The sequence below is a fragment of the Panthera uncia genome, chromosome F1, assembly GCF_023721935.1.
Source record: "Panthera uncia isolate 11264 chromosome F1, Puncia_PCG_1.0, whole genome shotgun sequence".
Lineage (NCBI taxonomy): Eukaryota > Metazoa > Chordata > Mammalia > Carnivora > Felidae > Panthera > Panthera uncia.
The window spans coordinates 29,676,250-29,787,833 of NC_064813.1; the positions used below are offsets into that span (position 1 = coordinate 29,676,250).

General features: G+C 41.9%; 2 protein-coding genes and 1 long non-coding RNA gene across 9 annotated transcripts; 1 reads left to right on the top strand and 2 right to left on the bottom strand.

Annotated features, from left to right (window-relative positions):
- Positions 1–30,005: 30,005 nt before the first annotated feature.
- FLVCR1 (FLVCR heme transporter 1) lies at positions 30,006–67,511 on the bottom strand. The gene is made up of 10 exons (XM_049634170.1): positions 66,556–67,511; positions 61,256–61,400; positions 55,520–55,660; positions 47,254–47,321; positions 45,654–45,757; positions 35,797–35,907; positions 35,176–35,281; positions 34,634–34,745; positions 33,168–33,235; positions 30,006–33,011 (listed from the first exon to the last, which is right to left on the bottom strand). The coding sequence occupies exons 1-10, from the start codon at positions 67,291–67,293 to the stop codon at positions 32,922–32,924; spliced, it is 1,683 nt and encodes a 560-aa protein (XP_049490127.1). The 5' UTR covers positions 67,294–67,511; the 3' UTR covers positions 30,006–32,921.
- A 128-nt stretch (positions 67,512–67,639) lies between these two features.
- SPATA45 (spermatogenesis associated 45) lies at positions 67,640–102,931 on the top strand. Of its 7 annotated transcripts, none has more exons than XM_049634178.1 (5): positions 67,640–67,687; positions 72,006–72,171; positions 80,004–80,180; positions 96,752–97,066; positions 102,866–102,931. In XM_049634178.1, the coding sequence occupies exons 4-5, from the start codon at positions 96,790–96,792 to the stop codon at positions 102,883–102,885; spliced, it is 297 nt and encodes a 98-aa protein (XP_049490135.1). In that variant the 5' UTR covers positions 67,640–67,687; positions 72,006–72,171; positions 80,004–80,180; positions 96,752–96,789; the 3' UTR covers positions 102,886–102,931. The 7 variants fall into 7 exon arrangements, 6 of the variants coding, with proteins under 6 accessions (XP_049490135.1, XP_049490133.1, XP_049490131.1 ...); XM_049634176.1 differs by lacking the exon at positions 67,640–67,687 and adding an exon at positions 67,828–68,047; XM_049634174.1 differs by lacking the exon at positions 67,640–67,687 and adding an exon at positions 71,758–71,859.
- LOC125925287 (uncharacterized) lies at positions 74,998–92,212 on the bottom strand. The gene is made up of 3 exons (XR_007458770.1): positions 91,906–92,212; positions 91,562–91,732; positions 74,998–75,311 (listed from the first exon to the last, which is right to left on the bottom strand). It is a non-coding gene; the product is annotated as an uncharacterized LOC125925287 (long non-coding RNA).
- Positions 102,932–111,584: the final 8,653 nt, after the last annotated feature.

Genomic DNA, 111,584 nt, shown 5'->3' on the forward strand with positions numbered 1-111,584 from the left:
ATCTCACATTAATCAAATTTTCCAAAATCAATAACGGGGCACAACATGTACCCTCTGACAAAAGTCATGATTAATAAATCCCTTCTAAGCCCAAGCTGATATGTGACAGTTAAACCCAGGAGGTCAGTCAGACCCCAACTATTCTGTCGTAGCTACTGAGTTAGAGAAGGGGTCAGAGAGAAGGATGGGGGAGTGGGAGACTTTCCACACTCTCCTAGAAACACTTTTGCCTTAAAGGCATCTTTTTTTTTTTTTTTTTTTTTTTTTCTTAAGAAAAAGAAAAGCAAACTGAGATGGGAAGAGCAGCAGACTGCTGACCTGGGGACTGGCTCTAAGTCCAGGTTTGTCACTTGGCTAAGCTGTGTGACCCAGGACAAGCTACTTGCTTGTTCTGGGCCTTAACTTCTCTTTCCAAAAAGAGAACAGATCTCCCTCTGTAAGGTCTGTGCTGGCTCTGAAGTTCTGTGATTCTCTGACTTTTTCTTTTGGGGACACTTAGGAACCTAGCCAAATATGCTTTCTCTTTAAACTCCATGGAAGCTTTGAGAGTGTAGGCAGTTGTGATAGTGATTTCTAAGTTAACCTGGAATTAAGAATTCTGTTGTTGGGGTGCCTGGGTGGCTCAGTCGGTTGAATGACTGACTTTGGCTCAGGTCATGATCTCACGGTTTGCGAGTTCGGGCCCCGCATCCGGCTCCGTGCTGACAGCTCAGAGCCTGGAGCCTGCTTCTGATTCTGTGTCTCCCTCTCTCTCTGCCCCTCCCCCCACTCATGCTCTGTCTCTGTCTGTCTCAGAAATAAATAAACGTTAAAAAAAATTAAAGAATTCGGTTGTCAAAGAGCCACTGATGGTGGAGGCATCGTGGGCAGAGGCCCTGGGGTACCGTGGACAGCCAGGGCCTAGGGGGAGGAGACCTGGGTTCTAGACAATGAGAATAATAGTTTAGGTCCATCTGGACAACAAGAAATGGGCCAATTCAGGAAATTATCTAAATAATGCAAGTGAAATAGCACTCCTGAAAAAAAAATCAGGAAACTGGAAGAAGCTTATCTTCTCACCACATAATTGCCTCAGGTTTCATTTCTTTTTTTTTTTTTTTTTTTAATTTTTTTTTTCAACGTTTTTTATTTATTTTTGGGACAGAGAGAGACAGAGCATGAACGGGGGAGGGGCAGAGAGAGAGGGAGACACAGAATCGGAAACAGGCTCCAGGCTCCAAGCCATCAGCCCAGAGCCTGACGCGGGGCTCAAACTCACGGACCGCGAGATCGTGACCTGGCTGAAGTCGGACGCTTAACCGACTGCGCCACCCAGGCGCCCCTCATTTCTTGATTAAAAGAAAGCATGCCTCTGTGAGTGACGTTTTCTCATCTTGAACATCCTTCCTCTCTTCTTTTCTCCCTCATCTCTCAAATCCATCGCTCTCTCCTTACTTCCTCTGAGTTTCAAATCCAGGGGGGTGAGGATTTCAGGATGCAGACCTGTATGCACAGGGTGAAAATTTGACCTCACAATCCCTCAGGAGAAAACTGAGCTCTCAAAGCTCAAGTGATCAGACCAGCTGGCGAACATCGAAGAATATCTGGCAAGTTTCACCTTCCTTGGCATCAGTTCCCGGTGTCCCACTCAGGCCAAGTCCAAACAAGTACAATCACCCTGTTAAACCAGGGCCTGGATCCTGCTTTACCTGAATCAAATCCTATGGACCAGAGAGGGTTATCAGTTCATGTTCCTGCCCCCAGCACCCCAGAACTCCTTGACAGCGGGGGGGGAAAGCCTTTGTTGTTCATCTCCAATATTCCAAATGTCTGTTCTCTTCTTCCCTGGGGGTGGGGTGCAGTAGGGACCCACATGACACGGTGTATAAAGAGAGCTATGAGATTTGGCTGCTTTCCCTAAATGGTGGTAGGAAGGCTTCTGCAGTGAACTGTGCTGTCCAAGTGCAGGACTGAGAGGCAGAGGGCTCTTTTGTTGAGAATTCTTTAGCATTAGAGAATCGTGCTTATTGTGTGGACCAGCCACCTCTATGCTTCATGTCCTTGTGTATTTCAGGTTACGTAACTCTGAACTCAGGCCAGAGAGATGCTGGGTTTTGAAAGTTCAAGCAGTTAGTAAGAGTGACGTAGCCTTACATATGTACACGCAGTGGCACAGAGCCAACTTGTGATTTGAACAGGGACACGTGGCGACTATTTGCTCAACCTCCGAGAGTATGAGGTTGACCTACTCTTCTATTTGTTGACATAATGACCAGAATAGCAGGGCTGTGTAGCGGAAGGTTTGGAACCAGAAAAACGGGTCAAAGAGTATCTCATTTTCCCAGTGCCAGCTGCTGGGGTCTCAAAGACACTGAAGACAGAATCCTACCTGACAGATCATGTTTCTGGCTCCACCACTTGTTGACATTGTCAACAGCCTATTAAGGGATATATCAAACACACCTTATATGCCTCCTCACGTTAGCTAGACCTTGCCTGTCTCCTGGCTCTACAGCTACCTCCACAGCTATAGACTTGTGCAGTCCAGCCACCTGGACCTGGCTAGTCACTTGCCCCAGGCAAGTCCCTCTTGGCTGCTGCCGCACAGCCGGGCTGGCCAGCCACACGTGCAGTCTCCGACTCTTCCACTGCTTCGAGACTCAGATGAAATGCCACACTGCAGGATGTGGCTTCTAAGCAGCCATCAAAGAGGATCGATGCATCCTAAGGAATTAATTCCCTGCGGGGAGCCTTTTGATTAATGAGAAAGCGGAGATGGGAGGGAGCCGGGCAGGTAAGTTCTCTTTCCTTCCTCCCTTCTATGGACTGTTCCGAGTCATGATTTTCCAACATAGCCTGTCTGGAGCTGTCCGTCCCGCGCGATTGAGCAGACATACCTGTTGAATAAGCTTCCGAGGCTCTCTGCAGCTGGTCATGAAGCAGTTACCTGCATGATAACAAACCACCTTGTGCTGCGTTTCATCCTTTCCTACTCCATTTCCCTTTTGGCTCGCTCTTGCTGCCTTCTCAGTCAGATTTACCTTTGCTTCTAGGTTTTGCTTTCTAGGGAAACTGAGCTAAAACAATGGGTTCCACAAGTGGTTCTAGAAAGCACACGCTTGGGATGGATTTCGGGGTTGAATTGCCTACCCGTCTGAAATCACTAGAATCCTTTGCTGATGCTGAGAAGGAAGGTGATAGCTCCGATATGCAAGAGCTCCACAGCTCTCACTTGTGTTTAACTGTGGTCAATTGGATGGAGAGCAAGGCATGAGGAGATCAAGTAGCTGTGGCCCTCAATCAGTTTGGAAACAATGATAATTGTAAGGTGAGAGAGACCTTGGAAACAGAAAATGACAGGCTCAGAGCAGTTAATTACCAACTCACGGAATGCTCTGAAAGCCAGAGAGCCTCCATGGCAGCTTTAAGAGAGAGTCTTATTTCCTGCAACCACAGGATAGACTCTTCCAATCAAGCCCAGGACCTGATCACATGATAGCAGAACCGCAAAGGGTACTAATACGTGACCTTCACAGGCTTCCACGTCAAAGTCAGAGCCCTGATAGGGAAAGAGGGGGACCCAGAATCCTGGAATGGAGATGTCTCAGTGGATGGGTATCTTGACCCTTCGAGTCCCTTGTGAATGCTCCTGCCCAGAGAAGACCCCACCCCCAGCCCCCGCGGCTCTCCATGGCATGTTCGCCTCAAGACCACTTATTGCCTCCACCAATATCCAGAGTCAAGTGGTAGCACAGCCCACGGGGGAAAGAAGAAGCCCCGTTCCAGGAGCACCTGGGAGGCTCGGTTGGTTAAGCATCCAGTTCTTGATTTGACTCAGGTCATGATCTCACGCTGACAGCACATAGCATGCTTGGGATTCTCTCTCTCTCTCTCTCTCTCTCTCTCTCTCTCTCTCTCTCCTGCTTTCTCTGCCCCTCTCCAGCTCACACATCTGTGCGCTCTCTATCTCTCTCAAAAATAAATAAACTTAAGAAAAAGAAAAAAAAGAAAAAAAAAAAAGAAACCCTGCTCCAGGGATGAAAATCATACCTGCCAAAGATATTGTAGGGCTTGGCTAATGTGCACTGGCAGGAACTGTGGAAATGTGTGGATCTTGAAGATATTATATTTGGGGATGGGAGGGAGAAGCTCAATGAGGAGAACTCACTGATTTGGGGATACTCATACAAAACTAAGCATTTAGGGGCGTCTGGGTGGCTCAGTCGGTTAAGCATCCGACTTTGGCTCAGGTCATGATCTCATGGTTCGTGGGTTCAAGCCCCACGTCGGGCTCTGTACTGATAGCTCAGAGCCTGAAGCTAGAGCCTGCTTCAGATTCTGTGTCTCCCTCTCTGTCTGCCCCTCCCCCGCTCGTGCTCTGTGTCTCTCTCTGTCTCTCAAAGGTAAATGTTAAAAAAAGAAAAGAACTCCACATTTCATGCTTTAGCAAGGATGCCTAGAGCTTGTCCTAATCCCCATGTTTGCTTGGATGGATCTCTGAAGCCTGGTCTCAACAATAAGCAAAGTAGAGAAAGCAGACTTCCTTGTGTGGTGTTGAAGGAGGCATCAGAAGAGTCAGGAAGGAGGGAATATTAGAAGGGTTAATTCAGTACGGCTCCAGAACCCACCACCTGACTAGTTCCTGGGCCAGACCGGAAGACACTCCCCACACTAAGGCGATAAAGAATGCACTGGTACGGAGGCAGTTGGTAGTGGCTGTCCTTGTAGTCCAAGGTGGATGGTAGTGAGGAGGGTGCTGTGTAACTAGGCTGCCTACTATTTGTGAAGATGACAAAAATCCCAGAATTGCAGAGGTGAGGTGGGAGCACTTAATCATAAAGGAAAAGGTGAACATACCACAACGGACAGCAAGGTAGAGGAGCGCTCAGGGTCACTTCCTCTACACGGACTCATAATGCTGGCTAATAGGTCATGGTGTTCCTAAGGGAGGGGTATGCATATGATTTATTTTCCACATCGAGCTATTTTTGAGAGTGAAAAGGTACACTAGTAGTAATGACATGGGGACAAGTGGTGTACACCAGGACCATCCCAAATTGATAACCACCCTACCAACGGGGGGGGGGGGGGCGCGGATAGATGAGCTGTCACTTAGGCTATTGCTTGATTTGTATAATCAGAGAAAATGCTGGGGAGAAGGCTTACTCTGGGCACCATAGCAAAGAATCATAGACCCTCACCTGATTTCCAAATCTAAGCCAAATCGGGCTCAAAGCTATTGCCACTGCTGAGTGAGCCCAGCTGGCCAACTGCAAAGACTGATACCAGGTGCTCTGTCTCACAGCATTCCTCAGATAGCCAGCTGGGGGCCGGTAAATTTATATGGACCTTCTACCCTGGAGGAGGCAGTGACTTGACTTTACCCCAATCAATATAAACACCATAAATGGGTTTGCCTTCCCTGCCCACGGGGTTTCAGATAGTATCACCATCTGAGAGCTTCCAGAATACCTTCTCCATTGACATGTTACCTTATCCAACATTTCGTCAGAACAACAGACCCATCTGATGGTGAAAGATGGGGCAACAATGGGCTCATGAGCATGGCCTACTGGTCTTACCATGGATCCCATACCCAGAAACAGCTGACCTGATAATATAATGAAAAGCCCATTGAAACTCAGTTAAGGCAAAGCTAAGGTACAACACTTTGCAGAGTTATGGCACAGCCCTCCAGGTTCTAATACGCTTTGAGCTAATGACCAATATATGGTACTGATCCTTAAGAGCTAAAAAGAATGAATTCAGGAACTGAAGGATAAAAGTGGCACCTTCCACCATTGCAGCCAATGACCCACTTGAGGAGATTTGTGCTCTTTGTCCCTGACACTTTGGACTCTGTTATATGAGAGGTTCTGGTTTCCACGGAGAAGACTCTGCCAGGGTGCAGGTTCCACTGATCTGGAAGCTGTGACTGCTCCCCGGCCACTTCAGGCCACAGGCAAAGAAAGGAGTTAAAGCATAGTAATTCGAATTACCCTGAGAGGTTTGGATGGCTTCTCCTGGATTGCAGAGAACCCAAGGGATTCACAGCTCCTGGTAAAGCAATAATTTTGCAGTGATAGCAGTTACAATTCAATAAGGGTAGTTCCATTAAGAACTTCAAGACCTTCTCCCACAAATGAAGATGACCCAATCCAGATAAACCAGCTGAAGTGTTGGGCAAGAGTGAGGGACGTCTAGAAAAGGTAATGGAGAAGGAAGATGATGATATCAACTACGGCATTAGGACCAGCTATAGTAGCTTGAATCAAGCAGACTGTAGCTCTGCTCATTGACTCTCTTCCCTAAGAGCTTCTAGACGATTGCAACTGGCCACAACCTTGAAGGGAGCTTCATAACTGAAGGGATTTGTATCTTTCTTGGAAAAAGGGAAAAATCCTCAAATCCAGACTATTCACCCACTCTCACCAGCAAAATGGATGTTTAGTGCAACAATGGATGTTAGTGTTTAGCCTATGTCCTCCCCGTCTTGTTGGCAATCAATATCTCATGTTGATTGAATGTAGTGAATCTGACTGGTGGAACTCAGATCACCTGTTTGTGCCCTCCCTGCAAAAAACAATTAGGGAGTTTTCCAGATTTTATCTTAGAGAAAGAAGATTCACATGGTGGGAAATTCCCCAGACATAACCAGAGTGCCCAAAAGAGGCTACACAATTCTGAAACCATTTGAGATGTCTGATAGGATTAAGCAAATGAGTTAATGCCCTGATATTGGTGTTTTCACTATGAAGAGGGAGCATGCAAACACGGAATGGGGAGAAACAAGGAAGGAGCCTGGGGGGAGAATTGGAGTTAGAGGTATTGATGGGAGCTCAGTCTTTCTAAATCCATAAGATGAATCTAATCATGAAAGAGTATTGGACCCATCCAAAATAAGGAAAGTGCTGTTTTTAAAACTGTATATATTTTAAACTGTCAATGTAATAAATGACAAAGAAAATCAGTAGAAATGTTCCATATTAAAGAAGACCAAAGAGACATGACAACTAAATGTGACACCTGATCCAAACTACATCTTGAGGGGGCGCCTGGGTGGCTCAGTTGGTTAAGTGCCTGACTCTTGGTTTTGGCTCAGGTCATGATGTCATAGTGAGATCAAGCCCCGCATAGGGGCTCGCTGACATTCGGGAGCCTACTTGGGATCCTCTCTCTTCTTCTCTCTCTCTGTGACCTTCCCCTGCTCTTTCTCTTTCTCAAAATAAATGAATAAACTTTTTTTTTTTTAACTGCACCTTGACCTGCAGGGAAAAAAACAGTGTAAATGATATTATTGGATCAAGTGACGAAATAGTAATATAGATGTTCAATTAGATAAAAGTATTACATCTATATTAACTTTACTGAAGTTGATAAACTAAACTCCAGTGATGAATAAGGACTATCCTGATTCTTATTCTTAGGAAATACACACTGTGGTATAGAGGGGGAAGGGCCACTTACTTTCAAGTGGTCCAGAAAAAAACCACTGCACACTTGCATGTGTGCAGAGAGAAAATGATAGAGGAAATAAGGCAAGATGTTAACAGTAGATGAATCTGGATAGAGGGTATATGGACGTTCTTTGCACTATTACACTTGCCACTTTTCTGTTAAGTTTGAAATCATTTCCAATTAAAAAATTTTTTGAAGGAGGGGGACTGAACACCCTTGAAAACACAATAAATGTCTACTATAATAAGCCTGTGAGATAGGTGTTAATTATTTCCATGTTACAAAGGAAACAACTGAAGTTTTAAAAGGTTGGGGAACTTGCACAAGATGATATAATTAGTAAGTGTCAGAACTGAGAATTACACTTTGATTCACTTGATCAGCTACTTTTCTTTTTCCTTCTCTTCTTTTCTCTCTCTTTTTTTTAATAGCAGGAAGAACATAGATTCAAATGGTAACCACAGAAAATTTGTAGATGTCCTGATGACCAAAAAGTTTAACTGTCCTGATGCTTCAAAATTCTAAGGGACGTCCTTTGAATTTCAGGCTTATTTATTTTTCTAACTTGTCCCCTGGAGAGGGGGTGCCAGAGGGCAGGGAGCATGGAGGAGAATTAGAAACAGAATGAATGAGACCAGGGGAGCCACCAGAGAAAGAACCACACTGGGGCCTAAATAATCCACTGGTAGCAGCGGGAGCCCTGGACAGTGGTCCTTCCGGCCAGGTTTACAGTTCTAAGGTCCTTTGAGGACATTTGGCCAGAGGGAGCAGAAATTTAAGACTTTCTTGGATTACAGCTACTTTTCACCCAGAGAATAAGAGAATCATCTGCTGTAAAATTACTGTCTTCTCTCACAATGGCAGCTTTCAGAGAAGAAACCTGTTGTCCCCTTCTGAACAGTGTATTTGAAGGCTCTGTGCCTACCCCTTAACAAAAATACCATAGACTTCTTTGCTTTTAAACAACAAACATTCATTTCTCACAGTTCCAGAGGTTGGGAAGTACAACATCAAGGCGCTGGTGAGGACCCTCTTCCTGGCTCATCGATGACCATCTTCTTACCATGTCCTCATGTGGTCAAAGCAAAAGGGAGCTCCCTGGGACCTCTTCTATAAGGGTGCTGAGGGCTCCACCCTTATGACCTCATCAGCTCCCAAAGGCCCCACCTCCTAATACCATCACATCGGGGGCTAGGATTTCATGAATGAATTTTGGAGGGACACAAATATTCACTCTGTAGCAGCAGCCATCTTGCAAATACTTGGATTTGGCCTTTGTGGGGTTTTCCTGGGATCCACACAGAGAGGAGCAGTTCCTCGATGCTGTGGGATGGTTGGGCTATATGAGAAAGCTCTCTTTTTGATTTTGGGGTATTTCAGGAAGATGAAAATGAAGTAAGTTTTACAATATAGCCTTTCTGGGGTACCTGGGGGGCTCAGTCGGTTAAGCATCCAACTTCAGGCAGATCATGATCTCACAGTTCATGAGTTCAAGCCCCGTGTTGGGCCCAGTGCTAACAGCTCGGAGCCTGGAGCCTGCTTTGGATTCTGTGTCTCCCTCTCAGTCTGCCCCACTTGCATTCTTTCTCTCTCTCAAAAATAAGTAAACATTAACTATACATATATATATAGAGAGAGAGACAGAAACAGAGACAGAGAGAGAGAGAGAAGGAGAGGGAGGCTTTCTGTCCCAAAGGAAAATGGGAACACGCTGACCCAGGTCTGCCCAGCTGACAAATGAGACCTAAAGCTGATGAATATGGAGGCACATGATTGAGGTCATACAGGAGCTACACTAGGGAGCTTCTGAAGGTCCAGGAACCCATGTGATATGAAGGTCACCCCACCTGCTAATCTTAGCTCTGCCAGTAACATCCTGGGTGAGGCACATAGCCACATCTTGGTATTTAGTGAATGTCTCAAGATATATATTATGAATATTCTTGGTAACTGGAATTGGGCAATCCTCCCTGAAAAGGCGGAGCGCATAACCTATCACGCCTGGCCACTGAGCAGTTTCTCTGGGTTCAGATGTCTGTTCTGTCCCCTGAAAAACTACGTGCAGATCGGCTTCCTCCTGTATCCATCAGGGGCAAGAAGGACACAGGTGGAAGTCTCAAGAAGTGCCCTGTCAACCGAGGCACTGACAAGATGAGGGGAACCATCAAGGATGATGAGGAACCCCGGAGCTGTTACCCTGGACCTGAAGGAGCCCAGTGAGAGCAGGAGGCAGAAAGAAGAGCCGACGGCATCCTCCTGGGCAGACAGCAGAGCGGAAGTGGGTTGGGGGCAAACAGAAGATGACTGCTGACCGTCTTTGGGACCCAGGCAGAGGCCCCAGTGCTTTCCGGGAAATTTCGCACTCATGGAGGTGAAAGGCAAGGACAGGTAAGATGTAACAAAGACAACACACATGGGAAAACCAGGCATTCGTGGATCCAGAGGCTGAACGTCTTGCCGGATGTGCTGGAGAAAGAATGTGAGCCCAGCGCTGTGTGGGGAGGTGGGTGGACTTTCCCTGAAGAGAGCACTGAGGTGTCTGTCGTTGACCGTCTCCCTGGGTGCTTCCTGAGTATCCCATTTGAGGAAAGGGGTCAGCATTAGAAATGTGCCAACACGTCTTCCTTTCTTCATTGTAACACTCTCCCTGGCCTTATGAAAGATGATAGCTGTCTGGGGAGCACAGTGGGTGCCCACGGTGACATATCTTTTGGCAGAAGAAGCACTACGGAAAGCTAGAGGAAGCCCACCCTCTTGATGTTATTGTCATATGACTGCTCATATTTACTGAAAATGTACTACGTGCCAGATGCTGCTCTGAGTGCTTTTCAAGCATGTGCTCATTCCACCCTCACCCAACACCCCTAGGAAGTGGGTATTGTTAGGGACTGAATGGTTGTGTCACCCTAAATTCATAGGCTAAAGCCCTTACCTCCAATGTGCCTTTATTCAGAGATGGGGCCTCTAAGGAAGTAATTAAGGTTAAATGAGCTCATAAGGGTGGGGGGCCTCTGATCTGATAGGGTTAGTGTCCACATAAGGGAAGAACCCCTAGGTTTTCCCCGGCCCCCCCCCACCCCCCCCCCCCCAGCACTCACACTGAGGAAAGGCCATGAGGGGACACAGCAAAGGGCCGCAGTCTATAAGACCAGGAAGGGAACTCTCACCAGAAACGGAATTTGCTGGCACCTTGGTTATTCCCGTTTCCAGAACTGTGAGAAAATGGATGTCTGTGGTTTAAGTCCCCTGGTCTGTAGGGTTTTATTATGGCAGCCGGAGCTGACCTGAGACAGGCACTGTCAGTATTATTGTCACTTTATAGATGAGGAAATTGCAGCATAGGGAAGCTAGGTGGTTTTCTTAAGGTCACCCCATTTGCCTTTGACTTTGGGTCCCTTCACCTCTCAGGGTCCTGCTTCTCTCGTAAGAAGCAAGTAGGTAGAAACAGATCAGGGGCCATAAACTCAAATGTCAACAGAGCTCAGGCAGATAACAGAAAGAGGGGAAGCTGGCTGAGACGGGCCGTTACAAACTGAAGAGGGCAGGCCCTTTAGAGAGGCCAGCTGCCTGCCAGCTTCAACAACTTGTTGGCTAAATGGCTGGTGTGCTCGGATCTACAGGTGCTTTGTTCTATTTTTTAGATGTTTATTTGAGAGACAGAGAGACAGAGAGGGACAGAGTGCGAGCGGAGAAGGGACAGAGAGAAAGGGAGACCCAGAATCTGAAGCAGGTTCCAGGCTCTGTGCTGCCAGCAGAGAGCCCGATGAAGGGCTCGAACTCATGAACTGTGAGATCATGACCTGAGCCAAAGTCGCATGCTCAACCGACTAAGCCACCCAGGTGCCCCTCAGATCTACGGTTTTTCAAGACAGACTTGGAAATCTGGATCTTCTTTAGGAAATACAATTTCCCCCACATTCCATCATGAAACAGAGTGCAGGCTAATTAAGACATAGCTATGGGCTGTGTTTGGCATACAATGTCCAGTTTGCCCCGCTCTGGACTGGATGATTTTTCTACACACTTTTCACCTCCTCCCTCTTCACTTGGCCATGACTCTCTGCCTTTGGCAATATTCCCTCCCGTGTGCAGACTCTTAGCCCCCTGCTTTTAGGAAAGTGAGTACCACCACGATCCAGAAATGTTTTAAGGCATAGTCAGTGCAAAGAGCACTACGTAGACTCGGCTGAGCCATGTGACCCTGGTCCCATTCCCTTTTCTGAAAATTGGCCCCAAAACACCTACATCACAGGAGCTCTGGAAGGATTAAATAAGATTGTGCGTGAGGAGGCAACTGGCCAATCGTGAATTCTTCCGTGGGGCTCAGAGAAGTGCTGAGTGCTTTCCATACAATGTCAGGTGCCTCAATGTTAGGTGTTTGAGCTCCTTACAGATAGGAGTCTGGTGGCTTCAGCGGCTGTAAGGTGCCTGAAATGGAACTGGCTGAGTTGTGAAAGGCAGCAGAGGGCCTCTGGAGAGCCTTCTGGAGAGCCCAGGAGCATGGCTGGGAGGGACAGGAACCAGAGATTCCGTGCCTGGAAGCCAGGAACAAAACAGCCTCCCCAAACAGCTCTCCAGCGGTTTGGAGGCATAATTAGTAAAGAGCGTTTGTACTAATGCTCTGAAAGTTCTACTCAGGCTTAATAGCCGCCTGTAAAAATTCCAGTAGGGCCATTTTTAGTTGGGGAGAGTGAGGGTTAAAAACTCTCCAGACTGCCCAAAATACTCTCCGGGAGGACCCCCCCACACACACACACCAAGAAAGGGGTTTATTTACTGCCCCACTGATTAAGGAACTGTTTATCTACTCTGGATCATCTTCCACCAAAGCCTTTATCAATGTTTTTTTGTGGGGTTTTTTTTGTTGGCTACTAGTGTTTGGGTTTTTTGTTTGTTTCGGTTTGTTTTTTTAAATAAATGAGAGCAGATTATGTGTGTTCCAAGGCTGTGACTCAAGATAGTTGTTTGCCTGTGAGCCAGATCCTGGGGAGGAGGGAAGGCAGCCTCCCTTTGCAGAGCTGGGGGGAGTCTCCAATGAGAAGGATACAAAAGAAGAGGAGTCAGAACTCACTTCCTTTCAGGTCTTCCTGGGGAGCAGCTCAGTGGGGGTGGATGCTCTGGGGAGGGCCTTGGCCAGCAAAAGAATGAGTGGGTTCAAGACAGCGGAGGTGGAGGAAGAAAGAGCAGAAATGAACTGGCCAGGCAAGGGGAGGGGAATTAGAGGCGCTCTAGGGGAGGTGTGCTGGAGACTCCCCAGGAAGCCTGGGGTGTGGTTGTAAAAGGACAGCACAGAGCCGGGAAGGAGGATAAGAGTGAAGCTGTGTTTGGAGCTACACTGAAACTCTGGATCCAATCTAACTCCACTCTGGCCAGAACAAGGGTTTCACAGGTGTGACCTTGGGAGGAGCGTTCCACCACAAGAGCCAGGAGGTCCTAAATGAATTTTTGGTAAAGACGATGGCAATGCGTTTGGAGTAGAGAACAGCAGTCATTGGATTTGGGGCTCAGCTCTGCTGAGAACTGGCTGGGTAATCCTAAGCATACCCCCCCAACCCCCACCTTTCTGAGGCTTGGTTTATAAAATGAGGGACTGGCCTTGATCCCTAGTTCTAAACCTCCCCTGCACATGAGAACCACCTGGGGGGTGCTGCAGCCCAGACCAGTGAAATCGGAATCTTTGGGAGTGGGTCCAGGTATCAGTATTCCACAGCCTGGAATACTGCACACAGCCAAGTTTGAGACCCTCAGGGCTAGACGGTCTCTAAAGGTCTCATTCAGCCTTGCCATTCATTAAGTCTTTAAGGAAAGGACAGAGAAGATGATTCTCCTGTGGCAGTCCTCAGGAGAAGCAAGGCTTTGTCTCTTAAGAGTTCCCCTGCCCATAAGATTCCATGATTTGAGACTCCCAAGTGGAGAGGCTCTTGCTGCCAGGTTCTAGCCAGATGTGTTTCTTGCACCCTTCATTCATTCCAGGAGTATTTACTGAGCCCCTACTATGTGCCCGGCTCCGTTCTAGGTGCTGGAGATACAACAGCGAATAGACCCTTTCCTGTGTTCAACTCTTGGGACGGATCTGAAACCACAAAGCTAAAAAGCAGGGTGCAGGATGATGCAGAGAGCCAGAAGGGAAGGGAAGTTTGGGAATCGGGTGTTTCACACAGAGTTCCCCAAACTGACTCATTACGTCATTGAACTGAGTAACTAAGGTTACTGGGGATCTGTCCTTGTTGCGTTATTCTCATCTTCCTTTCCTCCTTCCTCTTCAACTGTGGGGTCATCAGCCTCTGCGTTTAGCAACTCAGTTCTGGCTCCCAATTCCAACATGTGGCGGGGGGGGGGGGGGGGGGGGGGCAGTGGTGACCAACACCACCAGGCATCTCAGACACCAGCGGGGTGTGCTACAATTTAACTCAGCTCTGATAGTACCTACCTGGAGATAGGGTCAGATCCTGGAGGTTGAAGGCTCAGTCCTACAGACTACCCCTCCCACCCCCACTTTGGATACCAGTTGTAGGTCCAGGTCATGCCCTGTACTTCTGACCAGTTAGTAACTGGCTCTAAATCAGAAGTTCCCATGATGCCCTGCTTGGGTTTGATTAATTTGTTACAGCGGTTCACAACTCAGAGAAACATTTTAGTTACTAGATTACCATTTATTATAAAAGGACATAACTCAGGAACAATCAAATGAAAGAGATGCCTGGGGGAAGGTATGGGGGAGGGGTTTGGAGCTTCCTCACCTTCTCCAAGGACGATGCTCTCCCTGAATCTCCACGGTGTCTGAAACTCTCAGACAGGTTTTGGGGTTTTATGGAGCTTCATTACATAGGTGTGATTGATTAAATCACTGGCCATTGGCTACTGATTCAACCTCAAACCCCGCTTCCTTTCCCAGAGGTAGGTGTGGGGGGGGGGGGGGGCTGGTGAAACCAAAAGTTCTAGCCTTCTAATCATGCAGTCTGTTCCCCTGGCAACCAGTCCCCATCCTTCGGTAATTTCCAAAAGTCTCTCATTAACATAACCAAAGACACTTTATCACTCTTATCACAGGAAATTCCAAGGGTTTTAGGACTCCTGTGCCAGAAACAGTGACAGTGACGTAGACCAGATACATACTTCCTATTATAGATCACAATATCACAGCCAGCACCCCTAGGGGCAGAAATCTTCTGCTCCCCAACCCCAGATTCACACTCCCAAGTATACCTCAGGTCTTTCCGATTCAGCTTAAGCTCCTTACAGCTGGGGACTGGGCCTTGAGTCTTTGGGGGAGCAGATAGCATAGTTTGGAGTGTGTGGGCTATAGACAGACATCCTGGGTTCGGATCGCGGCCCCGCCTCTTGCCAGAGGCTATCACGATGTGATCTGGACAGCATACCTAACAGCTCCCCAGTTGCCCACCTCACATCTGCACCTTCAAAATAGGGATTTATTATAATACTACCTTTCACATTGGTGTGAGGAGTAAATGAGTTAGTGGAGACAAAGCAGTGTCTGGCACCTGATAACCTTCAATAGGTGGTGACTATTACTGACCTAGAGCAGGGGATGTTGTGTGTGCTTGTTCTGATCAGGCTCACGGAGAGACCAGCAAGGTTGTATGCTGTGGCGTCATCTGCTGTCTTTCTCATTTCCCATCAGGGCGGGCCTCTGATACACTGGTCAAGAGAATGCTAGCTGTTGTAACAGGGAAATCCTGAAATCTCAGCGCCTTCCTTCAGTAGGAGTTGATGCTTTGGTCATGGAAAGTCTACTGGCCTGGTGGGGTGCGGGGCGCCCCGTTCCATGCAATCACGTGGCATGTCAGGGGCTCCATCACCCTCAAGGAAGCCCAGGGCTTTCACCTCCAAGTGGCAAACGCACTGAGAGACTGGAGACCACAAGGAAGCCCTTTGTAGGCCAGGTGGGGAATGATCACTTACCCCCATTCCACTGGCCAGAAATCAGTCACATGCTGCAAAGAGCCTGGAATAGGGGCCAGGAAGAAGTGCGTGAGGGAGCCTCTGGGGCCTGGCCTCCAGGGGTCTTCTTCGCCAGCCAGGTCTGCCTCCTGATCTCAGGCCCCCTGCACCCCTGGTGGTTATCCCATCTGAGATGAGTCTGGGACCACTGTGTGTGCAGACTCCCTCCTCCTTCTCCTTCCTCTCTGACCTTCTCCAGTTACTTTCCTCCAATTCCTGTTCTCTCTCCAATGGCACCTACCCTCTATTGAACTCCTGTCTTTGGAGAGAGGTTCATTGTTTGGCCACTGAGGGCTGTGGTGGAGAGGTGCTCTAGGGATTCAGTGACAAAAGATGTTGGGGGAGGGGGGAGTGGGGGGAGAGCCGTGTCAGCAGAGGAACCTTCCAGGGAGGAGAGCTGTGGCCATGTCCACCTGCTTCCTGAAATCAGAGAGTCTGATCCCAGGCCACTGGGCTCCCAGGGATCTGGGAGAGCTCTTAGCCCCTCCTACTGTCCCCTGAACAGCAGCAGCCCTATCACCTTGGAATTTGTTAGGAATGCAAATTCTCAGCCCTACCTTCGACCTGCTGAATCAGAAAATCAGCTCAGAAAGATTGGTAACCCGCCCAAAGTCATGCAGCTAGTAAGAGGCAGGGCAAAAATGTTCTAACACGTCTTTTACGTGATTCTGGCGCACACACAAGTGTGAGAATACGTCCTGCAAGGAATGGAGCAGCCAGAGGCTACGGGTAGGAAAGTGCTTCACACTGCCACCCAGTGGCTGCACAACAAACAACAGCCCAGCCTCCAGCTTGGAACAAGCTCATGCTGAGGTCACAGCTGTGCTAATACCTAGATTAGGAAGCACGTTTTGGAAAGCACAGGGGAATCCACAGCCATCGCAGGGGACTCACCCAAGTCTAGCCTCATGGACAGCTGTTAAGACTTAGCCTAGAGTCCAGCCCGGAGCCAGTCCCAAACTCTTGCTAGAAGGCCAAACCCACCTGCGTTTACATTCCATGGGAACCTGGCACAGCTGGCTGGAGAGAGGCTTCTGTGATCAGACTGATAACCCCATCAGACTGATAACCCCATCAGGGGCAGACTCCATCATCCTCATGGGATACCAGAAGAAGCAGAGGTCCTTCTTCTCCAACAGGGCCCAGGAGTCCACTGGGACCCTGCCAGCTAGGCCCCTGTGGCCCCAGGGCTCTGCTGGTGTGGCACTCCCTGTCTCTGCCAGGGGCTTGCAGATCTTGGAGGTGAGGGTGGGGAGAGGCTAGAGGGAGAAGAGGAAATGTGAAGACCTCTCAGGATGTGGCCCTCTCCTACCTGTGTGATGGGGAACTGCAGGGACGGGGGTGACATCTGAGCTTAATGAGGAGGAAATGTCCAGAGGCAAAGCCCGCTTGCTCTCTCCCTTGTCCCTTGGCCTCAGACACAGTGGGGGCAGGAGGCTCAGCACTCTGGGGACTGACTCTGATTTTGCATTTTTATGGGAGGACATGGTAGCTGGGGGGCTCCCAGGGGATGTGCCCAGCTTGCTGGGGAGGCAGACTCTGGGGGAGGAGGAAGCGTACAGGAACCAATGTCTGTAGGGCACCCTGCACTATGTGGGGGATTCATTAAATCCACTCACACAGTAAAACTCAGCTCAGAGAGTTCAGTAACCTGTCCAAAGTCACACAGCCAGTAAGAGGTAAAGCAAACATTTACCCTAAGATCTAACACCAAAGCCTATGTTTGCTGTCCACCACTCTCTGCTGCTCACCCCCCACACAGAATCCCCCTAGGCTGGCTATCACGCCAAGCAGTTCCAGAAACCCGCGGGTTCCAACAGCGATAGGGCCTCTCCTTGCTTAGCTGCCCTGCCCTGTGCTCCCCCAGGCCCCTCACTGGTAGCTCAGTAGCATCTCTGACAAGGGAGAAAGCTCCAGCCAACTTAGAAACCAGGACACTGGCCTGTGTCCCCAGGTGGGAGGGAGAGCCTCTCCATCCTAGAGCAAGGCTAGGGTCCAGAAGGTGCCCATCTCTGCCCTCAGGGCTCTCCAACCAAGGATACAGAGCAGAGCCTGAGAGGGGGAGGGGAGGGCAGGGGAGGGGAGGGGAGGGGAGGGGGCAAGTTCACTGCTCCATTTAACCAGAGGAGGGACAGAGGGGGTCCCCAGAGCAGCTTGGCCCCCACAAGCCTCAAGTGTAGGTAAGTCCTGAGCTGAGCCTGGATGATGGTTCCCAGAAGGTCTGCTCTTCTCCTGAGTCCACCAGGTAAGGCACAGCCTTACCTCACGGTACAGGTCACCCAAACCCAAGGTAGCTTTTTTAAGATCAATGTTCTGCTGCAGACCTGAAACTTCATAAGTGTCGCTAAAATCAACACTAGAAAGGCATGATAGGATTTATGTGGGTTTTTTTTTTTAAGTTTATTTATTTATTTTGAGAGAGAGAGCAAGTGGGGAGGGGCAGAGAGAGAAGAGAGAGAATCCCAAGCAGGCTCCGTGTTGTCAGCACAGAGCCAGACGCGGGGCTCCAGCTCAGGAACCGTGAGATCGCGACCTGAGCCAAAATCAGGAGTCAGATGCTTAACCGACTGAGCCACCCTGGCGCCCTGGGATTGACCTTTTAAACTTTATTCAATATACAGTTATTATGGAAGAACCTAACATAGATGAACTCAAATTGTCTCTGCTTCTCTGGCTCAGGTGTATGTGGGTTAGTTCGTTGGACTTTTGACCTTGCCAAAAGATTCCAAACACCCCCAAACCACCAGTGTGGCTTTTACTGTCCTCATCATCATTAGAAGCCCCGATTGTCCACCTCTAAATGCCAGGAATGCCTTCCCTAACTTCTGTCACTGACACACATCCTCGCTGTTGGGGCCCAGAGGGTAGAGTTGTCTTAGAAAGGGAGCTTCCCCGAGGGAACGGTGCGGGGGGTGGGGGTGGGGGTGGGGGTGGGGGTGGTGGCTACCCCAGTCAGGTTGGGTATGGGAGGCCTTCTTTGTTGAGGGTCTCCATGGAACAATCCAGACAACTGTGTCATAGGTGCTGAGAGGCAGAAGTCCCTTGCCAGAGGCTGCCAGCCACGACCGGCTTAGGGGTTCTGACCTTCCTTTTCGAAAGGAGGCAGCACAGGCTAGGAGAGAGGCCTTCTCTGGGCCACCTTCTAGCCCCCTTTCCCCTGCTCCCACCTGAAGAACGAGGCCCAAGTGAGTGAGGAGGGAGGCCCTGACTCCATTCTTTCCTATCTATGCAACTTTTGGCAAGGCTGAGTCTGAGTTTACTCTTCTGCAAAATGGCTGTAATTGGTGAGGCTCCAGAATTTTTTTTATAGGAGGCACTTAGTGGGCCCTAAGGAAGGAGGCGGAGGTGATGGGAAATTGTTCACAAGCACACATACACCATTTTACTTAGACCACAGGCTTGTGGGGGGTGAACTGGGGAATTCAGCGTCGCTGAAGCCCCTCCCAGCCACCTTTTGGTGCCGCTGTGGTTATAGGAACCAAAGCGGGCCTCCCTCACGGGGTCAGATGAGAGCATCTAGATGACCCCCTTTGGGAACTGTTCTCAACAGATGGAACATATTAGTATCCTCTCCTAAAGTAGGACTCTAACCTTTTACTTGGGACGCTGGCCAGCATTGCTTGCTAATGGATCAGTGATGTTGCCCACGGACCCTTCTGCAGAGGCCACCAGTGAGCAGTCTCCTGGCTCTGGATGATGCTTCGATTTCTTATCTGGGGGCTCCTTCCTAACCCAGAGATGTGGTTAGATCTTCCAAGCCCCCAAAGCACTGTTTCAGGAGGAATCTCCCCATGCATCGACAGCCCAGGTAGTCCCCAAAATAGGTGGTAAGAGCATCCAAAGGCAAAGGGTGGCCACTGCCCAATTGCTTCGGGAACATGTCAGATGCTCAAAAACTCCCACAGCACGATCCCAGGTCTGAGGAATCTGTTTCTGGGAGTGGGCTTGAACAGTCTGTGGGGTGTTTCCTTTTGGTTTTTAATCAAAGGCATCCCTGATTACTGTTGTGAAAACTACACAGGTTATCATGGGATCTGGTCTGCTGTGCAGGACAGACTTCCTACAAACCCCTCAATTTTGGGAGAATCCTTCCCCTTTCTGAAGAGCTCACCTGTCCGTGAGGGTGCTCTAAGGTGACAGGAATATGCAAAACATATCAGTCATGTGTCCTTTTGGAAAGTCAGTCCAGACTGTGCAGGAAGAAACTTGAGATCTGAAGGAGGAATGGGAAAGAGCAGGTTTTCACCGCATTTCGGGCTTTTGCTTCTGGCTCTGTGGGAAAAGACAGAAACATAGGGGAGGTCTCGCTAGGGGCACGGGGGGCTGCTCCTGTGAGACTCAGCTCCAGCACCCTCTCTGACGGCAGCCTTCCCTCCCCCGCTCCCACTTACCTCACCTCTGCCTACAGAGGCCATCCTCACTAATGTACCACAGCACGAGGCACACACCCCCTCTCACACTTTGTCCCTGTTAAATTCCCCACGTCTGTCCTCCCCAGGCTATTCCCCCAGAAGAAAGAGGCTTTCACTCGAAGCCGGGGAGTTTTCCCTGTTGGAAGCGGTGGGTTTCCTGGTTTCCTGCCCAGTTTCTGGGCTCTCCTTCGCTGCCTTTTCTCCAAACCAGGTAAGGGCGTGACTTGCTTTCCTCACTCTATGGCAGTCAGGGGCTGTGGGGATGGGGTATCAGTGCTGTCTTCACCAGGGAGGAAACTGCTTTCCTAGAAGCAGATTCTTCTAGCCCCCTTTCCTCTGCTCCCACCTGTAACCCACCCTGTTTCCTGAAGCTGTCTGTCGGAAGGAAAGGGGCGGGGACAAAGACACAGGATTGACAGGGAGGAGGGACATCTGACACCCTCCAGGAGTCAGCCTGGCCCTCCCTGGGGCTCCGTGTGGGCGGAACTTTGTTTCTCCACCAAAGCAGATGCCTGATGGCTGTGGTCCCCGCAGGCTGGAGATGGGCCAGCCGAGCCACCTGCGTTCCTTCTCCACCGACATCACAGACGCACCTGCTGGGCTCAGAACTGTCCGAGGGTCTGCGAAACCAGATCCCTACCTTGTTCCTCTTCACTGGGGCCACACAAAAGCCTCCCATCCGGACAGTGACAACAAGAGCCAGCTCATGTTTCCAGTCGGGCCAGAGGAAGCATGTCTGGGGCAGCCAAGAGGAGCTTCTGGGGGGAGGGGTGCCCAGTCCAAGTAGACACTCCTGAAGAGGCCATGTGTGTGCTCAGCCTGCCTGGGGAAGCAAAGCCAGTCAGCAGCTGCTGCCAAGCTGTTCTCAAAGTGTGGTCCTCGGACCCGCAGCGTCACATCTCCTGGGGACTTACCAGGGATATGTATTATTGGGCCCCACCTGAGACCTGCAGAATCAGAACCTCTGGGCTTGGCAGTCAGCACTTTATGTTTTTTTAAGTTTATTTATTTATTTTTGAGAGAGACGAGACAGCGCAAATGGAGGAGGGGTAGAGAGAGAGGGGAAGGGAGAGAGAGATCCCAAGCAGGCTCCGTGCTGTCAGCATAGAGCCCGACGTGGGGCTCGAACCCAAGAAGCCATGAGACCAAGAGCGGGATGCTTAACCGACTGAGCCATGCAGGCACGCCTTGATAAGCCAGGTGATTCTGAGGACACTCAAGTTGGAGAACCTTTGGCTAAAGTTGGCCGTGATAGTAGGTCCTGAGCCCTGGGGTGGGAGGCAGGGCTAAGGGGATTGTGGGTGATGCCAGGGGTTTCCCATCAGAGCTGCCTCATCCATCCGTCCTAGAGAGGTGTACAAATATTCTTTTCTAGGTGTGCCAGCAGGTGAAAGAGGTTTGGGAGCCTGCCCGAGAAGCTTGTGACAGGGAGAAGTGCTGAGCAGGATGTTACCTACTGCAGGATGCACAGATAAGTATTTACTCCGACGTGGAGAGCGCGCTTCCCGATTCCCGAGTAACTTGACAATGGAGGCCGTTATGTGCAAACCCTTTTGCCCAACATGAGCCTGCCGTGTCGCAGGCAGGCCCTCTGCTTCTCGATTTGGGGTCAGCAGGGACAGGGAATGGAGGGGGCACACAGCTGAGCTGTGGGATGCCTGTGGGAAGAACCAAGCCTGCCATGGTGCCACTGGGACAGCCCTGGGGCAACGTGGCCGGAAGCCACACGGCCGGGGGCCACAGGAGCGGTTCACGTATTCCGCTGAGGAGCGGTCTCTGGCAAAAAAACACCGCGACCTTCCCCATTTTACAGAAGTTGTGCCAGACAGTTGAGCTGAGGCAGCACACCTGTCAACCGTCCCAGCTCCGGCTTGCCTCGGAGGTACTGTGGGTTCCCTTCCAGACCAGCACAGAAAAGCGAATCAAATGAATGTTTTGGTTTTCAAGTGCGTATGAAGGTTATGTATACACTGTACTGCGGTCTAGTGTGTAGTAACCTTGTGCCTAAAAAAAGACCTGTCTTAATTAAAAAATACTTTAATGCTTGGGCGCCTGGATGACTCAGTTCAGCATCCAACTCTCGATTTCGGCTCAGGTCATGATCTCACAGTCCATTGTGGGCTCTGTGGTGACAGCGCAGAGCCTGTTTGGATTCTCTCTGGGTCTCTTTTTCTCTGTCTGTCCCTCCCCTACTGGTGCTCTCTCTCTCTCAAAATAAATTTTAAAAAACTTAAAAAACAACAACAACAACAATCGTGCTAAAAAATGCTAACCATCACCTGAGCTTTCAGTGAGTCACAATCTTTTTGCTGGTGGAGGGTGTTGCCTCAATGCTGATGGCAACTGACTGGTCAGGGTGGTGGTTGCTGAAGGCTGGGGCGACTCTGGCAATTTCTTAAAATAAGACAACGGTGGGGTGCCTGGGTGGTTCAGTCGGTTAAGCATCGGATTCTTGGTTTCGGCTCAGGTCATGATCTCAAAGTTCGGGAGTTCAAGCCCCACATCAGGCTCTGTGCTGGCAGCTTGGAGCCTGCCTGGGATTCTCCCTCTCTCTCCCTCTCTCTCTCTCTCTCTCTCCTTGCCCCTACCCCACTCACGCTGTCTCTATCTCTGTCAAAAATAAATAAATAAACATAAAAAATAAAATAAGACAACAGTGAAGTTTGCCACATTGGTTGACTTTTCCTTTCATGGATGAGTTCCCTGTTAGCACCGATAGCATTTTACCCACAGTCGAACTTCTTTCAAAATGGGAGTCAGGGGGCGCCTGGGTGGCTCCGTCGGTTGAGCGTCCGACTTGGGCTCAGGTCATGATCTCACGGTTCGTGAGTTCGAGCCCCGCGTCCGGCTCTGTGCTGACAGCTGAGAGCCCGGAGCCTGCCTCGGATTCTGTGTCTCCCCCTCTGTATGCCCCTCCCCCACTCATGCTCTGTCTCTCTCTGTGTCAAAAACAAACATTAAAAAAAATAAAAACAAAAATCAGACTCAGTCTGTAAAACCCTGCTGCCGCTTTAGTACCTAAGCTCATGTAATATTCTAAGTCCTCTGTTGTCATTTCGACCTTCCTCACAGCATCTTCGCCTGTAGATGCCAGCTCAGGAAACCACTTTCTATCCTCATTCTTAAGAAGCAGCTCCTCATCCGCTCAGGTTTTATCATGAGATCGCAGCAGTTCACATGTCATAGTAATGAAAGAGCCTGAAAAGTGTGAGACTTACCAAAAGGTGAGCCAGAGACACGAAGTGAGCAAACGCGATTGGAAACATGGCACCGATGGACTTGCTGGATGCAGGCTTCCCACAGACCTTCAAACCGTAAAAAATGCAACATCTGCAAAGCTCAGTAAAACAAGATATGCCTGTATTTGCCTCGAAAGTGTCACTACACATGTTGGTGGCTAATGCTCATCACTGTCTCTCATGCTATGTACACCAGACAGTGGGAATGTGAGGACACTTGCTTAATATGTGTGTGTGTGTGTGTGTGTGTGTGTGTGTGTTTTGGGGCAAGTGACTCCCCCCGGTTTGGAGATTTGGCTAAAATGAACTGGCATCCCCCTATCACCCATCCCCCCAAACACATACACCCATCCTCCCTCATAGCAATCGGGTGAAATTTTGGCAAGGAGTCCGGAACAGTTCATGAAACCACCGGTAGAGGGGGTGCTCTTCCCATTTTGGAGTGGCAGTGGGTCTCCTGGTCCGGCAGCCCTGTTTTCAGTGCTCATAAGGAAAAGCCGGATTTACTGGTCGGTCGAAGAGGCACAAGCCCAAAGCAGAATGATTTAAGGGACACAAGGAGGTGCAAGGCCACACATGATCTTCCTGGCCAACTGAGGCCGTCTGAGCTTTATCCATTTAGCCTAGACCAATTTAAAATACAAATATAGGGGCATCCGGGTGGCTCAGTCAGTTAAATGTTTGACTCTTTTTTTGTTGTTTTTTAATGTTCAGTTTTTACTTTTGAGAGAGAGGGACAGAGTGCAAGCGGGGGAGGGACAGAGAGAGACAAACACACACAGAATCTGAAACAGGCTCTAGGCTCCAAACTGTCAGTACAGAGCCCAAAGGCTTCTGACTCTTGGTTTTGGCTCAAGTCATGATCTCATGGTTCATGGGATCCAGCTCTGCCTCAGACTTTGCACTGACCAGCTTGGAGCCTGCTTGGGATTCTCTCTCTCTCTCTCTCTCTCTCTCCCCCCCCCCCCCCGCCCTTCCCCACCACAAAATAAATAAACTTTAAAAAATAAACTAAAATATGAGGCACCTGAGTGGCTCAGTCAGTTAAGCATCTGACTCTTGGTTTCAGCTCAGGTCTTGATCTCAAGGTTTGGTTTGTGGGCTTGAGGGCTGCATTGGGCTCTGTGCTGACAGTGCAGGGCCTGCTTGGGATTCTCTCTCTCCCTGTCTCGCTGCCCCTCCCCTGTTTGTGCACATTCTCTCTCTCAAAATAGATAAACTTGATTTTTTTTAAAGAAGCTGTAAAAAAAAACAAAACAAAACCCACAAACATTTAAAAATAATGATTAAATAAAATACGAATATAATCCAGGATTACACTTCAAGCTTTAATATCACAGTGAGATGGAAGGAGCTGGGAGGTTTGGACAAACTAGAAGGTGAGGGTGGGCAGAGAGGCATAAGGGGCATAAAACAATAAAATTCGGGCTTCCCAAGCGTCACAATCCTCTCTCCCTCCTCTGTTCAAAAGAAGAGAAAAGCCTTGCCTGATTCCAAGAGTGAGAGGCATGTTGGTGCCCCCAGGAGGGGATACTGATTCTCTGGGGCTCCCTTTTCATTTATTTGCACGTGTATAGTCCCTGATCAGGAGCTGATTTGTTTTCTTGTCTTACAGCATTTTGAGAGAGGGACACTGTTTTATATTTCCAGCTCCTCTCATAAATCCTGACAAAATTGTGAATGCTCAATAAATGTCAAATAAGTAAATGAATGAATGTCCATGAGTAGAGAAACATGAAGTAAATTGTGGTATATCAACCTTATTGGGATATTATGCAGTTATCTTAAATAATGGTTATTTGCTGTTTTGGTTTGTCTTGTTTTGTTTTAAATAATGGTTATTTGAAAGGTACTAAGAGAATAGATGTTAGAAGTTCTCATCACAGGAAAAAAATGTGTAATTACGTGAGGTGTCGGATGTTAACTAAACTTATTATGGAATCATGTTGTAGTATTTATACATCAATATTTATGGTAATCGTTTCACAATATTTATACGTCAAATCATTACATTGTCCACCTTAAACTACTACAATGTTATATGTCAATTATTTTTCAGTGAAACTGAAAAAAATAAAAATAGGAATAAAACAATGGTTATAAAGCCCGTATAACAACATGGAAAATGCCTGTTAAATACGCAAATTGCTTTATACCTACGTGAGATTACGCATGCATGTGAACGAAAAGGGAACAAGGAGAAATTGTTGCATAAAGGTAGTGGACTCGTGGGTAGCTTCTTTCTCAGCCTGTTGCTTAATTTCTTTTGTTGTGGGTTGTGCAGTAACACAGAAACCATTTTTTCCCCTGCCTCCAAGAGCATCTCAGTTTTGTTCTTTGGTGCCCAAGTTCCTTTGATTCCCATCCTGTCTGTCCAGATCTCACCATCTCTTCAGAATTAAGTTTTGTGTCATTTTCTTTGCCCAGTGTCCAGTGTCCCACCCACATGCACACGGAAGTGGTTAAAAACTTTGGATATCAATGATTTTAATGGCAGTTGCTATAAATAATGTCAAGTTCAAACACTTAAACACACGCTCTCCCAAATCAGTCCACTGCCTCTCAAGTGTTATCAGCACTCAGTCCCTGTTTATACAGTTTCTCACAATGAGAGTCACAGTGGATGGGATTTGTTAAGGATCTACTGTGTGCCTTCCACTTAAATTTAATCCTCACCTCAAAACCTGCAAGGTAGGAAGTATTATTCTAGTTGGCAAGGGAAGAAACAGAAATTCAGAGTTTAAATTACTTTCCCAAGATCACAGTCATGTTTCTCACCTAAGACCAGGTTCCCAAAGGCCATGTTTTTACCCTACGTACCATGACGGATGCTTTCAGAGGGCCTATGGGGCACTAAAATAATGTACGTAAATAACATAATCTAACCATACAAGGAAACTAAACTGTCTTATGAATAATAGTACTGAGGACTGCATAGGTTTGCAGGCAATGAATCTATGCCCATGTGACATTTCTCCAAGGATGTCTTTTCTAATACTAATCTCCTGATGGTGCATTGGGAGCCTCTGTCCATACATAGATCCTGCCCTAGACAGGATGATCCAGAGCTTATCTTAGTTTTGGGTCAAGAATATGTTTTGAAGGATTCAGGCTTTTTGCTGAAAAGGAAATAACTCTCACTCTTATTTCAACTTAGTTTTTGTGCATCGTGAGGCTTTATGAAAGCTTAATCTGTCAGTTAATCTCAGGGATTAGGAGCCATTTCAGTCCCCGGAAGAACCAGACATTTCCCAGAGAAAGATAGGTGCTCAAGCAGCATTTATCAATCAAGACCCGGAGGCTCCAACCAGAAATCAAGTTCCTTTTTAATTTTTTTTTTTTTTAAGTTGAGAGAGAGTGTGTGCACACATAAGCAGAGGAGGGACAGAGGGAGAGAGAGAAAATCTTAAGCAGGCTCCACACTCAGCACAGAGCCTGACTTGGGGCTCGATCCCACCACCCTGAGATCATGACCAGAGCCAAAATCAAGAGTCTGACACTCAACCGAGCCACCCAGGCGCCCCAGAAATCCAGTTTCTACCAGCTTCTAACAGTTTGTTCTCTTTACAATGACCATTTCATCATGGGCTTAAAATAACAAATGAAAGGGAAAATGCAAATGAATACTTAATATCAGGCATTTGTCTAAGTGGAAAATGAAGCTCACACACCTTATCTTAATGATTCCCGCTCCCCTATGCCCCCCACCCCCCATATCGTTCTCCTCCTTTATCAAAGGAGGGCCTCCAGACCACGTCTCCTCCTCCCTTCCATTCAAACCTGCTCAAGGACATCTCTAGACCTTAGTACAGATTTAAGAAAAGATAGCCCCTCTTGGTGGTCAGTGTGCTCTGAAACCTTACCTCTCTTTGGGGACACAAAGGTATTTTATCTCCTGTGAGATGTCAGAAAGGCATTTTCCAGGCACAGGATCCTATCAAGAACCCTGAAGTCACTTCGGGGCAGATTGTCACCTACACAGATGACTGTCTCCCCTTGCAGAGAGGGAGGGGCAGCGTGGTATAGGCAGGTGTCTTGGTCCTGAAAGCTGACTGGGCAGGTGGGTCACAGGAGAAACTACTGACTTCAGAATGTGTTACTTGTCTATACATCTTTGCCTGCTGTGGAAAATAAGAATGGTATCTTTTTTTTTTCCTGGATGAGTTTTTTCCACTGACAATCTAAATGTCATTCTAGTGATTCTCAATGGAAACTGAGAAAGGTCTTAGATTTTAAAGGCCCTGTTTACTAGAGGGTAATGGTAACAGATACAATGCTATATACTCGTTATATTTCATGTCTCGCCTTAACATTTAGCTATTTATAAAACCAAATAAAACTGGAAACTTCATCTTGAAATCCCGCACTAATTATAAGTAAAGTAGTATGAAAAGAGGTATAGGTAACATTTTTTATGGCTTCCAGTTTATTCTCTTCTCTTTGGCTGCCCAGTTTTTACCTTTCTTTCCCACAAGCTCCTTTCTGTCTCCAATGACTCTTCCTCCATCTGTCTCATTAGAGGCCTTTGATCTTTGACCTTGTTCTTCTGTCCACTCTCCCTAGTTTCTCACACTGTCAATCATTGACTGCGTTGATGACAGCCAATCTCTTTTCTAGAAAAGTGGTTCTCAAAGTGTGGTTGGCAGAACCTTAGGAGTCCCCAAGACCCTTTTCAGGGAATCCATGTCAAACTCTTTAATAATACCGTAAAGAAGTGATTTGCCTTTTTCACTACTTTAACATCAGGAAAACCTGCATCTGCCAAAACAAATTTTAGGAAACTCACATGAGCTTGACTGCTTCCCAACACTTGAAAGCCTTTCTGATGAGATCAGAGGTATTAACGAATGTGACTTATCTGGCATCATAGAATGAGATATATCAATCTTTTGAAGAGCTGCGTAACTCAGTGAAGTAATACTTTCCAAATGCCAGTGCATAATGTCACAAAACCACGCACCGTTAAAGATCTGTTGAAAGTACAAGACAGACCATTGGATGTTAATGTTAACAAAATAGGAAAAGTTTATTGATATGGCTTCAGATTCCACATAGCAACTAACCTTTAAGATAGTACCAGTTCCAACTTGCCACAGTGTCCAGAATACCTACAATTACCTGAAAAGACTTAAAATACTTGTCCTTTTCCAACTGCACATGTGCACAAGGTTTTTTCTTCAAACACGTCAAAGTAGCGTATCTCTACAGATTGAAGGTAGGATCAGGTATGAGAATCCAGCAGTCTTCTATGAAGCCAGACATTGAAGGCTTTTGTAGTCTTTAGAGATTGAAAAGTATCACTGTTCTCACTATATTTGTTTTGGAAAATAGTTATTTGTCATAAAAATGTAATTTATGTGATGATGTAATGAAGTTATTTTTAAATGAATAAAATAGTTTTAATTTCTAGTATGATAAATATTGACAGCTATAACTCAGAAAAACAAAAGTTCTTTTGGGTTCCTCAATGATTTTTTTTTTTCTGATGTTTATTTATTTTTGAAGGAGAGCTAGAGCATGCGTGGGGGAGGGACAGAGAGAGGGAGATACAGAAGAATCTGAAGCAGGCTCCAGGCTCCGAGCTGTCAGCACAGAGCCTGATGCGGGGCTCGAACCCATGAACTGTGAGATCATGACCTGAGCCAAAGTCGGGCACTTAACTGACTGAGCAACCCAGGCGCCTGAGGTTGCTCAATGATTCTTAAATGTAAAAGTTTTCTGGGACCAAAACCTTTGGAAGTCACTGCCGTAGGCTAATCTTTCATCCAGCCTCCATTCTCAATCTCACCATTTCCTTAATCCTTGCCAACCAGTTTATTAGTCCTCCAGGACTAGCTTCAGGAGGATGTGGAAGGGGCAGCCCCCTGCCAGGTCATTCTCCTCCTCCCTAAGTGTCTTCTCTATGCTCTCTCCCCAGAACCTCAATTTTTCTCAGTAGTATTCTTTTTTTTTTTTTTTTTAAGTTTATTTATTTTGAGAGAGAGAGCGAGCAAGGGAGGGGCAGAGAGAGAGGAGAGGGGGAGAGTCCCAAGCAGGCTCCACATTGTCAGTGCAGAGCCCGACAAGGGGCTTGAACCCATGAACAATGAGATCTTGACCTGAGCTGAAGTCAAGAATCAGACGCTTAACTGACTGAGCCACCCAGGCACTCCTCATTGGTATTCTTTTGATGTAAGTCACTTGAACTTTTCTCTTCAAATCCAAATACTTTTAAGTGGTAATATGTTGCTAGTTACCAATCATTAATGCATAAAAATAGTAGCCAAAACGTTTGAGTGTTGGCTATGTCAAGCTTTCAGCTAAATGTTTTTTCATGTATTATCTCACTGACTCTTATGAAGAATGTACGTCCATCATATCTATTTTTTAATGAAGAAAATTAGAGTTTGGTTTTATTATGTTAATCAGCAAGGTCTTGAGAAAAAATTAACACCTGCTATAGATATAAGGTACCACACAGGCACATGCTCCCAGGAGAAACAGGTAAAGTCTGAAGCTTAGGTGTAGTGTCCCAGATGGCTCCTTGTAGGCACCTATCTGCCCAAGGAGGGGTCAGGCACCAAAAAGCAAGGGGAGGAGATTAATCCCTCACTGCTGTGCTGTTTGAGCACTGACCCTGGTGAACTTGGTCTCCTTGTTGTGCTCCACAAAACACTTGCTCCCTCCTTGGCTCATTCTGAAATCTTAACAGTCCCTTTCCACTCCCCATGTGTACCTAAGTATCAGAACTTAGGGGTGCCTGGGCGGCTCAGTCGGTTAAGTGTCTGACTTCGGCTCAGGTCATGATCTCAAGGTTCATGGGTTCGAGGCCTGCGTTGGGCTCCGTGCTGACAGTGAGGAACCTGCTTCACATTCTGTCTCCTTCTCTCTGCCCCACCCATCTCCCACCTGGCTCACACTCTCTCTCAAAAAATAAATTAACAGCTTAAAATTTTTTTCAAAAAGCCATACAAAATTAACATTAAAAAAATAAATTTATTTCAGGTCTGAAACACTGAAGAACAAGCATACAGACAAATAGTACAAAAAGCAAAATTTCAAACATGAAAGATGACTTCATACAGACAGGAATTCTTCTGGCATATTCTGAGTTTACATATAAACAATATTTTAAAGACATTTCTCCAACATTCACAAAAGGCAAAAGCTAGTATTTTTCTTTTCTGCATAATTTATAAATGCAACAGCTTTTGAAAGCATCCAATTTCTTTCTAAAATTATTTTGTTAAAATTTACAGAAGTGATGGTTACCCAACTCTATTTTCCAAAGATCAGACATAGAATTATATGACATTTCTTGTTTCACAAATTACAGGCAACTTTAACTCAAAATACAGAAAAATTATCAATTCATTTTGCGTTTTGTCACATCCTATTTCATCCTTTTTCTAATCAACAAAGAAAGATACACATGACACATACGCATATGCTTTTTGGAAATAAAGTATTCCAACCTTGATCTGTAATTTTTTTTCAAAAGCTAGGGAACTCAACAAGTACATGATTGTTTAAAACAACACTGATAGTTCAAAAATAAAAATAATTATTTAGGAGGGATCTTAGGATATCTTTTTGGTCATAAAACCTATAATGTGAATATCTAAGGAAGTTAATGATTCAGCATATTCTGCCTGAGCTATCACCAACTGAATAAAAAAGCTAAAAAAAAAAAAAAAAAAAAAAAAAAAAAAAAAAAAAAAAAAAAAAAAGATTTTAAATCCCCCAGATGCACAAAGTAACAATCACAGCTGTTAATCCAATTCTCTAGGGGATTTTTCTCTAGCTAGATTTAAGTTCCCACAGTACCCGATTTGGTCTACCCCATGATGAACGGCATTGAAGATGCAAAAAAGGTCTTTGAGATCAAAGTGAATACATTCATTATATGGATAAGGAAAACGCTGCCCAGAGAGTGACAGGGACACAGAGCCAGGTCTGTGACCCAGACAGTCACAGACCCAGAGCTTCTGATTCCCAGCTAAGTTCTTCTGGTGACACATTCTCCAGGAAAGATTCTACATCATTTACTGTCATTTGATTACAGAGAATGTTATAATATCAACATAAAGCAATGCATATAATCTGCCCAAATCAGAATTGCTAATTTACTTCAAGGGCACACCTGATTGGCTTTTTGTTGTTGTTGTTTATGTGGACATAATGTAAATATTATGGCTGTTTAGATGTTAGTATTCTAAAGATATTCCCTATGAGCTTAGAGAGTCAGGTCGTGAACAACATGTAAATTCTCATTGTAAACAAAACGCAGTGGTAGGCACTGTAGAAGCACATTTGGTCCTATTCTCCTTACCCTGAGCATGTGAAAGAGCAGACTTTTGGAACAGTATGTACAGTCGGGTGAAGAAAGGATACACTCCCACAATACACTGCAGGAGCACATACCTGGGCACAGTATTCCTCAAAGGAGAATGGTCATACAGATGTTAGTAGAGAATTAAAGCATCTTAAGAGGTCTTCACTAAATGAGAACTCCTAGGCTAAGTCACCATAGATTTCTTTGTAATACTGAAGCACAAGTATTAGGGACGATACAAGAAAACATGAAACACATTGGATGACATTTTCTTACTACAAAGTTAAATATACAGGCATACCTCATTTTATTGTGCTTTGATTTACTGCACTTCACAGATATTGTGGGTTTGTTTGTTTTTTCCAACAACTTGAAGGTTTGGGGCAACCCTGAATCGAGCAAGTATATTGGTGCCAATTTTCCAAGCATTTGCTCATTTTGTGTCTGTGTCACATTTTGTAATTCATGCAATATTTCAACCTTTTTCATTATTATTATATTTGTTGTGGTGACCAATGGTGGTGATTATGACTTACTGAAAGCTCAGCTGATGGTTAGCATTTTTTAGCAATAAGTCTTTTTTCACTGAAGGTATGTCCATTGTTCCTTCAGTCTATTGCACACTTACTAGACTACACAACAGTGTAAACATGACTTTTATGTGTATTGGGAAACCAAAGAATTCATTTGAGTCACTTTACTGTGATATTTGCTTTACTCTGAGTGGTATGGAGCTGAAGTGACAATATCTCCAATCTTGCCCGTGTTGAAAAAAGAGTAAGCAAGGCAGTGGGTACAAAATTACTGTCAAGTTGAAGTGAGAAAATAGTATTAGCATTTATAGCATGGTAGGAAGGCAGTGCAGAGAACTCAAGATAATGAGTCCGTCTGGGCCCCTTAGCTTCATTAGAATTCAAGTCTAAGACCAAAGTCATGGGTTCAACCTGTTCCCACGATAGTTTTGATGGCCACTGACAGTACACGTTACAAAGCACTGTTTAACAAGAATATAAGAAATGGGAAAAATCTTAGAGGTTCCGTGCAGGTGTCATCCCAGTGCTGTCCTTTGATGGGCCAGGAGTGTCGTGTTGGTGTAATGTACTCCTACTGAGGGTCACTGGACAATAGATCAGAACAATGGAAAGGAGCCAGTTAGGAATATATTGGTCACTTGGTTCTAAATTGCATGAAGTCCTATGTGATTTATGGGGATTAGGCCTCCACATTATCATTTCAGAAAGCCTTCCAACCTTCCATTTTCTACAAAGAAACAAAACGAAACAAAACACAACAAAACCACTTTTGGAAAATACACATCAAGAAGCTTACTTTCAGGTTGACAAGAGAGGACTATGAATGGAAGGCTCAGTTGATAAATGGTAGTGTTAATATGAGATGAGCCAAAGTCTGCTAAGCAAAATATTGCTTAAGGTTACAATTAAGCAAGATAATAATTATGGGTCACGTAATAATTTTCAAGTAAGTATCCATATCCCATAACGTTTAAACCAAGCCTTACTGCTCAAGTATCACATGATGTTAACTTTTTCTTTCACCTCAAATTGCCGATTCTGACTGCTTGGACATCACAATAGTTTTTGATTCTTGGTCTGTGGGACTATCTTCAACTGTATCTTCAACTGGTACCTGCAGAAAGAATCAGGAAATAAAAACAACTTACAGCATCTGGCATCTGCCATTATGACAGATCAATGATTGGCTCAGGAATACAAAATAGCTGACTAGACAGACAGGTTTCACACATTTCTTAATAGTTTAGTCATAAAAATATTCATTACTTACAGCTTTAATATCACCATTTGCAATTCCTATATTTATATTGTGTCTTCTGAGATCAGACTTGATTAATGCTGAAACAGAAAAACCCCAAAGAGGTGATGTTACCAAAGAGCGTATATAGATATGCTTTTCTCTAAGCGGCACAAAGTCTTTTTTGATATTGCCAAATTTAGCACACTGTAGTACCATAATATCCAATAGCATCCTTGTAGCATGAAATAATACCAGGGCCTCTCTAAGCCATTAACTTAATTAGCAAATCATTCATTAATGAATAAATACAGGATGCTAGGAACCAAAGATGAAAAGCACAATTCTTTCCATAGAGCACTCGCCCATCTAGGGAAATATTACCATGCAAACAATTATAACACTGTAGGATAACTGCAATAGTGCAGATATGTACAAGGTACAGTGGGAACATGGGAGAAAAAAAAGCCCATGTCAGTCCAGAGAAAAATCAGGGAAGGCTTGCCAGAGAACACATATTTGCATTGAAACTTGAAAAATGAGTAGGAACTTGTCAAGCAGATAAGAAGAGACAGGAAGGCACTCTAGGCAGGCAGCAAACAGGATATGCAAAGAATGTGAGACAGGAATAGAACAGCCAAGAATTTGGCACCAGAGGGAGTTTGGGACCATTGGAGCATCAAGGCCAAGGGGGAGGAGGCAGGAAGTGTGGTTTGCTTGGTAGGTATCCGTACACTGTATAAGAGTTTACGCTGCCGTCTGAGTAGGGAAAAGGACTGCAGAGAGAAATTAACAGAGTGAGATAACAGGAGAAGCCAGCGTGGGTGTGGAAACACTGTGGACGTTAAGCCTTGCTTCTAAATCCACTTTTATGCTCATGCACCCGGACAAACTACGGATTAGAGTCCTTTTCCATGCTCCTTCTCTCAAAGTTGGGCACCGCCGTCGTTCCTGCCCAAGTCTATTCCGATGACACCTGAGAAGTGTAAGAACTGACTAACCATCCCTTGTGCTGTTTCCACCACCACTCATTCTGGTAACAGCTGACGTGACTGGGCACGTCCTGAGTGCCAGACACCATGCTAGGAGCTTTTCATGAACCTGAATTTCAGTTAATCCTCATAGCAACCCTCCATGGCAGGCTTTTTAATACCCTATTACGTGAATGAGAAAAGGAGGGTATGAGAGTTTAAGCAATTTGTCTAAAGTCACACAGCAGGTGAGCAGTAGAGTCAGAACTCGGGTCCAGGTCTGCCGATTCCAGATCTTTCCCGACTCTTCACACGCTGGCTTTGGTTTTTATGCATAGTAATGGTATTGAAGTTAAAATCTGAAAAATTAATTAATAGATTCATATCCTTGGGAAAAAATAAGTAGTAATCCCGCTTTTTATTTCCTTTCTCCCTTTGAGTTCTGAAAGCCACTGAGAATCAATATACGTGAAAAATATAAAGACGATATGACACAAGTACTTTTGTCAGGAAAATACCCTCATTTACCTGTTAAAATGATGCCTAGAAACATCCAAACACAGAGGAAAATGTTTCCTGCTTTAGGACTATAGTCTGTTGTGAGTTTTCCTTGAGCCAATGTGAACAGAATTCCAAATATCTAAAATAAAATAAGAGGAAATAATTGTTGTTGAATTTGCTTCTTTGAAATAAGTGTAATGTTTTCCTGAGAACTTTTCTTAACTATTTTATTCATATGATTTGGAAAGGCAGAAAGTTTAAACTTCTTATTCACTAGAATACCCAGTAAACTGGGGCACCTGGGTGGCTCAGTTGGTTGGGTGACCAACTTTGGCTCAGGTCATGATCTCGCAGTTCATGAGTTTGAGCCCTGCATCGGGTTCTGTGCTGACAGCTCGGAGCCTGGAGCCTGCTTTGGATTCTGCGTCTCTGTTTCTCTCTGCCCCTCCCCCACTATGCTCTGTGTCTCTCTCTCTCTCTCTCTCAAAAATAAATAAACATTAAAAAAAAAAAATTTAGAATAGTCTGTAAACTACTCATCTCAGATTTAAGAGAGGTCAGGGGTTTACCTGTGCGGCAGCATTAAGAAGACCAGATGAGGTGCCTTCGGATTCAGGGTAAGTGATTTCAACAGCAAATTCAAAACCCAATGGGAGGTAACCAGTCATGAAGAAACTACGAAAATAAATCCAGAATTACAGAAACAATTAACTGAAGGACAATAGCATACACTGTGGCAATCATTCTACTTCTCAGCCCTATTCTAGTGATCAAATAACTAAAGATTTTGAACTTGATGTGTGAAAGCAAGCCCCTATTATTATTCACCAATCAGTCCAAGGACAGAAGAACTGAAAAGCAAAGCAGCTCCTAAGTTTTCCTTTTTCTGAAAAAAAATTACCTCTGATTCGCTAAGTCAGTTGTTTTTCTAACTAAATAATGTTACCTGGACTAAGTAAGGCTTATCATTTTTCACCTGTCATATATACCAAAAAACATTTTCAAACTTTTTGTATTCTAAAGAATTACAAATTTATATGCACAGCACAGATTCTTTAAAGTTTAAATATTTAAAATATTTAAAATATTTTTAAGACATTTGGATGAACTAAAAATTTAAAACCATAGTAGCAATATTTCACAATTATAACAGCATGCTATCATTCCCCCTAAACACATTTGATGCTTACCCAAGCACCCCTCCAGTAACAAACACAACGATACTGTATCCAAGGTCCAATGTGAAAGTAAATATAACCATTCCAAGAAAAGATAAAATGTAAACTATCAGAGTAGTCTGTCTAAAACAAAAAACAAAATTGTTAGTATTTTGTCTGATTTTCCTAGGCATATAAAAATCATGTTACTAACCACTGCTCCGTCCATACAGTAATAAATTCCTTGGTTTTCAAAATCAGGTTTCCCTTATATGGAAAAATGTTTCCACCAAAGCATTGACTTTATTTACTTTTATTTTTTTATAATTTATTTTTTAATTTACATCCAAGTTAGTTAGCATGTAGTGCAACAATGATTTCAGGAGTAGATTCCTTAATGCCCCTTACCCATTTAGCCCACCCCACCTCCCACAACCCCTCCAGCAACCCCCTGTTTGTTCTCTGTATTTAAGAGTCTCTTATGTTTTATCCCCCTCCCTGTTTTTATATTATTTTTGCTTCCCTTCCCTTATGCTCATCTGTTTTGTATCTTAAAGTCCTCATATGAGTGCAGTCATATGATATTTGTCTTTCTCTGACTGATTAATTTCGCTTAGCATAATATCCTCTAGTTCCATGCACATAGTTGCAAATGGCAAGATTTCATCCTTTTTGATTGCCGAGTAAAACTCCATTGCCGAGTAATACTCCATGGACCCTTGGGCTCTTTCCATACTTTGGCTATTGTTGATAGCACAAAGCATGGACTTAAAAATTTTTTTTTTAATGTTTATTTATTTTTGAGACAGAGAGAGACAGAGCATGAACAGGGGAGGGGCAGAGAGAGAGAGACACAGAATCTGAAACAGGCTCCAGGCTCTGAGCTGTCAGCACAGAGCCCGACGCGGGGCTCGAACTCACGGACCGTGAGATCATGACCTGAGCCGAAGTCGACGCTTAACCGACCGAGCCACCCAGGCGCCCCAAAGCATTGACTTTAAAGCTCACGTTTATAAAGCTTACATTTAAGATTCAACAGCAGCAATCAACAAAACTCACACCACATCCAGTGTTCAGACAGGAAGGAATATTCATATGGATAAAATAATTTTTGTGCCACCAAATGGGATAGTTCTGTAGCTGTATCTCAAGATTCAGTTCAAATTTTACCTCTTCCAAAACACCTTTCCTAACCACTGCAGCTTACAAAGTTGTCTCTTCTTCCAAGCTCCCTTATCATTTTAGTAGCTACATAACTGTCACATGACAGACACCTATTGGACTTGTGACATTGATTTTAGTCTGTTATATTATTATTGTTTCATATATGCATGCCTTATTTTCCCCTTTTAGACTACAAGTGTCTTAAGGACAGGGATCATATATTGCTTGTCATAATTCCTAGACGAATTATGCCCACAACAGAAGTTTGGTGAATGAATGGCAGTTACTCTGAGAACAAAATCAAGGCCAAAAAGAACATATTCCTATGCCTAGCAAGTTTTCTAATTGTAAAGTGGGCCAAAGACTATAAATAAATTTAATTCTTTACATATGTTCCCTTCATCTACAGATTGAATGGGTTTCACTGTAAGCTAACATTTCATAATAATGAAGCCACAGCAAGTACTATCTTAAATTATGGGAAAACTATCTTGGAGAATTTCAACATTGGAGGTCTTTGGAAGGGCTTACATAATGGTATCAAACACATCTTGGGCCTTGAAAGGTACAGAAGATATATAGGTGACCGTTCCGTATTTCATTCATTCATTTTATTTCCTTCTATTCATTTATGCACAGTTACATTCATTCATTTCTCCCAAGCATATGGGGAGTTTCTGCCTGTTAAAAAGTGTAGCTACTGTTGGCCTAGGGGCCCAAGATGGAAGGCTAGGAAGACCCTGAACTCATGTCCTCCCGCAGACACGTAGAATCCATGCATAGAGCAATTCCTCCTGAAGAAGACCTTAGGGCTGATTGAACAGTTTCTGCGTAATAGAACATAGAGGGACCATGTAGAGAACAGCAAGAGAGACAGAGGCAGGGTAACAATGGGAACCCCACTGCAGACCCTATGATTTGCAGTAGGAGAGATATCACAGAACTGTCCCCCATGCAGATTCGTCTGGCCTGGGGCACAGCAAAGTAAAAAAACAAAACAGTGGTTTAAAGGACAACTTTTACTACTAGAACATCTACCGAACAATGGGGAAACTGCTGGAACTCACTTTGGGTTTGGAGATGCCAGTGAGCACCACTGTTTACATTCCTCCTCCCCCTGGAGAGCACAGATGGGAACAGAGTCCAGGCCCCTAGCAATCTGTCCTGCAAGGGGAACCCTCCCAGACTGTATCTGCTCCAACTCTACTTGTCCCACCAGGCTGGCCTTTGGCACGGAGCACCCCAGGATCTTTGGCCTGGACCAAATGCAGCTCCAGCTAATCAGCCAAAGCAGCCAGGCACACAAATTCTACACAGGGGATGTTATTACATAAGTCCACTCCTTTAAGACCAGGAGAGGTAGCTTTCCATCTAACTCACAGAAACAAACACAGAAGGTCAGACAAAAGAAGGGAGAGGAATATGTCTCAAAGAAAAGCATAAAAGAGAAATCTCAGAAAAAGAACTAAACAAGACAGGGATAAGTAAGCAATGTACCTGACAGAGTTCAAAGTAATGGTCAGAAAGATACTCACAGGACTTGAGAGAAGAGTGGATGAACTCACTGAGAACTTCAAAAAAGAGACAGGTGAAGAATATAATGACTGAAATGAAAAACAAACCATAGGGAATCAATAAGCAGATTAGAGAATGCAGAAGAATGAATCAGCGATCTGGAAGATACTCAAGCTGAACAACAAAAAAGAAAAAAGGATTTTTAAAAATAAGGAAGTTAAGGGACCTCTGGGACAACATCAAGCATACTAACATTTGCATTAGAGAGGTCCCAGAAAAAGAAAAGAGCAGAAAACTTATTTGAAGAAATAATAGCTGAAAACTTCCACAACCTGGAGAAAAAAAAAACAGACATCCAATTCCAGGAAACAAAGAGAGCCCCAAAGAAGATGAACCCAAGGAGGACCACACCAAGGCACATAATAATTAAAACGTCAACAAGTTAGGGGCGCCTGGGTGGCGCAGTCGGTTAAGCGTCCGACTTCAGCCAGGTCACGATCTCGCGGTCCGTGAGTTCGAGCCCCGCGTCAGGCTCTGGGCTGATGGCTCGGAGCCTGGAGCCTGTTTCCGATTCTGTGTCTCCCTCTCTCTCTGCCCCTCCCCCGTTCATGCTCTGTCTCTCTCTGTCCCAAAAATAAATAAAAACGTTGAAAAAAAAAATTAAAAAAAAAAAACGTCAACAAGTTAAAGAATCTTAAAGGCAGCAACAGAAAAGTAAATACTTATGTACATGGGGAGCTCCATAAGGCTATCAGCTGATTTCTCAGCAAAAACTTTGCAGGGCAAAAGGGAGTAGCAGAATATATTCAAAATGCTGAAAGGAAAAAACCCACAATGAAGAATACTCTACCGGGTAAGATTATCATTCAGAATTCAAGGAGAGATAAAGAGTTTCCAAGACAAATAAAAGTTAAAGGAGTTCATCACCACTACACCGGCCTTACAAGAAATGTTAAAGGGACTAATGAAGCCCAACACAGGGCTCGAAGCAATAAACTGTGAGATCATGACCTGAGCCGAAATCAAGAGTCAGGCGCTTAACCAACTGAGCCACCCAGGTGCCTCTAAAAGGACTACTGTAAGCAGAAAAAAAAAAAAAAAAAAAAAGGCCATAAATAGAAGTAAGATAACTATGAAAGGAAAAAATTTCATTAGCAAAGGCAAACATATAGTAAAGGAAGAAGATCAATCACTTATAAAGCTACTATAAAGATTAAAAGACAAAAGTAGCAAAATCAATTATATCTACAAAATTAGCTGAAGGATAAAAATTAAAAGATGCAAATATAACATCATATACCTAAAAAGTGGAGGGGGGAGTAAAAAAATAGTGCTTTCAAAATGCATTTCAACTTAAGCAACCATCAACTTCAAATAGGCTGCTATATACATGGGATGTTATATATGAATCTCATGGTAACAAACCCAAAACCTAGAATAGATACACAAAAAATAAGGAGAAAGAAATCCAAGCATAACACTAAAGAAAGTCATCAAATCACAAAGGAAGAGAGCAAGAAAGGAACAGAGAAGAACTACAAAAACAATCATAAAACAATTAAAATGGCAGTAAGTATATATACATCAATAATTACTTTAAATATTTTTTTTTGGGAGGGGGGCGCCTGGGTGGCTCAGTTGGTTAAGCATCTGACTTCAGCACAGGTTGTGATCTCACAGCTTGTGAGGTCAAGCTCTGCACTGGGCTCTGTGCTGACAGCTCAGAGCCTGGAGCCTGCCTCAGATTCTGTTTCCTCTTCTCTCTCTGCCCCTCCCCTGCTTGTGCTCTGTCTCTCTCAAAAAATAAATAAACATTTTAAAAAAAGGTCTAAAAATATCTTTTTTTTTAATGTTTTATTTTATTCTTGAGAGCCAGAGATGGAACATGAGTGGGGGAGGGGCAGAGAGAGACAGAGAGACACAGAATCTGAAATAGGCTCCAGGCTCTGAGCTGTCAGCACACAGAGCCCGACATGGGGCTCAAACCCACAAACTGTGAGATCACAACCTGAGCTGAAGCTGAACACTTAACTGACTGAGCCCCCTAGACACCCCGCATCAATAATTACTTTAAATGTAAATGGACTAACTGCTCCAATCAAAAGACATAAGGTGACAGAATGGATGAAAACAACAAGACCCATCTATATGCTGCCACCAAGAGATTCATTTCAGACCTAATGACACATACAGATGTGAAGGGATGGAAAAAGACATTTCATGCAAATGGAAGCAAAAAAAAAAAAAATGCTGGGGTAGCAATATTTAGGTTAGGCAAAATACTTTACTTAAAAAAAAATTTTTTTAACATTTATTGTTTTTTGTGTGTGGTTTTTTTTGTTTTTGTTTTTGTTTTTAACGTTTATTTATTTTTGACACAGAGAGAGACAGAGCATGAACGGGGGCGGGGCAGAGAGACAGGGAGACACAGAATGGGAAGCAGGCTCCAGGCTCTGAGCCATCAGCCCAGAGCCCGAGGCAGGGCTCGAACTCACGGACCGCGAGATCGTGACCTGAGCTGAAGTCGGACGCTTAACTGACTGAGCCACCCAGGCACCCCTAACATTTATTGTTGAGAGAGAGAGAGAGAGAGAGAGACAGAGCATGAGTGAGGGGGGGCAGAGAGAGAAGAAGACACAGAATCTGAAGCAGGCTCCAGGCTCTGAGCTGTCAGCACAGAGCCTGATGCAGGGATTGGATTCGCAAACCGTGAGATCATGACCTGAGCCAAAGTCGGATGCTTAACTGACTGAGCCACCCAGGCGACCCTAGACAAAATACTTCAAAACAAAGATTATAAAAGGAGACAAACAAGGGTATTGCATAATGATAAAGGAATCAATCCAACAAAAAGGTATAATAATTGTAAATAACTATGCACTCAACATAGAAGTCCTAATTATATAAAGCAAATATTAACAAACATAAAGGGAGAAATTGAGTAATACAGTAACAGTAGGGGACTTTAACACGCCCCCCCCCCACTTACATTAATGGATAAATCACTCAAACAGAAAATAAGTAAACAGTGGCTTTGAACGATCCATTAAAACCAGATAAACTGAACATACATACAAAGCATGCCATCTAAAAACAGTAGAATACACATTCTTTTCAAGTGCACATGGAAAATTCTCTAAGATATATCACATGTTAGGCCACGAAACAAGTCTCAATCAATTCAAGAAGACTGAAATCATATCAAGTATCTTTTTTGACCACAATGGTATGAAACCAGAAATCAAGAATAAATTTAAAAATTATAATGATGCCTGGGTGGCTCAGTCATTTAAGCGTCCAACTTTGGCTCAGGTCGTGATCTCACGGTTTGTGAATTCAAGCACCACATCAGGCTCTCTGCTATCAGCACAGAATCTGCTTCGGATCTTCTGTTTCCCCCTCTCTGCTCCTACCCTGCTTGCTCATGCTCTCTCTCTCTCTCTCTCTCTCAAAAGTAAACATTTTTAAAAAAATACAAGAAGAAACTGGAAAAAACACAAACACATGGAAGTTAAGCAATATGCTACCAAATAACCAAAGGGACAATGAAGAAATCAAAGAGAAAATTAACATACCTGGAAACAAATGAAAATGGGAACACAGTAGCTCACAATCTTTGGGACAAAGAAAAAGCAGTTCTAAAAGGGAAGTTTATAGTGATACAGGCCTTCAAAAAGCAAGAAAAATCTCAAATAAATGATCTAAACTTATACCTAAAGGAACTAGAATAAGAACAAAGAAAGTCCAAAGTCAGTTGAAGGAAAGAAATAATAAAGAACAGAGCATAAATAAATGACATAGAGACTATAAAAGATTATGACACTAAGAGCCAGTTCTTTGAAAAGTAAGCAAAATTTACATACCTTTAGCCATACTCATCAAGAAAAAAGAGGAGACCCAAATAAATAAAGTCAGAAATGAAAGAAATTACAACTGACACCAGAGGAATACAAAGGATTATAAGAGAATACCATGAAAAACTGTATGCCAAAAAATTGGACAACTCAGAAGAAATGGATAAATTCCTAGAAACATGTAATTTTCTAAGACTGATTCAGGAAGAAGTAGAAAAATCTAAAGACTGGTTGTTAGTAACAAAAATGAATCACTAATCAAAAACCTCCCAAGGGCAAAAGTCTAGAACCAGATGAATTCACAGGTGAATTCTACCAAACATTTAAAGAGCTAATATCTATACTTCTCAAACTATTCCAAAAAATATAATAAGAAGGAACATTTCCAAATTCATTTTATGAGGCCAGCATTACAATGCTACTGAAACCAGACAAAGACCTTACAAAAAAGAAAATTACAGACTAATATCCCTGATGAACATAGCTGCAATCCTCAACAAAAATATTAGCAAACTGAATTCAACAATACATTAAAAGGATCAGGTAGGATTTTTTCCAGGGATGCAAGGATGATTCAATAGCTGCAAATAAATCAATGTGATGCACCACATTAACAAAATCAACAATAAAAATCATATGATCAACTCAACAGATGCAGAAAAAGCATTTGACAAAATTCAACATTCATTCATGATAAAAGCTTTCAACAAAGTAGGTTTAGAGAGAACATACTTCAACTTAATAAAACCCATATGTGACAAAAATACAGTTAACATCATAATGATAAAAAGTTGAAAACTTTTCTTTAGATGAGGAACAAGACAAGGATGGCCATTCTCACCTCCTTTATTCAACATAGTATTGGAAGTCTTAGTTACAACAATCAGACAAGAAAAAGAAATAAAAGGCATCCAAATTGGTAAGAAAGAAGTAAAACTGTCCCTATTTGCAGATGATATGATACTATATATGCCTAAAGACTCCACCAAAAACTATTAGAACAAATGAATGAATTCAGTAAAGTTGCAGGATATGAAATTAATATACAGACTCTGTTGTGTTCTTATACAATAATAACAAAGTACCACGAAAAGAAATTGAGGAAACAATCCCATTCACAACTGTATTAAAAAGATAATGAAACTACAAAAACCCCAAATAGCCAAAGCAACCTTGAGAAAGAATAAAACTGAAAGTATCATAATCCCATATTTCAAATTATACTACAAATTTATAATAATCAGAACGGTATGGTACCGGCCCAAAAATAGACACAAAGACCAATAAAACAGAATAGAGAGTCAGAAATAAACCCACGCTTACACAGTGAATTAATCTATAAGAAAGGAGGCAAGAAACATAGTCTCTTCAGTAACTGGGTGCTGGGAAAACTGGACACCCACATGCAAAAGAATGAAACTAGAAAAGTTCCTCACACCATACACAAACATAAAATCAAAATGAATTAAAGACCTAAATGTAAGACCTGAAGTCATAAAACTCCTAAAAGAAGACACATAGTAACCTCTTAGACATTCTCCTTAGCAATATTTTTCTGTATTTGTTTCCTCAGACAAAGGAAACAAAAGCAAAAATAAACTATTAGAACTATATCAAACTAAAAAGCTCTTCTATAGCAAATGAAACTATCAAGAAAAGGAAAAGGCAACTTACTGAATGGGGGAGAGATTTGCAAATGATATATACAATAAAGGATTAATATCCAAAATTATATAAAGAACTAATACAACTCAACACCAAAAAACCAAATAATTCAATTGAAAATTGAGGACCAGAATAGACATTTTCCCAAAGGCATATAGATGGCCAGCAGACACACAAAAAGATGCTCAACATCACTAATCATCAATGAAATGCAAATCAAAACCATAATGAAATGTCACCACATACTTTTCAGAACGGCTAGTATCACAAACACAAGAAATAACAAGTGTTGGTGAGGATGTGGAGAAAAGGGAATCCTTGTGCACTGTTGGTAAATGTAGCTTGATGCAGCCACCATGGAAAACAGTATGGAAGTTCCTCAAAAAATTAAAAATTGAAATACTACATGATCCAGTAATTCTACTTCTGGGCTTTCCCCCAGGAAAATAAAAACACTAATTCAAAAAGATATGTGCATTCCTCTTGGGATGAGCATTGGGTGTTGTATGTAAGCAGTGAATCATGGGAATCTACCCCCAAAACCAAGAGCACAGTGTATACACTGTATGTTACCTAACTTGACAATAAATTATGTTTGAAAAAATAATAATAAAAGCTAGAAAATGAGAAAAAAAAGATATGTGCACTCCTATGTTTACTGCAGCATTATTTATAATAGCCAAGATATTGAAGCAACCTAAGTGTCCACTGATAGATGAATGAATAAAGAATATGTATGTATTTACATACATAAATGAATAAAGAATACACACACATACAATGGAACATTAGCTGTAAAAAAAGAATGAAATCTTGTCATTTGCGACAACATGGATGGACCTTGAAGGCATTATGCTAAGTGAAATAAGTCAGACGGAAATACAGAAATACCATATGATTTCACTTACATGTGGAATCTAAAAAACAAAATGAATGAACAAACAAACAGAAACAGACTCATAAATACAGAGAACAAACTGGTGATTGTAGGAGTAGGGGGGTGTGGGCAAAAGAGGTGAAGGAATCAAGAGATACAACCTCCAGTAATAAAATAAATAGGCCATGGGAATGGAAAGTAGAGAATAGGGAATATAGTCAATAATATAAGAACTTTGTATAGTGACAGATGGTAACTACATTTATCATGGGGAGCATTTAGTAATGAAAATAATTGTTCCCCTATGTTTACTGCAGCATTATTTACAATAGCCAAACTATGGAAGCAGCCCAAGTCCATCGATAGATGAATGGGTAAAGTATATACACACAATGGCATATTATTCAGCCATAAAAATATGAATGAACTCTTGGCATTTGCCACGACATGGATGGAGCTAGAGAGTATAATGCTAAGCGAAATCAGTCAGTCTGAGAAAGACTAATACCATATGATTTCACTCATATGTGGAATGTAAGAAAGAAACCAAACAAAGGAAAAAAAAGAGTGAGAGAGACAAACCAAGAAACAGACTCTTCAGTATAGAGAACAAACTGATGGTTACCAGAGGGGAGGTAGATAGATAGATAGATAGATAGACTTCACTTAGAAGAGAAGGGAATCTAAGAACGTCTAAAATCCAAGTCTTTCAGTAATAATAACACTTCTTAAATTTCTGAAAATAAAAATCACAGTCTCCATTAAACCCAAAATACCTTAGGTTGTACACCGTACATTTATCTACCATCACTTACTTGTATATTTTGGTATAATCAAGCCAAAAGCCACAAAGAATAGAGCCCACCATTCCAGCCACTACCAATGTTAGCCCAATCTTTCCAGCATTCACTTCTTCTCCCTTAAAAAAATTTTCATAAGAAGTTAATCAGATACTTCTTGAATGGATCAAGAAAATGTGGTATATATATATACACAATGGAATACTACTCAGCAATCAAAAAGAACATCTTGTCATTTGCAACAATGTGGATGGAACTAGAATGTATTATGCTAAGCAAAATAAATCAGAGAAAAAGAAATATCATGATTTCACTTATATGTAGAATTTAAGAAACAAAACAGATGATGAACATAGGGGAAGGGAAGGAAAAATAAGATAAAATGGAAAGGGAGGCAAACCATAAGAGACTCTTAAATACAGAAAACAAATTGAGGGTCGCTGGAGGGGTGATAGGCATTAGTGAGGGCACTTGTTGGGATGAGCACTGGGTGTTACATGTGAGTGATGAATCATGGGATTCTGCTCCTGAAACCAATACTACATTGTATGTTAATTTGAATTTAAATAAATTAATTAAAAAACAAAAATCAAAAGAAGTTAATCAGATACTTCTAATTCAAATAGATCTTTCATATTCCCATACATTCCACAGTCAATGGAAATAATCAGATAAAATTAAGCATAGAATATAGTGGGAAATTTAGTATATCTGTTAGGTGAGTGGGTTAGGGGGCAGGTAACGAACATGTGAAGGGCATTCTATTTTCAAACCAGAAAAAAAGAAAACCTAAAATGTGGGAGAAATCAAAAGAAATTTTTCTCATTCCTCCATGGTTAGAAAATGCAATGATCTTTGTTAGAATTCACAGAAGTCTGAGGAGATTAATCTGTTTTTATATATTACAACTGCTTTCTCCTTTCAAAAGGAAAGAGAGGTCACAGCTTGATATTTACTTCTTTATATTTGGATTGGTTTCCTTTAAAATTGTCTCTTTGTCTTTTCCCATATAACCAGTCACATTTTTTTAAAAAAGTATTGAGTGCCTGGGTGGCTCAGTTGGTTAAACATCTGACTTCAGCTCAGGTCATGATCTTGCGATCAGCGGGTTTGAGCCCCACGTCGGGCTCGGTGCTGACAGCTCAGAGCCTGGAGCCTACATTAGATTCTGTGTCTCCCTCTCTCTCTGCCCCTCCCCCACTCATGCTCTCTCGCGCGCTCTCTCTCTCTCTCTCTCTCAAAAATAAACAAACATTAAATTTAAAAAAAAGTATCAAAAAAAGACTTAGGTATTATCACTGTAATAATAACCTCTGCTTTCCATTTTGTGTGCTTTATAAATTAGATTAAATGTATTCTCAATTAAAACAAATATAAATCTCTTAAAAGCAATAAGGTCATAAACCTTTTTTTTTCAAGATTTTATTTTTGAGTAATCTCTATACCCTATGTGGGGCTCGAACCTACATCCCCGAGATGAAGAGTCGCACACTCCATTGACTGAGTCAGCCGGTTACCCTATAAATCTTTAATCTTATGATCACACTAACAGGAATCACACTGCTTAAGAAACATTCTTGGCCAGGCATGTGACACGGCACAGACAGACACTTACCTTGTAATATGTCAATATCATTTGATTCAATAATGTTGAGACTGAATAAAATGCTCCAGTTATGATACCTACAATAACAAACAGAAAATTGTAAATGCACCACTTACTAGCTCATAATGTGATATGAGCACTCTGGGGCAATTGTGAAAATAGCATGTATTTCCTAGACAGCTGACAGAAAACTAAAATCTCTTGCCATTCCCTTTCAGGATATGGAGTGATCAATTTAATACCTAAACTTACTAGAGATTACAATAGTAAAATTCTGTCATTACATCATTTATTATTACTGAGACTCAGATATGCCAACCATAAATAATGTCTCCATGCATAACACTGTATATAGCCATCAAGCACTGAACGGATTGCTTATTGAGCACCTACAGTGTACTCGAGCTAATGAATGTTCAAACAGAAGACAGAATCCCTACTTCAGAGATGTCACCCCTGCATCAAAGACTTCAAGGCAATTAGTAAAATAATATTAATTACAGAATATGTAAAAAGGGAAAAATAAAAACAGCTGGTTATCAGAAAGCACATGGCTACGTTTGAATCTTGAGGATTCCTGGCATATCTTGCATGACTTTAGGTAAGCCTCTCAACCTAGCAAGACTTAGGTTAATTCTTTCTTTCTCTTTATTATTAAATATTTCAAGCATAGAAAATAGTGCAGATAGTAATTTAGCAAATGCCCTTACTCATCACCCAGCTTCATAAACCCTTACCATTTTGCCATTTTTGCTTTAGAGTAACTTTTTAGATCTTCTCTAATCCTGTTCTTCTCTCTTATTCTTTCTCAGAAGTAACTCCTTTCCTGATGTCAGCGCTTATCGTTTTAGATATTATATGTGTATCATCTGCAGCTTGCTCTTATCACTCAATATTATGATTTTGAGATTTACCTGAGGCAATACTTTAAATTCTGGTTCATTAGTTTTCTCTACTATTTAATAGTCCATTGTGTGAAAAATACTGCAATTTAATGATCTCTTGTAAAGTCAATAGACACTTAAGGCTTTTCCCTATTTTTCGCTATTTAAAATAATATTGCAATGAATATTATGTTTTTGTTATTACATATAAGGATTTCTCTAAGTCTATATCTAGGAGCAGAATGTCTATTTTCTGGATAGAGCCAAATTGCTCTTTCAAACAGTTTTATCAGTTTATACTACTCGCAGAGTTCCTTTACTCCATATTCTTGCCATATTTGTTTTCTCTAGATTAAAAAATATTTATTTTTTTGCCAACTTGAATACATGTAATATTATTTCTTACTCTGTCTTGATTTGCATTGCTTTGATAAGTAATAAGGTTTAGCATCATACATGAGTAATACACAAACACATAAAGGCCTTCTGGTTCCCTTAAATTGTTTGTTCTCTTCTCACTGAGTGGTATGAGCTATTTTTACATTGTAGGTGCTAATCCTTTGTTGGTTATATGCACCACAGACACTTTCTCATGCTTTATGTCTTGTCTTTTCACTTTTTATGGTGTCTTTTCATTTCATTGTATTTTTTTCTACTGTTTACTTATTTCTGAGAGAGAGAGAGAGAGTGTGTGTGTGTGTGAGCAGGGGAGGTGCAGAGAGAGAGAGGGAGACACAGAATCTGAAGCAGGCTCCAAACTCTGAGCTGTCAGCACAGAGCCCGACGCGGGGCTTGAACTCATGAACTGCAAGATTGTGACCTGAGCTGAAGTCAGATGCTCAACAGACTGAGCCACCCAGGGCCCCCCGTGATATCTTTTTAGAAAAGACCATTATCTTAATGTAATCATACTTATCAATCTTTTTCTTTAGGGTTTATGTTTTATTATTTTTTAAGATTTTATTTTATTACAAATTTTTTTTAATTTTAATTTTTTATTTTTGCGAGAGAGAGCATTGTGTGAGTGGGGAAGGGGCAGAGAGAGAGAAAGACACAGAATCCAAAACAGGCTCCAGGCTCTAAGCTGTCAGCACAGAGCCCGACGTGGGGCTTGAACCCATGAACCATGAGATCATGACCTGAACCGAAGTCGAATAGTTAACCGACTCAGCCACCCAGGTGCCCCATTTATTTTTTTTATTTTAGAGAGACAGGGAGTCTAAGTGGGGGAGAGGGGCAGAAGGAGGGAGGGAGGGAGGGAGAGAGAGAGAGAGAGAGAGAGAGAGAGAGAGAGAATCTTAAGCAGGCTCCATGCTCAGTGCAGAGCTCAACATGCAGCTTGATCCCACGACCCTAGAATCATGACCTGAGCCGACGTCAAGAGTTGGATGCTCAACTGACTGAGCCACCCTGATGCCCCAAGATTTTATTTTTAAGCACTCTTTATACCCAACGTGGGACTTGATACTCACAACCTCGAGATCAAAAGCTGCATGTTCTGCGAGCCAGCCAGGTGCCCTTGTGTTTTTTACATGAGAAATTCCTTTTAAGAATACTAAAGCCAGTTTCTAAAACATGTGCTTCTAAAACTTTAAAGTTCTAATTTTTACCCTTTGGTCTTTAATCCACTGTGATTCATTTTTTGTTCATGGTATGACATAGAGAGCTAATTTGACTTTATTGCTCAATTATCCCAGGACAATTGGCTGTATAGTTTCTCTTGTACCAAACATCTAGTTTTCATATACGCACCTTCTAGTCATTGGAGATGACTGCAAATACAGCAGCCCTCTCTTGTGTGCAGGGGGCATGTTCCAAGTCCCCCGGTGGATGCCTGGAACTGCAGAGGGCACCAACCCTATGCATACTGTTTTTCCTATACATACATACACACCTATATTAAAGTTTAATTTATACATTGGCAGAGTAAGAGATTAACAACAGTACCTAATAAAAGAACAGAACAATTATAACAATATACAGTAATAGAAGCTATGCGAATGTGGTCTCTCTCAATATCTTATTGTACTGTTTTCGTCTTACCGTGGATTAAAGACAAAGTGCCTATGTGATGAGATGAAGTGAGGTGAATGACATGGTGTGACTGAGTGTCAGGCTACCGCTGAGCTTCTGTGGACAGGCCAGAAGGAGTTACCCCTGCTTCCTGACTGCGGTTGATCGCGGGTAACTGAAACCACAGAAGAGGAAACTAGGCACAAGGGAGGATCACTGTATAGTGGTTTTTTTCCTTCCAGGTACCTAGTGCCATGGCCATATGACTTTAAATGTGAGCAAAAGTGACGTTACCCATTTGCTGCCCTAGTAATCACAACAGCCTGTGCCAAGATGTCATCCTGGATCCCTGAGTTAACTGACGAGCAGAGCCTTGCTGCCGATTCACAATGGACATGTAGTATTGGCAATAAATACATTTTTGATGTGTTAGGCCACTGAGGTTTTTTTGGCAGAATTTCATTGCTACAATACAACCTAGCCTGCAAACAGACACAGGGGTAGATCGCTGGGATCTCTACTCTGTTGCAGTAACCTAATGAATAGTCTGTCCCTTGATTTTACATGGCATCTTTTTTTTTTTTTTTTAATTTTTTTTCAACGTTTATTTATTTTTGAGACAGAGAGAGACAGAGCATGAACGGGGGAGGGTCAGAGAGAGGGAGACACAGAATCCGAAACAGGCTCCAGGCTCTGAGCTGTCAGCACAGAGCCCGATGCGGGGCTCGAACTCACGGACCGTGAGATCATGACCTGAGCCGAAGTCAGCCGCTTAACCGACTGAGCCACCCAGGCGCCCCTACATGGCATCTTAATAATCATTGTTTTATATATCCTGATATAAGAATGCGCCCTCAACTTGGTCTTCAACAAAATTATCTTTGCTCTTGGCCCTTACTTCTCTCACAGGAATTTTAGAAGTAGTCAAGTTCCATTACAAACCCTGTGTATACAGAAGATTGCAAAAGGAGACCTATAGCTATCTAAAGATCATATCAAAAAACCCTGAGTAACTGGCCTTTGTTGCTCATGTCCCATTGAGTTCAGGAATATATAGGGACCCAGCTAGGTTAGCCTGGAGAGGCCAAGGAAAACAAAGAAGGTCTGTGCTCTGGCCTGGGGGTCCTCTACTGTGCTGTATCCTATGGGATCTTGAATCTATTCCAGACCGGAGTAAGGATAGCAAGAGTCTGGATAAGAATTATAATAGCAAGAGATATTGTTATCTGAACCTAGAATATATTATTTTTCTGAGTTTCAGATACCAAGTAGCAATAGTTGGCACAGTAAGGGATACAATTTTCTCCAAATAGCCCTACCTCAAAAACAATGTTAGCTTGGACTATTTGGTTCCTAAGTTTTGGATATTGTATATAATCCTGAAAACCTATCTCAGGAGTATAGTCCCTATCCAGACCATCCCATGTGCAACTCTGCTCCAACTTTCAATATATAATACTAGACATTGAGGGAGACAGGTGCACAGCTAAAAGGTGTGATGTGACTCACTCATTCAAAATTATGATCCCTAACTCTTACTCCTCTGGTGAAGACTATGAGGTCAAGAAAGTTTTCCAACTGTCCTGGGGATTATTATTAAACTCTCCACGGTTTTTCCCAACCCCTTCTTTCTAATTCCTTCAACAAGAAAATTCTGTTTAGTGTCCTAATTAGTGCCTGTATCTGGCTTTTCTGTCAATCCAAATCTGCAACTGTCATTTATTAATACAGTGGTTCTGTAACGTTAACTGCCATCACTATAGTCTCAAGTCTTCTATAAACATAGCTCTCCATTTAATTGAGGTCTTCTCTTGTCTTTTAATGTGTTCTAATTTTCTAATTTACAAAGTTCTTTTGTTGGGTTTTTTTCCTAGACATCTTATAGTGTTGGCTGCTGTTATAAAAATATCTTTTTATAGGAATACAATTCTTATCGGAGTGCCTTGGTGGCGCATTCATTTAAGCATCTGATTCCTGATTTGGGCTCAGGTCATGATCTCATGGTTCATGGAATAGAGCCCTAGGTTGGGCTCCGCCCTGAGTGTGGAGCCTGCTTGGGATTCTCTCCCTCCCTCTCTCTCTGCCCCTCTACCCACCAAAATAAAGAAATAAACATCTTTTTAAAAAGGAATACAATTCCTATAAATGCACAGGAATGTAGTTGATATTTTCACATTGTCAGATTATCTACTAATCTTGCTGAACTCATTCTTATTAGTTTTAATAGTTATCTGTAGGTTCTCTTGCATTATTTTTATAGATCAGGGGGTCAGTAAACATTCTCTGCAAAGGGCCAGACAGTAAATATCTTTAGCTTTGCAGGTGCTGGGGTCTCTGAGGCAACTACTCAGTGCTACCCTTGCAGCTCAAAAGCAGCAATAGACAATATGTAAACAAACAAAACTTTATTTATAAAAACAGGCAACAGAGTTGACTCATAGGCCATAGTTTGATGACTTTTGGTGTATATAATCATATTATCTATGAATAATAGCAACTTTCTTCTTTTCAACTCATCTACTTTTAAATTTTGTGTTAGTGAGCCAGCCAGAACTTCCATCTGGATGATGAATAAAAGCGATGACACAGACATCCTTGTTTTAAAGCATAGTGCTGCTCCTAAGGTTCTGCCTTTAGAATGATGTCTAGTAGAGAGTTTTTGTAGGTAAACTTTATCAGATTCATAAAGTTCATTTTTCTTTGCAGTTTGCTAAGTCTTTAATCAACGGGTATTGAATTCTATCAAATGCTTTTCCTTCAGCTATTGGGCAAATTTTCCTCTTTGATCTTTTACTGCAATAAATTATATTCATGAATTTCTAGTGTTAAATCAGTTTAGTACAACATCATTTCTTAAACCAAACTCGGCCAGGATGTATTGTCATTTTTATAAATTGCTAACGTAGCTTAGCTAATATTTTATTTTGCATTTTTACATTTTTTTCATAAGCGAAATTGACCTATAATTCTTTTCTTGCACTGTTCCTGTCTGATTTTGGTATCAAGGTTATACCAGCCTCACAAGGAAGCAGATGATACCAGTGATTGTCTCCAGGGAGAGGAACTCCCTGGAAACAGAGAGGTAACCTGGGGACAGAGATGGGGGAAGACCGGTTTTTCATTGTACGCCCTTTGTACCTTGTGAATTTTATACTGTGTGCACTATGCATCCTTTGTAACCTACTAAATTTTGTACAAATAAATAAAATTTAGAATTAAGAAAAGAGAACTCTGATCCTTTATAAAATAGGTATAATATTTCTATCTCAAAAAAGTTAGATAAAATAATATATAGGGAAGTCCTTTATAAATTTCAAAAAAAAAAATAAAAAATTTTCACCTTATCACTTATGTATAATCAAGGAAGTACTAAATGATGTGTTACAAAAGAAATGACTCTTAAACTGTTGTTCGCTTTTTAGATGTTTATATTACGTCCCCAGTTGGATTCTAATTTCTTCAGGGAAGAAATCACATACTATGCTTCTTTTTAGCCCACACAGTATCTAGAGCACTACTCTACAGTCATTGTTGATAATTACTGATGGAATAAACAAATAAATGAATGAGTAACAAAATGAACAATAAGTGAGGCAAACATTAAGTTGGCTCTTGTAGGATGACTTAGTGGAAAAAAGGAGCACATTTCAGGTAAAAGGAGTAATGGCACAAAATTACAGAGACTAGTATTAACAGTGTATATGCACGCGGAGGCATGTTTGTGTATGTGTGTGTCTGTGACAAGGGGTTGGTTATAAATGGACTGAAAGAAAGTTTTGTCTTGGGAAACAGTGAGAGACAAAAGAAGGTAGGAATCTTTCTTCCTTAAGTGATAGGCTACAATACAGAGAAAGACAGATGCCGTATGTTTTCACTCTTACGTGGATCCTGAGAAACTTAACAGAAACCCATGGGGGAGGGGAAGGAAAAAAAAAAAAAAAAAAGAGGTTAGAGTTGGGAGAGAGCCAAAGCATAAGAGACTCTTAAAAGAACAAACTGAGGGTTGATGGGGGTGGGAGGGAGGGGAAGGTAGGTGATGGGCATTGAAGAGGGCATCTTTTGGGATGAGCACTGGGTGTTGTATGGAAACCAATTTGACAATCAATTTCATACATTAAAAAAAAAATGATAGGCTACAGAAACGAATTTGTTCTTATAGATAAAAATGACCCACCGTATTTACTCTACTTCCCAGTTACGTGTTTTAGGGTTAAGCTAACCAACAGAAGTAACCAGCAAAATTAAGAAAAGGAACTATGACATGCTAAAGTATTAATGATGATATGACATAACATCTGGGGATCTGCTTAAAAAATATTCCAGGAAAAAAGTAGAGGAAAGAAATAAAGCAAGAATGGTGAAATGCTGATCACTGAAGCTGGGTGGTGTTGAACAACTTGTACTAAAAAAAAGAAAAAAAGATGAAGTAATCCTGGTAAAAGGGTGAGTGTTTAGAGGAGGGCATAATTTTTAACCACTTGCAAAACAGTTATGTACTAGGGTGTGCACTCCCAAAAAGGTGTAAAAAAGAGAACAGCAGTGAGTGACTTCTGAAGACAAGACAGAAATAAGGGGTGTTGGCAGTTGATACAAACAGAGTTAACATGAAAAACAAAGAACAGGGGCACCTGGGTGGCTCGGTCAGTTAAGCGTCCCACTTTGGCTCAGGTCATGATCTCACGGCTCCTGAGTTCGAGCCCCGCGTCGGGCTCTGTGCTGACAGCTCGGAGCCTGGAGCCTGCTTCGGATTCTGTGTCTCTCTCTCTCTCCCTCTCTCTCTGTCCCTCCCCCACTCACTCTCTGTCTCTCTCTCCTTCAAAAATAAACATTAAAAAAATGTTTTTAAGAAAAACAAAGAATGAACTGTCAGCAAACTCTGAAGGGAGGCAAATATGTTGGTGCCTGCAGTCAAGGCCACAGTGTCAGAGGAGTATCTGTCAGCTGTCCTGACATATCTAGAAGGGTGAGAATTCTTTTTCAAGTTAGAACTGGCTAAGGTGATCGCATTAGTGTCTAGTCCTGACTGGGTAGGTCCAAACAGACGCCAGTTTGCACAGGGTCAGAGAAGGGAGCTGTTGGTGACATTTCCCATAAGCTTACGGTAATTTATAAAGGACTTAAAATACTCTGTGAAAACTCAAAAAGGTTGACAGAATTTGTCTATTTGAGATCTATTACTTGTTTTTGTTTTAAAAACGTGTAAGAAAATCCATCCTGAAGTTTTCACTTTTAGTTCAAAATTTATGACTGTGCCGTCATTATTTTTACAGTTAACAAACCTAGCTCATTAAAGCTCAAACCACTAGATCAAGTGAAAATAATCTACAGTGCTCAAAGGTTTACAGAGACGTCGCAGAAAATAAAAGAAAACCACTTACCATAAGTGATCAATAGAAGGACAAAGGGAACGTTTCTAAATAGGTTCCTTATTGATTTCTTATAGGAGTACTCAGCAGGGGGGCTGTTTTGAAGAGCTGCTTGAGCCTGACTTGGTGGATACTGAGGCTTTTCTTTGAATGCTGGAAACAGACATGAAAAGGAAATTAAATACACGTATTTAGTGAGTGGACTAAATCGGTTTAAATTTAAACAGGTAGTGAGAGTCTTACAGTGAGGCTTTCAGTTTCATTGCTTTTTAAGTGAGGCACGTCCTCCTGGTCCCCCGAAACTGACTACAACTCAGAGATTTGGCCAGTTCACATGACTTAACTGCAAAACCATCAATAACACGCCACAACCTTGCCCACTGATTATTCCATTTTCAGTTAAGCAAGATTAATTTTTATTATAGTAGGTAGTCAACAATTCCATTTCTAAATTTAGTTCAATTTGTAATTGGAGGTAACATCAGAAATAAGCAAACCAATGTGTTTATTGAACTTTTTTTTTTTTTTAACATTTATTTATTTTTGAGACAGAGAGAGATAGAGCCTGAACGGGGGAGGGGCAGAGAGAGAGGGAGACAGAATCTGAAGCAGGCTCCAGGCTCTGAGCTGTCAGCACAGAGCCCGACGCGGGGCTCAAACTCACGGACCGCAGGATCGTGACCTGAGTCGAAGTTGGCCGCTTAACCGACTGAGCCACCCAGGTACCCCTGTTATTGAACTCTTAGAAGATTATCTTGAGTTAGTTAACTATTTCCTTTTAAGTTTTGATATGAAATTTATCAACTGATCTAATTACACCTCTAGAATTGAAACAGGTCCAGGTGGATTCATGGCAGCAGAGCTCACCAAAACGTCAGTTAATTATGATATACTGAAAACTTATCAAACTAAAACAGACTTCTATTTTTACAGGTGTCACAACTAATTCAAGAGGAGACATACTCATGAATATTCACTGGTTAATATGCTTACATCGGAGGACTGGACTGGTAGACATAAAATGTTTAAATTGTTGCAATCCCTCCTCTTCCGTTCACCCTATCTGCTCCTTGCACTGTGGAGGGCGTCTGTTGTCCTTTCCTGAAAGTCTCTTTGTGTCCTAGTTAAGATAGGAGATATCTCTTTTCATTAATATTGGTAATACACAACTCACACAGTTGTAAAACAAAGCTTCAGAATGTAAAAACCATGCTTACAAGGAGTCATGGGGATTGAGTGAGTCTTAAGCCTCTTACTTTTTTATTTACTCTGGTAAAGTAAGTATAAAAGGCTCAGCTTTGAACTCCAATTCAAAATGAAAACAATTCTTATTAATCTTCAACGCTACTAAATTTATTTCCTGAATACACGTGTTATCATTTAGTTTCAGGTAATTAACTGCCCTGTTGGATAAAATCAGGCCTGTATTAGCTACACAATACACTAAAGTCAGGTTTAATTCTATACGAAGAAAGGGAAACAGAGGAACAGAAAACAGGGTCTCTGCCCCTGTTCACTTGGCAGTGATTCTTTCAAATGATGAAATATGGCTTTTCTTTCTCCCTTGAAAACTAAAAAGCAATAGTCTTCCACTTTCTTCTCCCACCAAAAGTGTGAGCCAATAAAATGATTAACTATCGGGGCACCTGGCTGGCTCAGTTGGTAGAACATGCGACTCTTGATCTTAGGGTCGTGAGTTCAAGCCCCACACTGGGCACAGAGCTTACAAAATAATAATAATAATTAATAATAATAATAAATAATAGTGATAGTAATAAACTATTAAAGCAGTTATTTTCCAAAGTAGCCAAAGGATTTGGGGGGCACCACAGTCAAACTTTTTCTCCCATGATGAATAAGCATATCTATTGTGTTTAGGAGTACTTCTACTTTTTGGAATTAGGTAACATTACCTTTTGATTTCATTATTTGTCCTTGTTTGATTCAAGCAGACATTACACATATTAACTTATTATAAGACATGTAAAGGTTTGAATACTGGCTCTGCCTCATATTTTGTATAACTCTGAAGAAGTCAATTCCTGTCTCTCAACTATAGATTTCTCATTCATAAAATGGAAATAACAACAAGCTGTTATGAGGATTATGTGACATTTGCAAACTAATTTTGTAATTATTGAATGCTACACAAAATACATCGTCTTTTTGAGGAATATTTATTTTTAAGAAGTCAGAGACTATCTCAGGGCTTGAAATTCTCATAGCCTGGGTGAAACATATTTCTGTTAAAAGTTTACAATAGCAGCCTATATATAAATATCCTGAACATAAGAATCAAAAGTAAAATTACGCAAACATGTTCTTTATTCATGTGTTTAAGTGCCGTAACATTAAATATGCTGATTGCCATTACTTTTGGTTTCTCTCATTCACTCATGTTAGTGAATCAGGATGGTAAGCATTTTAACATGCACACTTGAGTGAAGTGATATAGTTTACTGCTGTGCTGCACAAGAACAGCTTTCAAATACAACAGCATCACCACTTATACAAGAGCAATTTGAAGTGGAGCAAAAACAAAACTAAATAAAAATTAAAATGACCTATTTTTATACATAACATTTTAAATATGGACTTAGGGTACCTGGGTGCAAATTTCACCTTCAGTATTTACTGTGACCATGGATAGGTTAAATTCACTTACATTCTGTGCCTCACTTTCCTCATCTATAAAATGGGAATGATAATACTACCGTCCTCATACGGCTGTGAAAACTGAAGGATACAGCATGTAACGTGCCTTTAAACATGTTCAGTACTTACCAAACAACCACGTGTCAGAGGGTATAATCATGTGGGGTGTGAAGAATGAGGTATTAGTGTGCAATTCAGTGGAAGGCTTGGGTTAATTCCTAGAAATGCTAGACGGATTACATTCACATGTAAGTTCCATGAGGGAAGAAGGCAGGAGGGTTACATGGCATGAAGCCTCAAGATAGCATTTTTGAAAGACTGCTGAATACCAATTTAGTATATGACACGTTGCTGAAAAGCATCAGCAAAGCCAAATTACTTTGCCAGATTTGGTTGGGCTTCCAAAGTATTTATGGGTAGAATTTCGAGGGAAGTAGGACTGTCCCTTAGTGATTAAGGACATTTGAGTAGGGATTTTAAAAATAGCCCATATCTCCCTCAATCACAAATATTTGGGAATAAGAAAAACAAGTACATTTTTTGTTTAAATATCACAATTTCAACCTGAGACTTTCAGGTCACAACTGTAAATTATCTTGCTTTTATACTATGCTTGGCATCATAACATTAAGATTACAGGTCACCAAGCAAAATTTGACAGTGAGTCTTTTTTCCCTGCTCCATTTCCACTGTCTATTCAGACCATGAGTACATAAATAAGCAATAATGTACATGAATAGGTCTCTTAATTTCTCAAATAACACAGGGTGCTATGTCAACGGTCACACCTATTATTATTGCCTTTTTGTCCCCTTCCTTGACAAATAGGTATCTTATCTTTGTAGCATCTCATATAGATATGCTTAAACATATATGCATCATACACATAATTTCATATGTATAGATATCACATATAGAACCTGTTCTCTCACTTCTTCCGAAGAGACAAGCAACTGAAGACAACAGAAAAAGGAAAACCAGAACTGATGTGAAGATAACACAAGCAATCAAAGGAAAGAGGGTTTTACATTTTTAATAATCCCTAGTGCTAACAGAGGATCTATTTATGCACAATGTATATAAACTACATTTCATTTAGCAAATCAAATACAGCTACCAGAAAAGTAGACTTAAGAGTTTGCTTTTAAAAAATAAACAGTTAACCCCGAACAATGTGGGGGTTTGGGGCACCAATCCCCTACACAGTTGAAAATTCATGAATGACTTCTGACTCCCCCCAAACTTAATAACTAATAGCCTACTGTTGACCAGAGAACAAGTAGAGGAGAGGGGCAGAGGGAGAGAGAGAGTTCCAAGAAGGCTCCATGCTCAGTGCAGAGCCCGATGTAAGGCTCCATCGCACGACCACGAGATCATGACCTGAGCCAACATCAAGAGCTGGACGCTCAACCAGCTGAGCCACCCAGGCACCCCTGGTATTCTTAAAATAAAGCAAGCTAGAGAAAAGAAAATGTTACTAAGAAAATCATAAGGAAGAGAAAATACATTTACAGGACTGTAAAAAACCCATGTATAAGTGGGCCTGTGAAGTTCAAACCCATGTTGTTGGAGGGCCAACTGTAGATTTTGTTTATATCTTTGTTAAATTGCTAAAATAGTACAGGGATAATTTGTCCTTTTTCAGTAGTCTGTACAGGGCAAATGTGTCACTCCCTAATTGAAACATAAAAACCAACCGTAAGTAGGTGGGACGTGTCAGCATACTTTATATGCTACCAAGAGAGTATTTTGTTCATTATCTTTGGGAGATTAAATATATGGGCAGTTCACCTATAGAGGCAGTCTCTATCAAAACTGTCTTCAGCCTACATTTCTTTGAAAGCTAAAGATTTCATATCTGGAGATCACAAAATTTGAATTTTTCATTACTATTATAGCCGTGGTAAAAATTAATCTATAAATTTTTAAACTCCAGCTATAATGCAACTTGATGTAAATGTTAATGATTAAAAGATGGCCTTTTTACTTTAAAGTTGCTTTCTTCTTCAAATCAATTTAAGACATACTGAGTCTTAAACAATACTGAGTGCCCAAAGGGCAATATTATAGTTATATTAGCAAACATATTACTTAAAAAACCTATCCTTTTGCCTGAAATCAAAATTGTTTCCCATTAAAAATAAACTTTAGGAGCACCTGGGTGGCTCAGCCGGTTAAGCATTGACTCTTGATTTCGGCTCAGGTCATGATCCAAGGGTCGTGGGATCAAGCCCCGCATTGGGCTCCATGCTGAGCGTGGAGCCTGCTTGGGATTCTCTCTCCCTCTCTCTCTCTCTCTCTCTCTCTCTCTCTCTCCCTCTCTCTCTCTCTCTCTGCCCCTCCCCTGCTCATTCTCTTTCCCTCTCTCTCTCTAAAAAATATTAAATTAAAATTTAAAAGTTTAATTAAAAAAAATAAAAATAAATTTTAAAAAGCAGACCTTCCCAAACCTTCTTCCAAACTGCTGATGGCTGCTTGCAGCTGATTTTGACTGACTGCTTCAAGAGACAGGCCCAGACGAGAGGACTCAGTGACGACTGGAGGCAGCAGGGCTTTGCTGGAGTGGCCTAACAAGCAGACAGTTGCCGGTCTGAGATTCTGCTGAACAGCTTGCTGCTGCCCAGGATCGTGCACCGGTCAACATTTTCAGATCCAGTTAATTGTTAAAATGGGGATCCTTGGAGGGATTTATTGTTAAAAAAAAAAAAAGTTGTAGCCTATTTGCGTCATTTAAAGCATGAGAAGAACTTGTTCCTGGCTATATTAGCATAAGATGCAGAACACGTAGAGGAGTATGCAAAGAGGAGGCAGCTAATATGTTTGCAACAACAGTCATCAGGGAAGAAAAGTTAGTAGGGAGGTAAATTAGATGAATTAGTGTTCAAACCTTTACAATATTTAATAGATGTAGCCGACCATAACATATCCCTAGGGTTGTAGCATTCGTTATCTGAACAAGGGCAACAGCAAGAATGAAACAAGCAAATGGCACTGGAGATATTAGCATAAAAATGTTGAGGGTTAGCTATTTTTATTTTCATGTGTTTGTCATGCATTTATCTATTTAAGCAATAGGGGAAAAAATTCACTCACCAATTACTGTTAAAAAACATAAAAACGTGGCAACAGATGATGTTCCATAAAACATGGTGCTGATATTACAGGCCAGAAGATCTGTGTTATTCTGCGTGTTGGGCACTAAAACTGGTGGCAGCAAAAAGCCAATGGCAGCTCCAAGCTGTAAAATAAATAACCCTGTTAACAGCCATTAGTATAAGAGAAAAAAAGGACAAACTGGCAATTATTACAACATAGAGAAGACACCCAGTATTTGAGGTGTAAGGTGTAAACCCTAAAGCACCATGTTCTAATGTTAAAGGGTAAGTGCTGACAAATGTCTTTCCTATTCAACAAACTCCTACTATCTGAATGAGTCTGCTGTAAAGATGTATAAGGTACAGTCCTTACCCGTTAGATGCTTACAATCAAAAAGGGGAATAAGAATATGCAGCATAAGGCTGAGAAAAGATGATGTATAGAATGGGAGAAAATATTTGCAAATCGTATACCTAAGAAGGGTCTACTATCCAGAATACATAGAGAACTCTCACAACTCGACAACAAAAAGACAGATAACCAATTCAAAAATGGGCAAAGGACTTGAATACACATTTTTCCAAAGAAGATCTATATAAATGTTCAAAACATGGGAAGAAAAATGTTCAACGTAAGTTAATTAGTAGGGAAATGCAAATCAACACCATAACGAGATACCATTTCTTACCCACAAGGATGGCTGTAATAAACAAACAAACAAAAAATTGGAAAATAACAAACATTGGCAAGACATGGAAAAATTACAACCCTTGTACACTGTTAGTAGGATTGTAAAATAGTGCCGCCAGTGTGGAAAAAACTGAAAACAGGTATTCAAACAAATATCAAATATTATACATGAATATTCATAGCACCCTACTGCAATAGTCAGAAGGTGGAAACAACCCATATGTCTATCAGCAGATGAATGGATAAACAAAATGTGGTATGTCCATACAGTGAAAGATTATTTGGCCATAAAAAGAATGAAGTACTAATATATGCTACAACATGGATGAACTTTGAAAACATCCTAAGTGAAAGAAGCCAGAAATAAAAGGTCACATATTGTATGATTCCATTTACATGCTATGTCTAGGACAGGTGAATCTATAGAGAGAAAAAGCAAATTAGTGGTTACCAGGGGAAAGAAGCAGCAGGGAGGGAGGAGTGACTGCTAAGTGGGTATTGGGTCTTCTTTGAGGGGAGATAAAAATGTTTTGGAACTAGAGGGAGGTGATGGTTATACAACACTAGGAATGTACTAAATACCATTGAGCTATAATTTAAGATGGTTAATTTTATGTAATGTGAATTTCACTTCAGTAAGAAAAACGTAAGGTTGAATATGATAATCACAATGAAACAAATAAAATCAAAGTATTAAGGGAGCTCAATAGAGAAAGATAGATTCTTTCAGGGATGAAGGTGAGGAGGAAGGGCCGAAGACAGGTTTCCAAAAGGCACCTGAGGCAGACACTAATAGTCACCAAATACTTCATTTGCTCCCTTACAAAAAGCTCGATAGAGACATTAAACAATTACAATAGAATATGGTAAGTACAGTGATGGAGAGGTGGAGGGTGCTAAACCTGGATGATCATGTGATCTATCATCTGAAAAAGGAGACTATTCAGAGTAAAAGGGACTACATGAGTAATTAGCCTAATGAACAACTGTATACCTGGACCATCCCAGGCAAACTGGGGTATACAGTTTGGGTATACAAGCTGGGGTATACACTCTAGCTAAGACACTACTTTGAAGGAGCACCTTGTATATACTTGGGGTTCAGGAAAGATTTCTGCAGGAGCTAAGATCTGAAGAAGAAATTGGAATTAGCCAAGTGAAACCGGAGTGTTCCCAGCCAAGGGGCCATCATGTACAGAGGAAGGAAAAGACCATGACCTTGTGAGAGGCTGCAAGTTGTGGACAATTCCCCTCAGAGCAGTGACGGAATGTGGATGTGAGGCATGGTGGGTGTGCAGAGGCGAAGCAGAGGAGCTGGCAGGAGGCAGATCCGGAGGGTCTCACATTGTCACATTACAGAGCTTCAATTTTATCCTAAAGGCAAAGGAAGCCACTGCAGAGGGCAAGGGAGTACCCTGAACAGATGTGCACGTTATGAAGACCACAGGGGATAAATGTGCAGAGTAGCAGGAAAAGAGCAAGGGTTGCAGATAGGAAAATCAGTCAGCAAGCTCTAGGTAAGGGCTGCAGGTGGCCAAAGCTAAGACAGTAGCAGTAGAAGGGAAGAGAAATGAACTAAAAGACAAGGTAAATTTTGATGGGTGGAATCATATGGAAATATTCGGCCCCACAGTATCTATATGAGTCTGAAGCTCATTCATTTATTCAACAAAATTTTATAGAAAATCGACAATGTGCCAGGAACTGCATTAAAGGCTGGAGATACAACTGTATGGGTTCAGACCACACGCCTATTTTCATGACACTTAGAATCTAATGGCGGGTTTGGGAAATGAATAATAACAATGAATACATAAACATATAAATATATCAGATGTGATAAGCGCTATATGGAGACAGTATAATGATGTAATGAGTGACTGGGTAACTCTAAAGGGGATCTTCAAGAAACGCCACTAAATGATATTTAAAATGAATTTAAACTGAAAGTTAAGTGAGAGTAAGGATGTAATAATGTGACCCTAAGAGGAAGAACATTCCAGGCAGAGAGAATGTTTCTGCAAAGGCCCTTACACAAAATCCAAAATTAGTGTTGTTTAAGGAACAGAAGAAGACATTTTCGAGTAGAGTTTAGATTTTAGGTATTATGGGAAATCACTGGCAAGTTCAAAGCAGAGCAATGACAGGATCTGATCTATGTTCTTTTTTTTTAATTTTTTTTTTTTTAACATTTATTCATCTTTGAGAGACAGAGAGAGACAGAGCACGAGAGGGGTTGGAGCACAGAGAGAGACGGAGACACAGAATCCGAAGCAGGCTGCAGACTCTGAGGTATCAGCACAGAGCCAGGTGTGGGGCTTGAACCTACAAACCACAAGATCATGACCTGAGCCAAAGTCAGATGCCCAACCGACTGAGCCGCCCAGGCACCCCTGATCTATGTTTTAAAAAGGGTCTCTTGGGGTGCCTGGGGGGCTTGGTCGGTTAAGTGTCCGACTCCTGTTTTTGGCTCAGGTCATGATCTCCCGGTTTGTGAGTTCGAGCCCCACATCGGGCTCTGTGCTGACAGTGCGGAGCCTGCTTGGGATTCTTGCTCTCTCCCTCTCTCTCTGCCCCCACTCTCAAAACTAAATAAATAAACTTAATTTTTTTTTTTAAGTAAAAATACAAAATAAAAAGAGTCTCTCAAGGGGCACCTTAGACTAGTTTAAGCATCCGATTTTGGCTCAGGTCATGATCTCACAGCTCATGAGTTCAAGCCCTGCATCGGGCTTTGTGCCAACAGCTCAGAGCCTGGAGCATGCTTAGGATTCTGTGTCTCCCTCTCTCTCTCCGCCCCTCCCCTACTTGTGCTCTCTCTCTCAAAAATAAATAAATAAGGATTTTTTTTTTTTGAAGGGTCTCTCAGGTTACAGACCTGGCAGTAGAGATGGGAGAATGAAAAGTTAGGATGCTGGAATCAGATGGACTTAGGTATAAATGCTGCCACCAATTAGCTGTGTGACTTTTGGAAAATAATTTTACCCCTTCAAGTCTCAGTTTCTTTATCTATAAAATGGTGAGACTAATGTTTCCTACCTTAACATTATTAAATTCAAGGACACAATGCATGTAAAATACTTAGCATGGTGCCAGGTTCTTATTCAATAATGTTGAATATTATTATGAATGATCACTCCACAATTTAGGCTGAAGATGGGGGCCATGAGCAAGTTCACAGCTACTAGAGCCACAGGAGGGACGAGAACACCTTCCTTATAGGAAGAAGGCAGAGGTGTGCTAAATGTTAGAGGGAAAATCTGCCTATGGGAAAACATTTCCATTTATTGTTTATAAACAGATAATCCATAGATATGGAGTTAATATTTCTGTCATGCTCAATGAAGTATTAATATTGAATATAATTTTGTAAATGAAAAATACTTTAAGAAAACAGTTCCTATTTAAACACATGAAAGCAATCAACTAAAATATCAGTTATATAAATTATTTTGAATACACAACAACTACAGTTCAAGCTACCCTTTCTTCTGTACTTTTAGACAAAGAAAATAAAGAAAAAGTAGGAAGCATGTAGAGCTAGTCTTTTTATAGATTTTTAGCTAAATCTTACTGCGTGAAGTTCTTGGTTTACAGACTTTTAACTACGTTCTACTCAAGCTGAATGAACACTCAATACAATGTACAGAAAGTATCACAGAACTCCACTTGCAAAATGTATTAACAATAAAAGAAACAGTCTTCAACTACAACACACACACACACACACACACACACACACACACACACCATTCCACTTAGTAATGCTACTGGAATGCTGCTGGAATTTGAACCTATTGTGTTAGAAGGACTAGGAAGCACTTTAAGGAACAATTGACAAAATAAGCCACCCTTTTACAACGGGTTCCATGATCTGTGATCTGTCTTGCATTTTCTTACTGTTAACAATCACTAAGTGGATTCAGGAATGTTGTGAGGTCTTCACCACCAGAACATTTATTTAGCTGTCATTTATAAGTGTCATGTGCCAGGCACTCTGCTGACTGCTAATATATAAAATTAAACAGGAGGGGCGCCTGGCTGGCTTTGTGGGAAGAGCATGCAACTCTCGATCTCGGAGTCATGAGTTCCGGCCCCCGTTGGGTGTAGAGATTACTAAAAAAGATAAATAAACTTTTAAAATGAATGAATGAATGAATGAATGAAAATAAAACAGGAGCTGCTCACTCAAAATGAGAACAAACTTCCCAGAATCCAACACCTTCCTTTTACAAAGAAAACACTGGGGGTGAGTCTCATTCCTTACTACACTGCCCGCTGCCTAAGTCTCATTCCTTACTACGCTGACAAGTTTTCTATGATGTTAGGGTTATATGGGCCAGTTCAGTTCATTATTTTATAGGTCATTCTCAAAGCAAGATGATAAGGCGGTCACTTTAAACCGCTTTTCAAAGTTCTGTCCTTACAAATAAATCGAACGTCCTCTTTAATCCAAGACTGCCTCCTATCTTATGACTACACATCTCCTTTCCTTCATTTATACACAACTGCCTCCTGAGGGTCCATCCATATGCTCAGCTCATACAGCCTAGTACTTTATGTTGTTCTTTCAGGATCCGATTTTCATTTATCACCCTAGTCCTTACCTGATTGCCTAGCACGGCGGTGGCACAAGCCGTGGATACCTCCTTGGGCCCAAACCACACTGAGGCGATGCGGGAGGGCAAGCCGAGAATGAACACCTGGGCCACGGAGCATAGGCACTGGCCCAGCATGGTGACCCAGAAGAGATGCTGCTGCACGCTGGCGCACTTGACCCAGGCGCCCAGGCAGTTGAGGCCTGAGCCCAGCAAGGCGGTGAGCCGTAGGCCTCTGGTGTCCAGCAGCCACGTGGCCGGGAAGATGAGGGGCACGTAGGCCAGCATGTACACCATGGACAGCCAGTCAATGTGCAGGGAGGAGACGCCGTAGAAGCCCTCGAAGACGTTGCTGATGACACTGTACTGGATCCACTGAAAGGCGTTCACCAGCGAGTACAGGCTGAAGATCAGGAGCACCACAAAGCGCCGCGCAGACAGCGCGGTCTGGGGCGCCGGGGAGCCCTCGGTCCCCGGGGTCTCTTCCCCGGGGCTCGTGGGCAGCAGCCGAGTCTGGGTCTCCTCCTCTGGAGCCAACGGAGTCTGCGGCCTGCATAGGGCTTCCGCCGCGGCAGCGAGGCTGTCCCGAGACACTCCATTCAGGGTCAGGCAGCCGGCTTTGGGCCCGTTCTGCAGCTCGGCGCTCACCTTTCCGGGAGGCTCGCCTCCCGGCACCAGGAGGTATCCATTCGTGGGCTGGTGCCCGGGTGCCATCGCTGCCCCCTCCTCATCGTTCAGCTTCACCATGTCCCTGGGGTCCCCCGCGCCGCCTCGAGCCCCGGCCCCCCTCCCCCCTCCGCACCCCGGGCCCAGGACCCGAGGCCCTCCCTGCACCCCAACCCCAACCCCTTGGCCCACCGCTCATGCGACCCTTTCCCCGGCAGAGTGAGCCCGAGTGTGAGCCGCGAACCTCAGCCCGAGCAGTCGGAGTCAGCAGGCGAAGCAGATGTACTCGAGCGCCTCCAGGCCCGCGGCACCCTGCACCAGGCCCCGCCCCAACAACGTCATGTCACCGCGGGTGACGGCTACTGACCAATCAGTGGGAGCCTCCTCCCGGCGCGTAAGCCAATCGGGGAGCTTCCGTGAGGGAGGAGGCGGGAGCAAATTTGCCCGGAGGAAAGCCGGAAGGCGGGGCTGGAAGGTAAGGCTGGGCGTCCTCCTCCCCGGAAGGATGCTGTAACCCCGAGTAACAGACTGGGGAGAGGGAGGAAGGAGGTGGGGAGGAGGTGCAAAGGGTGGGCGGGAGGGTGAGAGGCGGCCTGGGCAACTGGGCAACTCGGCCACTCGGGACTGGGAGCAAGGGGTAGGCAGAAACGCCGGAGACAAAGAGGCAGACGAAGAGGGGCTCCCCTACGGCCAGGTCCACAGTCAGAGGACGAATTTGGCCTCGCCCCAGCACAGCTGTCAAGATCGGACCCTTCCTTTAGAGCAGACAGGACCACGTTTCAGATGTTCGTGCCACCTCGGCAGAGGGAAAACACCAGAAAGGGTTTCAATCCAAGTAAGAGATTTCGTCAGAAATCTGCCCTTGTGAAGTTGGAACCGCCCCCCCCCCCCAAACCACCACACACACACACAGCCTGCTGATGACTGAGGCTGGTGGCAGGTGCTGTGCCTGAGCAGACCTCGTGACTCGGCATTCTCCCTTGGACCACCTCCTGTAGTTAGCACTTACCGGACATGCACATTCAGTGGGTTCAGTGGGTTCCAGGTACCGAACTTGTTTTGAACGGTATGTTCCAGACACTGTGGTGCCCTGGGGAATTAAAAACAAAAAAGAAACATAGTTCCTGCTCTCAAGAGCACGCGTTCGTAGCCTTGAGAGTCTTCTAGAGAAAATGTTAGCCCTGCTGCTAGTTTAGGAAACTAATTTTGCAATAAAACAAATAGAAAGACTCCAAATATTCATTATTAAAGTGAAATTTAAATCCGAGGTGTCTCACTATGGGTTTAATCTTGAAAGGTGCTGCTATCTAGAAGCCTAAAACCCTGGACATCTTCTCTTGCCTCTTAACGTTATTTTGGTGGTGTATATCAGATCTATGCCTCAGATATACATCAGATTACCTCTCAGTACAGGTGAAATACTGTGTAATCCTGAGGCGCCTGGGTGGCTCAGTCGGTTGAGCATCTGACTTCAGCTCAGGTCATGATCTTTCTGTCTGTGAGTTCAAGCCCCGCGTTGGGCTCTGTGCTGACAGCCCAGTGCCCACTTTGGATTCTGTGTCTCCCTCTCTCTCTGCCCCTTCCCCTGCTCATGTTCTGTCCTTCTGTCAAAAATAAATAAAAACATTTAAAAAATTATAAAAAAAAAGAAATACTATGTAATCCTAAACTTTAAGAAATACTGTGTGCATTTTAATATCGTTTTTGGCCATGCTATATAAATTGCCACATGTCACCACCCTCCTCCTCCTCTTCCTCCTCCCCCTCATCCTCCTCTGTCCTCTTTCCTACTTAATTTTTCTTCTTAGAGCTTACCACTGTCTAAAATGTCCTATATTTTACTTTTTTTTTTCTGGTTATTTTCTCCCTCCCCACTAGAAGGTAAGCTCCATGAGGGCAAGTCTGAAAATGTATTGCTATTTCCTGAATGACTGCAGCTAACAAGCATCGAATTACTATTTAATATTTTAAATAATTACTTGCTTTGTAAATGAACCTGTTTTTTAGAATTGCAAATTTCCCTGCAAATATGATTTTCTAAACATTGATTTAGATAATATTTCAAATTATAGAGCTGTGTTCTCTGAATGAACAAACAAATAACCAAATATGGACTCCAAAGGACTTCAGTCTTAATTAAGAAGTTTATTTTATGGATTTCTGGAAAAAACAAAAAACAAATTTCACTGCTTAACATTCCGCACGACTTATTATTCAATACTCAGAGGCATTTTTTAAATACCTTCATGTACCATGAAAGTTTCTAAATAGCTCATGGCAAAGCTGTTTAGAAAGGGAATCCAACGGGTAGAATTTTAAATGGACCTTTCTTTACTTGTCCCAGTCATACCTTCATTCCCGATGTTCACAGTAAACATTCAGATATCTGCAAATGTCCCACCCCCTTCCTGAAACCAGAAAATGGCAGATTATATTAGGCCTCATTTCCCCATTATCCAGTGTGTGTTGGAGCTTGTCTTCTGCCAGATTGGAACAGTAACTTCCTTCTCTGCACGGAGGCAGCTTCCTGAATGTACTTCTGTAAGGGGGCATTCTTTCTGATTGTATATAGGCTTTTTCTATTTAGAGATGATTTGGCTTCTCTATGTCCTTGGCAAGAAGGACTGTGTTGAGAGTCCTCTGGGCATCCCGGATCACTGTCAGTATCTAATTTCCCTCCACATTGTTACCACCTGGCACCTATTCTGCTCTTGCCCACTTTGTCATTTGCCTTCCCTGCCCATGGCAAAGCTCTGTATCTGACCCTGTCACCATCTACATGGAGCGTCGCATCAAGAGGGTTTAGAGGAGTGGAGAAAAGCAGATCTAGAGCCAGCCTACCTGGATTTGAATCCCAACTTCAGTAATCACTAACTGCACACCCTTGGGCAAGTTACTTAGCTGTTTTATGATAGCATATGCTTCATAGGATTGTTATTATGAGGAATAAATGAGTGAATGATGGCTGGCACATGGTTTAGGCATTCTTAGTTACAGTTATTAAGGTAGTTTATATAGTGGTTAGGGTCCAGGCTCCAGATCCCATTGGCCTGGATTCAAATTCTAGCTCTTTCAGCTGCATGACTTTGGGCTAGTTACAGCGTACCTCAGTTTCTGCAACTGGAATATGAAGACAATATTCATGAAATTGTTGTGAGAAATAAATGGCTGATAAATATGAAGTGCTTAAATAGTGCCTGACCTCTGATCTATAGTAATCAGTACTATACCCAGGAAATGTTACCCAAAGCCATTATTATCAACTCATGTCTTTCCTCAGAGTTATATCTTGTTCTCATGTTATCTTAGATTTGATCCCATCTTGCCTATTGAAGCCTGCTTGGATTGCCCTGGAGTTCCTCCAACCTCTCTCAGACTGAATTCCTAATTGTAGAGCTCCTCCCCGGAGGGTGCTCTGAGAATGCCCTGAAAGGGCAGCACACAATGGAGTATACCAACTACTCTTGGCCTAACAAGTGGTAGATTTCTTATTAGAGGTGGTCAACAGTTGAATGGGCCACTATGCGACATATCTAGACAACAGATGGTACCTGTATTGGACGAGGTGTGCTGTGGATAGGATTCCTGAATTCCATAGAAAATTGAACTATATGAGATCTAAGATTTCTTCTGACTCTCGGTTTCTATGACTTATGAAAAGTAAAATACTTCCAAAGAAAGGATTAGACAAAATTCATATGCTTAGTTCAACAAAGTTCCGTAAGTAAAGAATGGACTACAGAAAAGGGAAAACTCAGCAGTATCTCTTTGTAGTATCAGCCCAGTCTCTTAACCTTGCCTCCTCTCTCTGAATACTTATTAACCAGTTAGGCATGAATCATACTTTGTATCATAAATTTGGATGAATAACAGCATAAACCTTACTCTCTGCCAGAGAGGACAGTATTGGGAGCATCACTTGGCTGGGAGTCAAGAGGAGATTGAGCTACATTATGCGTGTGGAATGCCAAGTCTGAGAGAGATTTGAATAAGTAGCAGTTGAGCAATCTGAGATGTGAATGGCATCCAGGAACCAAGGTCCAAGATGCTATCAAGAGTGATGTGGCTGTTCCTGAGCAAAGGTCTCCTGCAGTCTAAGAGGTTAAGATGCAAACCAGAACAAGGCTATTAGATGTAAAATCCACCATGTTTCATGAGGAAGCGGGTAGATTTCAGCAGCCTTACCTTCAGTTTACATCACCATTACCGTGCTCTATCCACCCGAGTGGCTGAATTTATGCTATTGTAGTCTGTGGAAAGATTAAGTTGGGAAAGGAGGGGTGGAAGAGGCTGGAAACCTGAATCCTCCTATCATGTACCTTTTTTTCCCCTTGAGGCATTGTGTGTGTGTGTGTGTGTGTGTGTGTGTGTGTGTAAAACATTCATAGAAAAGAATCCCAGGATTTTCCCTTCTGTGTATTTTTGTCTTAGTTCCTTTTGGCCCATGATGCCAGTTGGGTTCTTACAGAGAAACCAAATGGAAGGGGGAGGGGACTGAAAGTTCCAACCCTTTAGTCACTAGGTTGGTTCCCTTGGCAACCAGGCCCCATCCCTAGGTTCTTTCCAAAAGTCACTTCCTTAACATGACAAAGAAATCAGCACAGGAAAGTCCCAAGATTTGAGAAGTTCTGTGCCAGACACTTTGGGGTGAAGACCAAATCTATTGTTCTTATTATAAATCACTAAAACACATTAGCATGGTAGTAGGTATATATTAGCAAGACTAATTCCTGATCTCCAGGCTTGGGAGGTTGCTAATATCCATCCCGCCCTCCCTGCCACCTCTGCCTTAGGTCTGGATCACAGAAGGAGCTGGATGTGGCTGAGTATGCAGACTGGGGACAAAACCAACAGCAGAGAAGGATTGGCACAGCAGAGAAGAAATCACACCGTATCGGGCCACTCAGTGACTCTAGTATGCCATGTTTGTGTTTATCTTGCAGTCTGCCTCCTGATCTGGTAAGAAATGCTCTCCATCTTCCCTTAACTTAGCCAAATCCTACCCATCCTTTATGGGTACCCAGGTCAGTTCCATTCCTACCTCCTTTGTTAGTCTGTCTCCATGATTGGAGCCCCTAGAGATGTCATCCTCTTCTGACTAGTAACACCTTTGGAGCTACTCACTGAACATTTCCTGGTGGTTACTTAGCTTTTCCTTTGCATATTTTATCCCTTATCTAGATTTGAGCATCTTGAAGCTGGGGACTGGATTTTATATCTTATTATAACACCCTCAGTACCTAAACAATTTCTTTAGTTGGCAATGTAGGGGCCCAGAGCAGGTCACCCCAAAAGGGGCCACCATGGCTTCCTGATGACTTTGCATTAAAGCTGCTGAAGAAACAGCCAGTGCAAGGACACTCTGACCTAACTCTGTCCTGTGAAAAGGGGAAATAAATCTCCCATGTGGAAGGCACCCTCCCTGTGCCAGGAGGTAGAGAGATAGGGAATCCTTATCAGCAGAAACAGGGAATTTAAAGCCAAGAAGGCCATATAAACAAACTCTGTTACTTTTGACTAATTTACTACCTCAGCCCACATGCTGTTTAGAATTTCTTACTAATTGAAGCTCCTGAACATAAGTTTTCTTTTTCCTGTCTACTCCTCACAAGTTTATTGTCTCTTTGATGAAAAAGCTTAAAAACTGCCTGCCTTGCCATTGCCTTAGGTCTGAATTTCATTATTGGGCCTGTGTGTGCACATAATTAAATTTTGGGGTTTTTGGGGTTTTTTTTCCTCTTCTGTTAATCTGCCTCATGTTAACTTAACCCTTAGACCAGATAAAAGAAGCTTGAAGGGTACAGGGAATTTTTTACTCCCGGAGAGCAGTTCATTTCATACAGAGTCACTGGTATCTAACTCAACAAATGTTTTTAGGTGGCAGTGACTAGTACTAGGAAAATGGCCAGCCCCATTATTGCAAAATTTTAAAAATTAAATTATATCAGAGGTTAAACCAGGCCTGTCTCCCTCTGAAACGTAACTAAACACACTTTAAATTCAGTTTTACATATTTGGCCATGACTGTGCATGCCTGGTGTTGTATCCTACAACCTTAGAGTAGGAACGAAATGAGACCTTGGTAATGTCTGAAGTGAGTGAGTAGCTGTCAGGAAGGGGGAAATTTCCCCCCTCACCCTCTTAGCTATTTTGGCTGGTTAAATAATTAAAACAATGTAAGACAGATTAATAGGAGAAAGCAAGTTTAATTACATACGCACAGGGAATCCAAAACATAAGAGATTCCAAAGACAGGCAAAATGAGGTCTATATGTCATCCTGAACTAAGGAGAAGGTAGTAAGGGTCTGGTACTTCAAAAGAAAGGAAGCGATTCAGAGGGAGGTGAAACCGGGTGCACGTCTGGTGAACAGATGTTTTCTGGGCCTTACAGAAACAATGAGACCCAAAGAGGAATTTTAGCAAACTGACTTGGCTAGCTCCCCCCTGCCTACCACACCTAGTTCATATTATAATGTAGTTAGTTGTCTGTGGTGATAGCTCCCTTCCTGGAGCAGGTCCCCTATCTAAATTATTCTAGGAAGTTTGAGGTGTAAGAATGAGTAAAGGAAACCTCATTTCAAATGGAGTCTCAAAGCCCTGACAGGGGAGCTCTCGCACCTGTACCCCTCCTTGCAGCAGGGAGAAGGAAGATAAGAATTCTTTTGACAAAGGAGGACATTTTTCGCAGAGGTATTTATCTCTTGCTTTTAAGAAAAAGAAGGAATTTCCCTCCCAGCCCCAGCAACAAAGCACTAATCACTGCTTACAGCTGGTGAGAAATTTCCACAACCCCCAAACTCTTGTTCTTCTCCAATGAACTCTTTTTTTGTTGTTTATTTATTTATTTTGAGAGACAGAGAGAAAAAATGCAAGTGGGGGAGGGGCAGAGAAAGAGAGAAGGAGAGAGAGAGAATCCCAAGCAGGCTCCAAGCTGTCAGCACAGAACCCTACGTGGGGCTTGAACCCACGAACCAAGAGATCATGACCTAAGCTGAAGTCAGACGCTTAAGCAACTGACCCATCCAGGCGCTCCTCCAACGAACTTTTGTTCAAAACAACCCTCTGCCATTTTCTTCTAAAACCTACTAAAAGCTGACCTTCCCTTTGTCTCTTTGGACTTGCCTATGTTCACCATAGTTTGCCTGTCCTGAATTGCAATTCCTCTGCTATTCCCAAATAAAGTAACTGGCAATTTTATTTGTAAGATTGACAAGGGAAAGGTCTTAGGTTCTTCCTGAGCCTTTCGGGCCTTCATTGTTTTTAACTCAAAATAATCCCCATGCCAAAGCAGCACATCCTGGGGTGGCCTGTCCTAAACCTCAGCAGTTTCTTCCTCTGACACTTCCTTAGATGTTTCACGTATTAAAAGTTGATGGGGCGCCTGGGTGGCTCAGCCAGGTAAGCGTCCGACTCTTGATTTCGGCTCAGGTCATGATCTCATAGTGAGATCTCATGAGATTGAGCCCCATCTTCGGCTCTGTGCTGAGCTTGGTGCCTTCTTGGTCTCTCTCCTTTCTCTGTCCCTTCCTCTCTCTCTCTCTCTCTCTCAATAAATAAACAAACAAACATTTTTTTTTAAGTTGAGCTGGTGGCTGTGGAGAGTTAGTAACTGAGTGGCAAGAGATCCATAAAAGGAGAACACAATGCAGGTGAAAATGAGGATGAACAAACAGAAAAGAACAGATTGAAGCACGTTACCCCACACCCCGTTAGATCAGTCTCCTACTCTGGGAATAGGTCAGTCTCATATAATGGGTAAAATTAGTTTATTTGCTGAAAAATACTAATATTTTAACAGATTTTATTCATAGAAGCAACATTTTCCCCCCATGAGTACACAAATTCCTCCTTGTTGAGCCAGAGAAACACATTTTGGGGTGGCACATTTTGCTCCTCCACAGTCCTGCCTTTGAAATTTCCTCAAGAAATTTCATCATCCAGAAGTTGAGCCAGTAGATTGTTTAGTCTCATCGAACTAGACTCAGTCCTGACGACAGGTCAGTTCAGTTAAATTCATTTCAGAAGGCCATCTTTCAGGTAGGCTACCAAAGTTAGGCCTATATTATGCAAACAATCAGGTATTTAATCAGAGGCATTTCTGTGGAAACAAAAGAAAAATAATGGTTAATGATTGGAACAAGTTGTAAACAAGTTTCTGAGTTCTGAGTGTAGCCACTTGAGATTTCTAGATGTTAGATTTGAAGTATTTCTAGATGGACTGAGGGCAGATAGTAGCAATCTGATAGACTTTCCTAGTTTGCAGTTTGAGTGTCTCTGTGATTTTTCTGAGTGGCACCCATAGTAATAGTCAACAAGGATCGTCCACACATGAGCTCTTGTGGTGATTTCTCTGAATTTTATATACCAAGTTGTCCAACTTTAGTTTGCATGGCTTTGGAAAAAGGGCAGTTTTAGTTCTTAATGATTTAAAGACAATGGTAGGGAAAAATTGGAAATGATAGTTTGAAAATTTATAGCTAGAAGAGTTTAGGATCCAGTCCAATTTACGATGAATAGTATTAGCTTCTAATATCCACAAAGGTATGTTATTGAAACATAATTTTTCTTTATAAATACTGTGATTTCTACCAAAGATAGCAAAGCTAAGACTAATTTGTTTGCAAAATAAATCTACTTTCAATAAGCTTGGCTTGATTATATAAATACAGCAGGAGTGATGATTGATTATATATGCTCCTTTCGGTTTGCTTGCTGGAACTTTTCATAAGGAATCTCCTTTTAACAGCTTCTCAGGGTGAAGAAGTCAAACCAAATACTTGCAATCAAACTTTGTAATACCTATAGATTTGGATTAGTTACTCTCTTCTTGGGGTCCCCCGAATATCCTGAGAGGCTTGTACCTGCCAGGAAGTGACCTTCCTTACTCAACTGGTAAGGCTGTTAGGAATCCTGCAAGGAAGGTGCCACGCTGATATTTCCAAGGAGTTTTATTGACTCCATAAAGTCAACCTTAGTTCCTTAAAGCAGTCTGGTCACACCTAAATCTATGCATGTCTCTTTCAAATATGACATTCCAGTCAAAGCCTTTGTAATATAACCATCTTCCAACTGTGTCATGTTACAAGGAGAGCAGATTCTTATTGAACTTGGGCAAATAACTATATTGCCATGAAAATATAAGAATATCACTGAGAGTTTCTGAATTCTGGAGAGATCAGATAGGGAGAAAAAGATATTTCAATTCTGGTTACAAAGGTATAATTTATCAAATTGCTATAAGTCATAGCTTAAGAGGAAAGGCTTCCTTCTATCTATAAAACAGAAGATTAAAGAACCAACTATATTTTAAACAAAAAGTCATAAAATTAAAATCATCCTCATCAGTTCACTTGGTACCATATAATTAATTCTTGTTCGGCTTGAATTCAGTTTTTTCATTAGTTCCAGAAATTTACCCAGTTTGATGCATATTTACATCTATTTAATTCATTTATTAATAATCATACCGAGAGGGGCGCCTGGGTGGCTCAGTTGGTTAAGCTTCTGACTTCAGCTCAGGTCATGATCTCATGGTCCATGAGTTCGAGCCCCACGTCAGGCTCTGTGCTGACAGCTCAGAGCCTGGAGCCTGCTTCAGATTCTGTGTCTCCCTCTCTCTCTGCCCCTCCCCTGCTCATGCTCTGTCTCTGTCTCAAAAATAAGTAAAACATTTAAAAAAATAATCATACCAAGATTACTCATGAAAAATTTATGAAACATTAAAGCAGTTAGCCACCATCTTAAGTTATTTATTTATTTATTTATTTATTTATTTATTTAGGCTGACAATTTTGGTAACAAAGATAACATGAGCTTGTTTGACTTTTAGTAAACCAAGGTGGAAAAGTATCATACTTAATGCTGATAACTCTAAAGACTTATTTTTTTCAGCATCTGTATCATACATTTTTTCTCTTTTTTAAATTGAAATGTAAGTAACATATGTAATACTAGTTTCAAGAGTACAATATAGTGAGTCAACAATTCTTTTAATGTTTATTTATTTTTGAGAGAGACAGGGCATGAGTGGGGGAGGGACAGAGAGAGATGGAGACAGAATCTGAAGCAGGTTCCAGGCTCTGAGCTGTCAGCACAGAGCCTGATGTGGGGCTCAAACCCACAAACTGTGAGATCATGACCTGAGCCAGAGTCAGAGGCTTAACTGGCTGAGCTACCCAGGCACCCTGAGTCAACAATTCTATGCTTTACTCAGTGCTCATCACGATAAGTATACTCTTAATCCCCTTCACCTGTTTCACTCATCCCCCTATTGATCTCCCCTCTGGTAACCACCAGTTTCTTCTCTGTAGTTAAGGGTCTGTGGTTTTTTGTCTCTTTTTTCCTTTATTTGTTCACTTGTTTTGTTTCTTAAATTACACATATGAATGAAATATGATATTTGTCTTTCTCTGACTGACTTATTTCACTTAGTGTTATACCCTCTAGGTCCATCCATGTCGTGGCAAATGGCAAGGTCTCATTCCTTTTATGGCTGAGGAATATTCCATTCATATATTATATGTTATGTAATAGTCCATTGTATATGTTACATATATATCACATCTTCTTTATCCATTCATCTATGGATAGACACTTGGGCCGCTTCCATATCTTGGCTGTTGTCAATAATATTGCAAAAAACATAGGGGTGCATATATTTTTTTGAGTTAGTGTTTTCATTTTCTTGGGGTACACACCCAGTAGTGTGATTCCTGGATCATATAGTGTTCTATTTTTAATTTTTTGACAAACTTCCATACTGTTTTCCACAGTAGCTACATCAGTTTGTGTTCCCACCAACAGTGCATGAGGAGTCCATTTTCTCCACATCCCCGCCAACATTTGTTGTTTCTTGTTTTGTTTTGTTTTTTAACGTTTATTCTTTTTTTTTGAGACAGAGAGAGACAGAGCACGAACGGGGGAGGGTCCGAGAGAGAGAGGGAGACACAGAATCTGAAGCAGGCTCCAGGCTCTGAGCTGTCAGCACAGAGCCCGACGTGGGGCTTGAACTCACAAACCACAAGATCATGGCCTGAGCCGAAGTCGGACGCTTAACCGACCGAGCCACCCAGGCGCCCCTGTTGTTTCTTGTTTTTGATGTTAGCCATTCTGACAGGTGTGAGGTGGTATGTCCTTAGAGCTTTGATTTGCATTTCCCTGGTGATGAGTGATGTTGAACATCTCTTCATGTGTCTATTGGCCATCTGTATTTCTTATATTTATTAAACCAACAAATTTAAACTTTGCTTTTATTAACTGAAAAATTTCCTAGATCACATGAACCTGAAAAACATTTAGCATAGTTCCTACTATATTTTTGAGATTTAGAACTGCTCGAGTTATAAGTGCTTAATTTTAAGCCAGTTATATAGTGCTCTTTTACAAGTTAATTCTGGTAATACCATCTGGAGGTAGAAAAACACCATATTTGTAATGTAGAAAACAGAGTTTTTATAGCTTTCCATTAAAAATTGTTAGCTACGAATCAAGTATAGCAATATAAAACTCACTAGTATATAAGTTAAGTTTATCTACTTGGATGGCTAAAGCTTTTTACCAGTAGTATTTGTGGAGAAGGCACATGATTTGTATTTGCTCTTGACAAGTAATCTTATGGAAGCTGTGGAGCACTTTGTATTTTTTAAAAGGTCATTTTTCCTGCTCCTACCCCATTTAGTCTTAGGCAAGTGTGGCCATTGTTTTAGATACCCCCTGGGGTGTTTATATTGCAAAGGCAACAAACGTAAGATTTATATCTCGAAAGGACAGAGAAAGAATGTAAGTTCCTCCGAGAAGAACTTTGGTTTTTTAAGGTCAATAATTTACAAGCCTTATGAGAAAAATGGGGGAAGTTTTAGGATTGGTGAAAGCAATAGATAGACTTTGCATTGCCTCTAGAGCTGCATTTAAAAAAAATGTTTATATATTTTTGAGAAAGAGAGAGTGGGACAGAGGATCCCAAGCGGGCTCTGTGCTGACAGCAGAGAGCTTGATCAAAAGGGGGGGAAATTGTTAAAAAGAAAACCACAGGCCCAAAATGGCATCAATTAGGTTAAGGTCTCAATTCCGTAACCCAAAGGCTTAGTACCTAACCTTACTGCAGTTTCAACCCCCCAGGAGTGCAAGCTTTACGTAGTCAACATGAAAAGTTCCTGGTCAGCACTAGGAAATTTACTCATGGGCCCTTCCCATTCCCTTTAAGAAGGTAACTTTGCCTGAAACAATGGATTCTTTGCAAATAATTTTCTTTTTTCCATTTTCTGTCTACCTTTAAAAATCTTTGCTTTTCTGTAGCCTGTTGGAGCTCCCCTCTACTTCCTAGGTAGGATGCTACCCAATTCATGAATCAACTAATAAAGCCAATTAGACCATTAAAATGTCCTCAGTTGAATTTTTGTTATTTAACAGGGTATATAGTTTTATTTTAGCATAGGGGAGGAGACCTAAAAAAAAAATTCCTATCAGGCTTTGACTATCAGCTTCCACTTTCTGATCAATTTTTAACCATATAGCTACTTAAAAAATGTTTTTTTTTAAAATATCCTGTCAATTTTTAGCTGGGATGGATACTAAATGTTTCTGGCAGTATTAAACAACTTTATGGACCCTTCAAAGGGTCTTCAAAGAGGGTGCAAAGATTATTACCTTCTCAAGATCCAGAATCATTCTCAAAGATAGCCAAAAGAAAGAACTGACAGCCAGCATGTCCCAGGCAGGCAGAAAGCCAAGCCAAGCTCCCAGGACACAAAACAAGCTAGTAAGATTTTACTATTTTTTTCCTACTTTTTAGATACCTACAGTTTCCAGGACCACAGCTCTTAGACATAAAATAAACAGGTGTGCCAGAAGATGGTCTGCTTAATTGTTTGGATCTTAAGAAGGAAGAACTTATGTTGGATGCAGAGGTTTAATTTTTGGTCTAAGGACTAATTTCTGTTTTTTCATCTTGGAAAAAGGATTCTCTGAGGTTTGCTGTTACATTCTTTTGTATCTACTTTTTAATTTTAATAAGACAATTCTTTAGGATGAGAGCTCTCTAAAATTTTTCAAATACAGTAGTTTTTCTAATTTAGAAGATCTGTTGTCTGGCCACTGATGAGTAGGATCTATTCATCTCAGTAGTGAGTCAAGCTTAAGCCTTCTTATGCCTTAACCAAGGACACAAGAGGCATCCCACAAGACAGTGTAAAATATGCAGCTCTCACAAAGATCTAGAGAGTTCATTTCCAAAGATAGACTGTGAAAGCAAAGTTTTGGATCTGGACCCTTGGTCTAAACTCCCCTTCTCTGGGGCACCTGGGTGGCTCAGTTGGTTGAGCTTCTGACTTCGGCTCAGGTCATGATCTCATGGTCTGTGAGTTCGAGCCCCGCGTCAGGCTCTTTGCTGACAGCTCGGAGCCTGGAGCCTTCTTCGGATTCTGTGTCTCCCTCTCTCTCTGACCCTCCCCCATTCATGCTCTGTCTCTCTCTGTTTCAAAAATAAACATTAAAAAAATTTTTTTAAATAAAATAAAATAAAATAAACTCCCCTTCTCAAAGCCCAGCCCCATCTCCTTGAATCCTAAAACTCCAACTTCCCCAGGGAAAAAAACATTTTAACAACCAGCTGCCTGTTACAATTTCCCTTTCCTGACAATATTTGCAGAGCACTTCTGCCTGACCTCTAATCCTAGGGAAAACAACTTACTTAGGTAAATACTGAATGTCAGCAAGTGAACTGAGCAAAAGCACCCAGGAAGAGCAACAGGGCTTTGCTCTTATTATTCGACTCCTCCCACTTTCTAGGGCTCTGTAATCAAGTTCTGCCAGTTGCAGGCATTCCTGTGCCATGTCCTTTGTGGATGTATCCTGGCAAAGAATTCATGTCCCCAGGACAGCAGCAGATCTTTTAAATTATAAAGCCCCTAGGGGCACCTGGGTGGCTCAGGCAGTTAAGCTTCCAACTCTTGATTTCGGCTCAGGTCATGATCTCACGGTTCCTGAGATCAAGCCCCACGTCGGGCTCTGTGCTGAAAAATGAAGAGCCTGCTCGGTGTTCTCTCTCTCTCTCCCTCTCTTTATATCTCTCCCCTGCTCTCTCTCTCTCTCAAAATAAATTTTTAAAAAACATTAAAAAAATAAAAATAAAACCCCTTAACCTATGCTCTGGGAGGATCCTACCAAATTTACAGAAAAATTAGAAAGATTAGTGGCTATTTACAACCCCACTCACACGGGCCTAGACTGGCTATTAAGGACTGTTCTTCCCACCCATGATTATATTGATGTGGGAAAGAAAGGCAAAAGAAAACAATTAAATTTCCTTACAATTTACAGTCCACTGACAAGTCCTTGAGACAGGCAAAGTGACCTTCCTCTAGGAAGTCAGCTGCCTGGATGATGACACTTCGCTGAGGGCAAAAGGCACTCTTAGCCAACCCCCCAGGATCCTGTAAATCTACTTAAACGTGTAAAAACTCTTTTTGAAATGCCTTTATCTCTACCCCCCAAGATATATGTTGGCAATTATACTCTAAGCATATGGCCCCCTGAAAGATATCTAAAGGGTCTCATAACTAAGGTTTTATTAGACAGTAATAAATGGCCCTTTCCTAACCATAGCTAGCCCCCTCGAGGTCCTGGAAACCTTGCTTCCAAAATTCCTTAGAGACTTACATTTTCCCTAACCCCCTGGTATAATCAGTCACCCGTCACAACCCCAGTGCAGCTCTTTCTGCCCACCATCCTGTCCCCATGTTTTAATAAAACCACCTTCTCACATCGAAGATGTCTCAAAAATTCTATCTTGGTCATTGGCTATAATCCCCAACATTTCCACATCAATATGATGGTTATGAGACAAGCTAGATGGTCCCCTGGAGAATACCGCCCTCACTAAGGAAACAGATGGCCCTAGCTATTCCCAGCCCCTCCTGCACATGACCAGGAAACAGTTCAGTTGGAGGCTGATATCTAAGGCTTCATAGGAGCAATGTTCGAGGTGTTCCCCCTCAGAGTAAATTGGTCTGAGGTTGAACTATGTACTTAGTTGTTCTTTGAGCACATAATAGCTCTTCTTTGAGCTCTCCTTTGAGCACTCTACATAGTACTATGAACTATGTACTTAGCTCTTCTTTGAGCACATAAAAGCCTTTGTTGAATGTTCTGTACATACTTTTCAAAGACAAACTGCATTAAATCCAGAAGCCCTGGAACATAGCAATCTTTTAATTTCTGCTTTAGTGGGAAATTTTCTCCCGGATGTTAAATAACAAATCCACCTGCTCTGTTGGTGAGGGCAACCACTAAGCATAATAATGGAGACAGCTACTTTAAAAAAAAATTTTTTTAATGTTTATTTTCTGAGAGAGAGAGTGTGTGTGTGCATGAGCAGGAGAGAGGCAGAGAGAGGGAGACACAGAACTCAAGCAGGCTCCAGGTTCCGAGCTGTCAGCACAGAGCCTGATGTGGGGCTCGAACTCACAAGCCATGAGATTGTGACCTGAGCCGACGTTGGACGCTTAACCCCTTAACCGACTGAGCCACCCAGCTGCCCCTGAAGGCAGCTACTTAATTCTTTGAAAATAGCTTGCAGGAAAGCAGGAGAAAAAGAACTGATAGCAACAATTCCTGCTTTGCAACCTGAATCTTTGGAAAGGCAAAAGCAGGACTCAGAGTAATTCAAGGCCCATTCAGATCTCCCCCTATTCACCTTCAGACAAGCACAGATATTGCAAGAATCCAGGTCACCAGAAGAGAAATTGTCCTGTATTAAGAAAGAGGAAAATTTAAGAAGCAATTTCCCTAAACCCTATCACCCTCAGAGAGTGTGCTTTTCTCCTGAGGGACAATTCCCCCTTGAATGACAGTGCCAGCCGGTCCTCAGTCACACCCCAGAGCCCACCATTAACCTTAAAATGAGGATCAGGAATTGGATTTCTTAATTGACACTCATGTGACTTTCTCTACCATCTGCTCCGAGGATTTATCTCTACCTGTCACCTCTGATTTTAATCAGGGGGTAATCAAACTAAGTAGGGAACTTGTATAGACTCCCTCATCCCCCTAAAGGCACTGGCTGAGTGAGACCATAAAGCCTCCAGATCTAAACTTGAATGGTTGCAAACAACCACTAACTACTTAGGACATGAGACATCTCAGGGCATCAGAAGCTTACTCCACAACACCATCCATCAATTTTGTCTATCTATCTCCCTGAAACAAATCAACGGTTATGTAAATTGAGGGGGGGGGGAGGCAGCTGACTATTGCAGCCAAAGGATTCCTAATTTTGTAGACCTTGTTAAACCTCTGTATGCCCTTCTCCCAGACACCAGCCAGAGCCCATTTCCTGGATTTCAGAGACATTAACCTCCTTTCAAGCCTGGAAACTAACATTGTCAACACCCCCAGCTCTTGGTTTACCTAATTTTAACAAACCTTTTCATCTATATTGCCATGAAAATAATGGCATTGCTGCAAGCATTCCAGGACAATCTTTTGCTCTCAGATACAACCAATAGCATATTTCTCATGCCAGTTAGGCCCTGTGGCATTGGCTTGACCCCCATGTTTATTTATTTGTGGTGACCACAGCTGCCACCTTGGTTGACAAAGCCAGTACTCTTACGTTAGGTTCCCCCATTCACCTGTGTGTTCCCCATGCTGTGTCTGCTCACTTACGAGTTCATAAAACACGGCACCTCTCTACACAGTGACAGACCACTTACAAACAAGCTCTTTTGACTAGCCCTCCCATCATCTCACATCATTGTAACACTTTAAATCCAGCTACCTTACTACCCCTCCCTGACAATGGAGAGCCCACGCTATTCCCGGTGATTGCCTTACAACTATAGAAATGGTCTCAAAGCCATGAGAGGATTTCTCAGACATCCCTTTAGACAACCCAGACTTAACTTCTAGTTTTTGATGGCTCCTGTTAATGACATTTATGGGGAAACATAACTAGTTATGCCATAGTTTCCCCATAGGAAACAATGGAGGCATGTTCTTTGCCCACTGTAAAGTCAGCCCAAGCAGCTGAACTCACAGCTCTTACTAGAGATTATAGTTTGACATAGGGAAAACTGCTACTATTTACACAGAGTCCAAGTATGCTGTTGGCACCATTTGGAAATCCTCTGGATTCTTCAATTCTGCAGGTACTCCCATTGCTAATGGGCATATAACTGCTGCCTACCACAAGCTCTTCATCTCCCTTTTAGAACTGTCAGTGTTCCTGAATGTAAATGGATTAAATGCGCCAACTAAAAGACATAGGGTATCAGAATGGATAAAAAAACAAGACCCATCTATTTGCTGTCTACAAGAGACTCATTTTAGATCTGAGGACACCTTTAGATTGAGAGTGAGGGGATGGAGAACTATTTATCATGCTCCTGGAAGCCAAAAGAAAGCTGGAGTAGCCATACTTATATCAGACAAACTAGACTTTAAATTAAAGGCTGTAACAAGAGATGAAGAAGGGCATTATATAATAATCACAGGGTCTATCCACCAGGAAGAGCTAACTATTATAAATGTCTATGCGCCAAATACCCGAGCCCCCAGATATATAAAACAATTACTCATAAACATAAGCAACCTTATTGATAAGAATGTGGTCATTGCAGGGGACTTTAACACCCCACTTACAGAAATGGATAGATCATCTAGACACACAGTCAATAAAGAAACAAGGGCCCTGAATGATACATTGGATCAGATGGACTTGACAGATATATTTAGAACTCTGCATCCCAAAGCAACAGAATATACTTTCTTCTCGAGTGCACATGGAACATTCTCCAAGATAGATCATATACTGGGTCACAAAACAGCCCTTCATAAGTTTACAAGAATTGAAATTATACCATGCATTCTTTCAGACCACAATGCTATGAAGCTTGAAATCAACCACAGGAAAAAGTCTGGAAAACCTCCAAAAGCATGGAGGTTAAAGAACACCCTACTAACGAATGAGTGGGTCAACCAGGCAATTAGAGAAGAAATTAAAATATACATGGAAACAAACGAAAATGAAAATACAACAATCCAAACGCTTTGGGATGCAGCGAAGGCAGTCCTGAGAGGAAAATACATTGCAATCCAGGCCTATCTCAAGAAACAAGAAAAATCCCAAATACAAAACCTAACAGCACACCTAAAGGAAATAGAAGCAGAACAGCAAAGGCAGCCTAAACCCAGCAGAAGAAGAGAAATAATAAAGATCAGAGCAGAAATAAACAATATAGAATCTAAAAAAACTGTAGAGCAGATCAACGAAACCAAGAGTTGGTTTTTTGAAAAAATAAACAAAATTGACAAACCTCTAGCCAGGCTTCTCAAAAAGAAAAGGGAGATGACCCAAATAGATAAAATCATGAATGAAAATGGAATGATTACAACCAATCCCTCAGAGATACAAACAATTATCAGGGAATACTATGAAAAATTATATGCCAGCAAATTGGACAACCTGGAAGAAATGGACAAATTTCTAAACACCCACACTCTTCCAAAACTCAATCAGGAGGAAATAGAAAGCTTGAACAGACCCATAACCAGCGAAGAAATTGAATCGGTTATCAAAAATCTCCCAACAAATAAGAGTCCAGGACCAGATGGCTTCCCAGGGGAGTTCTACCAGACATTTAAAGCAGAGATAATACCTATCCTTCTCAAGCTATTCCAAGAAATAGAAAGGGAAGGAAAACTTCCAGACTCATTCTATGAAGCCAGTATTACTTTGATTCCTAAACCAGACAGAGACCCAGTAAAAAAAGAGAACTACAGGCCAATATCCCTGATGAATATGGATGCAAAAATTCTTAATAAGATACTAGCAAATCGAATTCAACAGCATATAAAAAGAATTATTCACCATGATCAAGTGGGATTCATTCCTGGGATGCAGGGCTGGTTCAACATTCGCAAATCGATCAACGTGATACATCACATTAACAAAAAAAAAGAGAAGAACCATATGATCCTGTCAATCGATGCAGAAAAGGCCTTTGACAAAATCCAGCACCCTTTCTTAATAAAAACCCTTGAGAAAGTCGGGATAGAAGGAACATACTTAAAGATCATAAAGGCCATTTATGAAAAGCCCACAGCTAACATCATCCTCAACGGGGAAAAACTGAGAGCTTTTTCCCTGAGATCAGGAACACGACAGGGATGCCCACTCTCACCGCTGTTGTTTAATATAGTGCTGGAAGTTCTAGCATCAGCAATCAGACAACAAAAGGAAATCAAAGGCATCAAAATTGGCAAAGACGAAGTCAAGCTTTCGCTTTTTGCAGATGACATGATATTATACATGGAAAATCCGATAGACTCCACCAAAAGTCTGCTAGAACTGATACATGAATTCAGCAAAGTTGCAGGATACAAAATCAATGTGCAGAAATCAGTTGCATTCTTATACACTAACAATGAAGCAACAGAAAGACAAATGAAGAAACTGATCCCATTCACAATTGCACCAAGAAGCATAAAATACCTAGGAATAAATCTAACCAAAGATGTAAAAGATCTGTATGCTGAAAACTATAGAAAGCTTATGCAGGTAATTGAAGAAGATATAAAGAAATGGAAAGACATTCCCTGCTCATGGATTGGAAGAATAAATATTGTCAAAATGTCAATACTACCCAAAGCTATCTACACATTCAATGCAATCCCAATCAAAATTGCACCAGCATTCTTCTCGAAACTAGAACAAGCAATCCTAAAATTCATATGGAACCACAAAAGGCCCCGAATAGCCAAAGTAATTTTGAAGAAGAAGACCAAAGCAGGAGGCATCACAATCCCAGACTTTAGCCTCTACTACAAAGCTGTCATCATCAAGTCAGCATGGTATTGGCATAAAAACAGACACATAGACCAATGGAATAGAATAGAAACCCCAGAACTAGACCCACAAACGTATGGCGAACTCATCTTTGACAAAGCAGGAAAGAACATCCAATGGAAAAAAGACAGTCTCTTTAACAAATGGTGCTGGGAGAACTGGACAGCAACATGCAGAAGGTTGAAACTAGACCACTTTCTCACACCATTCACAAAAATAAACTCAAAATGGATAAAGGACCTGAATGTGAGACAGGATACCATCAAAACCTTAGAGGAGAAAGCAGGAAAAGACCTCTCTGACCTCAGCCGTAGCAATCTCTTACTCGGCACATCCCCAAAGGCAAGGGAATTAAAAGCAAAAGTGAATTACTGGGACCTTATGAAGATAAAAGGCTTCTGCACAGCAAAGGAAACAACCAACAAAACTAAAAGGCAACCAACGGAATGGGAAAAGATATTTGCAAATGACACATCGGACAAAGGGCTAGTATCCAAAATCTATAAAGAGCTCATCAAACTCCACACCCGAAAAACAAATAACCCAGTGAAGAAATGGGCAGAAAACATGAATAGACACTTCTCTAAAGAAGACATCCGGATGGCCAACAGGCACATGAAAAGATGTTCAACGTCGCTCCTTATCAGGGAAATACAAATCAAAACCACACTCAGATATCACCTCACGCCAGTCAGAGTGGCCAAAATGAAGAAATCAGGAGACTATAGATGCTGGAGAGGATGTGGAGAAACAGGAACCCTCTTGCACTGTTGGTGGGAATGCAAATTGGTGCAGCCGCTCTGGAAAGCAGTGTGGAGGTTCCTCAGAAAATTAAAAATAGACCTACCCTATGACCCAGCAATAGCACTGCTGGGAATTTATCCAAGGGATACAGGAGTACTGATGCATAGGGGCACCTGTACCCCAATGTTTATAGCGGCACTCTCAACAATAGCCAAATTATGGAAAGAGCCTAAATGTCCATCAACTGATGAATGGATAAAGAAATTGTGGTTTATATACACAATGGAATACTACGTGGCAATGAGAAAAAATGAAATATGGCCTTTTGTAGCAACATGGATGGAACTGGAGAGTGTGATGCTAAGTGAAATAAGCCATACAGAGAAAGACAGATACCATATGGTTTCACTCTTATGTGGATCCTGAGAAACATAACAGAAACCCATGGGGGAGGGGAAGGAAAAAAAAAAAAAAAAAAAAGAGGTTAGAGTGGGAGAGAGCCAAAGCATAAGAGACTGTTAAAAACTGAGAACAAATTGAGGGTTGATGGGGGATGGGAGGGAGGGCAGGGTGGGAGGGAGGGCAGGGTGGGTGATGGGTATTGAGGAGGGCACCTTTTGGGATGAGCACTGGGTGTTGTATGGAAACCAATTTGACAGTAAATTTCATATATTAAAAAATAAAAAATAAAAAAAAATTAAAAAAAAAAAAAAAAAAGAACTGTCAGTGTTCACTGTTCAGCCCCTATTAAGAAAACTGATGCTATATCTTTCGGAAATGATAGGACTGACAGAGCTACTAAATATGCAGCCCCCAAACAGACCTTTTTATCCTTTCTCCCCCCAATTTTAAAACCCGCCTTTATTCCTGACTGCCAGAACCAAGTTTTACAGCTGCCCAAACCAGACTATAGGCTTCCTAGAACAACTATAGTAGTCTGCAATCTTACAGATTGACAGGAACTCATGGATCATGGAAATGTATGAAAGTTCACTTTACCGATGGCAAAAGTCATGGAATACTCCAGGTCCTGGAAATTACAGGTCCTGGAGTTGGTTCAACTCCAACCTTGTCTGTAAACCACACTGGTCTTTCTACTTTATGTGGCAACAAAGTATGTAAAGCGTTCCCACCTAAATGGTCAGAATGATGTGAACTTGAATACTTGGCCTCTTCTGTCACTGAATACTCCACCCTAAATGCCAGGCAAATTACAAACGTGGGCTCCTCTGTTCTTAAACGCGTGCTATGTAAATGTATCACTCGGGAAGTCAAAAAATCTGCTTGTACATCACAACTCCAAGGTTTTTTTATCAGCATTGAGGGTCGTATTTCCAAACTTTGGAGGTTATGAATTGGGAAAAGCAATCCGAAATCTCTCTGTGGTAATGGAACAAGAGTTTGATATCACTATGCAAACTTTGAAAATACTCGAGTCAGAAGTTAACAGCTTAGCCTGCATGGCACTCCAAAACCAATGTACCCTAGATACACTGCCCAGCAAGGAGAAGTTTGTGCAATCATCAGTGAAAAATGCTACTTCCATGTAAATCAAACACTGCAAATAGTATCTAGCTTATATCTGTTAAAAGAAAGGATTAATATTTTTCATCAGGTAAATGAAGTTCAGACATTTTGTTGCACCTACCTATTTCCAGAATTGGGGAACTGGTTTAATGTTGTATGGGACATGTGCTTTGATTTGTTCTTTTCTGTTTGCTCCTCATTCTACTCTCTGTTTTTCTCTCCCTTTGCAGATCTCTTGGCTCCTAACCCATTTTCTCTTTCCACAGTCACCAGCTTAGCTTTTAATATGAAAAAATTTCAGGGAAGTTTCAGAGGAGAGAACTGTAAGGATTCAGAACAGTGGCCCCAAGATGTACCATTTGGCATGCAGATTATTTCAAGATGAAAACAATTGTTGGGAAGGAAAAATTTTCCTCTCCCATTCAAGATTCATCTAACTGGTCTAAGAATTAAATTGACATGAGATAGATTAACAGGACAGAATCCAATTTAATTATGAATGTACAGGAAATCCACATAAACATGAGAGATTCCAAAGACAGTCAGGAAAGTGGGGATATATATGTCATCCTGAACAATGGAGATGAAAGTAGGGGTTTGAGACTTCAAAGGGAAGTAAAGAAAATCCCAGGAAGATGAAAAAGATAAATTTTCAGTAAGTAAATGTTTGCAGGGCCATATAGAAACAATGAGATATAGAGAAATTTTAACAAACTTGGTTCCTCCCTGTCCACCAACATAGTTCATATTATACTGTAGTTATCTGCGGTGATTGCTCCCTTTCTGGACCAGGTCCTCTATTTGAATTCTTTTAGGCAGCCAAGGGGAAAGTCAAAGTTTCTTCCTGAACCGTTTGGGCCTTGATTGTTTTTTTTGTTTTTTTTTTTAATTTTTTTTTTCAACGTTTTTTATTTATTTTTGGGACAGAGAGAGACAGAGCATGAACGGGGAAGGGTCAGAGAGAGAGGGAGACACAGAATCGGAAACAGGCTCCAGGCTCCGAGCCATCAGCCCAGAGCCTGACGCGGGGCTCGAACTCACGGACCGCGACGAACTCACGGACCGCGAGATCGTGACCTGGCTGAAGTCGGACGCTTAACTGACTGCGCCACCCAGGCGCCCCTGGCCTTGATTGTTTTTGGCTCAAAATAATGCTCATGCTTAAGCATCACATCCTGTGGTGGCCTACCCATCATAGCAAATAAGAGTAAATCTAGGAAAATGGGGATAGGATACCTTAGAATGTAGCCTAAAATCTTTATTGGAAGAGTAACCTTTGAGCGAGGAAAAATTGTTGGCTTAAGAATTATTCAAATTGGCTCTCTTATGTGACAGATGATTGCCTTGTAAAATAATGATAGAGCATTACTCTTAGATACAACACACATAACTTTCTGAATTGATAAACTAATCTAACCAATGTACATTTTAGAAAAAACTTATAATGCTTGTGTTGGGGCTCAGGGCAGGCTACCCCAAAATATGCCACTTTGGCATCTTGATTATTTTGAGTTAAAGTTACTTAAGAAACAGCCAGTGCAAAAAGGAGACCCTGACACTCCTTTGTCTCCAGAAAGCAAGAAATTAATCTCCCATGTGAAAGGTACCCTCCCTGTACCAGGAGGTAGAGAGACATCCTTATCATCAGAGAGAGAGAATTCAGGGTGAAGAAGCCTTTATAAACAAACCTTCTTACTTTTACTAACTTACTGCCCCAGTCCAAATTCTGTTTCGAAATTCTTACTAGTTAAAGTTCCCAAACATAAGTTTTCTTTATCCTGTCAACTCCTCACTAATTTATTGTTTCTTTGTATAAAACAAGCTGCCAGCCTTGGTCGTATCTGTAGGACCTCTGTACCTACAAATTAACTTTGATTCTTTCCTGTTATCTGTCTTATGTCAATTTAATTCTTAGACCAGCCAGAAGGATCTTGAAGTTAGAGGAAAATTTTCCCTCCCCAACACTTGCTTTATATACTTTATAGTTTACAAGTCCCTTCATCTGTTGTCTCATTTCATCCTCACAATACCTCAGTACTGATATCAGCCCATTTCAGCTAAGGACGCGGAAGCTCACAGATGCAGAAATATTCTTCCAGGTTGCACTCTGGCGAGGGAGGATTTAGGTCCTGGCCCACAGGTGCCAGGGTTGTGCCCAACTAATTAGATCTCTTGATAAGCCTTTTGGATTATCTGGGAGCTTTACGAAAAAAACAAAACCAACAGCAAAATACCTTCTTATCTTCAGCAGCTGCCCTGCACTGGTCTCATCAGAGACACCAAACTCATCAGAGTTGGGTGGTCTTCTTATGCTGACCCTTCATATACTTCTTTAGGGAATTCATTTCTCTGGCATTGTGAACTGCTCTCTTCAATACCAGTCTTATTTCTACTATCCTGTATTCCTGTAAAAAGAAAAAGAAATGATTACTTTTGGATTTCTGAAGATTTTTTTTACAGGGAGGCTTCCTCTTCTGATTAAAAAAAAAAAAAGACGTATGAATAAAATAATTCCCCAAGTGAAATAAGAAGTTTTAATAAAACCAATAAAAATAGCTATGGTTTACTAAGTGCCTACCTTAAACCTTTAGACTATAAGCTCCATTGGGATAGGTATCCATTTGTCCCCAGTACCCAGAACAACACCAGGCACAGAGTAGGTGTTCAACAAATATCAGTATGTGTAATAAATTGATGCCAGGCACAATGTAAAGAGCTTTCCATGCACATCTCATTGATTTCCAACTTCTTCCCTACCTCCTACAGTATACACACAAACCTACAACTTAATGAAATAGGTATCTTTATCCCAGATGAAGAGATTGATATTGAGAGATTGAGTAATTTATTAGAGGATACATGGCTGATAAGCAAATGGTCTCTCTAACTCCAAAACTTCTCTTAATTAGGGTTCTAGGAATACAACAAAGTTGGAATGGCTTAGCTCATAATGTCCCATCACCAAGGTAATATCTCAGTGGGCTGATCCAAACCAGTGGACTTCAAATAGGCTTTGGGTTGCTGTACATTAAAGGTAATTTATAATAACATACCTGTAGAAACAGGAGTATATTTTCTACATCTATGCAGTTGATTCTTGTTTTTGCAGTTATGTTTATAGTTATGTTTATAGTTATGTTCTATAAAGTGGCCCCAAGTATTGAATTAGCAAATACTCAGTCAATTGCTCTTAGGGGAAATACAGGGATAGGTCCTTGTGAGTCTCTGGTAATAAGATTTTTGTCAACCAATCAATATATAACCTTATTTCATGTATGTATCTGTATGTATAATTATTTAATACATACTGTTGATTCATTAACATTGAATTCACAACCAACAGCACTATACATGCTTGAACAAAGCTTATCTAACACACATAAGGCACATTACAGCCTTCTTGCTGCTTAGGAGCACTAGCCAGCACTTTAGCACTATACTTGGGGAACATTCTAAAAAAAAAGAAAAACAAACAAACAAAAAACCCTAGTAATACTAAACAGATCAGGAAAAGGACACTTGTTTATAGGATGAAAGCTGAATCAAGAAGGCGGAATGTCCCCTTGTTTGACCTTAGCTGGGAATATGCACATCAAGGAGACTCAGATTTTTGCTACTCTGTGCATTTCTGGGAATGACTATTAAAATGCCACAAGTATTGATTTTGAGATAACAAATAAGTGTTTATGAGTAGGCAAATTTGCAAAGGTGGAATTCATGAATAATGAGGATGTACTGTATATACATGCTTAATATTTTCAAAGTCCTTTATTTTTTATTTTTGGGTTTTTTTTCCCTATTTGTATTTATTTATTTCAAAGTTTTATTTAAATTCTAGTTAGTTAACATATAGTGTAATATTGGTTTCAGGAGTAGAATTTAGTGATTCATCGCTTACATATAACACCCAGTACTCCATAACAAGTGCCCTCCTTAATACCCATCACCCACCCACCAACCCTTGGTTTGTTCTCTATCACTAAGAGTCTTTTATTGTTTGTTTCCCTCTCTCTCTCTCTCTGTTTTTCTTTTCCCTTCCCATATGTTAATCTGTTTTATTTCTTAAATTCCACATATGAGTGAAGTCATATGGTATTTGTCTTTCTCTGCCTGTCTCGTTTCAATGAGCATAGTACACTCAAGCTCCATCCATGTCATTGCAAATGGCAAAATTTCATTCTTTTTGATGGCTGAGTAATATTTCATTATAAATATATATACCACATCTTTATCCATTCATCAGTTGATGGACATTTGGGCTGTTTCCATAGTTTGGCTATTGTTGGTAATAAGGCTATAAGTATCGAGGTACACACACGTGTGTGTGTGTGTGTGTGTGTGTGTGTGTTTTGATTTTTAAAAAGTAATCTCTACACCCAACAAGGGGCTCAAACTTCCAAACTGAGACCAAGAGTCACATGCTCCACCAACTGAGTCAGCGAGGTGCCACTCAAAGCTCTTTAAAAAGTCATATGTTTTTTTTAATTTTTAAAAAATTTTTATTTATTTTTGAGAGAGAGAGACACACACACACACACAGCACAAGAGGGGGAGGGGCAGAGAGAGAGGTAAACACAGAATTTGAAGCAGGCTCCAGGCTCTGAGCTGTCAGTGCACAGCCTGATGCGGGGCTCAAACTCACAAACCGTGAGATCATGACCTGAGCTGAAGTTGGATGTTTAACCAACTGAGTCACCCAGGTGCCCCTAAAAAGTCATATGTTATACACCTTATTTATCTCCACTTAAGAGACTGTAAAACTGGGTGAAGTAACCATAGAAACCATCCTGTTACTATGTCATACACAGAGTCAGTTTCATAGGCATGTGACCTCTGCACTAACACAAGGCCCCCATGTTCAAAAGGGCCCATGAATTTTCAACAGGGCCCTGCAATTTCATTTTTCACTGGGCCCCACAAATTATGTAGCTGGTTCTGGCTGCATGGCAAGTAAACAGATTAATAACTGGAGGGACAAACAAACAAACCCAAATGAAAAAATATTGTACATCCAGCTGAACAAATCCCTTATTTCATTGTGCCTGATATATTAAAGTTACCATTTATTGAGGATTGGCTATATTAGGCTCTTGTATGTATTAAGTTATTTAATCCTTATGACACTCTGTGAGTTGGGTATTATTTCCACTTAACATACAAGGAGAGGCACCTGGAGACTCAGGGGTTAAGCTTCCAACTCTTGATTTCTGCTCAGGTCACGATCTCACGGGTTCGTGAATTCTAGCCCCACATCTGGCTCTGCACTGACAGCACGGAGCCTACTTGGGATCTCTCTCCCTCTCTGCCCCTCCTCTGCTCACTCTATCTCTCTCTCCCAAGATAAATAAATAAACATTAAAAAACTAAAAACAAAAAACAAAAAGCAAAACAAGGAAACTGAGGGCCCAGAGAAGGTAACTTAACTGCAGTCATACAGTTAGAGTAGCTTGAATAGGGACCAAATCGGACTCAAAAATTCATGCTCTTGCTGTTAGACTCTTACTGTGTCTAATTTTAGTTGGCTCCAGTTTCCAGGTAATTTGTAATGAGAGTTTAAATTTTGTGATCTCCTCAGTGAGCTTTTAACTAACATGTCTAGATTTCATTTGCAGTAAACATATGTAATGGGCTTTTAACAGAATATAAATTTAGCTCGAAAGTACGTAAGAGACAATTACCTTGTTTTCTTTTCTTTTTCTTTAGTCATGTCCCAATTTGATTTCATTTGTACATCTCCTAGGCAGGATAAACAATCAAAGTGTTAGAGGAGATATAATTTAAAAAGTTTAAATTCTGATCACCCTCACTTTCTCTGAAATTAATGTTCAGTTAATTCAAGTTGAAAATACTAAACACCTCTAAGTAGTCCATTGACAAACTTAGTTAATACTTTAAATATTTTAAACTTCTTTCATAAATTTAACATATTTGATTTTTTAAGTACTTCACATGCCTGAAAAGACAAATTTATAGCCCTAACAAGCAAATTCTTCGTAAATACTTAACAACACTTTATGTTTTTAAGTTCATGTCCTGCCATAGCCAATTTAATGTCTTTTTTCTGTACTTTTTAAAATAAATATTGATTTATTTTGAGAGTAGGAGAAAGAGAGAGAGAGAATGAGCAGGAAAGGGGCAGAGGGAGAAGGAGAGAGAGAAAATTTTTAGCACGTTCCATGCCCAGTGCAGAGCCTAACACAGGGCTGAATCTCACAACCCTGAGCTGAAATTAAGAGTCAGATGCTTGGGGCGCCTGGGTGGCACAGTCGGTTAAGCGTCCGACTTCAGCCAGGTCACGATCTCACGGTCCGTGAGTTCGAGCCCCGCGTCAGGCTCTGGGCTGATGGCTCGGAGCCTGGAGCCTGTTTCCGATTCTGTGTCTCCCTCTCTCTCTCTGCCCCTCCCCCGTTCATGCTCTGTCTCTCTCTGTCCCAAAAATAAATAAAAAACCGTTGAAAAAAAAAAAAAAAGAGTCAGATGCTTAACTGACTGAACCACCCAGGTGCCCCTGTACTTTTTTTTTTAATGTTTATTTATTCTTGAGAGAGAGAGACAGAGCACAAGCAGGGGAGGTGTAGAGAAGAGGGAGACACAGAATGTGAAGCAGGGTCCAGGCTCTGAGTTGTCAGCAAAGAACCTGACACAGGGCTCGAACCCATGAACCACGAGATTATGGCCTAAGCCAAAGTTGGACACTTAACCGACCGAGCCACCCAGGGCCCCATCCCTGCACTGTTTATTTTTTTTTTTTTTTAATTTTTTTTTCAACTTTTTTTTTTTTTTTTGGGGGGGGGGGGACAGAGAGAGACAGAGCATGAATGGGGGAGGGGCAGAGAGAGAGGGAGACACAGAATCTGAAACAGGTTCCAGGCTCCGAGCCATCAGCCCAGAGCCTGACGCGGGGCTCGAACTCACAGACCGAGAGATCGTGACCTGGCTGAAGTCAGACGCTTAACCGACTGCGCCACCCAGGCGCCCCTCCCCGCACTTTTTATAATAAAATCCCTTTAGATATTTATTGGGAAAGAAACATCCAAAATGTTAATTTCATTGTCTCTAGACAATGCTACCTTATGCTTTTCTGTATTTTCTTAATTGTCTACAATGACTATGTATTATTTTTATAATCAAAATAAACAATGAGAGTTCCTAAAAGCAAGAATCAATACATAGTATCAATTTCAAAAACAAAATATCTTTTCTTACTACAATCCTCTTTTTATGATTTTTTTTTTCTCCGAAGAAACATCAAAAAAACAAAAAGACCTTAGGAAACAATAATAAAAATGGAGTGAGATGTGGGGTCAGGGGCACAGTGGTGGTGGTATTTTACAGGAGGAGAAGAAAGAACTGGTAAAAACCTGATGGTGAATACTGGCTGCTAGGTCAAGCAGCAACTGATTGTATTTTTTCATTTGTTTCAGGATACTAAGAATCACTTGACGATTAGTTTGTCACCATAATGACCTCTAAAAACAGAACCAATGAAATCATTAAAAAACTTAAAGCTAGCAAAAAACATCTCCTGGAGGAGATAAACGAAAAGCGTGACTCCAACTGCTTTGTGGAAAGAAGCAATCAAGTCAGTTTATTGAGAGTTCAAAAGAGGCATTTCAGTGGTGCCTACCAGTCCTTTACTCACACCCAAATCAAAGAACCCGTTCCTGACAGTGGCAGGAGCTCCTGGGTCACACTGAGTCTCCTGGTTCACACCGAGAAAAAGCACTTTCCTGCAAAAAGTAAGTTGTTATGTATGGTAGGATTCCATCCCCAACTGACAGGAGGGATTTATAAATAAACTTGAGGAGAATTTCTGGGGTTGAGAGAGGTTCAGTAAGTATCGTTCTGGGACAGTTTAAAGGAGGTCTGTCTGAGGTGAAAAGCATCAGTAAACTAGGTTAGTGGATATAAGATCCGCTGTAGACCAGAGATTTTCTTTTTCTTGTGCTTCCAGAATCCTGAGCTCCACCTCTCGACTGACTCATTCCGTAGGCCCTCCTTTGGTCCTAGAATCCGTGTTTTCATCAGGCTAAGGGAATTTTGATGCTGAAGGCCCGAGAGCCATATTTTGAGAGAAGTTGTTATAGATAATTATAATAGCCCACAAAAGCTCCAGAGACTACCTATCTCACCAATTTGTTGCCTGTGCAAAAATTTCATGTACAAAATTGAGATACAGTGGAAGTGATTTTGATGACAAATATCAAACAAAAAGCCCTGATTAACAATAGTACAATGTGGAGGGAGGTTGGTGTGGGGGTTGATGGTGGTGGTAGTATTATTTCGCAGGAGGAGGAAGAGAAAGAGTAACCATTTTTGATTGTGAATACTTGTTTCCAAGTCAAGACAAGCATCTGATGGCATTTTTTTCATGTTTAAAAAAAAATAAAGTAGAGTGTAATTGTATTAAATACAAACAACACGCGATTAAGTTAGATCTGCAACAAGAAAAATCAGTATTTTGGAGATTTAACTTCTTTGATGAGGGGGTTGTGACTTTACATTTACCCCCATGCTCTTGGTAAGTGGTGTAAAGAGGGTGATACAGTGTGGCATTGAAAACTGACGTTCTTGGGGTACCTGGGTGGCTCAGCTGATTAAGCATCTGACTTCAGCTCAGGTCGTGATCTCGCGGTTCGTGGGTTCGAGCCCCGTGTCGGTCTCTGTGCTGACAGCTCAGAGCCTGGAGCCTGCTTCAGATTCTGTGTCTCCCTCTGTCTCTCTCTGCCCCTTCCCCACTTGTGCTCTCTCTCTCTCTCTCTCAAAAATAAATAAAAACATTAAAAAATAAAAAAAAAAAACCGAGATTCTCCATTGTGCTTTAAAGTTAATCTGTAACAGCCATGTGTTAATTTTACTCAAAAAATAACTCTTTACAAGGGCCTTTAGTGTTCCTAATTCTAAGTGGATCTGCATAATCTTTTATTCTGCTTGAATTACTCAGTACTAGGTGAGTTAAACCACATAGAACTGGTTAGGCTCACAAGCTTAATAGTGGAGGGTAATATCCACCTTCTATAACAAACACAGTTTACCATTTTACACGAATACACATGGTTTTCTAACAAATATAATTTCCATAACCAATATTAATGATACCAAAGTTATAAGCCAATAATTCTGGAACATTAAATCTTGCAGAAAAGCTCTTTGTTCTTTTAAATAAACAGGCTTAAGTAGAAATTCAGCATTATGATGACAAGATACAGAATAAGCATGGAGTTAATTGAAATGTTCTGGTAATTAGCATGTAAATGCATGCTTTTTCTTTTTTAGTCTAAACTATTCATTCTTAAATGGTGGTGTGGGAACCTCTGAGTATTCAGGTCTTTTTCAGGACCCCACAGGGTCAAAGTTTTCATGAGGATGCCGAGATATTATTTGCCTTTTTTACTCTCATGGGAATACATTGGAGTTTTCCAGAAGCAATGTGATGTGCAATCACATCATTCTTCTGACCATTAAATGGAATGTGGGCTTGTATTCTTAAGTTTTAATTTTTTTCCCTCAGTTTACATTTCTAATGTAAATATTGAGAGGTACAACACCCATGAACAAAACCTTGATAAAATCTTCAATAATTTGTAGGAATATAATGGATCTTGAGACCAAAAAGGTTGAGAAACACTTGTTTGAACAAATGGTAGGTAATTACTGACCCGGTGCTGTTTATTCTCAAGCTTATTAGAATTTTTTCCCATGGTTTTCTCATTAATCTCTAATTAAAAATCAAGGTCTTTGGCTTCAACTTTAATTTTCATCAAGGATAAATAAGAGATATTGGGGCTTATTTATTTTTTATTTCCACAAGTAGAAAGTGCATGGATATAGAGAAGGGCGCTAACATTTTTTTGAGTGTATACTTTATTCTGAATACTGTTAAGGTTTGAAAAGGTCAACAATAAGACCCTTCTGTTCCTGAGTTTATACCAATTGACAGATAGTTGGAGGTTAAAATGTTGGCTTTGTTACTGGAAAACTATTTATATTGGAGAAACTGGCTTAAAAGCAGTGAACGGTGAACTCACCCCAAGAGAGAACTTGCCCCATTCCAAACCAGAAGTTTGGCCCTGCCACACTAAACTGAGAACACAGATATATATCAGAGAGTACCCTCTCCCCCAGGAAGCCAACAGATGCAAAGAGAAAATCCTCATTTGTAAAATAAGGAGATGGGACATTACTTATAAAACATGATGAACATATTGCTGCAGTAAACCATTCACAAATATGTACTCAATTAAATGATAAACACCATTAACTGTAAAATAACATCCTTTTTAGATAAGATTACCTGCTTCTGATCAACTACACTTAGTTTTTAGGTGATCTCAACGCGACAGTTTGCTGGTCTTCAACCTGTTACAGGACTTAAAAATACCATCCTAATTCTGATGACTCCCACATTTCTATTTCTGGCCTTGACCTTTCTCCTGAGTTTGAAACGCATCCATGAGGACTTCCACCTCTACTTGATATCTCAAATTTACCATTGCCAAAAAGAATTCCTATCCTCCGCCCCCAAACATACATACTCACCCCTTCCCCCTCCTCATTTCAGAAAATGGTCAAAAATCTAGGAGTACGTCTGACACTCTTCTTTGTCCCACATTCCACATCCAATCTGTCTGGAAGTCCTATCAATTGTTCCTTCAAAATCAGTCCTGAATCTGACCACTATCACCCTGATTCAATCCATAATCATCTCTCTCCCAAAGTAGAGCCAGCCAGCTGTCCTCCCGCCTCTGTGCTTGCTGCCTCCCACACTTCTTTACACAACAGCCTGAGTGATCTTTTTAAAACATGTATTAGATACGTTATTCATTGCTCAAAACTGGTCTATGGTCTCACAGCACACTTAGGTGAAATCCACACACCTTCTCCTGTGCTTATAGGCTCTCAATGAACAAGCCCCTAATTATCTTTTCATCCTTATCTCTCCACTGTCCCTGGCCTCATTTCACTTAACTACCATGGCTTTCTTCCTGTTCCTGGTGCATAACATTCTGGTTCCCATCTCAGGGACTTGGCACATGCCATTCCCTCTGCCTGGAGTTCTCTCTCTTTCCCTCACTTTATTGAGATCTTTGTTCAAAATCCAATTAATCAGGAACCATCCTATATAAATAGAACTCTCCAATATCCTGGGGCACCTGGGTGGCTCAGTCAGTTAAGCTTCTGACTGTGGCTCAGGTCACAATATCCCAGTTCAGGAATTCGAGCCTCACATTAGGCTCTCTGCTGTCAACACAAGAGTCCGCTTTGGGTCCTCTGTCCCCCTCTCTCTCTACTCCTCCCCTGCTCATTCTCTCTCTCTCAAATTAAAAAAAAAAAAAAAAAAAAACACACTTTAAAAGAACTCTCCAATATCCTGCAATACCATACCTGGCTTTCTTTTCCTCCTAGGGTTAAGCAGAGATGATGTCTGTTTTTTCACTGCTTTGTCCATTCTATTCCAAGAATGGTGTCAGACATAAATTAGGCACATAGAAAATATTCATTTGGTAGTCGAATAAATATTAGGACATAGTATGTATTTTTCCAGAAGTCATGGTAAATCTTACCTCGTTCCTCTTGAGACCCGTAGTCGTGCTCTTGGGCAATGGCTCACAAACTTAGAGTCTCCCGGGGCACATTTGTTGCTGTAGAATAATCTTTAGAAATGGAAGAAGATAATAAGAAGGTACGTTTTGCTGGACCTATACAATAATTAAAAATTTTTAATGTTTTATTTTAATTTTGAGAGAGAGAGAGAGAGAGAGAGAGAGACAGAGCATGAGTGGGGGAGGGGCAGAGAGAGAGGGAGACACAGAATCTGAAGCAGACTCCGAGCTGTCAGCACAGAGCCTGACGTGATGCTCGAACCCATGAACCGCGACATCATGACCTGAGCTAAAGTCAGATGCTTAAGCGACTGAGCCACCCAGGCGCCCCAGGATGTATACAGTAAGAATTAGAAAGCACTTGGGGCGCCTGGGTGGCGCAGTCGGTTAAGCGTCCGACTTCAGCCAGGTCACGATCTCGCGGTCCGTGAGTTCGAGCCCCGCGTCAGGCTCTGGGCTGATGGCTCGGAGCCTGGAGCCTGTTTCCGATTCTGTGTCTCCCTCTCTCTCTGTCCCTCCCCCGTTCATGCTCTGTCTCTCTCTGTCCCAAAAATAAATTAAAAAAAAAAAAAAAAAAAAAGAATTAGAAAGCACTTTACTCTTTTCCTTTATACATACCTGTGTTAGAGGAAGAAACACATTCATTCAGCAAATTTTTAGGAGTATCTACTTTCTGTCAGGCACTACTCTACGTGCTTGGCAATACAGCGATAGAGAAAACCTCTGCCTTATAAAACTTAGATTTCAGTAGGTATTTGAGTGGATAGATGCACGTATTATAAGTGGGTAAGTGCTATGGGGAAACATAAAGCAGGAGGATGGGAAGTGCTAGGGAAGGGATGCATGGGCTCCCAGAGCATGGGGTTGGCATCCGGGGCACGTGGGACAACCCAGAACTCCTGGCTTCTTTGTTTCCCCTTTGTTTTTATTTTGTTATTCTTATTCTTATTATTTTCATCGTGCTAAATGTGCTTTTTAATCCCCATCACCTATTTGACCCATCCCCCACTCACCTCCCAGCTGGTAACCGTCAGTTTGTTCTTTACAGTGAAGAGTCTTTTTCTTGGTTTCTCTCTCTCTCAGAACTCCTGGCTTCTTGAGGTAGCCAAAGTAAACAGGGAAAAGGAACAGAATGAGATTGGTCTTAATGGTCTCAAGCGGTGGTCAGGCCATGAGTGTTAAGGATGAGAAGTGTTGGGGATTTTGCTAAGAGCACTTGGGACTTCTGGGGACTCCTCTTTGCTTCTATCAATAGTGAATGATAGACCAGGGAATGAGTTTTCTTAGCCAGAGATCTCCAAACTCTTTTCAGTCTTCTAGTTGGAGATGTGGAGGCCGAAAGAGGGACAGTCTTACGTAAACATACAAGCCTTCAAAACAGAAGATGCAGGTATTTTGGTTCAGGCTGTTATAACCAGTTACAACAGACAGGGTGGCTTAAACAGCAAACGTTCATTTCGCACAGTTCTGGAGGCTGGAAGCCTGATTTCGGGATGCCAGCACAGTGGGGTTCTTGACAAATGCCCTCTCTCTGGCTCACGGGGGGCTGTTTTCTTGCTGTGTTGTCACATGGCAGAAGGAGCTAGCTGGCTCTTTGATTTCTACTTCTAAGAGCGCTAATCCCATTTATGAGGACTCCACTCATGTGACTTAATTACCTCCCAAAGCCCCCATGTCTTGACTCCATCACATTGTGATTAGGGCTTCAACATAGGAATTTGGGCAGGAGGACAAAGACATTCAGTACATTGCATTTGGATTCAAGTTCTGCTTCTGCCATTGACTAGTCTCACGCTTTTAGTCACTTAGTGTTTCTAAGCCTTACTTTCTTTACCTGTGAAGCAGTACTCATCCTGTCTGCCCTCAGGGTTATTTTGGAACTATAAAATGTAGCATACGTGGTATAACAAATACTTCTGATTTTTTATTTTTCAGATAATGCCATATTTGGATAAAGTGCATCTCCAGAGACACACAGAAATACAACCTCTTTGATCCTTCTTCAATGTCTGTCTTATTTACAAACATTAATTATAAAAGAAACAAAAAATCATTAACCAGATCACCAAGAAAACATTTTATTGTCACATAAAACACATATATATTTTTAAAAATTTTTTAAATGTTTATTTCTGAAGGAGAGAGACAGAGCATGGGTGGGGGAGGGGCAGAGAGAGAGGAAGGCACAGAATCTGAAGCAGGCTCCAGGCTCCGAGCTGTCAGCACAGAGCCTGATGTGGGGCTTGAACTCACAGTCTGTGAGATCATGACCTGAGCAAAGCGGATGCCCAACCACCTGAGCCACCAAGCACTCCACATAAAACATATTTTTATTCATTCCATCCCATTATTTAGACTTAGATGTTTTGAAGAGGTTTTAAGTGATTAAAGATAGTTTCAAAGATGAAGATAGTTTACAGTGATCTTCTCTTTTAAATTTTTAGAAGTTTATTTATTATCCAAGTAATCTCTACACCTAACATGGGACTCAAACCCATGACCCAAGATCAAGAGTCGCATGCTCTTCCAACTGAGCCAGCCAGGTGCCCCTAACCTAAAATGTTTAAATAGTTTGTTTCTGAAATTAGTAGAATATGTTGACCAATTCTACTAATCAAGTTGAAGGCTAAAGTCAACGCTTGCTTCTATTGCTAAATTGCATTAACTTACTCTGTTAAAGCTACCATTTTGGTAATTTGAATAAGTACCTACTTGAGAAGGTAATATTAGGTACCTATAGAGAATTTGTCCTATTTCATTGCCCATCCCCAAAGTGGGCACAGCTAGAGTCATCTCGTGGCCAAATCCTATTTGGCTACTGTCACCTTTGTGTCATTATTTCCTGCATAGCAGACTAATTTTTAAATTTTAACCTGGCTTGTGTTCCTTGTGGTAGTTTGAGGTAACAGCCTCTTTTATTCTTTTTGGTAAGCCAAGCACTGCCTGGCTTCTTGGCATTTGTCTCTACATCAGTGAAATATTCGCCTTGTATTTGGTGGCCCTTTGCCTCCACAGAAAGCTCAGATTCATAAGCCAAGGCGTTTTAATATTGGAAGGGATATGGATCCTACCGGCCTAAATCCTACCTCAGCTGGGGCTACGCAAGGGCGCAGCAGACAGGATTCATTACCTCTGAGAGTGCAGTAAAAAGCCAGACTCAAAACTAATTTTTTGCTTCTCAAAAAGCAAACACCTAGTGTCACGAGCTATGAAGGGTTAGCCTACCAAGCTTCATGAGCGTTGACAGAGGACAGAAGACTCCTGGCTCTGAGGCAAAAGACTCTATTACGCAGAGCACAGCAAGTAGCACAAGCCTCATGTTTAGGTTGGTCCCCCCTTGCGCTTCCCCACCCCCTTCAAGGCGATGGGAAACTGTTCAGATAATGCCACACACAGAGGTTTTGCCTCACACCCAAGGACCCCTGCGCTTAAGAAACCCAACCTTTATTATACTGCACGGTAAATGAACCTGCCCTCTGTTACAGTGAGAGACATTATTTCTGTCATCCAAGGTCCTTGACTACAAACATCCTTGAAGAGATACTCTAGAACAAAAGCTATCAGTGCCTCTGCTCCCAAGACATGCAGAAATGTGAGAGACCTATGGAGACTTATCTCCCAGCACCCAGCAGCCCAAATAAAGACCATCAGGTAAAACATTATTCCTTGGGTCTAATCTAAGATGAATCCTGGGGAATAAACACATAGTAAAGGAGTGTCAGGTTATGAATTATACAATTAACAACCTTTCTCACCTCATTCCTCTGTCATCCTGTCCTACCTTCTCTCCTAGGCACCTCTGGTTTTAAGGAATTATTAGTGGTTCTTTGCTTTATTCTGTTGTCCCTCCTTCACCTGATTCCTGGAATCACCACTGTCTCCTGGAAGCCATCCCTACCCCAGCCTCTTTCCCTATTAGGTGTTTCCACAGCCTCCTCGTCTATACACCCTCTATACAACAGCCAAGGGCTAAAACCAGAAACCGAAATGTCACAAGACCATATATATCTTGGACTCTGACCCTACCTGAAATCACAAGAAGTCCAGCCACCTCCTCTTCCCCCTCCCAGGAATGTTTCATATCTGTTGATGCACGTGTTCCCTAATAAACACGTGGGGACCAGCATTTTCCTCCCTTTATCCTCTGGCTCCCTGTAGAGCTGTCTGCAGATTCTCCCTCTCGCTCTCCCTCCCTCTCTTCCTCTCGAGAGAAGTCAAGAAGTTTCCAAGTCAAGGCCACTAATGTTTGTGCAGGAAGTCTTCCTGTGGCACCTCCAAGACTCCAGAAAAGACATTGGTATGGCCCACTATTGCTGTTGAAGCTGCTATTGGGGTTCAGAATGAGTTGTCCTAAGATGTGCCATTTTGGCACATAGATTATTCTGAGCTGAAAACCATCAAGGCCCAAAAGACTCAAGAAACTTTGACCCTCCCCCTAACTACCTGAAAGAATTTAGACAGATGACCTGCTCCAGGAAGAGAGCTATCACCATCAATAACTACTGTGTAATATGAACTAGGTTTGGAACAGGGAGGAACCTAGAAAAGTCTGCTACAATTCCTTTTTGTGTCTCATTATTTCTGTATGGCCCAATTCATCTTCCCGTGAATTGCTTTCCTTCTCTTTGAAGTCCCAGTCCCCCACCCCTTTCTCCTTAGTATAGGATGACATATATACCTCATTTTGCTGGTCTTTGGAATCTCTCATGTTTATGTGGATTCCCTGTACACACATAATTAAATTTGATATTCTCCTATTAATCTGTCTCATGTCAATTTGATTCTTAGACCAGCCAGAAGAATCTTGAAGGGTACAATAAAATTCTTGCCTCCCAACACTGCCAACATCCAATGCCTCTTCCCTGGAGAGGGTCTTGTAGGCCACAGTAAGGGAGCCACATCTCTTTTCTGGCACTGCAGATGCGTCCAAAGAGAGGGGCCAGGCAGAACCAGAAGCCAGGCAGCACCAACCAGGACTCTCAGCTAAATAAGACCTCGGAACAAGAAGGGTTGGATGGTGAACCCAGGGAATGAAGAGGTGTGGGTGGACAGGTTTGAGGACACTCAGTTATGAAAATATTGCCCAAACCTTCACTCTTCTTTCTACAGTGTGAACAACTCCACTTACAGTGCCAGAGGAGAAGCAGAGACTAGAGAATCCAAGGAAGTTTCCCTGGGGGTTTTAGTGGAAAATTTCTTTTAAATCATTCCTCTTTTACTGCAGGCACCTCTTCCTCATGCATAAGTTTGTGGAGCTGTTCTAGAGAAAAATATGAATGACAGATATCACACTGGAGTTAGAATCACCCAAAAAATGGGGGCACTTGAGTGGCTCAATTCGTTAACAGTCCAACTTCAGCTAAGGTCATGATCTCACGGTTCACGAGTTCAATCCCCGCATCAGACTCTCGGCTGTCAACGGGGAGCCTGCTTCAGTCTCTCGGTGCCCCTCCTCTGCTCGCTCTCTCACTCTCTCTCTCTCTCTCAAATGAATAACATTAAAACAAACAAAAAAAGAATCACCCAAAATTTGAGTCGTGGGACTCAACTCTCTTTTTGCCTTGAGCACAGGGTGAGTAATATCCTCTGATTTTCTATCTCAAGAACTGATTTCAAGGATGAACTGATGCATCCCCTTTTTAAATGTTATCTTCCCCTAAAATGAAACAAACTGAGCATCACATTTGTCACTCTATATTCACACAGGCCATTCAAAAGTGAGTCCTTCTTGCTTTAGAGACTTCACATTGGCTCCTCTCTGCCTGGGAAGTTCTTTCCCCATTCTTCTCAGATCTGGCCCCTTGTCACCTTCAGCAACTCAACTAGCATGCCGCCTCCTCAGAGGCGTCAACTAAAGTAGAAAGAACTCTGTTATGCAACTATATATTCCTAAGCAGGCAAAAATAAGTCATGGAACATGTTCTATAAGTTCGTGAAGTCCTTGCCCTTGCCTTACTACTCAAAGTGTGGTCCATAGGCCAGCAGCACCAGTAACATCTGGAAGTTTTTTGAAATACAAAATCTCAGGTGTAGGGGAGAAAAACTTTCCTTTCTTCCTTTCTAGGTACTTTGGCTGGCTTAATAATTAAATGATATATTAATCAATTATTAACAATATTTAGTAACATTAATAAACAATATTAATACTATTGATTTATTTACTAAATAGATTATTGTTTATCCACTAAATTATTTTTATTAAATAATTATTAAACTATGCATTAGATAATTGATATTATTAATCAGTTTATTATTAATAATTAATATAATTATGAATTAAGACAGGTTAACAGGAAACACATTTAATTTCATATGGGAGTTCACAAAAATATGAAACTCAAAGGAAGTGAGCGAAGCAGTCAGTGTGTATACCTTTATACCAGATACAAGAAATTTGTGAGGAATTGACAAGACAAGTCTGGGCTTGGGGTAGTAAATTGGTGAAGGAAAAACAAGTGCTGTTTATACAGCCTCTCTGTGCTGCATTCCCAGGCTCTGGTGATAAGGAGTTCTCTTTACTTCCTGGTACAGGAGGGTACCTTTCACACAGGAGACTGACTTCCTGCTTGCAGGGGGACACAGGGGGCTCAGAGTGTCCTTCCTGCACCACTGCTTTGTACGTCACTTGAATTCAAAATAACCCAAATAATCGATCTTGCAGAGTGGCATATTTTAGGGGGCGTGCCCTAGACCCCATCACCCCAGCTCTCCTGAAATGGAATCTGTCCTTTAACCAGATCCTCAGTTGACTTCTATATACATTAAAGTTTGAAAAGCACTGCAGTTTAAGGCACGCCCACAAATGCCTTTCTTGGAGTCACTCCACTTTTTAGCACCTGGTTCTCAACTTTGGCTGCACCTCAGAAGCATCTAGTGAGCTTTTCAAAAATTCATTTCCCTAGACCTTGATTCCAGCAGTTGTCGCTTAAATGACCTGGGTCATGGGAACTTTTTAAAAGCCCCTCTGCCAGGCAGGAATGAGAACCACCAGTGTAGCTGGGACTAAGTGAGACTTGCAGTTAAATTCAGGTGACAGGATCCTCTTTAGAGGCTGAATTCCAGACTAGAAGAAATCCCAGGCCTCAGGCATCATTCTGAAAAGTATAGGCCAGGGGGCAGCAAACCATTTTCTGTAAAAAGTTAAAAGGTATTTTAGTCTTTACATCCATGTGATCTCTGATGCAACTACCCAATTCTGTCACTGTAGAATGAACACAGACATTGGAAATGAGTGAGCGTGTAACTGTGTTTCAGTAAATCTTTATGGACACTGAAATCGAATTTCATATAATATTCACATATTATGAAATATTATTCTTTTTTTTTCAGCCATTTAAAAATCTAACTCATGCCATAATTGTATATCTAGCTAATCCAAATATCTGAGCCTCACTTATTTCACCAATGAAAAGTTTTCTCTCTACATTTAAAAATTTTTTTAATGTTTATTTATTTTTGAGAGAGAGAGAGAGAGAGAGAGAGAGAGAGAGAGACAGAGCATGAGTGGGGGAGGGGGAGAGAGAGAGGGAGACACAGAATCTGAAGCAGGCTCCAGGCTCTGAGCTGTCAGCACAGAGCCCGATGTGGGGCTCGAACTCACAAAACTGCTAGATCATGACCTGAGCCTAAGTCGGATGCTTAACCAACTGAGCCATCCAGACACACCTATAGTTTTTAAACTTTTAGATATTTCAATGACAATTCTAGACTCCTTACCTTCTATTCATAATAAATACCTCCAGTTGGGCCCAAGATAAGAAAGTCAGAAGAAGCGGATGAAAATGGATTTACATGTAGAATTCCACTATAGGGAGCTACTGATTTCAGAAAGTACCTGTTAAGATGGACTTGAAATTTGTTTGGTGACAGTACTGCATTGATGACCTTTGTTGTGGTGGTGAGGGTAGCCATGTGAGACACCCTCAGTCCAGAGAGGAGCCTTGAGAAGTGAGCCTGAAGGGAGATCTCTTGTGAACTTTGAAGATTGGGGAAAATTGCTGTTAGGGCTTGTTCTGTGGAGGGTTTGGGGACACAACTTTATAGGTTCAATCCTCTGTCTGATTCCAAAGGGTATATGCTTTCTAGCCAAATAAATTCCTGCCTTTTCTTCTGAATCCCCAACAAGAGTCCTTTCATTATAAAAGGACTAATAAATAGGCACTGAATTGTGGCTACCGATGAACGAACTGCAAGGCATGACCAACCCTCAGGGCTAATGACTCAAGATCATCTCTGGGGTTAAGGTTAAGGGGGTCCTGCTAAATTCAATGTGCTTCTTCCCCATCATGACGTTTTAAAACTGGGAATCAGGTCCAAAATGAACTCCAAAGTGCCAAGAAGGGCAAGAAGTCATAAACACCAAGGAAAGGAAGTTAAGTTTTGGACTTGGAGATGGTGGAGTTTTGTGGACTCACTGCCTACTATAGCAGTCAGATTCCTCAGTTTCGAGAAACAGAACCAACTTTGAATAATTTGAGCGGACAAGGAATTTATTAAATATGTTGGGTAGCTCGCACAAGCTGCAAGAAGTCCAGAGAACCAGGTTTCTGTAGAAACAATGCCCAAATTGGGCCACAAGGCACATGAAGACTCACTGCCTTTGGATACTGGATACTGCAGTACAATCGATGGCACCATTGCCTCATCTGGGTACAGAGGTCACCTCCCACAGCAGTGTGGCGTCCACAAGGCCTGAATTTCTTTACATCCATCCAGCTTCCAAGTCTGGGTTGGGTGCAACTTATTGGAGGAACTTAGGTCATGTAACTGTCATAGTTGTAAGAAAATTTGGGAAAGCAAGTGTGCATTTTCAGTTTCTAGGGTGAAAGATGGGCTATGCCTCATAAAGGTAAGAGATTTCACAAGTACAGGAAAAGTGGATGAAAAGAAAATGTTTACTGCAGTATATCTTTGTGTTATCCCCCAAATCAACATATATCCTTCTTGCCCTAAGAATGTCTTTTTAAAATTCTTCCATGAGATCAACCACCATCTGCTATGGACTGCCAGTGTCTCACCCCTTAGCATGAACGGGACATGTGCTGCCTGGAAAGCTCTCCAGACTCTGTAATGAGTCCCAGATTTCCTTCTCTTCTTCTTTTTTTCCTTCATTTCCCCAAGGGTCTCTTGGTGACAATAACTTCAGGGCGCCAATGTTCTCTCAATCAGGGTTTTTAAAGATACAAGCAATGGATACTGAATTTGGCTAATTTAAGGAAATGAACTTACCAAAGGATACTGGATGGTTCATAAAATCTCCAAGAAGGCTGAAAAAATCAAATTCATGCCACTGAACTAAAAGCATAAAGACCACTGCCACAGACCCTGCAGTGAACACTGTCAACCTTGCCAAACTGGACTCTAAATTTGCTGCTATACTGCCCACTGTCACCAGAACGGAGTCGGATCAGTCCTGGCCTCTTCACGTCCCTAGCATCATTTTAATCTAGGGTGGGTAAGAGTATCAGTGTCTTGGTGGCAAAGAAGGTCACTTTCCAAGTGACTGCTTGGCATTTTGGACCTCTATAGTGGGAAGCAGTCTCTGCATATTAAGGTGAGAGATACTCTACAGAAAGGAATTCACATGTGCGATGGCCAAAAAAAGATAGATGTCCATCCATATGAACCTGAAGACCCCTTCTCTCTTCTACTGCTTCCTTTAGTCACTGCCTATCCACTCAGTTTCAGAGCTCTTAATTTGTAATACCTGGAGAATGGCTTTTGAAAGATGTTAAACTCGTGCAGAGATCAAATTGGGAGGTACTGGGATATTTGGAAAAAAGTGCTGGAATGGAAGTCAGGGGATTGTAATTCTAAATGTATCCTACATTAGCTGTGAGCATTAATACAATTTGTTTAAATGACTTGGGCTTCAGAGCAATCCACAGAAAGGTCCTCCACGGAGGACATTAAACTTTTAACACTTTTTGTTTGCTCTTATATGCTATACGTGGTTCTCCATATTTATTATACTAAACTATTGACTTGAGAAATGTTATTTGAACCGGTTTTTAAAGATTATTTATTTTTTTTAATGTTTTTTTTTATTTTTTATTTTTTTGAGACAGAGACAGAGCATGAACGGGGGAGGGTCAGAGAGAGAGGGAGACACAGAATCTGAAGCAGGCTTCAGTCTCTGAGCTGTCAGCACAGAGCCCGACGCGGGGCTCGAACTCACGGACCGTGAGATCATGCCCTGAGCCGAAGTCGGACACTTAACCGACTGAGCCACCCAGGCACCCCGATTATTTATTTTTTTGATTTACATCCAAGTTAGTTAGCAAATAGTACAATAATGATTTTAGGAGTAGATTTGAGAAATTATACATTATCATTCCTATGTTTAACACCCAGTGCTCATCCCAACAATGTCTTCCTTAATGCCCCTTACAAATTTAGCCCATCCCCCCCCAGTGGGGGGGGGGAATAAAAAGGACAGTGAGATTTACTTATGCTTGAAAAGCTAAGCTCTAAAAAAGCACAGAACAGTCTCTGGAAATCCTTTCTAAGTTACTCAGATCCTGTAAATGAAATGTCACTTCACATCTGCTATGCTGAAGTATTCAATCAAAAGCATGAAAGGGGCAAGAAAGGGCAAATAAAAAAATTAAACTCTGAAGTAGGAGTGTAGCTCAAGTACGCAAAAAGACTTTTT

What these genes read in the sequence shown, in the direction of transcription:
- SPATA45 (XM_049634178.1), top strand. Translation starts at nt 96,790, where the DNA reads ATGACCTCTAAAAACAGAACCAATGAAATCATTAAAAAACTTAAAGCT. An exon ending in AAAGCACTTTCCTGCAAAAA is followed by an intron (nt 97,067 to 102,865) that starts GTAAGTTGTTAT and finishes TTTATTTTTCAG; the next exon opens with ATAATGCCATATTTGGATAA.
- FLVCR1 (XM_049634170.1), bottom strand. Translation starts at nt 67,293, where the DNA reads ATGGTGAAGCTGAACGATGAGGAGGGGGCAGCGATGGCACCCGGGCAC. An exon ending in CCTTCTATTGATCACTTATG is followed by an intron (nt 47,322 to 55,519) that starts GTAAGTGGTTTT and finishes TTGTTATTGTAG; the next exon opens with GTATCATAACTGGAGCATTT. An exon ending in TCTAGGCATCATTTTAACAG is followed by an intron (nt 33,236 to 34,633) that starts GTAAATGAGGGT and finishes TTTCTGTTTCAG; the next exon opens with CATTAATCAAGTCTGATCTC.